The sequence below is a fragment of the Diadema antillarum genome, unplaced genomic scaffold (assembly GCF_040938485.1).
Source record: "Diadema antillarum isolate AM-2024a unplaced genomic scaffold, OU_Dant_1.0 seq00000054_RagTag, whole genome shotgun sequence".
Classification (NCBI taxonomy): domain Eukaryota; kingdom Metazoa; phylum Echinodermata; class Echinoidea; order Diadematoida; family Diadematidae; genus Diadema; species Diadema antillarum.
Window position 1 is genome coordinate 134308 of NW_027271162.1, and position 144179 is coordinate 278486.

Below are 144179 nucleotides of genomic sequence, written 5' to 3' on the forward strand. Positions count from 1 at the left end.
CCCTATTTACTGAAAGTACCTCTTGCAGCAACTTTAAACGACATGAATTGGCACTTCAGTCCTTCCTGTGCTTGGATTAAAAAAAAAACATTGTGTACAGTGTTACAGGGTTTTCTTTGTCGATCAAGACTCAAAGCACGCAATGGATTAAGAGCAAAAACAAACAAACAAACAAACAAACAAACAAAACGACAAAAAACAATTTTGAGAGAAGAAAAAAATTGCGGGTGATACATTGTCGTGGAGACGTTTTGAGTAATTAAAGAGTTTGTTCGCAAAAACCGATATGTCCATTTTTGAAGATTTTGAAGTACGGTCTTTGTCATAAAGTACAAAATGATACCTTTTAAATGATATATTGGTCACTACATATAAAGGTACATTTTTGAAGTTATGGTCAAAAGAAGCAAACATTTTCTTATTATTCTCGTTATTTTTCTTGACCTTTAATCGCAAATATCTCCATTTGGCAAATATGGACTTATCGGTTTTTGCGAACAAACTCTTCATCGTCTTTATTTACAGTGCATTGCTATCAAATTCGAAGCTTTAATTCAAGAGTCTATACAAGGTCGCTATCATTAAATAACACAATCAAATACCGCACTAAGGGCTGATCACGTGCTTCTGTTCGAAATGAAAAAAAAAAGTCATTAAAGTCCCAAAGTTTGTCGGAAACCAGGGCGCCACGTTGATTGCGACTCTTTTAATCCTTTTGGAAGAACCCATCTTTCATTACAGAAGCCTTCATCCAACCCGTGAACCCTGCTGTCAAAACTCATCAATAAAGAGTATGCATAACAGTGCGCTGTTGATTTATATCGATGTCGAAAGCCACACGTGTAGGCGTAAATTACTCGATTTCAATACAAATAGGACACTTTGCACCCCAAATCAACTTTAATGACGCATTATCATCTGACATTTAACACCCTATAATATATGGCACAGGAGAGAAAGAAAAAGATATGAAAGAAAAGGGTGGGGCGGAAACATACTCTAAAGGATTATGTGTTATGTTAATCTACAAAGGATCTCAAATAAAGAGAATGTTCCAGATTTGGGTGATGATCGCAATTCTTTAATCTGAGAATGAAATAGGGTTCGTTTATATTCCGAAATATTTGTAATGAAGCATTTGTAACTTTCCTAAGCTATGCTCGAGATACACTGTTTTGAAAGAGAGTAATAACCTGTACATGGTACTAAAAAAGGTAATTATGGATTCCTTGAATTGGTTATAGGACTATGCATACACACGAATTCAGCAACTGTGCGTACTGAAACGCGGACAGATGAACGAAACCCATCTCCTTGTGTCCTACATTGGAGTATCAGGAACTATAAAAGTTTGATGTCGGATTTTCATGTTTAGTTTTACTTCTGAGCGGTCTATAAAGGGTCATGTTTGTTATTCCGAACGTCAGTAATTTAGAAACACACAGATTCCCTAAAGTGACATGTTCGTCTGTCCGAAAATGAAATAGGGTTCGTTAATCCGATTATTTGAGGCGTTATTCCCAAGGTTCGTTAATTCGAATATGAAATAAGGTAAGTCATTCCGAAGGTTCGATAGTCCGAAAATGAAATGAGGTTCGTGAATACGAAAGTTGATTAATCTATGACGAAGCAAGGAGGGGACGGGAGGGGGGGGGGGGGTCACTTCTGTTGAGTACTTGATAAAGAGTGGAAATCAAGGGGTTGATCTATCGTAACCAGGGACGTATATGCGCAAGATTTTTTTTTTTTTTCAAACTGGATGATCATACGTGATTTCGTTGTACAGTATTTTCCTGCCTTTGTGTGGCCTCTTACAATAATCGTTTTTACGTCATGCATGGCTTATACTGATGACGTACCAGAAGGAGGGGGGGGGGGGGTTCGGAGAAAGAGAAAATACTTTTTTCCATCAATTAATACAATTCCAACTGCGATTGTATCCCAGTTTACCAAATTACTGTGTGTATAGTGTGCTTAGTTTCTTTATGTATGTGTGTATAATTGTGTGTGTTTTCATTCAATTTTCATATCGTGACATTTTACAACGTCATATTTTGTTTATTTCCTTTTCGGAATTAAGGGACCTTACTTTTTAATTTTTGGATTAAGAAACCTTTGGAATACAAACCTTATTTCATTTTCGGTTTAACGAACCTTCGCAATAACGAAACTTAGTCTCTTTTTTCGGGATTACGAACCTTCAGAATAACGAAGTGTAACCGGATGAAGTAGACCTACCGTGCCAAGTTGTAGGTTCTCCCGGTCAATTTCATTGTTTTGTCATTCAATTTCATATCAGAAGCATTCGTTTTCGTCAAATTTGCTCAGTCATTATAGAGATACTGTCATTCACAATCGTTTTTCTTGATTGACTAATTCCACGGAAGTCAGCAACCGGTTTCGCATTCGTGCATTCTAATTCATCGAATGGGCATACATTTTCGGCAATTGTTATTCAACTTCGTCTCCACCTGTCGCCACCTCTTTCCGAACGTTCAAATTGGCACATGGGCAAAACAATTCATAAAGTAGCCCTATCATTCAAATTAAACCTGTATGATGTCCATCAAATGTATATTACTTGTACTGCGTTTTGAGTTGAATGTTAAAAACACCCTCATGTGGCTCATACAATGATGCAAATAAGTATGTAAAATGAAGATCACAAAGCAGTATGATGATCATGATTACAATAGATACGTCAAATCAAAATTATAAGCACAATAATTCATAATGATTTTAATGAAAATAAAAATGTAAATTAGAGATAAAGAAAGTGCCATGTGATGAGTGACGAAATAAGGATTTTGTATTGAAGTTTACAAGATGTTTAGCAAAAGAAAAAATATGAATATTCAAATTAACAAATACTGCTCATGACGATGAAATTTACGATCAAAAGTCAAAGTCTCATTCAATTATTAGCTGGACATAGTCACTCTTACTTATTTATTAATGTACGTGCATTATGAAATTGAATGCTCAATTGTAAACTTCGTTTGCTTAAAAACGAAATTGAATGCGCTTGAGAGTGCTTTTTTAGTGCTTATCAAGCCAATCGCACGAATTTGATTCCACAAACATGGAAATCCATGCCAAAAGACGAAATTGAATGCTTACATCCCAATTTGAACTTATAACCACTAATTTGGGTGCCTAAAAACGAATCTGAAAGCATTAAATGTGAAATCGTTCGACTTCTTCAAGCATACGAATGTGATTGCACTTGATGTAAAAATGAATGTCAATTTTACGAAATTGGCTGGGAAAACCTATTACTGTTAGCGATGCGTGGACTCGAACAGGAGTTTTCAGGATTTGGAGTCTGTGATGTAATGTACTGAGTATAACACCTCCAGAAATGCCTCAGAGTGTTCATCAGTGTGTAATGTGCTCCTGAAGACAAGAACTCCATTTTATGCCATCAAATCCTAGACATAAACAAGAACACATTTTAGTGGTTTGTTGCGGCATCTGGATTTTATAATATGAACTTTTCATTGTTAGGGCTATAAGGTAAAGTGCAAATTACTCTTATTTGAGATCCAGTTTCATCACAATTAAAACAAACAGCATTCTTCTTTGTAGAATTATCAAACACCTTCAAATGGCTAAATTAGCACGTATTCCTTAAATCGGCAACACGTTTCAATGTTATTATTGCAATTAATATTTCCGTTCTTGGTAAAATGTTTTCTGATTTTGTGCAGAGTATAGAGTAAATCAACAAAATTCAACCTTCTTTTTCACCGATGTGAACAATAAAGGACAACATAATAATTTCTGCTGCAAAATTACCCCAAGGACAGTAAGGAATTGAGGGGCCATCCCACGATGGCCATCCCACGAGCTCGACACTGAAATAAGGCCCACGGGTCGTACAGCCCACGAGTCATACTGTCCACGAGCCATACGACCCATGAGTTCGACACTAGGTAAACACGTCCCACTAGTCCGACACTAGGCAAAAAACTGCATACATTAAGCTCCGTGATGCAATGTCGGACTCGTGGGCCTTGTTGGCCAAGTGTCGGACTCGTAGGCCTTGTTTGCCTATATATTGTCGGACTCACCGGCTTTAATTGCTTAGTGTCCAACTTGTGAATTGTTTGACTCATGGGCTGTATGACTCGTGCTCTGTATGACTCGTGGGTGTCGAACTCGTGACATGTATCCGGACTTGACGGCTTTAACAACAGAAGGACTAGTGCCCCCATACCTTACATGTATTCTAGGATAAGTACAATATGAGGAACCAGCAATTTCGTCATGTTATCGATCGCCTTATGACAATGCAGTTCATATTTGATGTTGCTGCCTCACATTTTACGAAATTATGACGACTGATATTATAGTAATTACTGTTATTAGTTTACAGAAAACGATACCTGAAAACATCGACAGATTACATAACATAATGCACGCATTATAAACACTTACATTAAGTCAGGGTTACACCAAAGCCGAATTCTCCCGGATAAATTTGGACCGATTCTGCCCGAATATGGCCTGAATCGGATGGATTCGGTGTATTCGGAACCTATTCCTCTCTGAGCTCCCCGAATCGGAGCGAAATCGCCAATTCTAGTATGGCTATATTCGCGAGGCTATTCGAGTCATTCTGGCCGCTCAATCGAGCGACCTATTCGGCTGCTATTCGGCCGTATTCTGGCCTATTCGGCTCACTCGCCTGTATTCTGCTCTGTATTCGGGTAACGATTCGGATGGATACGGGGAAGTATTCGGGGCATTCTGGGCTGATTCGGCTCTGTTAGTGATATCTGGGTCTATTTGGCAAGATTATTCGGGCCGTTACTCCCCTGATGATACGAATATGCCCGAATCTGCCCAAAATGCCCCGAATGCCTCCCCGAATCCAACCGAATTCCATCCGAATACATCCCGAATGTGTCCGGAATGAAATTTGTCGGGGCCAAATTCGGGAGTAGTTTTGAGGGTATTCGGCTGGTTTTGAACATTTCAAAACGAGCCGAATCCCTCCACGAATGTTCCAGAATTCCTCCCGAATTTTCGCCCATTCGGGGAAGGAGAACAGAATGCTCCCATATCCACCCGAATACGTGTATCCGGGTAGATTCGCAGCTGGTTCGGCTCCGGTGTAAACGAGGCTTTAATGCTGACCTCTTGCACTATCGTGGAGTAATTTTCATTAATGCAGATAACGATGATTCTAGACGATTGAATTGATTTTAAACTTTTGACATGTCTGGAATATAAATGTGGGTGAATCACATAAATACATAAATCGAAGAGGTGAAATAATGAAAGCCCATGTCTGTGGTGTGATTCTCTTCTGTCAAAGAATGTCAGCTTGTGTCGTTAATTTGCAGTTAAATCAAATTGGATGAAACCGTTTCCCATCAGCAGCACTACAGATTCTTCATGCCGTAAGAACCATCAATCACATTACTGTCCCCATCTTATGTAGATTGCACTTCTTAGCATCGAATTTCGTCCCCCACAATGTTAATCATACCGGGATTACTGCTCTAGAGCTTTTCATAGACGGGAGAAATCTACAATCGATCTAGATCTAGACGGATCGTCTGGAATGATTGCAATGCTTTGAATTTATCCAAAGATGCATCGTTGAGCAGCGAAACGACAAAAAAGTAGTGCTCAGACATGTTAGTCTATATGCCAGTGTATTACGATTCCTAGATGCTTTTAATTTCACCGTAGACATGTTAATGGAAATAGTCATGTCTCAAATTACTTTTAATTAAAGTCGTTAGGACTAAATTCAGATCACGTGTTTGGAATGATTTCCCAGAATTGTGGTCTAAAAGTGTACAAATTACGACATCCGAATTCGAAAATTACTAAAGAATCTGAGATACGTACACGTGCAGCAAAGCAATCGTGTCATAGCGCACGGCGACTTGTCGTTAACACCCAGGACTCGTGAATAAATTATCAGAAAATGAAATGCAAGTTTTAGCGGTCATTTGCAAAAGTCATAGTTTGAAATGCGTTCAAGTGGAGTTGTACTCACAATAATCGTGAGGTCAAGTTACGGCATTGAATTTAATATACATACATATGTGTGTTTGTGTGTGTGTATCTTTATAATGTATACCCCAGTTTCTATACAGAGATATCAACACTGATTGAGAGTATTCTGTTACGATCTCAACATGGCATTATCTGTCTTATTTCAGTTTGAACAATATGAAAAAATACATAATTTCTATATTGAATTGCTTTTCCTTTCAACCTGTATCAACAAGAATGTGCAATTGGAAATAAAATTTCATTTGAACTGAAATTTGAATTGAATTGAGTTGAATTAAATTAAATGCCCGTCTATGTTCAAGTTGACTTTGACATACATAATCATATACTTCAAAGCCGAATCACCGATTATAGTAAAGGGGTCATCTCATGAGCTCGACGCCCACGAGTTATACAGCTAGACATTTAAATAAAGGTCCATGAGTCATACATCCATGAGTCACAGCCCGCAACACCAGGCTAACGAGCTAGACACTATTAAAATAAAATAGGCTCATGAACGAGACACTAGTCAAATAAGGCCTAGTGAGGCGAGTTTGAAACCCATGAATCATACAGCCAACGAGTCATACTTCCCATGAGCCATACAGCCCATAAGTCATACAACCCACAAGTTATACAGCCCACGAGTCATATAACCCATGAGTTTGACACTAAGGAAACAAGGCCTAACGTACGAGACCGCTACACTAAGCCCTGTGTTGTAATGTCGAACTCGTATGCTATTTTTACTTAGTGTCGAACTCATGGGCTGTATGACTCATGGGTGTCGGTCTTGTGGGATGCCCCCCCCCCCCCCCAGTGTCTAGCTCATAGTCCTATTTACCTCCGCCAAGGGAGGAGATTATGTTCTCGTTACCGTTAGTTTGTTTGTTCGTTCGTTCGTTCGTTCGTTTGTTCGTTTGTCCGTGTGCAAAATAACTCAAAGAATAGTGAACGGATTGAAATGAAACTTGCAGGAAAGGGTGAGAATGACGCATGTAACAAACGATTAACTTTTTGGTGGTGATCCGAGAATTTTTGGGGAACTTATGAAGGATTTTTGATATTTTGGCAGGTAGGGTCAATGAACTTGGGAGTTCAGGCTGCGCGTATTTGAGGTTAGCATGCGCGCATTAAAGTGCGAGCTCTAGTTTCTGCTAATGTCCTTTTTTAGTTAGTTACTGCACTTTATTATTTCGTTTGATTTAGTTTATTTTATATACCCTTTGCATAATTATTTGCATCAGGCAGTGCCTGCATCGTTCGTAATTCATGTGATAGATTTACATTTGTATAGTATATTATTTATAACATACTTTTATGCAAATTATATTTGAAAAGTATGTTGATATCTTGTATATATTTGTATTATACATGTATATATGTTAATTCTTATTTGAAATTTTTCTATTTTGTGTATTTTTAATTGACATTGTACTCCCATACCCTATGAGGGTCGTTGAGTAATAAATCAAACTTCAAACTTCAAACTTCAAACTGCTAGGGCGAGGCGCGCCGTGCAGCTGAGGGTTTATGACGAAACAGAGGCTTCTATAGATTGGGAAATCGGCGACTTTCAGCACAGCATAGGTGGAAAATTATCTCTATGGAAGAACAAGATCAGTGGTGAAAATGATTAGCATGCTTGGCGGAGGTCTGCGCTCTCAGAGTGCTTCTCTAGTTCATTTAATGTCATACTCGTAGGCCATATAATTGTTCAATTAGTGTCTAGCTCGTGGGCTGTACAATTCGTGGGTACTATTACTCGTGGGCTGTAGGACTCGTGGGTGGCCAGCCCGTGGCGTGCACCCATTCTCCACTAATTGTTCAACTTTGATTTTTGATGAACACTTCATAAGGAAAAAAAAAACGGTAGACATTTTCTAGAGAGGACCTTTTTGGTGGACAGTGTAGCAGTACGCCTGTCATACGTCATCTTCGTTCATTTTATAGAATCGACACATTTCATTATTTTTGGAATGGAAAAATAGAATTCAAAGATTCGATTTCATAGTGCAATCATCAAGGATTCGCAAACGTTTATGTGTGCGTCTATTGGAGAGTTATGAGGCAAACACATGATTACGTCATGTAGTTTAGTGGGTACAATGTATAAATATGAACTTTAATGATATCAGAATCATAATTAGCCATCTTCAATAATTACAGTTACAAGGCAATATGAAATTGTATCATTTTTTTTTTCAAATCTTGAGTGTGATTTTAGCAAGAGTGTTGCCCGATTATTATCTAATACTTGTAAGCTTATATAAGTTCTGTAACAATCGTAAAATTATATTTATTTCTAAACAAGATATTATAATCTCAATTTCAAGATGCAAAGAAAAACATACATTTAAGATTCAAATTCAGTTCTCATTTATATTCTTCACATAAAGTTTGACTTAAATCTTGGAAAAGATCATACATCATAAATTGCAATAATTGTCAACCTCTCTATCAACTTATTTCTGTAACTTTTGTTTTGTGCGTGTTTAAGGAATACGATATATAAACTTAAATACTACAATAGCAAAGAAATTTTGGTTAAATCAAATATTCTACTAAAAATCAAGTTCTACAGACAAACTTAACAAATCATTTAGATAAAAATATGCAGAAGATTTTTGACTTTCCTTTTCCATAACATAGCTGAAATCTGTTGCAGGGGTAGTAACAAGAAGCATATACATAACGATGTTTGATGAAATGGTCCAGTCTTTTCCTCATGACAAAACGACTAAAATCTGTTCTCTGAGATTTACACACACACACCCACACACACACACCCACACTCACACACACACACACACACACACGCAAAGAAGGAGGAAAGGTGCAATGGGGGAGGAGTCATGGGTAACCTCGTTTGATTTTATGTACAAAGAAAATTATTGATAATGTGATTACGCTTGAAAAATATAATGGATTTAAACGATTATGTGTTTCTCAGGAACTTGTCTAATACAATACTGTTTTCAGTAATGTATTTTCTGTAGGTTTATTTATTCAGTTAAAGCAATAATTATCTATTTATCATCGTTTCTTGTAATTTCTTCAAAAGGTTTAAAAAGAAAGATTTGAATTGTTTTAGATGGTTAGGGAAAACACTCCATACATCAGTTCCATAGTGCCTTAAGTTTTTTTTTAAGCTATTAGGATGCTTGGGTTAGTTTTTCGGGTACGTGGTGCATATGAACGAATGTTTTTGATGAATATAATAAAAAAAATGAAAGATGAGAGTTTTCAAGTATTTCAAAACATAAATTTTGTTTTATGAAAAACACTGACATAGTCTAATTCAAGAACTGTTAATCGGTGAAATGAAGGATCAGTATGTTTAATAAGAGAAGAATTTGTACCAATTCTTGCAGCCTTTTATTGCAAAATAGAATTAAACTCTTCATTTTTTATTTACCACAATCCTTCATAAGAGATTGCAACATAGGAAAATTTGAAATTGCATGAAATTTGTTTTTACAAATATTCAGAGATAATTCGTTGCATTTGAACCAAAATGATATTTTCACAAAAATAATTTGATAGCTGAATAATGTTTTGATGACTCTTATGAGAAGCTAAATAGTAGTGTCATTCGGGAACACAATTAATCAGACCTAAGTTTATAATATGATTTAAATATGTATTATACATAAAATCAGTACAGGGGACTCTACGTTAGGTATTTGACGTAGCTGACTCGTGAACGTGTGTACATACAAATTGTTGCCTTTCTTATAAGTAACATTTAAACCATGAATAAGTCTTCGTAGAATATGATTCTCACATTTCAAGTTTTGTGATCTATAGCATCAAAGGTCCTAAATTCAGAATATGGCTATATAGCGTGCTCTTTTTGTGGAAGTTGTTTTTTAACATTATGATTAACTTTACAATAGCAAAATCAGTCAAATGATAATTCTGAAAAAAAACTTCGATTTCTAAAGAGTGTTTCTAATTGTCAAAAAATATTGATCCTTTATGTTCACTTTCTTTACACTTATGAAAGGAAGGGAAGTGAGAAGATAGAGTGATAATTTGTTATTTTGCTAAATATTGACATCGCTTTTGCAATTTGTAGCCAAAAAAGTAGCAAATATCAGAATAACGAAATTATAAAAAGGGAAGTTTCCTAAAGGAAATGAGATGTGGATTTAAAGATTACAGAAAAATTGATAAAACACTAAGTGAAAATATGAGGGAAATCGGACGACCTGTTTACCAGTAGTGCATAATTGCAGGTTTTGACACAGTGCCGCCAATTCAGACGGGACCCCAACCTATCATGTCAGAGTAGTACAATGAAAGAGAAAAACAAAAACAACACGCTTTCTATATTTCTTGAAATGTACATTCTCTCGACTTGGGGCAAAGGTTATATGCTGGAATTGCATTAAATACTCACTTGATGTTTAAATAAGGGCTACGATACATTTGGAAATAAATTCTTGATAATCATACTGATAACTGTTATCAGTAACATAAAGCAAACAAACAAGTTGCATACTGATTTTCGTGTGAGGACAGAGCGTGATTTGGATGTTTGCTTGTACATGCCTGTACATGCTTGGAGTGGTTCAAGAGTTATCTATTTAATAGAAGACAGTTTGTCACAATTAAGAATGATAACTCATCTATTAGAGAAGTTAAATGTAGGGCTCCTCAGGGAAGTCTGTTAGGGCCATTATTATTCATTATTTATATCAATGATTTTTGTCATGTATCTGAAGCTCTTTCCTTTATACATTTTGCCGACGATACTAATGTATTTCTTGTTCACAGTGATATTGATGTTCTTGTACAAGAACTTAATAGAGAATTGAAAAAAGTAACAGATTGGGTTAGAGCTAATAAGCTCTCGTTGAATGTTCAAAAAACGAAATATATGCTTTTTAGTAATACTGTTGGCACTTTAAGTACAGTCATAGCTCTGGATGATACTCATTTAGAAAGAGCTTCGCATTTTAAATTCCTGTGTTATTGTAGATGAGAAACTTTCTTGGAGATTGCATATTGATTATATTTGTAATATAATTTCACGTAATACAGGCGTTATCAATAGACTAAAATTGTGTTTGTGTTGAATAAGTACGTGGATGCATTTACGTTTGCAAAGTGACTTCAAAATGACGACAAACAAAGACGCACATCATGAAACAGACGAGTAATCACTGACGATTACCATAAAATAGTGCATATGCTCCAACAATTACTCAAGTGTTTCATTAGCTGAATTGATGGAATAGAAATTACTTTCATTTGTCTGTGCATAATCTTCTTTTTGTATACTCATTGCGTGAATGCAGTGTATGAGCAAACAAATCGATATACACACCTACACACAGAAATGCGATACACACACGCACAGTACCTCCGCAGAATTCAAATTCATGAAATTCTTCCGTCGAGATGTTTTCATTGCAACTGATTGGCAAATTGCCCTACATAAACGTAAATAAGCACTGAATTGATCAGTGTTTTAGTATTTTAGAACCAAGACTTGCTGTCCGGTGGAAGCTCGGTGGTCTAGTGGAGATGACGCCTGTCCGGAGATCAGGAGGTCGTAGGTTCAAATCCTGGAGCGTGTACGCCCATGATTTCTTTTATCATGGCTACTACGAAAGCACTGATCAATTCAGTGCTTATTTTCGTCGATGTAGGGCAATTTGTCAATCGGTTGCAACCTCCGCAGCGTGTTGACATCAGATACGATAAGATAAATCAATTTCATTGAGGCTATGGTGAGAGTGATCTAGAAATTTAATCTCTATGTCTCTAAATTTCAGGATTGTATTATCTTTGACCGAATAGGATGGTAAATTATGATAAAGAATGGGCATTGGATGGGACTTTGACTGACTTAACAAAGAAAACTTTCTTCCATCCAAAAACATGACATTTCGAAAAAACACTATAAGTTGATTAACGAAAAAAAGAAAGAAAGAAAAGGAACAGCAAACCTATCACGAGTTCAAAACGCATCCAATTCTCTTGCATACCTTGTACTAACTTTACAAATATAATACCCAGTTGGTACATCGTTGCCAGGATCTTTTCCACATGTTTGTGGTTATAAACTGGTTTGAACCTTTGTTTTAATTCCGACATTTATTTGCATCCATCATGCAACTCTGGAGAATAATTAAATTCGGATCAGGTGAGAGTCCATTGTGCGAGCAGTTCAAGGACCGCGAAAAGAGGCGCTCATTCCGCAGCACACCAACGTCACGTACGGTGTGATTCCCCCACCCCCTTTACACGTGTTTCTTTCTATTTCTTTCTCTCCCCTGCTTTGCCCTCTCTCTGTCTTTTTCTTTTCGGGAAGAATCATACATAACGCACGCTAGCAAAGCAATCCACGGGCTTCGGAGGGAGGAAACGGCGCCTTCTCGCACGGGACTTGCCGCTCAGCTGACGATCAGCTGGGAGGGACCTCGGGCTGGATGTGACGTAATAAAGTCAGCGAACGGACCTCATTAACCATTCTACACGTGCACCCTGCTCGTCTGCCTGTTTGAAGGAAAGGGTAAAACGAGGCGACATATCAAAGATGAAAGACAGAGGATCCATGCACGAAGACAATGAATGAATATATATATATATATATATATATATATATATATATATATATATACTTTATAGTACATATGCATATCGATTTCCTATGGGAGAGTCATGGGGTGAATGGCAAGATGACGAGGTTTGATGTGGGCGGGGTACCTTTGACAATTGTTGAGGGATCAAAAGCTTGTTGCCACGGCATATCTAGGCGCTAAGCTTCTTTGAACATGCGCACGATTGTTGCGGCTCGCATTGGTTGACAAGACAGCCTCGCGCGTGCGAGGTGGACGAAGATAGCCAATAAGGATGAAGCACCGTACAGACTTGGGGCAGGCCCGAGCTAATGACACCGTCCAGGCGATCAGCTGATCGTCACTGCTCGACCGTGTGGCAGCCGCAAACACACTCACTCACAACCACCTTCCACCCCCTTATCACCGTAGAAATAAAATCTGGAGATCTCTTATTGATCTCCACACACATACACACTTCAGGCAACAAAATCTCACACTCTTTCCGGACAATCCTCCGCCAACATCCTTCTGTAACAATGACCCAGAACAGCCAACTCCTCTTCGTCCTCCTACTCATCGTTGAGCTCGTCATCATCACGATCGCGAGCCATCCGCCGTCATGGCGTCGCCACATGGACGAAAGAAGCGCAAACATCATCCCGCGCACAGAAGACTCCAACGAGGATTCCACGTTTGAGGCCTCTGATGAAGTACCAACGGACGACGGTCACACCCCCAATCCCGTCCACCAGTCGCCTGACGGTGGCTCCTCTGCATCGGAGACGACTACCACCCAGTTTATGGCCTGCCCAAGATGTGTGCTGCAACAGCAGCAGAAACAGTACCGTATCGACAGCATCAAGCGACAAATTCTCGAGAAGTTTAAAATGACAAAGCCCCCTAACGTCACCCGACAGGCACTCAGCAATCCTGCCATAAACCACATCATCCGTCGATACACCGGTTGGACGGAGGACCCGATGCTGTCGGATTCGCCCGGGCCGCGGTACGAGCCACGAGAGCAGTCGCAAGTGAACTACGAACAAATTCTCCTTTTCGCCAAGAAACGTGAGTATCATTATATATATATATTAAAAAAAACACTTACCAAACAAACAAATCTAACTTCAAATTCCTCAGACAGTATAATTTGACAACTATTCTGTGCTCATGTGCCTGCTATCTCTAAATACGAGGCTGAACTTGTGTCCTGTAAACGAAACTTGCCTGGTATGATTTGCATCCAGGCATCCCTTCCGTAATCCAGTACTGGGTTTTTTACCTCCCTGGGAGCCAAATCGATCCTCGTAGAACCATCTGACTAAAATCCCTCTTTGTCTGTAAGTTATGTTGTCAAAAGGACCGAAATAGTTACATTTGGTTATACTTTGACCGCTACTTTCATCAATCAAGAAATCCACCTTTTCAGCCGACACGAATCGCTGACACGATTCTTTTCTTTCGAGTTTCAGTTTTATCTGGGGACATATCACATGTCTAATGTCTGTTTTCGTCTTCTTCTGATGGGCTTTTAGAGTAATAGGGTATGTTAGAGTGCATCAATTCACAGATTCAAGCTTTAAAAGTTATTTCTAGAAAAATGGCATTTCGATGACAAGAGTGCGTGTTTCACTGTCGGCGTAACTCTGTCGGGAAAGGCAGAAACTTAATACTATTGCTCGAGTCTTCATTGATGTAATTATGACTTCTTGCATATGTGTGTGTGTGTGTGTGTGTGTGTGTGTGTGTGTGTGTGTGTGTGTCAAAGAACGCTTTATTTCTCACCAGCAATTTCTGATGAAGTTAGACATGACTATTATGGCAGGCGTGCAGTCATATCACCAGCAACCTCATGTCCATATTTTTCGTTTTGAAAAACTGAAAAAAAAGTAAAGACGTGCAAAATGGGGGCGGGGATACTGTACAGGAGTCATGCGACTTTGTAATACCGGGTAGCGCAGAGATTTAAAGGAATTCAGCGAAGGTAAAATATGGTATGATAAATTTCTCGTTTCGACAAAATCGTATAATTTTGACGTCATGTCAACTTTAGCTGTCTAATGTGGTGCATTTCGTTTCCTCCCCATAATAGTATACTTAGTTCATCCACACACGCTAGTACTTCTGTTGCATAGACATGGGTAAATGCTCGATAAAAGGCAAATGCAAAATTACAAAGCTTTAAACATTCGCAGGAAGTACTTGTATATAAGTGCAAAATCGATTTTTTTTTTGAGAAGGCACTTTGAAACAGTTTGCTAGCGAAGTATGAATAAATACAGCTAAAAGAGAAACAATGGAATCCCTTCCCTCTGTGTATAAGTCGTAAACGGAACGTTGTGCCAGTTTACCAGGTCATATCGTCGTGCCTCGAGAAATTTTGAAAAATCGCGGGGGAAACATGTCGACGGGTCATTCCATTTTGCGAAAGAGGGAGATCTCGGGTCGCAAGAGCGCATTGTCGCTTTTATTTGTGCTTTTATTTGTTACCGACCAAGCTCCGCCGTCGGGTTGCGGTTTTAATTCTGGAGTCCGTAGACTGGATTTAAAGCTGAATTGATTTTTTATTTCAGACGAAGGTTAGGTATTGTTTATGATAACCACTTGTTATTGTCATTGATTCAGTTTGACAATTCCAATAAGTGCAGCAGTCAATACACATGCACGCGGATATGTACAATGTACAAAGGCACCAGTACACACACACACACATACACACACGCACTTATCTGCATACAACCACTACTCCTACTACATGTGATATATGAAGAGCTTGCTTCCAAAAGGTGTTAAATCCATCATTTTTTCAATGGATTTAGCGCCGTTTGGAAGCAAGCTCTTCATATTACTAGTATATATTGTATGTTTTGTATATATATATATATATATATATATATAATATACACATATACAGTATATTTACATATTTACACAATATGTGTGTGTAAACACACAGACATAGTTATCTACTGCAATCATGAGACTAAAACCTTCATGTGTAAAGTCCTATCAAAGTTATAATAACAAACAAATAGAAAGACCTCGATTTCGTTCCGAAACCAGGTCTTAGAGTACGGCGACTTGCCTTGATCATTCCCAGGGTCAACAAGCGATTATGCAATGGACACAAAGCCAGAGAATTGGCGACAGAAAGAGGGAACTGGATCTTTGCCTTCTTTCATTAGTCGATGGACCTTGAGAAAGCGACTTCAGAATCCATTATTATTGTGTTTATGAATTTTCTCTTGACTGAGACACACGTATGCCATTCAAGTAGAGTGCCGCTCCATGAGTACGCAGGCTTTGGCAAATAAAGGTGAAAATCCTAGAGAAATTTTCCATAGCGACACTGTTCATGGTGTCACCTCTTCTAACCAAATCCAGGTAACTTTAATGATAACCTTACTGAAATATTTGCAGTAGCAGTACCGTTTTCAGTTCGCTGTGAGCTCTGTGATCTTCGATATGATTTGATTTTGCAATGATTTGATAATAAAGGCACCATTTTCGAACTTTTGTTTAGTACATTTTCAATAGATAATGGTACTAAACTCGACCGCATGAGCACAAATATCTTTTATGTGCTGATTAAAAAATAATAATTATACATGTATATATATATATATATATATATATATATATATATATAGGCCTTATATACAATAAGTAACCCTCTCTGCCACCGGTAAATGGAGGAAAATCGCTGCATAAATCATTTTGTTCTGACAGGAGGAAATGATAATGTCCACGAAAAATGAGATCGCTTCGGTTATACCAAATTTCAATCCTTTTGTAAGATCCGGAGCTTAGCGTTTGTCTGATGCCGTACATTTTGTATAGCCCGGATGTATGTCTGTAGAAGGCAGGATCTTCTCCTTGAAACGCCGGTACTGTCTGTAACCAGGGGCAACAGAGGCCTTAGGTTTTCCCCGAGTCCTCAGCTGAGTAAGAGAGGCCGCTAATCAATATCGCCATATTCATGAAATTCAAATTACTATGAAGATTTACAAATACTGCGAGAGGTTGCTGTAGGGGAACATGCAGCTATGGGATCTTAAACAGAACTTTATTTGGTTATGTAGTATTGTCAAGGAAATTGATAATATGACTGCTGCATATCATTTTGTCTGAAGTAGACAGATGTATACATCAGTTTATTTGGATGAGTACTTGTCAAGTTTTAGACGTCTGCGACCTCATTCACTTCGACCAGCGAGAAGTAGCCGCAAACTTATCATTTTACCACATAACTATTTTATGATTGCTTATGGTCCTTGCATTCGAAAGAAGTTAACATTTTAATTTGATTCCTGCATTATGAGAAAGAAGAGTGTTAGGCCCACGTGCTTTTGTCAAACTTGGGTTACACAGGCTAAAAACTGAGTCATTGAATATTTCTTTTCTCCTAAAGGAAAAATGTGTAATGCAGTGCTTGAAATCATGGCAATAAACTACGTTTGGAGGTAATCGTACTTGGCAACGGGCTTTTACAAAACCATTTTTTAAATGTAACTTCTGAATGAGACTGGGAAAATAGCAGCTGGCAAAAAAAAGCTAGTGACGCTTTTGAAAGAGGAGCATCCATGATGGGTAGATACCAGTCAACGTTCTTCAGACGTGTAGGTCAACCGGACAATCGGCGCATCAAAACGGCTATTTGTCACGTATTGCCAGCGATGAATGGCGAGTTGTTTCACTTGACAGCATTTGTAGGACAGCGAGCATCGTCTCCAAGCGATTCACGGCCGATGGTCAACAAACAGGTCCGCATTAACCGTTTGCCTATCATTTGGGCGGGACCAGACAACCACCCCTTCCCCCTCTCCCCACCTCCACCCCCCCCCATTTTATCCGGTAATATCCTTCTCGAATCAGTTCACCATGTTCCCATAACCATTAGCCCTCTTGCGGCAAAGCACTTCTATCTTTCTATTCAAATGTCCAAGGCAACCATAGGTATTTTTAAGGGCTCCAAAGGATGTTGACCTCGTGTAGAAACTCCCATTCGGGATGGCGAACTGGATACAAAGTCATCTTGGCCTAAAAAAACAAACCTAACCAAAATGATTGAGAACAGTATGAAAGAGAACAACGACAGTGCAGACGCGCTAAAACTGCAAAGTCATCTGAAACCACGTGTACGACGCTCACTTTTATTTAATACTTACACCATGGTGCTCCATGCTTACACTGGAAAACAAAAAGTCAACCGCCACCATCAAAAAAAAAAAGAAAGAAAGAAAAAAGAAGGGTGGGGGTAGAGCTCGGATGAAATACGTACTAAGAGGAATAGTTGTATTACGTCACGCCAAGGTAGCAATGAAGCAGTCTTGTATGGAAAGGGGAACATATTCGAGCTGATGAATGTGCTGTGATATGTGATTCTGCTTTTTAACGATGAATACATATGAGTATTGTTCAGGATACTTGGTAATCGACAGCCATCAAAACCACACGATGCAGATTCTGATTCTTCTCTGTCATAATCTTATCAAAGTTGTGATTATAATAATAATAATAATAATAATAATAATAATGATAATAATAATAATAATAATAATTGTTTTGGATATAAACTCCAAATTTTATTGTCCAAGAATGGAAATTCATTTTGCCCAATTGATCGTGAGCCCGGCAGCCACTGAGCAGCGCCAGATCGACGTTGCTCTAACCTTTTCAACTGTTGAACGGCAAACAAGGTAGCAGCAACTCCCATCTTTTAACGTCTTTTGGTATGACTCGGCCGGGGTTTGAACCCACGACCTCCCGATTGTGAGGGCAGCCGCAATATTCTACCGATGCGAGTAATCGATCATATATTGATAAATTCATCTTTTTGGTCCAGATTTATCTATTTGTTATTTTCATTATTCTTTTTTGGGGTAGGTGGGGGAGTGGGGATGGACGTTGAAACTTTTAACGTACTCAAACCAGATTCAGAAGCTGTATCCACATCATGAGAGTCCCGTGGTATAGTAGGTATGACACCAAAACTTGAGTTCTTGAGTTAGAGTTGAAGTTTTGACGAAGATCTCACAAAAGGTGGATTGAGAAACTGTATTCGCTATGAGCTGTGGTATAGTAGACGACACTTAAACGAGAGCTAGGTCCTGAGTTCGAGTTGAATGAAGTTTTGACGAAGTAGTCAAACCAGGTTCAAAAGCTGCATCCACTCCGCGAGAGTCCCGTGGTATAGTAGGTATGACACCTAAACTTGAGTTGAGTTTTGACGAAGTACTCAAACCAGGTTCAGAGGCTGTATTCACTGTGTGAGAGTCCTGTGGTATAGTAGATAATTATGACACTTAAACGGAAGGCCATGAGTTTGAGTTGCAGTTTTGACGAAGTACTCAAATCATGTTCAGAGGCTGTATCCACTCCACGAGAGTCCCGTGATATAGAAGATATGACACTTAAAGGGGAGATCCTGAGTTCAAGTTCAAATTTTGACGAAGTACTCAAACCAGATTCACAAGGTGTAAGCCTATCCACTCTATGAGAGCCCTGTGCAGTAGCTATGACACTTATGACTATACAATGACAACGGGAAGCCATGAGGTCGAGTTGAAGTTTTGACGAAGTACTCAAACCAGGTTCAGAGATTGTTCTCCATAAGAGTCCTGTGGTATAGTAGCTATGACACTTAAACGAGATGCCATGAGTTTGAGTTGTAGTTTTGATGAAGTACTCAAATAAGGTTCAGAGGCTGTATCCACTTCATAATGAGCCCTGTGGTATAGTAGCTATGACACTTAAACGGGATGTTATGAGTACGAGTTGAAGTTTTGACGAAGTACTCAAACCAGGTTCAGAGGCTGCATCCACTCCCTGAGAGTCTTATGGTATAGTAGATATGGCACTTAAACGGGAGGTCCTGAGTTCAAGTTGAAGTTTTGACGAAGTACTCAAACCAGATTCAGAAGCTGATCCACTCTATGAGAGCCCTGCGGTATAGTAGCTATGACACTGAAACGGGAGGCCATGAAATAGAATAAAAGTTTTGACGAAGTACTCAAACCAGGGTCAAAAGTTGTATCCACATTATGAGAGTCCCGTGGAATAGTAGCTCTGACACTTAAACGGACGGTCCTGAGTTCATGGTCAAGTTTTGACGAAGTACTCAAACCAGGGTCAGAAGCTGTATCCACTCTATGAGAGTCCTGTGGTACAGTAGCTATTACACTTATGACTATGACAACGGGAGGCCATGAGTTCGAGTTGAAGTTTTGCGAAGTACTCAAACCAAGTTCAGAGGTTGTATCCGCTATATGAGAGCCCTGTGGTATAGAAGTTATAACACTGAATAGGGAGATTCGAGTTCAAGTTGAAGTTTTGACGAAGTACTCAAAACTAGCTAGGTTCAGAGACTATAAAACCCACTCTTTCAGTGCCCTGTGGTATAGTAGGTTGGACACTTAAACGGTCGGTCGTTAGTTCGAGTCCTGAGGTCGAGTGCGTCAATCCTTTGACAACATGGTTATCAGTGATGCCCTTCTAGGCACAGTTGTGTAAATGTGATAACTGGCAATACTTCTATAAAATGATTTTATTGATTTTAAACAGCATGAAAATGGACATGTGAATACTGTGCTTGAATTGCAATGGAATAATTCTTTGGAAGAGCAGCAGTAACAAACAAAAGTGACCATACCCAGGGTGACTGATACTGAAGCCATATCCACACTTCTGTCTTTGCCCCAAGCTAGTTCAAGGGATGGTTCAATTTCGGTTGAGATGGGGCTTCAGTTTTCCTACGTTTTCGGATATTATGTTTTGAGATAATGTGAAACCTGTTATGAACTATGAAAGAGCATATAATTTTAAGAGGAATTAAAAGTTTATTTGATAAAAATTGGTTTTGAAATGGCTGAGATATCCCAAACAAAGTGATCCTTAAGTGATCCTAATAAAAGGTGGGTGTCACCTTTTGTTAGGATTGCTTTGTTTTACTTTTTTTTTTGATATCTCAGGCAATTCACAGCGGATTTTCATCATATGACGTTTGAATTCTTCGTCTTAGAATTGTATGCTCTTTAACATTTCACAAAGTGGTTTCTAAGTATTTCGCAAAAAGCTAAAAGCTATATCTTCACCCCAACTAATACTATATAATTCCTTTAAATCGACAGCTGTAAAAACAGACTGGTGAATTATATACTTTAAATCCGTGCCCTCCGAAATGTAGAAACTTCTCAGGAATTTAATACACCAGAATTTAGAACTTCTCGTGGATTTTATACATCGGACACATTATAAAAAATGCCCGGAAGCAGCGGGTAACTATGTCACAATGCATGGCGCCATTATATAGAAATGACAAATATGAAAAAAATCAATCAGATAAGAAAAAAGAAGAGGGAAAGTCTATAAGATCTGAGGTGTTTGCTTAATTCGTTCAGTTCAGTTTGATCTGATTTCTTCAGTGTCCTTGAAATTCAAACGTGAAAATTTTCGCTACATGTATTTGAACAAAAATGTACATGACAGTTTTCACAGCATGATGTCCATCAAAATCCTCAAAGTTTTTGAACAAATACAGTGAAATCAAAGAAGTCAACGATATACTTAATTCCAGTTTGAGAGAGAGAGAAAAAAAAAGTGCATAAGTCAGCCATCTAAAGCAGATGCTTGATAGTATAATGACAGCGTCAGAAATATAGAAAAACAAAGAAAAACGTCAATATGCCATTGAACTTGTCTCGTGCTAACTTAGTGGAATTAACAATGGAAGCGAGTAGGGCAGGAAAAAAAAAAGCATCGTGACCAGTGTGGCGTCTGACCAGTGTGGCGTCAAGATGTAGTTAGACACTGCAAAAAGGAGAAAAGAAACAAGAAACAAGAACAGCGTATTAAGATACGCGTGTAATCCATCCCCATCCCCAGTGATATCAAAGGTATTATGTATGTAGATTGAACGTACGTGACAACTTAGGCAGCGCCCATCGGTAGACTAAAACCTCGAAGAATGAACGCCGTACAGCAAACTGATCTGCTTCATCTGTGGCGCCCTAAACGAATAAGGACGTTTACATTGGGTACCATCCGATGACACGTAGGTTAAGTAATCAGTACTTTAAGGAATCCGCTTTCCCTTTGTCGAGCTAGTTTCATCTGGATGGCGTGTGCGCGTGAGAAGTCATGGTAGGTGAATGACGTCATAAACGGCAGACGGGTATAACGGCAAGCTAAAAATAAAACTTTAGTCAAGTCGGCAGACAGACAGCTCGACTTGATTAGATATATGCCCTCATTTAGCACCTCTGAAATCCCAGCTGAACAAGGGATGTGCTCGAGGTCGCAATGCAGTCGCATCGTGGGCGAACCCCAAGGCCCGAGCGTTTCGTTATGTACCGATCAGCTGATGTGCGGATATCACCGTTATGTAATCGTCTCTCGCACTCTTGAGTTATAGTCCCATGTGAAGCGCACTCCCGCTTATTGCGGAGTGGTACCGTTCAGATTGATCAAAGATAATCTTTTTTAACTGTCTTTCAAGGCACTGTCAATGGGCCGGATGCATAAACGCTAGCAATTGCTTGTGCTAGCCTTTTACTCGAATCCGTATGCATAAAAACAAGCAATTGCTTGCGAGCAGAAGCTCTTGCTAGCAAGTACAAGCAATTGCTTGCTGTCCGCAAGCAATTGCTTAGAGACCAAGCATTTGCTTAAAAACGTATGCATAAAACATACCTTTTGCTAGTTCTTGCTAGCAATTGCTTACGATTTTCCAAGCTTTGTAAAATGAGCTTGAGCTTTTGCTTATCTGGGACGTTCCCTTTTAAGTATCATTTTCATATTCATGGAAGAAAGACGACAATTGTGAAGGAGTATTATAAATCTACAAGAAATAACTCTTAAGTAGAGTAAGAAATTTTTCATTTCAACAACGGGAATGTCCAGTGGTTAGCACGCAAAATTTGATGAAAAACAGGTAGGATGTCTCACTTCGGTGGAGAGCAAGAAGACGTCTCTCCACGTGCGATCTGGCAGATGCGGGCTATTGTAAGCAGTGGTGGGAATCAGCCAGTAATACGAGTGTGTGTATAGTTGTGTGTGTGTGTGCGTCTGTGTGTGCATTTATGAGTGTCATTTCATAGCTCTTCTGCTATGTCAGGAAATGTTTCTGCACACACGTATGCCCTTTCAAATGCACGCTGCCACACTCGCCTTTGTTCTTGTGTTCGCACAGGCGTGACGTCCCTTTTGTTGAAAACGCAAGCAATTGCTTGTGCGGGACAAGCAAAAGGTATAAGCGTGTGTGTGTGTGTGTGTGTGTGTGTGTGTGTGTATTTCATATGAGCGTTGTTATGATCACTATACTGCTATGTCAGGTTCCAGCTCACACATGCCCCTATGAAATACCTAATATCAAACACGCCTTTGTTCTCAGACGTACAGTGTTCGCACAAGCGTGACGCTATTGTTCGAACCCTAAGCAATTGCTTGCTGAATGCAAGCAAAAGGTATGTGCACAAGCAAAAGATTATGCATATGTATTTAAGCAATTACTTGAGATACACCTTTTACTAGACGAGCTTGTGCTTTTGCTTGAAGCAATTGCTTGTTTTATGAATTCGGCCCAATGCAAAAGAATCATAGGCTGCATAAAAAAGAAGGAAGAAATGAATGGAATTGTCCTGCAGAATAAGATTGAATATGCTTTATGTAGAATGCCTGTTTACATTCTACATAATTAAATTTTCTCTTCCCACACTGCTCAATTAAAACTATCACGAATTCATGGCATAATCTTGCATTTGCTCACTTGAAGCAATCCTCATTTCGATCTCAATTCATATAGACATTTGTACTTTAACGCGCAAGCACACAAATCGGCACTCACTCCCAATAGTAATGTTCTAATTGAGGTAGTGGCAAGTTGAGATTTAAAGACCAATTCAATGATCTGTAGGTCGAATTTTTCTCCAAGCGAAAGAAGGAGAAGAACTTGAGTACGGAGAGCGACCATAATAATATTAAGACCGGTTATCAAAACTGCCCCATATGCTCACAAAATATGAGGTGAATTCAATCCTACTCATCTACCGAGACTGTAGGCTTCGGTACAGGATTAATGAAAATGTGTTTAATACAGAGATTATTGATCTGATTGATAGAATTGTTACTGAATTACTTAATTAATTCATTCATTTATTCATCCTTTCAATCATTCAGTTCACTTATTCAGAGAAGTCCCCTTTGAGGAGTACATCAGCAAATATACATTAAATATTCTGAATTTAGCCCTCGTAAACTGCAAAATACATGTATCAACCAAAATAACAAAATTGATCTTTCTGCTTTGTGAGACAGTATAAGTATAAATCAATTAAAGATACAAAACACAAATATTGCATTACCTTCTATACTGTGGTCAAAAATTCAAAAGCAAGGCACTGAACGAAATATTGCTGAAGATGTTTTCATTCACTCGGCCAAATAAAAGTCGTTGATCTTTGCTCAACTAGACAATTTGTTGGAAAGACTGCACTTTCATTTTCTTTGCCAGATGATTTTTCTTTTCTTTTCATAATACGACTTCAGTTTCGTTTTATAAAACTATGGGATGCAACAGGGGAGGTTTATATAGGTGTAGGCCTAACCATGACACTTCCAAGTATAAAGTTCGAGATTTGTTCCCATTTGAGAACAAAGGTTACAGAGACATATTCCCTAGCTGTCACCTTCTTTGTAGCAATGTTAGTCTTTCCAAGAAATATTATATCATTTCTATTTTAATATTTTTTTTTGTGTGTGCATGCAATCACGAACTCCACAATGCTGGACGAAAATGCATCATGTATATGTATGTGTGTGTGTATGAATTTGTGAATGTGTGTGTATGTATTCGTAGGTAGGGGGGGGGGTTGGGGGCGAAGGATAGGAGTGTCACAAATGGCCAATAAACCCAGCTAAATCAGGAAAGAAAAACAATTCCCTAAATCACGCGCCTGGGATTTGCCTGAAACTAGCAGTTGTCAAGAATTATTTATACACATATTTCTTCTCCGTTTTAGGATTGTAGATGTAGCATATCAAATCTTTATTTTAATATAGTCATTTGTTGATCACACCTCCTATTCTACCCCTCTCTTCACTTGAAAACCTCAAGAAAATCATGCTCTACATGGAAATGGAAATAAAATAACAGATTACAAAACAAAGTATAATTTCACCTGAAAATCTTAGGTGATCTTGTCCAGGAAAAAGTGGTCATCTCACAAACTCGGCACCCACGAGTAATACGGCCCACGAGCTAGACATTGGGGGGAAAAAAGTCCATGAGTCATACAGCCCATGTGCTAGACACCAAGTAAAACAGACCAACTAGCTAGACACTAAGAAACACAGGACCATGGGCTGGACACCAGGCAAATAAAGCTAACAAGCTCTACACTACGTACATTGAGCCCATGATGTCAAACTCGTGGGTATCTATTGCCTAGCGTCTAGCTCGTGGGCCTTGTTTGCTCATATGGTGTCGAGCTCATGGGTCTCATTCGCCTAGTCTATAACTCGTGGACCGTATGTAGTTCGTCGGCCTGTTTAGTTGATGTCGAGCTCGTGGGCGCTGTTCGCTTAGTGTCTAGCTCGTGGGTGTGTCGAGTTCGTGACGCGCCCACGGGAAAAGCAGCAATGAACCAGGGAGGTGAGAAGCCTTCCTAAATGAACTGATGAACTGGGAGGGTGTTGAACCTACATTGAAAATGAAAATGGTATTGCCTCCTGAACTACACGTAATACCACTACGAATGATGACGAAATCTTCTTGTTTTAAGTTGAACAAAATGTTGCAATATGTTGACATTACAGAGAAAACAAAATCGTATTATTCGTATCGCAGCCGATTTCCTGCACAATAACCGACAACTGTAAAATATTGATAAGAGGCGTGTGGTTACGATAAACAGCACCACCTTACCAGCAGGTCAGGGATATTGTCTGATACACCATGAAGAGTTATCTCACTAAAAGCGGTGTATGTATACGGATCAAGTTATCAATACGAACGGACCGCTGCTGTTGAAAAGGTATACAGTAAATGGAACACATCTGCGATGATTTCAGAATGATTTTCAGAAAATTCCTCCTTGACGTGCTGTAGATGACTGAAAGAAACAAATGTTCAGAGGTTGTTCATCCACTTGTCAGCTTTTAACGAAGAATAAGCTGAATATATGAAGGCATCCCTCCTCGGTTGAATTAATACAGTTAAGATTATTCACCAGTGTGACAGTTCTTAGCTGCCAAGTGTCGAACTGGTGGGCCTTTTTGCATAGTGTCGAACTCTTGGGCAGTATGATTCGTCGATGTCGGGCTCGTGGGATGACCCCGGTACGTCTACTTCCTTGATGCATAGATAAAGGTATAGAAATGTTTCAAGGACGGATAATCAATATACTACAATGGACACTGACTTTGTATTGACACGTTTTAAAATCTCTTAAAGTGTCAAGAATGGTCCCGTACCTGCAATAATAGTTATCACAAGCATTTCTCTTTTATGCAAGAACACGAAATAATCATCTAAAAAAATCATCTATGCACGTGTGACTGTTGAATTGAGTGCAATGTTCTTCTGTGTGCAAGAGTGACAGCATGAATTCCCGCCAAAAATGAATACCCAGGGTATCCAGATCTGTAGTCGAGGACGCATTTGGTACTTAACCACACGTGTTCAGAGATTAGGTAATCTGTTTACAACAGTCTCAATTGAAATGGCGGAGTTAATGGCAGTTAGACTGCGCTACATCTTTGCCGGTTTTCAAACAAACAACGCCTGTTGTTGACTTCTCCTATTTATGGAAAGTGGTACTCAATCCGTTCCCAGCACCGTAGCACTGGACAAAAGGCTTTGTGCGTCTTTGTTGGCTTCTGAACCATGAGAATTGACAGCTATTCTCCAGAAACTGTCACTCTGGCTCCTGTTTGTGCTGTATTTACCGTCCTCGTCTGTTGAATGGGATGGCAGGATCCCTTCTCTGCCACGCTTATCGTTTTAGTATCAATGGTTACCACGTTGTTTGCCTTTAAATTCTCCCTTATTGTTCAGGCCAGACGTCAATAGATTTGATGTGATAGACCCTTTAACGGTATTAGTGTCTGTTAGGAAGAAAACAATGCACAGGTGTTGGTTTGCCCTGAAGGGAACAGTTTGACTGACATCACGTATCAAGGAATACAGGCTGAGGCATTTTTTCTCTCTTTCATCTTTTTGATGTTCGAATACACCTTTTTCTATGAGCCTTTGTTGACCATTAAGAACGTTGACGGTCACTCTGAAAGCTTGTGTAAGAGTGACTCGAACGCACTGAGACACAAACATCATTAAGATAAAGAAAGAACACATTCATGCTTCCAGACAGGCAAAATGTCTTTCCTCAAATTTCACCGACCATTATTAGGTGCGTTCGTCACACTGCAATGACGATAACTTATGTCTCTTGTGCGATGTTGGAAAACTCCATTTAACATGGTTATTCTGCCGCTCTATTCACTCACTTGTTGTTTGAATTCTGTGCTGCTTCGCTGATGATGAATATCGAACAAATGACCCGTAAAAGGCAATACAGACATGATATAACACTCATGACTATGATGAATCGCAAATTTCCAGAATTATGTGTCATTTTGGTCGTTCATATGTGAATTTGAGGATCTAGCTCTGGCAGATTTGTGTACCATCTACATGATCTAGGAGGATTAGTCCCTGCAGAAGCTGGCCTGGTGAACAAACACCGTTCTCACCCCCCCCCCCCCCATTTAGAAGAAATGGCCGGATAGCATTAAGACAAATATAAAAAACATGCATAGATTGAAATCATATTGGGGCAATAAATTTCGCGAACAAGCATTAGGAAAGTCTTATGCATGTTTAGACATAGATCTTTAACAATAACTACTACTGCTTCCAATGAAATCATTTCATTTTTTAAATCATTTCTCTTTGTATTATAGAGGATGAGAATCCTGGCGTATTCACCACGACGAGAAAATCTTTGAAAATTCAGGACCTATGTTCTAGCTATTCCGACCCTCTTGAAACAGATGCGTATAAATATCTCGCAACTTGGATAATAAATACATTGAAGAAATTGTATTTAACCTGAAGGGACATGAGTAAGAACCCTATTATCATTATTACAATAATTCTTTTCCAGCCTCAATTTGAGGAAATTAACGTGAAAAAATAATGCACTTGTAATTGTTCATTTACATCGCATGCGCAACTCATGGCGAGAATTACAGTGGGCCATGAAACTGCCTACATTTTGTTTTTGCCTCGCAGAAAGAACAGTAATGGCATTGTCTCTGATATTTGAAGTAAGATTGTAAGTGATTATTTTCAAAGAGCTTAATCATTCAAAATGTTTATTTGAATATTCTTTTAAAACTTCTGCATTCCTCCTGCAGCGCCACAGCCATACGAAAACGAGATCTCACACCGTCTATATTTCAACGTGGCTGAGAAGACGAAGGGCTACCGGGTGACGAGTGCCAAGCTCCACTATTACGTCGCACCAGCCGCCGTGATTCAGACCACCTTGCACCGGATGACGGTCGAGAAAGTGATGGCGCCCGCCAACGGGGAAAACAACGCCAAGCTCCACACGGTAGCCATAGTCAAGGTCCCCCTGAATCTCCGTAGGGGGGAATGGAGAAGCATTGACTTCACCAACGTTGTCCAAGGATGGGCGGCCGACCCGGATACCAATATGGGCGTGTACCTGCAGCTCTATGATGACGGGGGTAACCCAGTGGTTATCACGAGCACAACTCCTGAAGATCCAATGGTGAGGCCACGGCGCCATTGTTGCGGAAGCAATCTTTGGAAATCCTAAATACTGTATTACGTGTATTTCCTGTTTAACTTCAGAATGATGGAAATCAGAAATGCCACCACGAGCTAGAAACCTCTGAATCAGACAGCCTGCAGACTCGTGAAATATTGACAAAAAAAAAAAGATGGTCGACACACCCCATGGACCATCCATTAGTTTGAACTACTGTATGAACACAGATGTCCGGGCCGTTCCTCTTGATACGTCAAAGATACCCCGTGTCTCTTCTGAATATAAAGAATCTTTTTAAAGTTCGATATTGAAATCTGATCGATTTCTTTAGAAATGTTTAAGTTTAAGCTTTTGCTGTAATAAATACTTGTTTAATGCGACAAGTAGCTCTCTAAATTAGTGTCTCATCACTTTAATAAAGAAATCATCACTCCTCTGAAACTTCAAAATTCTGAAACCTAACAAACTTCATTGCCTATCTAATTAAACACAAAGTCATTTTTACTTGTGCTTAATTGGTAAATCAAACATGATTATAAATCACAGATTGAACTGAAATTATGAAAAAAACAAAATCAGTGAGAAAATCACTATAGACCGATAAATTAACTAAGTGATGCAAAACGAAAAAAAGTGAACAAAGCGGAAAGTAATATAAAGTTAAAAGCAGGTCTCAGAGACAGGAAAATGTATTGCCTATACCCACCGAAGACACCAGCAAGACCCGGATCAGCGAGCGGCCAAAGATCAACCCGGTTGGGAATATCCAGGTTGGGTTATAAAAACAATAGTCGTAAAGAGAAAGCAGAAATCATCGAATCACTACCGTAGTCACAGCGGCCAGCAGAACTGCAGGGGAGATACCCGAGAGTACATAAAAACAATCACACACACAGATCACAAACATACGCATTCACACACCTCTAAGAGTCCTTTGTCATGCTGCCTGTTAGGGTTGTATTGAATTATTTCATTTTCAATTTCGATTATTTCTTCAACTTGCCCTCTATTGTCATATTTTAACTTTCTCTATCTGTTTGTCCTGACCGCAGACACCGTTTTTGGAACTGAGCTTGTCAGATGCCCATAGAAACAGGCAGAGGCGGCAAGCAGATCACACGTGCTCTGAGGACGCGATTGAGCAGCACTGTTGCAAGTATCAGCTGCTGGTCGACTTTGCACAAATCGGTTGGGACTGGATCATCTCGCCCCGGCAGTACTTCGCCAACTACTGCTCCGGAAGCTGCCCCAACCACTACAGCTACCAATACCCCCACACCCAACTGGTCAGCCAAATGGGCCAGATGGCCGTGACGGGTCCTTGCTGCTCCCCAAGCGTCATGAGCCCCATACAGATCCTGATGTTCGACGATGACATGAACATCGTCTTCGCAGAAGTCCGCGACATGGTGGTCGACAGCTGTGGCTGCTCCTAGAATCTCGGCCCGATTGCCATCAGAACATCCGTTCCATTGTTGGTTGCAACGTCGACATCTCCAGCAGCACCCATCACGGACTTGTCGATCACTTAGCAATCATTTCTCTGATGCTTAAATATGAGGTGAAGTCAATCAGTAATCACAGCTACTGTGCGACTTTTTCTATTGCGTTTGACAATAGAAAACACAGGTCAGAATGTTCACCTCCCTAGCTGACGAGCAGACAAGCTTTCAAAGACACCAACATGTTATTATGATACGCTTTCCGAGGAAAAAGTACACATTCAATGTATCAAAAATATCTATTCAGTGATATTGGTTCAAAACAAAATTCTAAATACATGCAAGCATGGAGCATAATAAGTGTGTGTGACAATACGCTGCCAAAAGCGAGGCTTGAAGTCATACCCTTCCTGAAGTTGTAAAAGACTTGGTCGTTTATTATGATCTTTTATAGCAACCGCGGTCGAATACCTTTGCTGCAAAGTAAAAGGAGATAAATTAGCAATGAAGAAAGCCCAAATGTAAATCGTTGAGCATTAATATCTGAAAAGTGTTCAAAGTTCAGACGAAAGACTATGATGCAGTATTAAACATGAAGAAGGGCGACCTTTAAAACTGATTGTTAGTACAGCGTAAAAGTTTGCAAAATTGAAGCAACATCAAATGATATCTCAAAATCGACTCAAAATGAAGCCGTTAACATACAAATAAGCTTCAATTTGAGGTATATAATGGAGAAGTGAAGCAAGTTCAATGCAGTTTCAAACTTTAACCTCCGTTAATACAAATAATAAGCTAGTTCACAGTTACAATCTGGGTCATTGCAGACCTTCTCTTGAAACTGACTTGTAACTGCAGTATTTGAAAATTAGGATAGGTCTTCATGAAAAACTATGATATAAATATTATTGTATGAACTAGCTGCATGTCGGAATGCACACGTGAATGCGTATTGTTTCTTAAATAAAAACCCATTCATGTAACATACATGTAAATCATGTCTGCTTGGCTGTTTTCAACTACTCTTCTATAAAGAAGATTAATCCATGTTTTGAAAAGTATATGGTTCAGAGATTCTTGCAGACCATAGCTTATACTGTGAACTGGCTTATTGAGGCAAGGAGTTCTTGATATGAAATGTATTCTAGTGGTAACTGAAATGATTTGCGGTTGTTAAAAACTGCTTTATATCGAACTTTACCTAAAGCAAAATGCTAGGGTAGTCATTATTTTGATATGCCAACCCTATTTGAGAGCTGACGAGGAATGAACTCTTCGGCAATCATTGCTTGCTGAAAAAATGGATTTCTACCGTATCTGAATAAATGCTAGTAGCTAGTAATGATGATATGGTTTCGTTGTTATCAAAAATCCATGTGTGAGGACTTAACGTGGCATAAAGTGCAATTTCCTTTTACCATGAATTTAAGTTATCCAAGTATGCCATTCTGACTTTGCCATGTAATTTCCTATTTCCTACTTTTTTTTTCTTTAAATCTTGTCATCTATTCGGTCGTTACTAACTTTCATTCTATGCAATGATGTAATGACTTACTATGATACTGTGAGAAGTGTCAACTGCTTTTGTAGATATTCTTATTATTTGTCGCAATGCTTGAGAATCACAAAATTAGGAATCAATCTTTGTCCTTTCGGAACCCATAATATAAATGGATATCCTTATAGAAAACTCTGCAACATGAAATTGAATTTCATATTATTGTCGAGTAAAGAATGAAGTTATTTGATATCAAATATTAGTGCAGTTTAACAATTATTGTCATTAAATGACACTTCAGGCAAAAGCCTAGCTTTGCGAAGCAATTTCTTTGTCTTTATCCACTTACTTTTATTTTGGAGGGGCGGGGATGGAGATAGGTAGGTGGGTAGGCGGGGTTGAGGTAGGCGAGGAAGTCGGGTTAATGCAAAAACCTGGTCAGCGAATTTTGTGAAAAAATACCAATTTGTATTCATTCATAAGTGCATAGACACTCCATATGATAATGTTCAAGACAACTTTAACAAAAATAGTGTTGCCAAACACACAGAAATACAGAAGTCTTGTGGAAATCGCACATGAATTGATTAAATCAAGAATTTATAAATTTTCCCGGAACAGAACTATAGGTTGTTGATGTAGAATGGTTGTTAGATATGGTGATGGTACCGCTGGTAACACAACGCTCCTATACCTGATGGTTTAGAACTTTTATAATTTACGTCATGCCACACTCCCCCCCCCCCCCATCACCACCACAATAGTAAACTTTATGATTTTTTTTTGTAGATAAATGGAGTTTTTATGAGGTAAATACATTATCACCTCATTATTGTCACAGTGGCTGAAACAAAATGATTACGTTTTATTTACACATGTAAACTGCAAAGACTAAAAACTGTCTCATTGTTTAGATACAACATCCACCAAATGTGTGCAAGACTTTAATCTATCTATCGAAACATAAACATAATCATAAACATGGTGTGTGAAATTGTACTCTGGCGTTGAACACTGTCGTCCGCCCGTGATCGTGCGACACCATTTACCCAAATCATTACAAAGGATGATTAAGAGGACAGCTTCATTACGTTTATAATAATGTTTTTACCATAAATCCTTATAATTCATTTTGATTTAAACTTTGATGAGGTATTCCAATCGTAACGTCATTACCAAAGGATGTAAAAAATGACAAAAATGTTTTCTGTGGTGGGAATGTAATCGTGAAGACATATCATGCATCATTCATTAGAAATTATCTCAAGAAGATGCACAGTACAGACAACAATAAAAAACTTCTCTTAATGTTGTTGGATATCATTTATTATGCTGATATGTGTGTGAAAACAGCATTCCCTGCCTTAAATATTTTTGTGATAACGCTGTTCGTATGAAATGTATTCTAGTCTCATTTGTTAGAGAACATCCTTGAGAAGGATTGAGTTGACGAAAAAAAGTTTTATTTTCGTTACTATATCGACGCCAACATTAAATTTGTTATGAGTACTGTTTTACCTAGTATTATGCATGATGACTTTTATGTAATATGCTTCCTAAGAAGAGGATCGAAATTAAGAAGTGTTTCAACACTGTTGCATCATGATTGAAATGTGAATGATGAGAAGTTTTAAATAATTGTATTGCCGGTTTGTCTTGTGGAATGTTACCATAGGAAATGTTAACAAATGCAAAAGAAAAAAAAAATGCAATCGCCCAATAAATATTGATCAAATGCGATGTATGTGTCCATTGTTTGATAACATGACTTTCTTGTGCAAAAAAGAACAAGAAATGTTGCGGTCTTATCAACTTGGAAGGTTAATTAATATTTATCCACCTATATAAAAGACGGGACTCCCTGAGATAATGACATGTGGCACGCTGGATAACAGATGTATGCAGCTTAACGAAGGATGCGACCACGTGAGTTCATACGTAATATGCAGCGCTTCTATATCAGATGAACTTGGCTTCTTTTCTTCCTTTTTTTTTTTTTTTGGTTCACCACACCACGGTGTTTCCAAACTAAGGACAACAAAAGCAACTAAGGGGGGAAACACACACACAAAACACACACACTTTTTGATCCCATAACCTCATTCTATTATAGCCGGCGTCAAGCCAACAAAAACAATTTCGAGACAAAGGCGGCGATTCCAAAAGGTCGTCATATTATACACTCTGGGCAAGCACTGCTTTTATTGACAAAATAATTCAATGTGGAAGGGACGGAGAGCTGTTTACGAGTTAGTTTCGCCAGAGAACCTTTGTTACACATTCAATGGAATAGAAAGGGCTTCGGACAGCTTCAGCATTGACAAAGGGTTGACGGTAATCATCGATGCATTGAAGGAGTAAAGTGGAAGCATACTGGCTTATTAGTAATTAAAAGATTGCCTAATGCGCCAAATCAAATATGAATATATATATATATATATATATATATATATATATATATATATATACACGTATATATATATATATATATATATATATGTATATATGTGTGTGTGTGTGTGTTTGTGCAAAGAGAAAGAAAGCTGTTAACGAGTTAGTTTCGCAAGAGAACCTTTGTTATACATTCAATGCAGTGGAAAGGGCGACGGGCAGCTTCAGCATTTACGGAGGGTTGACCATTTTCGTTCGGACATGGAAGGAGAAAAGTGGAGGCATTTAAGCTTGAATTTAAAAAAGAATGCCTCTGAACTCACCACGTCCAAATTGCCCTATATATATATATACATATATATATATATATATATATATATATATATATATATATGCATACACATCTTTAATAGTCTCTTCAATCTGAAAAGTATTGACACAACTTTATCTCCAACGAAACAAACTAAATACATTTGTATAACTGATTGCCTTCTCTTGTTCCCGCTAAAAGTGGCTAAAGAGGGAAAATTATCGTATACCTGGGAGGGTGACGAAAGGAGCTTCCCCATCTCCCATAGATAATCAGTAGGAATTGAATTGACTAAACATGACGAAATAGAGCATCAGCCGTCGTAAACACAAAGGACCCGAATCAATCCAATGGACATTCATTTCTATAAGACTAGGAATCGTTAAAACGGTTTACAAACAACCTCTAATCGACCGTGCCCACAAAACAGCCCTCTGGGGAATTGAACAAGAGAGTGGACAAAACATGAAGGCAGGGCTGATGGCTCACGTTGAAATAAAGGCGTATCGCTTCTCCCTTGTCTACGGCTCTTATTGCTTCCTCGTAATGAACCATGACGAAGAAACCATAAAGGGTTACGAATAAGAAATAGAACAAGAGGGGGTACGTATATTCAACCATCTACACGTCTGTTTTTCGAAACCGAGGCAGGGAAAAAAAGAAGAAGACAGAGACAGATATATAGACGAAGAGAAAGAGAGAGATTACAGTAAAGGGATATATTGATAGGTATTATTATGATATGGAGATCGCCTGAGGGCCCGTAGAATTTCTCCCCGTGACGGTTTTGCGGTAAACATCCATTGTTCGCTCTGAGACGCTAACAGCTGATTGCCCTCCAGAGGCGGGGCGACCCCCTTTATACGCGATGGATGTCGGTGGCGACCCCAGCTAAACGTGACGCGACGGAATGGCCCTGATCCGTACAGAGCAAGCAGTGACTCAGACTAACACATCTAGCTGACACACTTAAAGGCGAAATCGAGGTATTCTATACGTGGCGATTTTGATATCTATACACAATACTTCTTCCCGTAATTTGGACATAATGATGGAAAATATGAAGGAACCATGAACGAATTTGGGCATCCGTCCGTACAAAGTTTTTCTTAAATCATCACGGTTATTGTAAGGTTCGGGTTTACCTCAATATAGATGCCCGTCGTTACTCCCATTAAAGGTTTTCCTCCAGTTTTCTCCACATAGATCGCATACTAGAAGTGACAAAATATAGTTATTTTCTGTAAAGGAGAGTTTTAGAATGAGCAAAATGACCATAATCGTACGTAAATCATAAGGTCCTATATGGTAGAGTCTCTTCATATTCCCATCTTACATTCTGAGCATGCCCAAACTGTTGTGGGGGTTAACTTCGTGTTTTGTTTTGTTTTTCATGTAATGTCATTGAAATAATAATTGCTGTTGCATTCAACATATCATCTGATTGTTTGTTTGTCATTCTTTGACGAACGTAATATGAGTATTTATCTGTTCATTTGGAAAAATGCGTATGAGTCACGATTCATTTATCTTCTTAATACCGAGACGAAAGCCCCACATTAGCCACGACAAGTCAATATCTGCCGTTGACATCGAATCTTGATACCTACTGAAAGAAATTGAATGCGACACACAATATGACTGTTTGATGCATCAAAATACAATATCACAGGCACTGTGCATTATATAAAAAAGTGTTTATTGTCGAATATTTTTCTTTTCCTCAAGATTACATACAAAATTACGCTGACAATGCCTTCGGGCCCTAACGACATCCATCATAAAGAGTGACAGGGAAATCCTCCCATCCCCCTACAAAAAAAAAAAAGAAAAAAGAAAAAAGAACATCATTCAAGATTTCGACTTGAAGTCATTTCACATTATCGACGGCAGGCAAAATAATGAAGAGGAAAATTTGATATACTAATTCAGGATTGGTGTCACACATTTAAGGATTGACTCTCCTGAATGACAACCCCATGATTTTATTTATTTATTTTTGTTAAATAATAATTCTTATCTCAACATGAAAATTCTGAACATTGTTAAACAATGCATGTAAAGTCATCAGGAACAATTTTATAACTTTTCAAAAACATATTGCAAAGCGGAGGCGTCGGATCACGGTAATCTGACTCTCTTGAAAGAAACTGTTATAGTATTCAACTTATTCCAACATACAATTGGAGTAAAGTGTGCGGGTGTGCATATGCCGAAGTTTCTTACTTCATGAAATACCTTATGCCACGACCAAGACGTTACTTTGCATTGTACTCCTAAATATTTGGTCATTTATTTTTGTTTGTTTTTATTTATGGTGAAACCACACACGAGTGGACGAGAAGCTTAGCAATTTTTCAAAAGTAACTGCATCTTCATTTGCATTTGTTTCCCCGCGACAAACACTACTAGTAGTCAGGGCAAGCGGTTCTTCGAGTAGTATGTTACATGCAGTGATCGGCATAATGAGATACATGTAACTTTACGCTGGACTGCTCCTTTAAAGGCGTGATTTACCATTTGCAAGTGAAACAAAAACTCAGCTTTCTTGCTTCAAACTAGTTCTAAAATGTGAGTTAGTGGTAAAAATAACCAATGTAAATGTTAATAAATGTGAACAATAGTTATGATAAAACTTTCTAGAATAAATCATCTACAGTTATGGTTTACTGAGAAAAATGGCGATATCTCCTTACATATTAGGCTTTATTGCAAAATATAATATGGTAGATGTTTTGTGATACAACTGACCCACACATATGCATCAAATGTGATAACTCGAACATTCTTTAAATCACTGCTCCCACCGGTAAAGAATAGCTTTAAGAGAAGCGGCGAGAAGCCTGTATCCGTGTCTGCACGAAAACACGTGTTGGAATGAATTTGGAAGTTTCTCGACGTCTTACATCAACCAACGAATAAAAAAAAAATAATAAAAAATGATGGGTCAGCTCACTCTGGAGGGGCTGTGATTGTACTTAACACAGTGGCACGAAATCGAGCCAAAATTAGCTCAACAATATTGAAACAAGAAACAGCAAAGCGAGATCACTGATATCCGCTGCTCTGTTTTCTTTGGCCGTGGGGTAAAGTCTTGGTGAAAGTGACAACACGAGTTTGCTACGCAAAAGACAAAACACACATGCATCGTTTCTCTGACTTTTTGTTTGTTTGTTTATAATAAGTGTGTTTTAGAAAGGCAACTTCGATGGCATTTCGTCCTTTGCTGATAACATTAATAACTAACAAAATTTTCGTTGTGCTGCTACCATTTACAAATGTCATCAAATCAAACACTAATTGGACCCGGTTGTGCGACATGAATTACTCATTCGCGTCAGTCCCCATGTAAAACTCGATATCTAGTTATTTCGGGAGATATCATGACGACGAAAGTGCGATCAAACATTGACCTATCCTTCTGTCAAGAGCACTATTAAACATTGTGGCACAGGCATCGTAAATTGTCAAACTTTTTTGACTGAGCTGTATCATGATAAAGACATAGTCGAACACTCAAAACTCTTGGAAGTCCTTTCTTCATTAAGATAGATGTGAATAAACATCATCTTGCTCGTAAACATTTTCCGAAATGGTAGAGCCGAACACGTTTGCAAAGTTAGTTTAGTATGGTGAGTCAGTTCCTACATTACGCATTTTTAAAGCATCTCACGCACATTTACATTTTTTTTTTCATGGATTATCATTATACAATATCAGAGACGCTTACATCATAAAAGTGATCAAATCTTAGAATATGGAATCACTGTTGAACAATGCCTTCTACGTCACGAGAATCAATACGACTTTAAGACGTTATTGCGAAGCTGGCACAGACATTCCGAAATCAGTTTAAAGTGTCCCTAGGGAACAGCCTGGATGGGGCATCGAAGAAGATACCCGCCTACACGCCTGGGTCTCAAGGAGAAGTTATGTGGTTACAACATCTTGTCCGAGGATGGAAGCGCTGTGCGAGATTTCTAACACAGGAACTCCTCTGGATGGGTGTAAAGTCGCACCCATTATACTGTATCCAACTGAGTTCATGTGGGTCTCTCCGAACGGATCCATCTCAGATCCGCTCAACGATTGGTGCGCTGGTCAAAGAAGTGTTTTTTGTTTGTTTGTGTTTTTGCTTTTTGTTTTCCTTAAGGACGTTGTCAGCTCGGTAATGCTGCACAGGTGCCACGGGAAGACGGAGCGTCTTGGCCGGGAGCATCTGGCGTCTCAGTGGTCTGACGTTCACGTCTCAGCATGATCTGCCCATACTCCTCTTCGGAGAGAAGACCCTGCAACTGCTGGTCGCAATCGCCGAGCCGAAGTAGGACAATGGCCACATATCCCTCGGTGTTTGGCTGTTGAATTTTATGGGAGGTGACACAAAAAAGAAGAAAAAAATGAGACCATAAATCCGCACATGATTACGACTGAATGAGCAAGCCGTCTAATGTAAGGCAATCGAAACTCATATTCAAGATATTACTCTTCCATAATCATTAGTCCATGTTATCATTTTATGACGTAATGGATTATGCTGTAATTAAAACGGCGGGTAATAGGATAAAAGGAGGGTAAGAGGAGGGTCCAAACGAGGATAAAAGGAGGGTGAAAGTATTTGCATAAAAAAGCCAATTACTTCCTAGGAGTATTCCATGAATCGCCCTATTTTCTTTTGCTGAAATACACACACACAAATCAAGTCCAGTCGATTCTTTCTTGACTCTATGTTACATTAGAAATGTTAAACACTAGATGCAACCTATAATAGGAATGAAGGCGATATTTAGTGAGGCTCAGTAGTCGGGGAAATTTATTTCTTGCTCAACAATGTCTGATACGTTTGGCTTGTTTTTTGTTTAGTTTACGGTATCACTGAAAGGAAATGGGAAAGGCTTGTGGCTAAGGGTCGGATTTTCAACCCGGACCTCGACACAGAATGAGTCTTTAAGCTTGACGCTTTCTCCGTCTGCGGTACTCCGGTTTACTTTACGGAATTTAGGTATAGGATATGGAATGAGACAATAGGATTTAACTCCGGCCTAGAAGGCGACTTCCGCATCTGCACCTGATAATTTTACTAATGCACTGTCCTCCCCCCCAAGAAAAATCAAAACAAAACAAAGCAAAAACTATCGAAAGAATGACAAATCGGATGTAGTATATATTCAACAGCTTCTGGATATTTTTCAATGACTCGAGGAAGACCCCCGTCTCTTCGGCAATGCAATTAATCGTTCATGTTTACACCAATGCTACAGGCACACACACACAAACTGCATAATCTATACATATAACATTAATAAATATATGTATATATATCTATATAAATAACATTGAAGAATGTATATATATATATATATATATATATATATATATACATATACATATATCTATACATTTACGGATACATATCATATAGTTGCATATGAAATTTATAAGTTTATATGTATATAATAAATATATAATATTTTGCAACACTTCGGAACACTGCTTCTCGAAGCGTAAAAATGTTCAGTTTCATTTGATGTACTAGTTGATTCCGTTATGCGGTTTGAGTGCATAACTAACAAGTGCCCAAGCAGAGTCAAACCCTCGTGCTGATCTCAACTTATTAGTCACTTTTATGCCCAGGGTCTGCCACATACACCTCTTGGCTGGCTTTGAAGAAAACCAACAATGGGGTATCGCGTTACAAAGGCCAGCTAATCGATGATATCTCGTCGACTAGATTTGACAAACAAGGCTTTGAGTTTTCCTTTTTTTTTCAAGGAGGAAAAAAAAAAGAAGAAGAACGTTTCAATTGATTGCCCCTCAAGTAGATAACATAAAGAAAGAAAGAAAAAAGCTTTCTTTTGTAGAGTACTATATATCGAGGGGGATTGGTAGACATCATGCTGACAGCCTAATCATTTTCGTTAATGCGAAAGAAATCCTCACAGACCTTCTGACGTTCTTCGCTGTATATCAATTAAGCCAGTGTGACTCATCCTATATACTTGTCTCTAGTGAGAGAAGAACGAGACATACATGTACTTTCAAACTGCAATACGCATGCACATTCCGTGTACACATGATTAAAGATTAACCGAGACAGAATTGCACATATTGTCAAGCATGCAGGTGGTGCACTTAATCAACACGAATGCATGCGTTCACGATACATCAAATCAAATTATGCAATGAAATGAACAAGGCGGGGAATGACAAGATGTTGTCAAGATTGAACGACTTTGCCCTTAAAGGGAAAATACTTAGTAAATATACTTCAATGTCTACGATTCATTTGAACGAGTCCTGAAGGAGAGTTTGCAAAAACCTTTAATCATAGAAACAGCTTGACTCGAAGTCAAATTATATCTTATTCAAATTCATTGAAGTCGCTACTTCTGTATGTCTGTAATTACATGTGCATATAATTACGGTTCTTATCAATTCGAGTCTTTTATGACCCTATAGGATGCACCAAGTCTGTACACATATATAGCCGTCATGATTGATAATCTGAATTCACAAAATATTTGAGAACAATGTCATCAATAGTACGTGTACATTTCAAATATACACTATTTGTAGGGTTTATGTTATGCTCGTACAGAATGTGAATGATGTGTCATATTTATTTGTCCCTATCATCAATATGAAAAGTATTTGATATGAGACCAGCAAAATTCACTTTTAATGTTACGACATATCCGAGGTACTTACCTGTATGCAAATCGTATCAAAGATTGTTCTTATGATAATTTTAGATTTTGGATGATTAATTTAAGAATTATTTCCAAAAAACTGACTCATCTGAAACCCTCCTTCATTCCTTATCTAATATCTTCTTCTTCTTTTTTTTTTTCGTTTTTGGAAGACTTGAAACCTGGCCCCACCAAATTTCTCCTAACATATACAATATTCCGGATTATGAAATGTTACATATCGATAGAAATACAAAGGAAAAGGATGTGTTGCTCTGTATGTACGTAAATACAAACATACACACACACCCACCTAATTTCAAAATAAGAAAAGATGTGTGTTTATAAGGAATTGAAAGTCTTACTATAGAAACAAAGAATGACTAGCAAAAATTAATGTAATAGTTGGAGCTTTATACAGACCTCCAAGAAATGACGTGATTTTTTTTTTTTTTTTTTTTGGGGGGGGGGGGGTATTTTGATCAAATTTGGGATAAAATATCCCGAGAAAATAAACGTATTTTCTCCTGGGAAATTTCAATATTGACTTTACAAAATCTGTTGATTTTGGTTTCAGAAGTCTCTTAAACCTTGTTAAATATCATTTATTCAACTGATCAAAACGTTAATGATAACAGTAAATTTCCAGATATACTATGCAGTTTTTTCCAACCATTGATTACAAAAAACCCTGGATATCCACATCGTTTTCATGACTTATCGACAAAATATTTACCAATACTTTTGACACAGATAATCATAGTGGTCCCTTTTATTATGTATCCGATCATTTGCACGTTTTTCTTATATCTTCACAATTACTTCTAAGGACCATTGATTCCAAACCAAGCTGGGATGTATAGGAGAGAAAGGATTGAAAATGTTACAGCTTTGACTTGGCATATGAACAGTGGTTGAATGTCTATGACGAAAAAAAAAAAATGTAATAGAGCATGTAAAAGTTTATCGCTAAATACAAAGCGATATTATGATAAGAACATATCTTTGGTAAAACTCAGTCACGGGGAAAAATACTCTAAAAATGAAATAGTAAATCAAAATTATAAATGTCACTCCTCCGACCTTTTGTAAAATGTTAAATCTAACACCGATAATGTCAAATTAACACTAAATATGTTGAACTACTATTTCAGATATGTTAAATCCAACATTTTGAGTGTTAAACTTAACATTTAGCAAAAGGTTGGATGAGTGACACCGTTTCAAATGTTGATACATACTATTTCAGTTTTGAAAGTGCATACCCTAAATCCCTTTGATAACACAATGAATGTTAAATTCAATGAATACCCGTAATATCTTTTACAAATTATACATGTGTAAACCAAATGTTTTGAATTGTAATAAGTATAATATCAAAATCAGCTTAATGAAATAATTCGTAGATCTAAGATAATGTATTGTATAAAAGAACTGGAAAAAGCAGGAGGTAATATGAATTCAACATAGAAAGTAATAAGGGAAATGACAGAGTAAGATTATTATGATAAAATCAGTTATATGATTTATATAATGTGTAAAACAAATGTTTTGAATTGAATAAGTATGAACAATATCAAAATAAGCTTACAAAAAAAATCTGATAAATCTAAGATAATGGATTATTCAAAAGAATTGCAAAAGTCAGAGGGTGATATAATTTGAACTTGGACAGTAATAAGTGAAATAATAAATAAAATAAGATCATATGATAAAGTTGATGGTATGTATATAAATATATTTGATAAAGAGTTGAAAAATCCTTCTGATATTACAAATGAACTAAGCGCATTTTTTTTTCTTCCGTTGGAAATGATTTAGCTTCAGATATATATTGTGATAATCTACGATAAAAAAAAATCTTGTTGCTGCTGAAGCAGCACATGGTTTGAAATTGATTTTACACAAGAAAATTGTTTAAGTCATTCAACCGAAAGTTCTATATGAACGATGGACTCACGAACGCATATCATGAATATGAATATGAATATGAATATGAGTATGAATATAAATATAAATGTAAATGTAAATGTAAATGTAGATGTAAATATAAATATAAATATAAATATAAAAAATAAAAACACACACGAAAGGATATACTCAACCGCCACGGTTATACAGTCGATCTCGAACAAGTCGAAACATTAAAGCTATCAAAGTCGAAGTAAAGTATGCCCGGATGGAGACATTTAAAACTTGTGTAATTGATATTGTGTAATGTCGAAATTCATGTCAGTCGAAAGATTTTCTCCTGTCACTTTTGGATTCAACTTAGGCGAGGCTGACTGTATAATAAAAAGAAACTCCTCCACGCGCGCGCACGCACACACACACGCTAGGGTGGGATTTCACGGAGCACGCGAACGATTTGCGAAGGACGCGAATGACAAAATCCAACATTCGGAAAAGTTTTTCTCCGAATGTTTTCCGACAATGAAGCCGAAAACTATTCTTGCGCAATTTGTGCGAAGTTTCCACGACGTATGTGCGAATGTCGTGTGTATCATTGCTAAAGTACAGCATGTTACGTACACGAAGAACACGCGACGGAAATGCGAACAACGAAAAATTTTCAATAATCATGGGAGAAAATGTACCCAAGGAGAGGTGGAAGCTGTCTTGAGTTGAATTTTTTTCTTTCCTCTATTTCTCCTTTCTTTTTCTCTCATTTCTCTATCGTGTGCTTGCCTACATTCTTTTTCTTAATACCTATCTCCACTATAGTAAGGAGCATTTGATTTTTTTTTTCAGTTCCTCCGACACATAATCTCTATAGTTCAAATGAAATTTTACATAGTTAAGATATATTCTAAGTGTATTCTGCGATTTTTTTGTATATCAAACATCTCTTTATCTTTGCTAGTCTTTAATTTCTTTTGTTACTATAGTTGTTAATAATTCTTTGATGTTTAGATGTATTCTACAATTTTTATCTGCAGAAAACGTATAAGTCATGCATCACCCAAACGTGCGCTAAACGTTCGCGGGAATGTCTCAAAAGGTACGCGAACCGTTTGCGATTACGTCGTAAAATGATCGGAAAAACTTCGCAGATTTCGCGTAACATACGCGAGACATTCTCCAAAGTTTCGGAGTCTGTTTGGGGTTTCACGAACATTTTGCGAACATTGCGCGTGTCTTGCGAAGGTCTTGCGCATATGACGAAGCTTTCAAGATAATTTCGAGAACAATTCACGAGCAAATCACGACCAAGTGTGCGGAAAAGGTTCGCAAAAAATTTCAAACTTTTTTGAAATTCTCGCCGAAGTAAAAACGACATTCGCGAACAACTGACGACGCTTCCGAACGCTCACGACCGTTTGGCGAACTTTTGCAGACTAAAATACGAATGCTGGATTTTGCCATTCGCGTCCTTCGCAAATCGTTCGCGTGCTCCGTGAAATCCCACCCTAACGCATTAATCCAACAAAAATTTGTCCACCGCTCTTCCTCATCCACTCACCTTCTTTCCCTTCCTTCTTATTTATACCGTCAGGATGAATCTACAAAGAAGGTTACTTTTTAACATGCACGGACCTTTCATTACTATTTTAGCCGTGAGTGGCGCTTGCATTCTATTGACTGCAACACACACACACTTACACACGTATATATACGCTCAAACACATACCAAATCATCTACTTTCTCAACCATAACTTCCGATTCTCTTCCCCTTCGCCATTTCATCAATTTAAGACATTTTGATCAAGAATGCATACCTTAGTTGTTAACAGTTGTGGCTGGTGCACGAGCATTTCATTGACTTCCACCAATTTCCCGCGAACACATGGATAAACGACGAACGACGCGCCATCAGTACATCGCACCGTGCAGAGTGGCGAGTCCTCGTGAAGATACTGAGCGCCCTACATTATGCATTAGGTGAAGGAAACAAGATAAAAAGTTCATGCATGCATATCACTTGAATTTCTAGTAAACATACGGTAGATGACGTTTATAAAATGCAGCGACAGCAACAACAAAAATGATCTAGAAACGTATCAATGACAAATGGGAAAAAAAAGGGGGGGGGGGGGGGGGGGGGGAGAAGACTTAGGTATATTTCCATCCACCAAGCACCGGCCCTGAAATGGACCAATTCTCACTCCAGGACGAATTCGGTGCATAATAAATGGCGGACAAGAAATAACCTGTTAGCTATGGCTCATGCCATGGAAACCTTCAAGAATATAAGGGAAGAATTATCATGATTAACATGATTTCATATTTTTATGTACAAGCTAATTAGTGATTATAATTTGATGGTATCATCACCTCATCTGAACACATGCATATCTGGTCTCGACAAATGCTACGATTCGGTTAAAGGGATGGTGAAGTTTTCGTCGAGATTGGGCTTCCGGTTCCAACTGTGTTTGTTAGATAATGAGAACCTCTTATGAAATGTGACAGAGCATATAATTCTACGAGGAAGTCAAAGTTTATTTGATAAAAATTGGTTTTGAAATGGCTGCTATATCCAAAAACAAAGAGGTCATAATAAAAGGTGGGACCTACTTTTCATTAGGACCACTTTGTATTACTACGTTTTTGGATATTTCGGCCATTTCGAAATCGATTTTTATCAAATAAATTTTCAATGCCTCTTAGAATTGCAAGCTATCATAAGTAGTTTCAAATATTCTCGCAAACAGTTGAAATCTGAAACCCAGATCTCAACGAAAACTATACCACATCCCTTTAAACATGTCCAAAAAGAATCCAAGATTCTCTTATGATGTTCACTTGAAATGAAACGTATACCATTATGCTTCTCTACCTTCGTTATTTCTTTGAAGAGACCAGCGGGTCCGACGCTCATCTGAGCATCGCACTCTGCCTTCTGGGCAATCCTCCCGAGGAAAACCATGTCAAGAAATCTTGACATTTGGGGATTGTTGCAGGCTCCTGAGCATCAACCTCTTAATTTGGAGTCATTTGAAACCCCCCTGGCGGCGCCGCCACCATTATTTTGTACATACAATCCCCTCCCTCTTAATGATTCCTGCCATGATTGGTCATAATCCAACTACCACTTCTCAAGAAGGTGATGATATAAAAAATTTATGATTCCTGCCGTGTTTGGTCAAATTGAGCCACCCGTTTTTCAAAGAATATGAAAATGTGTGTGTGTGTGTTGGGGGGGGGGGGGGTTACGCACAACGCACGGCGGACGACGGACATTGACCGATGGCAATGGCTCACTTCAGGCATTCATCTCAATCTCATACCAGCTAAAAAGCTGATCTTGAAAATGAGCTTTATTCACGTTCCATGACAGTGTCACTGATACATCTCATCATTTCAAAACATAAACGTTTCAGAGCAATTAATTTGTTTAACATCGGCAATGGGGGGCAGTGGCGGTTTCGAAACTCAACTAAGTTCATAAAGAGACACGAGTATCAACTATCATGTGGTGTTCAGACCACTGACTGAAGTAGGCCTATATACCGTCGTGTGAGGTTGAGAATTTTTGACTATTTGGTATCAGACGTGTCTGGATCCCTAGCCCTACAGCGCAGGTTTCTGCCACAGGGAACTCGCAAATACCGTACTGCTATAATCGATGATGCATTGGAGGATGAACTAGTCGCTATGGCGTTGTCAAGGAAATCCAAATACCGACCGAATTGTAACAGGCGCACATCTTCTGCTGTGATTTCATCTTGAAAATATGTTGCATTTAATAAGCACTACATTGTCACGAGCATGTACATTTTGATGCACAGATGACTCGGCATAATGCCATAACAACCTTTTAGTGTCACTTAGACTATGTTGCCCGGGGGAGAAGTGTTTATTTTTAGCGCAATTTTTACGACCGTCTTTACCACTGGGTTTACCCAACAGCGTAATAATGGCAACTGGTGTGAATTTTTCATCTGCAGTGCGTCGTGCTCTGCATTAATGAGCACTCGTGGTGTCAAGGCTATTCGTGCGGATCTCGGCGGTTTTTTCCTCTTTCTTTCGCTCCTCTTTGGCCATCCGTCTGCTCGGATTTTGTCTTGCCAGTAGAGGACGTGATAAAATGTAACCATTGGACGGGCGACAGCCAAGGCTATCAACCCGATGGGCGGGGCAAGGGTGAAAGTCATCTCCACAACCTGGTTTGAGCACGTCTGGTAGGCGGGCGGGCTGCACATCTTTGGATCTTTATATAAGGGTTGTGTCACGTTATCAGTCGCATCATATTAGGTCAGTCTGTATAAAGTGAACGAATGCTCAATAAGAGTGTTGTGTACGTGTGTGTATAATTATGTGCGCCCGTGTTTGCGTTTGATGCTTTCGTGAGAAAACAAAGGATCCCAGATTGGAATTTGAGGCTTCATTGCCACGAAGCGATTAAAGTAGAGCAAATAACAAAAAAGGTAAGAAGGAAACTGGAGTCAAAGACATTGAAAATACAGACAACCTTTCATGAAGCCTTAGCAACATCTGATAATGCATCGAAGACTACAGTAAAAGCAAATAATCAAAAAACAAAATACTTCTTTTTTTCAGCAAAACAAAAAGGGACTGAACATTAGTAAAACACAGACATAAACAGACATGACGTCATTATGTTTTCAATTTCTATGTCTTTTTGCTCGCGCAAGTATTCACACGGCTGCGCTATCGCACTACCGACCTTCTTGCTCTTTCCGATGACCTTGTTGTCTATTCTGTTGGTGTTTGGGCTGACCTGGAAGTCTACCTGGTCCACCAAGTGTTTGTCTCGCAATATAGGGTGCCCTCTAGCGAGAGCTATGACACAGATCCTGCATGGGGGGGGGGGGGGGGCAAACATCAAGAATGTACGACATTAGAAAACACGGACAAGCGATGACGGGGTGAATTGATTACTTTCCTTTTGATTAATCCTTAATGTAAAAATAAGGTAGAAGAAGTAGGTCTACATAATTATAGACTTTAAATTGAAGATGCTCCCTGGACAAGTATAAGTGCATCAGAATTACTGATCCCTTGTATCTGTATCTTGTAAAGGCGGTGTGTCGATTCAGTTGAATTAGGTGAATCCGTGCGAACAGGTAGAAATTTGTGGAAAATTTTGCTCACTGACAAATTCTGCTAATTCACTCAATAAAACAAATGTGCCAGCGCAGTAGTTAGGTTCGATAACAGCCAAGTATGGATATATTGCATGGAATTTAGACATTCTTTCAAAATTAATTTTCAGACTGCCAATATTATTTAATGATATAATCTCACTTAGCCTAATTTCGAGTCAAAATTCGGACGAATCCACAGTATACATACTCAAAGAAAATCTTAATTTTCTGTATGCCCTAGTTACGGACATGTTACGACCTTGCTAATTTTAACCATATGCTTTTGATTTTTGTGTTTTAACTAAAACTTCATATTTTCCACCCTGATCTATATTTTAAAGGGAAGTTGCTAATACCACTTGGGTATGGCTGCAATTAAAAAAAAAAATCATTCGATGTAGTGATATTGATAGCACCATTCACACACCATTGCAATATGATATCATTTACAATAATATGACCATAACAATCATTTATTCATTAACAACTGCTGCAGCTTCATACACAGTGTACATTATTCTGAATACTTCTGTACAGACAAGAAAAAAATTGTCCAACTGAAAGATCAAAATTTCACTTACACATCGTTTTGTCTACGCAGTTATGTACATTACACATTAAAAAAAATCATGTTTTCTCATTCAGCCTTTCCCTAGCAACAAGCTTTCTTTTCATACTTAAACCTAAATCACATTAATTCAATCTGTTTATGTTTTAATGACTGGATCATTCCATTCACTGAAAGTGGAAAATGATTTTACCTGAAACAACATGATTTCGAGTTGATCGATGATTATCAAGCCTGCATAATTATGAAACGATTATATAATTCGACTCCAGAGTAACATAAATTGCTCCCGTGAAATATGAAATAAGGATTCCTTGTTGCGTATTCCTGTCGATGTTGTGGAGTGGCCTTTCACACCATAAAACTTATATTGAAACACTTTCTTCAGGTTTAATATAGATAAAGATTATCCACTTTTCTTTCGTATCGATAACTCCCTTCAACTAGCCACTGCTTACTTATTCTTTGACTTCTGATGGTTGTACCTTTATTCATCTCGATGGGAAAATATGGCATTTTCTCTGGAGGTTTAGATTAGAATTCTTAAGAATCCAATGTACAACATCTGCCACGTGCAACCACCCAATAAATTGTAATATCCTCTCAAACTTGATAATTTCTTTATAAACCACTGGCAGTTGACACTTTCACCCCCGCTCCCTAGTAGTTGCGAGGTCTTGGGAAATGCAATTAAATGTCAAGGATAATAGAAAAATCCCCAAAATTGTATGTACCGAAAGGGAAAAGGGGCTTTCCGTGACCCGTTTATGTCATTCCAAAGCCTGGTATAAACGATGATAGACGCAAGTAATAAAATATTTAGGTTAATTATCAACTGTGCTTGATGAACCTGTCACAGTCGATTTATTCCTCTTGATTCCGTCTCTTGTCGAATTCAGAGTGGCATATAGCGGATTCCGGTACAATTGTAGCTAGAGAAACCATTGGCGACACATTGAATGAATGTTCCTGCCTTTAAGGATATTCGCGTCCTAGTTCCCAGTAACGCAAGTTTCTCTGCTCTGGCTGAACATTTTACTCGGTAATTTCATTATCATTATTTTTAATGTGTGTGTGTGTGCGCGTTGGGGGGGGGGGGAGGAGATAGGAGTTGTACTATATATATATATATATATATATATATATATATATATATATACATATATATACGTATAAGTAGAATGTGAACTGCAATATGGCTGACAGTGCTCAACTATATAGGAGCCCATGTAGTACAATATATAGTAGGATCGAAGGCGTTGCTTTATTAGTGACTTAGCTGGACAGTCTGTTTCGGCCGAAGCCTCGTCAGCAACTAAATCAGTTTCTTGTTAAAGTACAATGTAAGACATACGGCTCTGGTGCACTCAAGCAAGCAAACAAAAGATACATGCACGTGGCTACTTAACAACACAATAAAGTTGATAATGACACTGGTACTGGGCTTAACGAAAGGCAGGGGTACTAAACTGTTATATATATATATATATATATATATATATATATATATTGAAACAAGGAAGGAAAAACTGACCAGGAACAATTGTAATAATAAATAGCGAAAACGTCCCAAGAAAGAAAATGGGTTTTCATCGGGATTCGAACCCGAGACCTCCGGATTACTAGACCGGTGCTCTACCGACTGAGCTATTGAAAGCCCTAGATCGGTATTCGTCCCAAACCCTTAACTCTCTTTGCTCGTGTGGTCAGAAGCTATAGTGTGTGTATGTGTGCCACACACACACACACACATACACACATTAACCTGACATAAACCCAAATGATGTATATCAACTTTGGAATAAATGTGAGGGATCGCCGAAGCGATGCAGCTTTTTGTAATATATTTTGAAACAAGGCAGGAAAAACTGACCAGAAACAATTGTAATAATAAATAGCGAAAACTTTGAGCAAAGTTTTCGCTATATATATATATATATATATATATATATATATATATACATATATTGTCCATCCATTTATGTGTAGAGGACGGAGCTACTGAATGGCTCTTAATCAAAATGTACAATGTATAGTCTCTTTTATCACCAGTGTAGTGACGTCAGTAGAGAGGGAGTTTCATCAACACTATGACGGGTTTTGACGTCATACACGTCCCCATACATCCCACCAAATTTCGGCCGACCCTCTCCACCAAATCTCTATATCAATATGCAAATCATCACGCGTCTCCCTTTTTTCTTTCAGATTTGTGATGGCGAAGTTCTCCTATATGGCGTTATAAGGCAGTATGGCGCTCCAACCCGACGTCTTTCAAAAGCACCATATATACATAACGTCTTCCCGACCCTAGAGATCAACACAACCATCCTCCACCACTCCCGCCTCCCCCATCCCCCATCCCCCCCCCCCCCCCCCCCCCGGCACCGTCTACACTGGTCTTTGGGGTAGCATCTTCATCAGCACATAATCCCCGACGCTATATTTACACAACTTGCGGCGCCGTCAAATTACAGAATGCGACTACTAAACGTGTAAGATCGAGTCCTTCACTCATTCTTTGCTCTTTTCTTCCTCCTTCTTTGCGACAATCCAGGAAATCGTGCCCACGCGCTCAGCCTCTTCACACATCATACATAAAAAAAGAAAAAAAAATACAGACGTGCTAAGTCGATTCACACGTCCAATCTTTTGTAAGAGAAGCAGGTAATATACACATGGCCAGAACAAAAATTGAACGTGCCAAAGGGATACACCCTCTTTCAATACTCTCGACTCCTTCTCGTCAGAAGGTTGATCTAAGATACAGTGGTAACCCCGAAAAAAAAGGGGAAAAATAAAAACTTTTTTTTTTTAAAATTTGCAAATTTCGGAACTAGCAAGAACAAAAGTTAAGACAGTGAGTCTAAGATATTGTAAAGGTATAATGAATAAGCATAAACAACTATACGTTCACCCTTTCCATTCATCAGACTCACCTATACCAATATTCATAGCTCTAGATGTGAGCGGTTTCGGAAGCCTTTTTTTTTTCCTACAAAAGGAACTCTCCTATTTTAAGATAGTGTACTCACCTTTAAATAAGTGTACGTGACAAAAGGAAATACTAAAGACAATCATGCATGAACACGTAAAATTTGTCAGTGCATGTTGCAAAGCATTTCGGTTTGACATTGAGAAATGATAGACTTTCGAAATTCCGGCAACGATGTGAGAGAAAGACTCGATGCACTTTATCAAGAGCAACAAAATCATACATGAGACCTACATTTCCTAAAGGTACTGTTTACCATTGGGAGCAGTGACTGAAAAAAAAATCGAGTTATCACATTTGATGCATTATGTGTAGGTCAATTGTCCAAAAAAAAAAAAAAAAAATCCTACCATTTTTTTATACAAATTTTGCGATAAAGCCTGAAATATAAGGAGGTATCACTGCTTTTTTATCAATAAACCATAACTGTAGACGGTTTATTTATTTTTTATTAGAGAAACAATTTTATCATAACGATTGTTCACATATTGTATATTCAACAATACTTAACATCAATCAAACAGATCAAAATTTTTACATTGGTTGTTTCTATCCCTAACTCACATTTTAGAACTATTTTGAAGCACTAAAGCTGGGTTTCTGTTTCATCTGCAAATGGTAAATGCCTTTAATGGCGGAAGTCAGAGATCTCCCTAGCGTCATACCAAGTGATGTCCATTTTAACTGATTCCTCGTCATTCCATTGTTATATTAAGGTCGTAATCGTTGGATATGGGTATACTTAGCTATAAACGATGATGACAAATAATAGTCTTTAATGTAAATGGCTATCGAACAAAATTACCTATACGTTAAGCAATCGTCAAACAGATATCTGGAGCTATTAACGTATTCAGATGCAGTCATACGTACAGCCGAGTGCACGATATTGGAAGTCATATAAGACGTTAACTCACTTCTTTGTTCATATTTGTTGTCATAAATAAGTAAATAAAAAAAATAAAAAAAACCCTGTTCATGCGAGCGTGGATATTTTGGGTTCCTACCGGAATGTAAAACAGACATATTCAATTGATGAATTATCACAATCTTTTTTTCGAAACAATTTACCATGGACTGTGCTTGATGTCACTTACTATAATCCATCCACTCGCGAGAGTACCCGAAAGCATGACTTGAGTTCGAGAATCATATATCTAATTAAAGATTGATTCACGGAACGACAAAAAACAAAAAAACAAACACACAATAAAAAAGCAAACAAACTGGAAACATGTGCCGATAGGGTCATGTCTGTTTCATTAAAATTTTAAGTTAATGCTTCAAATCAACTGTGGATCAACACATAGTAAACTAGAAATGTCGCTATGGCGACTGGTATGCTCCGCAGTAATGCATGGTTCTCCCAATAGGTCTATGGTATGTCTTCACAACAGTTTCATATAACTGGCAAAATATCTAAATGACATGTTTGTCACAAATGTGTTGAACGCTCACTTTCCTTGAACTAGGTTTCATAGGATGAATGGATATCTGGCTATATTGTCTAAGAGAAGAAGTACTGGGGAAATTGAGGATTTTTGCTGGACTTCTGACCCTTTTCTGAAATAATTTATGCATTGAGTGATTTCCAAAATATGGAGAAAAAGTGTAATTTCAGTATTGAAAAGTAACATTTTAGCATTTTAACCTGGCCCTTGATTCTTGACCTTTGACCCTATGACCCTAAAATTCCTAAGAGAATCACTGTCAGGCAGACATGTATATAACTATGTACTAAGTTTCATGATGGTACCTTGAGCCACTTCCGAGATATGGAGGAAGAAGGAAAAATCAAGCTCTTTAAATTGACCTTTGACCTTTTGGCGAAAAACTTTCCCAGAGAATCTCTATTGGGTAATACATGTATACACTGAGTTTCCAGAAAAATCATGCAGGCTTTGAATAGATATGAAGGAAACAGTGAAATTTTGAGGAGTTGACCTTGACCTTTGACCTTTAACCCCATGACCCCGAAATTCCCTACATAATCACTGCCTGTCAGTACAGGCACATGTACAATGTCCAATGAAGATACCTTGAACCATTTCCAAGATATGGAGAAAAAATGAAATTTTAACAGTTTTCACTTGACCTTTGACCTCATGGCCCGAAACTCTCCATAGAGAATCAATTATTGGGTAGTACATGACAGTATACACTAAGTTTCAAGAAAACACCTTCAGGCATTGCATATACACTGTAAAAACATCGGTGTTAGATTTAACACCACGGGTGTTAAATCTAACACCGATCAAACTTCAATAAAGGACCACACCTACAGGTGTTAAAAATGCACATGTGATGGTGTTGAAAAGTGTTCACCTGACACTTCGTGGTGTTAATTTGACACTGTACCTGGTGTTATTTTGACACTGTACTGGTGCTATTTAAAAAATGACACCACATGGTGTTGATTTGATATTTGCTGGTGTTAATATCAATGGTTTAACACCCGTCCAGCTTCAATAAGGGACCACACCAGCTGGTGTTACTTTGGTGTAAATTTATTTTCACATTTTTTCAAAAATCTAGTATTTTAATGTACAATTCTTGATCGTCTTGTTTAAATTAAAAATCAACAAGAAGTGCAGTTACTAAGAAACTCTTCAAAAAACAGTTTAAAATTTGGAAATGACACCCGTAGGTGTTAATTTAACACCATAAATGAGCACCGAAAATTTAACACCAGCTCGGTGTTCACTATTTAACACCGGACTTTTTGCAGTGTAGATATGGGGGAAATAGTGAAATTTTGAGCATTTGACCTAGACCTTTGACCTTGAGTATGCGCAACAAAAATTTGATAGGCACAACTTTGCCCACTCACACATTTTATACATGCCAAGTTTCATTAGGATACCTCAAACGTTTTTTTTTTTTTTTTTTTTATAGTTACGCTGTCCACAAACTCGTTACGAACGGACGGGTGGACGGAAGGAAGAACGGACGGAAGGACGGACAACCCGAAAACATAATGCCTCCGGCGACACTTCGTGGCGGGTTTTCTCACTATTCTCAGACAGTGAGAACCATATTCTCAAAATCACGGAGTTCTTGCCCCAGTGCGAGTAACGCCATTAATGACATACAATGCAAAAGCTACTGGAACAATATTGGATTTGGCGTTCTACACGTATTTGACTTTAAATAGCTGAAATAGATAGCGACCATTTCATGCATTAAACGTCCGTTGCTTCACCTTGAAAAAGAAAATCGAAGATGTAACTTTGAAGAAGTAAAGATTATTAAATTTCCGGGCTTGCACGTGCAGTGTATTGGTGTCATAATATGCATGTATCTTAGGTGTTACCTGTGTGTGCGAGTGTGTATGCGTGTGTTTGTCTGTGTGTATTATAACTTATAAGGGTGTGATCACGTATATGTCCATGCGTGGGCAGTGATAGGGCGTGAGTGTGTCATCACAGGCAAGCTGTCGCTATTACGACGGCCCAGATTTGTGCCGTTAAATTCGCTTCTCCTAATATAGGAATGTTCAAGGTACTCCAAACTATCGCAAGACGTGGCGTACAGATTCAGAGTCGTCGTCGATTACCGCCACTTCGTAAATTCGCAAAAAGCTGCGGAAGGTTTCACGACCTTCTTACATGGGAGACTGATAAATTACATTGGAATACACATACACACGCGCACGCACACACACACACACACGAACAAATTGGGAAGGGGCATCGCTTGACTTGATCACGTACGAAGCCGAGTGCCCCTCTACAGACAAGTTATCGATTGATGCACTCGTCAACAGTCGCGCCGACAGCATCGTGACGAAATCAAAATTGTGTTCAATGACTAACACTTATCTATCAAATGTCAAGTGTGTTTGTCAGAGCAAACAGAATATAATATATGTCTTACTCACAGCAGGAAAAAAATTAAGAAAACAAACCCCACGATGTGTGTTTAGGAACACATAAATCGACACTAAGCTAAAAGATTCTACCGCTTTCTCGAATGTTCCCATCTCTGTCATGACATGCTCATATTCGTAAGCAGTGGTCACAAAAGAATAGAAAAAGCTTTCATACGGTATAAGCCCTTACTCTGCAAGTCGAGTCAAAAGGAGTGAAACAAAAACACTGCATTACATGTTGCGTGAAATTGATGCTTGGTTTCTAGACATTCCAGATCATACATACACGTATCTTCCGTCTTGTCAACGAATACAATTTACAATCGAATGATTTTCATAACAAACTTTTAAAGCAACCAGCGGACATTTCACACATTGAGATAGAAATGTCAAACTAGAGAAGCTTAATATGGTAGCTGCAAACACACGTGTACACTTACAGAAAAACACATGCACACACACACATACGTATATATCATACTCAACCTTGAATAAGTCGATCTAGCTCAAGTAGAAAAAATGGTTAACGCATTATAGCTCTATAACATCTTTTAGGAGTAATTTAAAATCCTATCTGTTTAGCAGTGCATTTTGAAGACCAGTGTCTTTTGAAGACAGACTTTCATGTCTTTTTTTTTCTGCTTCTTCATCCTTCTTCTATTACTGTGATGTACTTGTATTTTCAATCTGTTTGCTTTGATGTACAATTGTAAAGCGCCTTGAGCATTTAATCAAAGTGGAGAACGGCGCTATAGAAATTGTATGTATTATTATTATCATTATTATTTGCAGATGACACAAAAACCCAGCTTTAGCGTTTCAAAATAGTTCTAAAATAATGTGAGTTACGGATACAAATAACAAATGTGAAAATGTTTATCAGTATAATCAATGTTAAGCACAAGTATTGTTAAATATTAATGTGAACAATAATTATAATAAAAATTGTCCTAGAGAATAAACCTTTTACAGCTGTCGTTTATTGAGAAATAATTAGTGTTGTCTCCTTATATTTTGTTTTTTTTTTTGCAAAATCTTTATGTGATAGGATATTTTGTGATACAACTGATCTATACAATGTATCAAATGTGATAACTCGAACATTTTTAAAATCACTGCTCCCAATGGTAAACAGTACATTTTCAGTACAGTACCAGTCGCGGAAAAATGCTACCCAGGATGAGTTTAAAACATGTTTAATTTTATTGTGCAAGTCGAAATTCACGTAAGTCGAAGGAATTTTCTCCGGTCCCTTTCGATTCGACATAGACGAGGTTGACTGAAATGTAGGGCCTACATAAAATCTGTGTGTGGGTGTGTGTATTAGTACCGGGGTAACTCCATGTTCCTGTCGAATTTAGGTCCGTATTTCACAATGTGGCAGTAAAATCACTCCCTCAACGGTACAATCAAGGACATGTACGCAATGCTGGGCAGACCAATATTTCATCGCTTGGACGGACTTGATGGGGGCACAAATTATGACAGGAAAGAAATAGCGAGGAAGATGAAAAAGCCGGTGACGGAGTATCGGATGAAAGTGGCTATAAACTCTTGGTTTTCCGTTTATCTTCTTGTGTTCTTGAAGCGCCAAATTAGGAAGTCGTTATCCTATCAAATCCGAATGAAAATTCACGAAATGCATTATTACACTGAAGACGGTGAATAGACAATAGCAGATATATTAAACTAACAACTAGAATGAAAAACAAGATATAAATGAGAGCAATAGGAATGATGGCACGAAGGAATGATACACACATAAATCGGCCTAGAATTTTACATCAATAGTACACTGCGGAGATTCATGGTCTATGTGCTTCTCGTCACTTTTCTAGGGTCATGTATAGCTTACTGCTCGATGAGTCTTTGGCATCTTCCCAGGTCAATCTAGCGCTTTAAAGAAATCCACACGAGAAGAATTAATAGGAAGAATGGAAATATAATGAACTAAGGAAAGATAGGAAATTAGAGTATAACAAACAAACTAATTATTCATGATCAATAGAAAGAGGAGAAACGATTGAAAAGAAGAAAGCTAGGAGGAGATAGTCAGGTAGGAGAAAATAATATTTGCAATGATAAACGAAGACCGCGAAACAGATAAAAAGTGAATAATTCGAACAATAATTCGGAGAGACAAATGAGGGACAATACAAAAGAGGGCACTGAAAAAAAAAGGTGAAAATAGAGCAAAATGAGGAAACAGTGGAAGAAAGGGAAAAGGTTGAAAGATATATTGCATGATGGCACTGTTATCCGGTGTCAGCTTTAAAGGGGGCTTCTTGCCGCTCTTAAATCACATCCATTACGTGGGCAGTATATACAACACTGTACCGGAACATGTCCCTGCACTCTCATATTTCATCCTATTTTCTCGCCCGACGCTTTCTCTTTCTGTCCGGAGGAAGAGGACCAGGCGACTGAATCATCACGTTTGGATAACGGATGAGTTGAGAGAGCGAGTCTCGCGGACGGTACAAACGCAGACATGTTTGAAGAAGGAATATCCCGCCTTTCTCGGAAGTGTTGACATTAGAAGGACGAAAAAAAGTATAAGAAAGCAAAAGAGAAGAGCACAAAAGTGCGCCACCCCATACATGCCCACGCCTTTCAGACGCTTGCTTTAGGTTTTCACTCATAGTCATGTCCACCCCCCCCCCCCCAAATCCACCATCCAGCTTTATAAGAGATCCTGAATACGAATCGCTACTGTAAACAATGGAGATAGAGAGACAGAGTTCGTTATGAATACGAGTGCATTTGTTTTAATAAATTTCAAACAACACGCAATCACGGAAGCGTGCTAAAACGCTGTGTGAAAGATTGAGATTTCTCCGCCACAATAAGTGTATTTTTTTTTGTACTTCAGCCTGCCAATCGCTAAACATACACGGTCATGTTTACGCCAGGACGATGGGAAATCAAATTGAGCTTTTGAAAGTTATAAAATAATGATAATGATGATGATGATGATACTACTACTACTACTACTACTACTACTACTACTAATAATAATAATAATGATAACAATAATAATCATATTTTCATTAGATGGGATATATAAGGAGCCAAATCCATCCAATAATGAAATGCTCTAGGTGCAACCATGTGCAAAATACGAATTACACACGGGTACACAAAAGAAAGAAAGCGAGAAAGTAAAACAAGACAGGACATAATAAGTACGAAAATAAAAATCAAGTATTGTAAGCCAAATTAAACAAATACAAAATGACATCGATAACGTACCACTTACCATGGTAACAACAACAACAACTTACTTGTTAGAATGCTGGAGAATGCAAAAATCTTCGCCTTGCCGTCCATTGACGTCTGAAAAGGAAAAAAAAATCAAAATAAAATCGAAATGAACTGTCAATAATACTGAGTCAATTACGCGCCATGTATACGCCCCAAATTATTGTAGGCTTTGTCACTGAACTGCATCCAATAAAGATGTGGAACGCTAGGCATGTGTAAGTGCAACTGAATATGGTACACTCTAAAAAAATCCGGGTCAGAACTGACCCGGAACCTGGTCCGTTGGGGTCACACCCCGTTCCAGATCAAAATATGACTTGGAATTTGGTCATGAAGACCCGGAATGGGGTCACCCTGACCCAATTCATGACTGTGAATGGGGTCATATCTGACCCCATTCCTTGTCATTTCGGACCCGGAAAGGGGTGTGACCCCAACGGACCCTTTCCGGGTCAGTTCTGACCCGGATGTTTAAAGAGTGCATAATTTTAACCATTTACCCTCTTCATGCCTCATTGACTTCATGTCCATAGCTATGTGTGTGAAATTAGTGCATAGTTGACTCAATGGCACAGAGAAGATTTACAATCTTGAGTGTTGATCATTCAAATCCTCGGGCTCTGTTGCTGCGAAAATCATCAAATTGTCACCATTGAATTGTCAACTCTGACTTTCACTGTATACTGATAATTCAAGTGTGTATAATTTCTTATACGTGCACAAAATCGGAGAGAAATTTTATACATGAATGTGCCTATTTATTAAAGAAAAAACTGGGATTTTTATCTTGTCAAATTTATTTTGTCAATTTAAAAATAGTTTGAACATTTAGCTATTTACAGGTTTTTAAATAAGCTTGACGAAACAATAAAATGAAAGAGATATATTTATTTACTTTTTTATGTTTGGTTTTACTTTACCTCACTTTTGAAACACTCAAAATGAATATTTATATACATATAACTATTTAAAAAAGTTTTAACACTCAAATACAGAAATGTGATATCGGGGATTCTAAGGGTTATTAGTCATGATCAATGTTAATTTAGCTCTTCAAGTTCGCCTGACCCATATACACTTTAATCATAACATTTAAGAATGCAAACACATCACTCAAGTATCAGTTAGATTTGCAGTATGGGTATCAATATTAGACTAGCTTCTAAACTTAATTCATAGAAAGGAGACTGATCATATATTGGCTTCACTTTCATAAGTTCTTCCTGAAGCATTTAATACGTCACAAAAGTGAAATATATCTTGAGGGTCTGCTATTTAGTCATCATTGACACTAGTGTATATGTCAGCTTCCTCCTCTATCAACTTCTTCAAACCCTGCTGCTCAGTGGTCCACGAGGTTGAAGAGGAACCTGTTTGTAGTAAACTTTTCAGTCACAATGTGAGGGCAGCAGACAACTGAAACTGTACAATGACTTCACCAAATACAGTGCCAGCCCTACCAAAGTTTCACATGATATTTGGCTTTATAGGAACATTTACTTTCCGACAAATAAAAGAGAAAACAAAACACCATGTTTTCCCCGACTTTCATTACGACGGGGTGTTACAGAAACATTAAGAGCTCATTATTAAAACTGTCCAGATACATTAATAATGAAAAATGACAGCTTTGAAGAAGAAGAAGAAGAAGAAGAAGAAGAAGAAGAAGAAGAAGAAGAAAAACAAACAACGTGCAGTAATTTGGACACACGCGACCTTCATTCCATGTGTTCAGAACAGGTTTTTAGAGGCTAGAATCAAGTCGGGGGTACTTGCTTCATTTCATCCATCATTTTCTTGTGATATAAAAACTTCCAGAAACGCGTAGGCATGGGCACACAAATAACCAAAGCTACGATAGAAAAGATGGTCATTTTAATAATCAACGTCGTAGCCCTAAACTTGTATCATCAAGAACAAAGTGATACGTGACTAAATCTACAAATGAATGAATAGATCAAAAGATAAATCGATAACTACATGTATATCAAAATATAAAAAAAAAACAACTGTTATCACAAACAAGAAATACAATGACTATAAATGTAATAATAAATATCTGTAACAAACGAAAACAGAAAAACTGACCAGAAATGAATAATATTTATCACTTAGTGAAAATTGAGCAAAGAAAGTGGGATTCCATCGGGATGAAATCCCATTTTCTTTGCTCAATTTTCCACTAATAAATATATGTCTTACATGAGATTGAATCCCTTCATTATATTGTTTGGTCATGTACTGTAGCTGAGCACTGCTTGTGTGAGATTTGAATGACATTATAATGTCATTATATTAAAAATGACATTATATTTTGTGCAAGATATGAATTCTATTCCACGTTTTCTTAAACGACACATTTTCATCCTAACTCTGCTCAAGGTTTACAAACACACGTTATTACATTAAATGGCCCATATAAATACATTGTACTAGTCGGTGATTGCATGGCCATCAAGTAATCACAGGACTACTGCAGCCTGGATCAAAACCATCATGTACGTTTGCAGTGACGTCACATCAGGTGATACAATTCCAGAATTAGGCTGACTGCTGACAGGGCTACAATAAAATGATAATATCACTTTCATTGTACACCTTGTTTATATAATTCTGTGAAAGGTAACAAAGGGGAATCTCCTAAAGTTGGAAATATAATTCCAAATTTATGATCTGCACATAATTGTGATGACATTTGATGGCAATAGCTTCACTAGTCTGTGCTAGTAAAACCCACATTTTCTGCATGTTCAAGGTCATATATACTGTGTTGTTTGTAAAATAATTCCATAATACACAAATTGTATGTGTGTCAACCATGCTTGTAGGTTTGACTCCTTTTAAGGTGTGTCAAGTTCATGCAATTACTCTCAGGAAAGAGTGCACATAGTGAAGTGAAAGGCACGTTGCAATAATAAGGGAGAGTACGCTTCAACGGCACCGGATTATACAATCTTTTGGCAAAGAGTTAATGAGAAAGGGTATGAGCCTGGGAATGACTAAACGATGCAAAATCTTCAACATTTCTTTTTTCTTTTTGATCATTGCCTCCCTTCATGTTGACATCGATACAGTACAAGTCTGAAATATGATGGCTTTGTAACAGGACATGCAGAGATAAAGTAATTATCAGCCAATATGCAAAAACTGGATGCTGTACGCTTGAGGTAAAGGTCACAAATTAATGAAAGAATTTGCCTATCCAGAAAATGATATATTATATACATCATAAATTCTTGAATCTTGGCAACTGGAGGTATTCACTATTCTCCAGTAAATTTACTACTTTTCAATGGCTCATTGGCACTCACTAATGTAAGATGGAAAGAAGATCTACGGTATCTAAAAATACAAAATATATTGCAAACAGTCACTACTGTTTATCAATGACTCAGGATAAAGATCTTCGTCCTGACTCTGTGAGTGTCCTAAAGAGTGTCCTGATTAAAAGAGGTCTAAAATTGAGTCAGTTGTACACTTTACAAAGTTTAAAACCAGCACCTTAACATCATATTTTGAACTTGAACACATCTGGGCATCAGTCACAGGCTAAGACAGCATACAGGTGTACAATTGTACACTGTACATGTAGGTTACACCTGTATGCATTTGCCATAAATAACTTTAATATCACATTTAAATGACAAATTTTGTTTAAATAAACTCGTACACAGGAATTTGAAATATATTTATGGAAATAGAAGTATATTTCACAATGGGGCTAGCCTGAGTTACAGTGAGTCTGGCAGTTGGATTGCATGCATGTGATGCATTGTCTGGCAGACACAAAACAAAACAAAAACAGAACAAAAAACAACAACAGCATCAATAACAAAAACAACATGCTAGGTACAGTTGGACACTCCATCATACACCTAGAATGTATATTCTGTAACTGCTAAAGTCAAATTTATGAAATTCAGGGGTGTATCCAGGAATTCCACAAGGGGGGAACACCTTTACAAAATTAAAGGGGGGGGGGGGGGGAGGGCGCATGCGCCCCCCTCCACCTTTTTTTTTTCTTTCTTTGTTTTAACAAAATAATAAAGGGGGGGGGGTGCACGCCCGTGAATCATAGTTCCCCTGACCTTTCCTACCTTGGTAGGATAAATGTGAAATAAAGTTTCTATTTTGGACCGACATGTCATGACATGTGTGTCATGGCTGACTATACAGTATGTCCCAAAAAATGACAATCGGATTTTTGCATTGATAACTTCCAATATGATTTAACTGTCTGAATGCTATTTCAGGGTCTACAAAAGTAACAACTTACCTATATTTTGCAGAAAACCCCATTCAATTTGGTTAAGTGGTCACAGAGAAATGTGAATCGTTGTGAAGCATGTCGTGGATGTGACTCTTCCAAGTTCAGCACTTGGATGCTCTTGGAACTGCATATTAATGTGTGAACACAATGGACAGAACTTGGAGGAAAGGGATTCCTAACATGCTCTACGAAAATCCTCATTTCTCTTTGACCACTGAAGCAAATCGGATGGGGTTTTCTGAAAGACATGGGTAATAAGTTATAGTTTCATACCCTGAAATTTTATCTGGATTGATTCACTATCTTTTAAGTTGTCATTGCGGAGGGTCCCGTTGTAATTTTTTTGGAGGGACTAACCGTATACAGCTACCAGTACATTTGGGGGGGGGGGGGGGGGGGGGAAGAAGACATTTACATTGAATGTTGGAGTAGTAAATGACCCATAGTTTCACACATTATTGGTCTCCTGTTCAGACCACTCACTGTGTTTACAACAATTTCATTTGGATTGATGTTCCCTGACACATTATCCTTTGAGGATGGGCTGATTTTGCTACAGCACGCATTATATTTTCCCATAGACACTTGGCTGAGTATATACTCAGGACTTGTCCTCAATGGGTTAAAAGTTTATGATTAGAGAGAGTATGGCTTGTCTGCCCCAGCATTCATATGGTTTGATCATATAAACCATCACAGATACTAAGAACATATGCCAACATCTGCCTTCATCTACAATTATTGAGAAACTTTTGAAGACTTTCACTACTAGACATTTCATCATTCTAAGTCATATACTGTATACGCCAAATATTTCACGAGGTTTTTATTTTTGCAAATTTTGCGAGTCAGCTGCTATTTGCGAAATTAGAAACACGCAAAAATATTGACTCTGATGCCGATATGAATGTGACATACGCGTACACATTTCTCCGTTCAGTACAGGACTCCAAGATTGTGAATTTAACCACTCGCGAAATTGTCATGAAATCCCAATTCGCGAAAATTTAGACTCGCGAAATATATGGCGTATACAGTACTCATACCGGTACATGTGTGTCTACTGCACTGGACCCAGCACAATCTCCAATGACCAAGATCAAATAACTAGACTATGCAGTAACTAGACAATCAGTCCGAGTTACTTTTTAGTTTTGCCTTTGCTTTGCTGCCAGATTGCCTCCTTCATAATTCTACAGTCACACTCTTCACGGACCAGTTTCAGTGACAGTGCCTGGCTGGCAACTTCGGAATATTTTTTCTGTGTCGATCTTTCTCCTGCATATTTCTATACACATATTGACATATTGAATTAGAACACATTTCTCGCTAGATTCTAGTAGGGCTCTACAGTCTTGTACATGTAGAGCTACACCCTACATTGAGGTCTGGTATATATAGACCTAGGCCTATATTCTACTGTAGAATCTAGACTTTCTACATGTCGTACAAGCAAGCCCTTGGCTTCACACCCACATGATCCAATATGTGGGACCATAGGCATACAGTTTAGCTAATGATTTCCAGGAATGACTATATCGTGCAATAAAACGAAATTCTGGATGGAATGTTTCTTAAGTCATACAGATACAAAATAAATTTGACGATTGCATTATTATACTCACCAGCCTTATACCTAGGCGTGAAATATCTCTCCACGAACGTTGGGAACACTTTTGCATCTGGCTGTGCATCACTCACGTTGACATCCATGGAAGCTGCCATTTTGATTGTGTGTACAGTTACCTCAAGAGGGCGCTATTAACAAGTGAAACGATGGAGCTTTGACAACTTCACTCTTGACTGTGGTACAGAAAAGATAAATCCGATTTCAGAGCACGAAAGCTTATGTCGGCCATAACTGATGGGGCTTCCAAAGAAGAACAAAAGCACTTTGAGCCAGGTGCGTTGTTATGTCAGTGCATAGTTAAAACCCCCAAGTTGGAAGTTATCATAAAAAGCAGTACATGTACCCAAACAGAATTGGCTTAGAGTTGGCGATGATCATAAGAGGTGTGAACTAGCAATATAGCCATCCATGATGTTTTTTTTTTTTTTTTTTTTTTTTTATGGCGACGATCCTTGATAACTGAGTCATTAAATCATGGAAGGGGGCGGAAGAAAAGGAAACAAGGGATCTATGATAACATAGTCTATAATTATCTGAAAATAAAGGAATTGATAAATGAATGAATAATAATAAACAAAATTAATCGTTACATGAATGCATGATGTTGATGAATACAAACAAAATCCACGCATAAAGAATAGACACAGAAATGAAATGAAGTGGAACAGAAAGCAAAAAAAAAAAAAAAAAAAAAAATCGAAAGTAGTATATAATCAATTTCTTTAAAAAAAAGTATGTTAAAACTAGAGAGGAAAAATACGGTAACAAACCACCACCACCACCACCAACAACAACAACAATAAACAAACAAACAAAGAAACAAACAGGCAAATCCTCATGCGAAAGATGAAGAAATCAAAGGGAAACGGAAAATAAAAGCCCCAAAATGAATACGATAACATAAAAGCATTTCCATTATAACGTCTGTAAAGAAATGACACTTTAATAAGATATACATAACATGACCAACACACAGTTCTACTGGACAGTAATGTCGGTAAACGCTGAAACGCTGAAACAAACGAACAAATACCCAAGCAGAGATGATAAATAATACGCGAATCTCATTGTAACGTACGTAACGTTGAGTGCTTATTTTCAATTTCACTTTTCAATTTCAATGGGAATTCCAATTCATTTCTGCAACGTTTTGTTTTAAAAATGTAATGTACGATCAAAAATACAACAATGATATAGGGATTAGACAGATTAGATTTAAAAAAAAATTGCTTCATAAACGAATTCAGTAACTCATTTAGATACAAAATACTGTAAATAATGCTGCCTGTTCTCTTCCATTAAAAGATCCGTGTTGCAGAGGCCGTCACAAGAAACACACATTATGTTCTAATCATTATAATGATGCCTGATCTATAAGATGACGGCACAACAACAACAACAACAACAACAACAAACCACACACAAAAACTGTTTTCTATCGGACTAATACAAGATAAAAAAAAGAAAATGCAGGGAAAACAGATCATTCAGACAGCGTAGAGAGCAAGCCTAAAATGAAATGAAAAAAACCCCCAAAACTCAACATCTTGTTTTACATAGCAATAACAGGGGAGAAACTAAAAAGAAGCGTTGACAAATGAATCTGAAAGAAATAAAACTGAAAATGTATGAAGTGCATTTCATTCTCGAATCATGTGGCCTGATCCAGTGCAGTGAAGTTTGCTATTTACAACAACAACAAAAAACAAAACAAAACAAAAAAAAAAAAAACCAACATTAACATTATAACGAAATTAAGAATACATTTAGGGATGCTATAATCAATGCTCCGAATGTTCGTAATTGTTTGGAGACATAAATTTTGATTCCTCTACCAAAGATAGTAACCTTTTCAGAGAGAACGGTCTTCAAAATTGATATTCAAGATTGGCTTATATATAACCAAAAAAGTAACATAATTGAAGGCTGTCTCAGTCGAACATTATACAATATAGATTGATCACCGCTATTCAGTTGAATTTTAGTGACATTCAATCTTTTCAATCTATGCAATACTACAGATAGATGACTTCAGAGGCTCTATAAGGGCATCCTTTCCAGTAGTTTTCTAAAATTCTTCCTTTCATCAGTGATATTTGCAAAGTTACGGTGATCGTGCCCACTGTGAACGAAAGAGATATAACGAGTGAGGGATATACATATCTATAATGTTTGTCTCCCCTTCACTTGGATGGGAATCATCATGAGAATGTTAATTTCTGTGAGTAAACTACCGTGAAATCATCACTACTGATATTTTCCACATAGGGACAGTTGAATCTGCTCTATGCGTCCAACGAGATATAAATCAAGTAATGAATAATATATATATAATGAACAGTTTTATTGCAAAATGAGCTAAGCGCCATTAAAAAAATCAAAGTAGGTCCATCATCAGATAGAGCAAAATTAATCCTTTCCAGCAATACCTCACTTGTGACATAACAAGGAATATTCTAGATGTTATGATTAAAAATATATAGTATTTTCTTATCATTTTCTTTGTTTTTAGCAGCTTTAATCACAAATATCTCAACTTAACAAGAGTGGAGTAAGCTCGTTTTGCAATAAAACTCGTCTTATATATATATTTCATTTTATTTCATTTCCAACAAAAGCATAGAGCACAATGTGACTTGCATATTCAAGCTAAATCAATGCAGTTCATTTTTTTACAATAAAACAAAACACACACACACACACACACACACACACACACACACACACACACACACACACATATATATATATATATATATATATATATATATATATATATATATATATATTAGTGGCACAGAATAATGAAAATCAACAGCAAGTTCCGTTTATTGGTCAGTGTCCTTTGCGGGTTCGGCATCACCAAAAGTGGGAAAATGCCATGAATTTATTCATTTGTTCGTCATCGGTCGATACAGCAGGCTACAGACTAGATCGAAAGGAGTGTTATAGGGCCGAGCCTCATTTCAGTTTGGGTCGATATGTATAACGATTATGTCTTCATTGAGGTCCCACTATGATATACAGTTATCAACGTGAAATGCTGTTATAGGGTTAGGGTTAGGATTAGTCTACAAATATAAGAGTTAAAATGTCAGAGATGGACACGACAGAGGTAAATGTGCAACGGGTCAAAGTGTAATGGTTAGATATATCAAAGTTATATCATTCTGACGAAGCAAACTACTTTACTGTGTTAAAATACGAATAGAACTCTTCAGCACGAATAAAACCCTCTAGTATAACTAAAACTCTTTAGTAATTGGTAGCACAAATAAAACTGTATAGTAGATGATGGTAATGACAAATATACGTTACACTGAACTACGAGTAATTTTCTATGACTCTTTACCTCTTGTCATCTTTAACTGCCACATTACAGCCACAGGGTATTCAGCTGCCGACACACACACACACACACACACACACACACACACACACACACACACACACACACACACACCACAAATTAATTATCTAAAGCAATGTTGTTGTTTTTTTGGACAAAATTACTAAAGTCCTATCATAGAACTCAGATCTCATGAAGCATATGTAAAGTCTATATCATTGTTAGCTCCAAACTACGTCACTATCACTCTACCATATCACGCAAGCAGAGAAAGCCGTCTGAGGTCACAAATTTACCTGTAAAGCTCGGGTGTTGTTTATTATCATTTTTGTTTCCGGGATTGGGCGGGGATGGGGGTCGAAGGAAGGTCACTATACAACAATAAAATTATGAAATGACCAGTGCTGAATAGTATTGATATCTTTTGTGCATGTATATGATTGTATATAGTATATCATATCTTAGTAAATTATTGTTACTCCAAACACCCAGAGTAAAACATGGATCGTGTGTTCTCCTTTATGGGACCAAAATTGTGGAATCATCTTACCTATTCAGTTAACATGGTTATTATAAAGGCAACTGTCATCTACAGAGACATTCAAATCTGTTCTTCTCACACACTGCAAAAAGTCCGGTGTTAAATAGTGAACACCGAGCTGGTGTTAAATTTTCGGTGCTCATTTATGGTGTTAAATTAACACCTCCGGGTGTCATTTCCAAATTTTAAACTGTTTTTTGAAGAGTTTCTTAGTAACTGCACTTCTAGTTGATTTTTAATTTAAACAAGACGATCATGAATTTTACATTGAAATACTAGATTTTTGAAAAAATGTGAAAATAAGTTTACACCAAAGTAACACCAGCTGGTGTGGTCTCTTATTGAAGCTGGACGGGTGTTCAACCATTGATATTAACACCAACAAATATCAAATCAACACCATGTGGTGTCATTTTTGAATTAACACCAGTACAGTGTCAAAATAACACCAGGTACAGTGTCAAATTAACACCACGAAGTGTCAGGTGAACACTTTTCAACACCATCACAGTGCATTTTCAACACCTGTGGGTGTGGTCCTCTATTGAAGTTTGATCGGTGTTAGATTTAACACCCGTGGTGTTAAATCTAACACCGATGTTTTTACAGTGCACTGAGGACTGAAATTGCTGTCATTAATGTTCGGAACAAATGTATTCTTTATTTAGTATATGTTTGTTTGTTGTTTGCCATTTTTTTTCTTTTCATTTCTTAAGCGCCATGAGCACACTGAAAGGTGGACCTGTGCGCTATACAAGTAGCCACTATTATTGTTATCATTATTATTATTATCATACATAATTGAGTACGTATACATGAAATGACTTTAATTCAGTTATTATCTATCTATCTATCCGGCGGAATGGAGCGTTAAATTATCTATTCCATTTCATCTTTTTTATTGCATTTATTTTCCACATCATGATAAAAAGCATTTACAAAAAATACAGGAACGATACATACACAGTAGAACATTGGAACAATACAGGAAAAAATGTCCAACTTACAACAATTTCACAACAGACAAACATGACATAAAAGCAGTTATTTCAGTTTGAGGGGGGGGGGGATCAACATAGACCGTTGGTCTTTCTTTCAGCCAGGCTGATCCCAAATATTACAGCAAAGAATAGTTACATTAATGCAATACACACAAGAAAATTATATTACAGAAAGTACACAATACGTATCAGAAGACAAGAGTCATCAAAGTGTAGTGCTTATACACTGAATAAAACTTGAAATTCATAGTATATCTTTATGAACAAGAAATATTATATAGATGTATGTATATATAGTATACAGGTTTTGCTTTTTTACTCATTTTCTCTTTCGTCTGCTTGCGTTATAGGGGTACAAAAGAATGATGTCCCATCAGGAGTGAAGGTGTGGGACTATGAAAATATTTCAAGGCAGTTTAGGGTGATTCATTGGCAATAATCATCAAAATTCCCTTTTGATATAAGCAATGACTTTATTGGCACACATCTCTGATATCTTATTTCATAATTGATTGACAATCTTAAATTGGACACCAGTAGCTTGATAATGCTCATAGAATATTTATTCAAAACCAGATGCAACCATATAGAGTAGTGGTAATACTGTATTGACATTTTTTTTTAAAGTCGGGATGCGATTGGGATGGGGCATAGACGTCATATAACATGGATGTCGATTCAATACTTTTATGAAAAATGTGACAACACAACTCCTTGGTCTTGCAATTGAGCCTATATTATATAGAACTATATAAATTGTAGTTGTAAGAATATTATGTATGAATATATATTTATTATGTATGAATATATCTGTTTGTATATTGTATATAAGTTTATGTGTTTGTATACTTTTGAATATTTTTTACTTGTTTATGTTACCGGTGAAAATCATATTTCTGTCTCAGTGAATGAACAGACAATAAATGAATGCGCATATCATATCCTATTACAACATTAGAACGCAAAAATATCAGGCTTTAAGCACCTTTACTAATTCAATCAATTGATATTAAAGGGATATGATATACACTGTATATTTATGTTATAAGTATGTTAAGAAGAAATGGACAAATTTTATATCGAATGAGCTCTGAAGAATTCCGCCAATGATAAGCTTCTTCATTCGCTTCGTTCTTTGCATTCGCCCTATAGTGTGAAAGAGCGGGACAGAATAAAAGTGTTTTAACTTTTCGCGTCCCTCTGCATAAAGCGGCCCTGAAAGAGAGAGACAGAGAGAAAGAGAGACAGAGAGGGAGAGAGACAGAACTTTTGACGATGAAAAGAACTTAAAATTGTTAGTAATATTTCACCTCTACAAGCCCCAGAAGCATTATTTTGATGCTATTGTAATATATCAAATGTAGGAGTGTTGTTGCTACAAACCCGAGCTTCAACCACTACAGACATGAGGGAAACTCCTTCATTGTTATTCCCAGAATTTTGTCCAACCCGACTGGTCATCACATCCTGTGGTCAGTCCACACACCCTACCTCCCTAGGAGCCTAACCTCTCCCATAAACATTTCTGGATAACCTGTTTCCCCATTGTCTACCAGTGCTAAGTTTCTCCCCCATCATCCCCATCATGTAATATGTGAGTCACTGGTGTCAGTGACCCATGGATTGACAGTGGTCATCATTAACCTACACCTTTGTTTTATTATAATCTGAATCCCTCTGTTTTGAATATTTGAATATTATTTAGATTAAGCCCCTCCTTTGAGTATAGATGTACTATAAAAGTGACCATGTGCTTTTGGTCAAGGGTTCTCTCTTTCACCCTCTTCGGGTAGAGACACACAAAGCGTTGGTCTCCCTTGCCATCCCTCTTTAGGGGCAATATATGGCCGCTTGATGGGGAGTACCTGTTAATTTATATCTCTGCTAAGCGTTATATCCTACTGTGGATAAATAAAGAACCCGGATTGTAGAGGTATATAAATTGTCATCGTGGTCTCTTCTGTGTGCTGTCGTCGAGTGTTGAGAAACTTTACCAATGTAACATCGCCTATCGTACGCCATCGAAGAATAACAACATACACTACAAAACAAAGGTGTTACATTCTGGTGACAGCGGTGTGTGGATTAACGATCCCATCTACACATCATACCGCTTTGGATTTTGCTGTTTCTGGACTGTTGTATGTTATTATTTGTGGATCATCGTGAGACAGCGACCTAACCTGCCTTCTACGGAACTGAATTTGAGCCTTTGTGCAGTATAGGGCTCCTGCTGACACAATATATTTTTGCACTGTGAGATTGCATTTTCACACGGTGAACAGACTTCTGCAGAATTACCTATTCCTCATCACTTTCCTGGATTTTGGAGCAGTGGATTGATATCCGTTTTATATTTCAAGCAACGTGATTGTGCTCCTTAGCGAATTGTATCCTGTCGTCATTGTGGCATCATCATCTATATGCTGGAGTGTTCTGTATTTTAATGTAAGCTGTTCGCCACTGCTGGAGAACCTTTGCTGTTTTACAGTGCTGAGCGGTTCTTCATCCTGGATCTTTTTTTTTTTTTCCATCGCTGACTTGTGCTGTGTAATGCTGTTACTGGGAGTCTACCTGTGCTGTACCCGGCTGTGCCTCCTGTTCAGTCGTCATCAACCAGTGACGTCATACATGGACTGTACAGAGCTACCGGTCATCTACGAGGGATCTGGATGAGTTCTTGTTATTCATATCATTTTTCCTTTTTCACTGAACATTAATTACTTAATTTGGACAGACTCTTTTACAAATAGCCTTTTCTTTTGTCCTAATCCTGTCCTCTTTTTATGAGATTTGTTTTTGATGTTCTGAGTGTTGGTACGTAGCTTGATTATACTCCGTTGTTTTAACATTTTTTTTTTGCTTTCATTTTATGTGCATGTTGATATAGGCTTACATATTTAATTGTAATTGTGTGACGTGCGTTTGTTTGTTGATGACATTACTTGTTTTTTTTTTTCCATTGATTACGGTTCATGATATATTGCTAGTTTTGTATGTCAGTTTATGCTTGATTGAGCATAAGTTTGTTTGCTGATTTTTTTTTTTCCTTTTTATGTTTGCATAGGGTGATTTATTCACATCTTCATATTTTTGTTGTCTTCAGCCCCTTTTCTTCTCTCTTCTCTCTCTCTCTCTCTCTCTCACTCTCTCTCTCCTGTGTAATCAATACTAGTAAGTTAGTTTTAAGTTGGTTCTTTCTCATTCTTGACTTGGTTAAACCTTTTAACTTCTAACAATGGCTACTGAACAACCCACTCCTACCACATCTACATCTCCTTCCACCTCCCAACCCCTCATCCGCATTGATCTCCCTCCTCCTTTCAGCGGCGATGGGAGAGAAGATTTCTCCCTGTGGTGTAGGAGATTAGAAGTAGCAGCAGAAGCATGGCCAGGCAGTAGTCAGATTGATCTGGCCAAAATCCTCCCCTCCCGCTTAGAAGGCTCTGCCTTCACTGTCTGGGATTCCTTGCCAGCTACTGACAAGTGTAATTTTCCAAAATGCAAGACACATTTGTCCAAAGTGTTCTCTAAAACAACAGAAATTTCAACATTCCAGCGAATGTTGAACGCCCGACCCCGCGCCCAAAATGAACCCCTTGAGGTTTATGTTGCAGACCTCACCAGATTAACATCCCTTGCTTTCCCTAATTTTGACGAAAAGGCGAGGGACGACGAAGTTTTCCGTCGATTTTTGGCAGGATTGGATGCGGAGTTGCAGCGAAAATGCCATGAGCATGGCGCTGCAACTCTCGACGATGCACTCCGCATCGCTCATCAGATCCAAAGAGCGGATGAGGCACTTCGTCTCCCCTTTCCCCATAACCGCCCCCAATCCCCAGTTGTTGCTGCTGTTGCTGCCCCCTCTGCAGATGTTTTGAACACAGTAGTTGAGTCGCTTGCTCAACTTCAGGTTCAAGTAGGTGATTTGGCAAAAACTGTCAACAGTCGTTCGCACCACAACCACCCTCCCAATACAGCCGCTCGACATCGTTCCCCCTCCCCATACTCTCACTCATTGGCACACTCACATCCTCACCACTCGTCTACATCTCGTCGGGAGGATACATCATATCGTTCCCCTTCCCCATACTCCCGTTCTAACTCACCAATTCGATATCTCCCTTCATCCTCCTATTGTCACCATCCACGTACTCGCTCCCCATCCCCATATCATCCTAACAATTCACGGCAGTATTCCCGTCGGGAATATTGTTCTCCTGATCGGTCTTCCAGTTATGGTGGACCTGACGTGCGATTTTCACGCCGAGATTACATGCGATACAGGACTGATAGTCCCGCTCGCCCCCCTCCATCTCACTCCCCGTATCGTTCCCATGACTACCGCACCCCCACTTCCTCTCGCCATGTTTCATTTGCAGACAATCAAAATGGCGGCCCCCATGGATCTCAGCATGCCTTTTCTCAGCCGGGAAACAGGTATTAGCTGGTACTTCGGGTCGACTACCAGCATCCATCTCTCCTAATAGACCCACTGTTTCTCCTCACTCTGATTGCCTTCCTCGTATTTTGGTCAGAATTGACAACACGCAAATTCCTGCTCTCATAGATACTGGTACATCTGTCTCTCTTGTTAGTGATCAACTGTGCTCAGCCATTCCTAGCTTGCGTACACGTCCTGTCCATTCATTACCTGTAAAGGTAAATTCTGTATCTGGTGACCCCCTTGACACATTAGGTACAATTAATGTGAATTTTTCTGTGACCTCTCATTGCTTCACATTTCCATTTCAGGTGGCCCGTGACATTGATCCCCCTTTTATCATTGGCTGGGATTTCTTGCTTCACTATCATGCACAGCTTGACCTCACTTCAGGTGTCCTCATCATTGGCAATGCTACTATTCCTTTCATGCATCCTCATGAGGTCACACCACTGGTGTGTAATGCTGTTGTTGAAGGACAGATTGTGTCTGCATGGAGTGAAATGACAATACCACTGTCTCTCGCTGATGCACCACTCTCTATCCTCCCTGGCGGCTACGATGGCGTTCTTGAACCATCTACAGATGCCCCCAACCTCATCCTCCACCCCCTCCTACTTCTCCCCTCACTTCTTCAGTATCTGACAGTGATAGTATCCCTCCTTTTTCACCTGTGTCTACCTGTGATACTCATGACCCAGATTTCCGTACCCCGGAAGATAGTAATGACCTCTGTTTCTTGTTAGTTAATGAAGGCTTCAGATTACATCAAGCACAACACCAGGACCCCATCATTCGTGAAGTTCGGTCCTGGGTGAGATCTGGAAAATTTCCCCACAAATCATCTATCCCTCGTTATGAGACTGCTCTTCGCAAATTTCATTCAGAACGTGATCGCCTAGTGCTCCATGATGGCTTACTTTGTAGATTAAGACGTGCTTCAAATGGTTCCCTCGATCGTCAGGTTGTCATACCGCATTCCCTTGTTCCTAATGTATTGGCTATTTTGCATGGTTCCCCATCTTCTGGACATTTTGGTGCTGCTAAAATTATCCAGCAAGCTGACAAGGTTTGCTATTGGCGGTCTATGCGCCGAGACATTACAGATTTCTGTCTCAGCTGTGCACCGTGCCAAGCACGTCGCAATCCCGTTCCCGCACTCCGTGCCCCCCTTCAACCCATTACCTCTTCTCATCCCTCTGAACACATTGCCGCTGACCTGACTGAACTACCCCTCATCTCACGAGATGACAAAGGCATTCAATGCCATCTCATTGACCCATCCTCCCCTTCTTCACAGCCGAAAGTAATACACTATAATCGGCTAAAGCCCTATCTCGACACTTCCCTGCCTCTGTCATCCCCGACAAGTCCACCACCTTCCCCCGATGCCCTCCCTCCACCAGTCCCCCCACCATCACTCTCTACTAATATATGGCTTGTCCCACCTCCCTCCCCACCTGTCCCACCTGTTGCGTCCCCTCCCAGTCACCCCAACTTGCCGCCCCCTCCTCCCTCACCATCCCATGATGCCCATGCACGTAACCATGATCCTCCGAACCGCACTCGAAGCGGCCGGATTGTACACCCTCCCGATTACTATGGTAACCCCATCTCCTCAGACTTCACCTCTTTCTCTCGTTAGGCCTTGGTAAACTTGACTTTCAGACAACCTTAATTAAGGATTGTTGCTATTTTGAAGTTTATCGCATCATTTGTTTTATGTTCACTTATGTTTCTGTTGTCTGACTTCTGAATGCAAATTAAGGAGGTATTACCTCCTAATGCCATTCCTTTGTATATATTTTTTTCATGACCATCAGACAGTTAAAGCAGGTCATGATTTATGTTTATGGACAAGCGTCGTTCCCATCGACTACTGCCTTACCATTGTATTTGTTTGCTATGATTTCATGTGTGATTATCTTTTAAACCATCGATGTCTTGCTCATGTCCCACACGAGTGTTATGTAGTTTAAGTTTTAATAATTGACTTTCTATTGCTTTGATTTTTCTTATGTTCTGCCTGTTCACTGCCTCCTCAGCTTTTGAATCTCCTCCTCTCACTATATTTCATTTCACATGATGCTTTCAACATATTTCTGCCTGTCCACAGCCTCATGTGGACCAATTACTAAGCTTTCTTAGCACATTTTTGTAAGATCTCCATATTTCACACAGTCATGTCTCTATAACTTATCGCCATAGATTGGCCTATTTCTAATATCTGTTTGAATGTATTCTTTTTTAATTATGTTACATTAACAATATCCTGGTTTCAGGTTTTCAATTCCATAAATGCAAGATTATAATATTTTTATTCCATTATTTCAAGTTGGCTTTATTTTTCCTGCTTATTCGAGGCATGAGCCTAATTATATTACCATGATGTGCTTATTTTATTGACCAGTTATTTGCTGAATTTTAGTGATCAATGCAATCACTTTCTCTTTGGTTATCATTCCATTTTGTTGGAATTTTTATTCCTTTTCATGTGTTACACCCTATTACACATGAGTTAATTGTTTTGGATCAATAAGTTCAACACTGTAGTTTTTAGTATTGTTCAGATGAAGCTGGTTTTTGTTAAGTTGTTTAAATTCACTGTGCATACATTTTTTTTCCTCATAGTTTGAATCAGTATTTATGCGATTCTTTGATTTTTGCCTAGGTTTTACAACTTTCAGTATTGCAACACGGAAACAGGAAAATGTTTCATGATTTTTCCCATGTGCTCATTGCCTTTTAACTATGATTTCACTTGATGTTTTTGTCGTAATGTTAACACCATGTTGAATTTGATGTTTCTATGTTCTTTTGTTTCCTTCTACCCCTTTCCACTTTTTCCATTCCTTTAGTTATGCTTTATTATTCTGTTTATTGTATTTCAGTATTTTCTAGTTTTACACAAGTTACATTTTGTGTCCAGTTCCCTCTCTCATTTTCTCACTGGAGAATATTCTCAATTGGGTTTTCTTAGGTCACCTGTCCCACTGTAATAAACCTCCTTGAAACGAGGACGTTTCATTTTGAAAGATGGAAGTAATGTAATATATCAAATGTAGGAGTGTTGTTGCTACAAACCCGAGCTTCAACCACTACAGACATGAGGGAAACTCCTTCATTGTTATTCCCAGAATTTTGTCCAACCCGACTGGTCATCACATCCTGTGGTCAGTCCACACACCCTACCTCCCTAGGAGCCTAACCTCTCCCATAAACATTTCTGGATAACCTGTTTCCCCATTGTCTACCAGTGCTAAGTTTCTCCCCCATCATCCCCATCATGTAATATGTGAGTCACTGGTGTCAGTGACCCATGGATTGACAGTGGTCATCATTAACCTACACCTTTGTTTTATTATAATCTGAATCCCTCTGTTTTGAATATTTGAATATTATTTAGATTAAGCCCCTCCTTTGAGTATAGATGTACTATAAAAGTGACCATGTGCTTTTGGTCAAGGGTTCTCTCTTTCACCCTCTTCGGGTAGAGACACACAAAGCGTTGGTCTCCCTTGCCATCCCTCTTTAGGGGCAATATATGGCCGCTTGATGGGGAGTACCTGTTAATTTATATCTCTGCTAAGCGTTATATCCTACTGTGGATAAATAAAGAACCCGGATTGTAGAGGTATATAAATTGTCATCGTGGTCTCTTCTGTGTGCTGTCGTCGAGTGTCGAGAAACTTTACCAATGTAACATCGCCTATCGTACGCCATCGAAGAATAACATCAACACTACAAAACAAAGGTGTTACACTATCAATCGTTTATTACCTTCACGGATTTACCAACATGTTGTTAAAGTGTGAGAGGACGAAAGGCTTTAAAGGAAACTAAAACCCAAAGACAAAAGAGCAATGTGGATTGAGTGAAAGCAGCAACATTATTCATAGCACCCATCCGTGAAACTTTGAGGAAAATCGGACAACCAATGCAAAAGTTATGCATTTTTAAAGTTTTGGTGTTGTAATGACTATGGATATAGGAGACTACTTCAGATGACGTCATGCAAGGACAACAATACAAAGCAAATCTAATTATAAGCAAAAATTCAACATACTCTCACTTTTCTAGCTTAATGAAAGAGCACTTGACTATTGAAACATCTTTCAGAAAGCAGGGGGAATGATATTACCCTTAACATATGTCATCAACAAGTTGAATGAATTTGTAATTTTCATGAAAAATGATTTTAAAAAATTCTTCTTTTATTTTCTTTATATTGTTGTCCACACATGACGTTATAAACTCTAGTATTCTCCTTATCCAGTCATTACAATACCAAAGTTTAAAGATTCATAGCTTTTGCATCAATTGTCCAATTTTCCTCAAACTTTCATTGATGTGTTCCACTAATGTTGCTGCTTTCACTCAATCCATATTGCTCTTTGGGTTTTTGGTTAATGTTAATGGAAACGAGGGGGATAATAAAGATTTTGATTTGATTTGATTTGATTTTATTGTTCCACATCTCAAACACAAATAACATGATACAATTGATTGAACCTAAGAGTAGACATAACATCGTAATTAAAAGAGAAGACAAGAGAAGACAGTTTAACAAACATGAGAGTTGGGGGACCTACTAAAAAGCAAAGCTTGTATTGTATAAGTCCCTTGACGAAAATATTAATTCTATTCAACAAATAACCTAATATATAATAAAGATATCTTAGCAAGTAAAACGTAAATTAAAGTCACATTCTTTTAAAAAACTCAATGTACACAATATCTTTTTTGAAGATTAATACATAATGATATCAAAAATAAAAAGATTCCTATAACGGGGAAAAAACCTTGACATCTCGACATATCGATATTCTATATCTAACCTCATACAGAGAAACAGAGATAAGCCATGCATGAACAAGGGATTTTATACACGCAAATTGAAAACACTACAATGCTTGCATTATGCACATACAGATATATGGGAAGATATTTTTTTTTTGGTACAAATAGAGCACTTTTAGCGTGTAATACACTTAACAAAGCACGCGTGATTTACGTCAAAGGATTTACGTTGATGGATATGTTTGTCTAGGTACAAATAGACATCGAGACGAACTGAGAAGAATGAGAAACGAGAAGCGAGGTGAGAGATAAAAGAGAGTGGGAGAGTGATATGAAATGTAAAAGAATAATATATCTTACAACTGCGTCTCCATATCACAGCACCAATGCAAACCTTGCAAAAAAACAACAACATAAAAACTTAAAGGAACACAATTCACCTTTTATCGTTCTTCAAAGTAAATGAATAGTGACTTGTTTTGATGTATCTAGAACTTTTTCAGACTTGATTACGTTTTACTTACAGCTTACAGATCATTTTGAAAAGTAGAAGACGAACACAGGTGTATTCGAAACGCCATCACATTTACAGTGTGTTGAATGGGAACATTATGAGAGACTTTCTTAAATGATATGAACATTATTCCTCTACATCAGTTCCTCACATTCTTACGTGTGACAATGACCTCTCATTGAGGTGCATGTTGCACAAATTATACCAGAGATTATTATGTGCCAAACTATGACGACTATTTTGTAAATCACACAGAGTCAAAATACACGTAACCACCACTAAAACAAACATGGGGGTAATAAAAACGCTGGTGAGAAGAGTGCAATTTGAAAGAAAATTGAGTGTATGAATATAAGAACGACCCAAGTCCATGGAATATCATTTCGAGTAAACTAAAAAAAACTTCATATCTTTTTTATTTGTCCAATAATATTCTATTTAACTGTGATGGGAAGGCAACATTGTATATACAAATTAGAACATATATTATTATGACAATTAACATTTACATTAATTGTGGAGAGGCCATTTTGTGTGGTGGACTTGGGTCGTTCTTTGATTTATATACATGATATTCTGCTATAGAGATGGGAGAAGGATGAGAGAGGGCGCTATTATATGAATGTAAGAATGACCCAAGTCCTTCATTCTTACATTAATATAAGATTTAACTCATTCATTTGAGGCACTTCCGAGGGTAATTAGGATTTATCAGTTACACACAAGATGAGTCCATGCATAAGCTACAATTTTCCATGTCAAACTAAATTTGGCCAAAAATTGGACTTGGGTCGTTCTTATATTCATATACTCAATTATATCGATGGGGAACGTGCGTTGCTAGATTTTTTGGTATTTATTCAATATCAAAAGCCAACAATGTCGTCATGTCGTGTTGACAAAACAATGTTTACGTTTAAGTTCAAAGTACACAAAGCATGCCACCGTAGCATCTTTACTACTGACTGTTAAGGGAAATGGGAAAAATCCTTGTAAAATGTAATGTATATATAAATATACATATATACATACATTACAAATATATAATTTGCGGTTCTGATTTTGGTTTCATGCATATTCATTCTTCCATTTGTGCCTCTATATTGCTATTTGAGAATGACAAAGGATACTTAGAAGACAGAGACTAACAATATTCAAACTTTATTTTTTTTTCTCTCTCTCTTTTTTAACAGAATGTACAAAGAAATGTGAAAAATCTGACATGCATGTCGTAGAGAATATACATAGCCAGCCAGGGATAACAACATGTTCATGTCTACATGATCAGTACACAAAAAAAAAGTGAAGGATGAAAACAATTTTTTTTCCCTGTCACTGTACTTGTATGTGTATGAAATTCATATTCTCTTTTACAAGAGGCTTGCACAATATAGACTATCTAACTGCTGTTTTATCAAATTCAAATGTTGTCACGACGGCAGTCCCTAATTGCAATAATGTCAATAGCGGTCTCGAACGGAAATGAATCGATTGCGGTTCTGAGTGGCAGCGGGTAGTGTATAAGCTGTATCGGAGCATTTTAATTCCTGGTGAAGGTGAGACATCCTATCTTTTAAATCTATCCGTTTGACTTAAAGGGAAAGTTTGCCCAACACATTGTGAGCATCCAGCAAACGCAGAAAGATTAGTGAGGAAAATGAGGAGAATCAGACAACCAGTTCAGCAGTTACAAATTTTAGAACTTCTGATGTAATGATAGTACAGCCATATTAAAGGAAATAAAATAAACAGATTTGTGTGCGTGTGCGTTTGTTTGTTTGTTGCTGTTGTCGTTGTTGTTGGTTTTTTTTTTTTTGGGGGGGGGGTAGAATGTAAAATGCAAAATGTAGAATGTGCATAATTTTTGCGTAATTTCTTCATGTTTTCTTAATGATCATAATCATAAGTCGTGCCACTCCGTCTCATGCTAGTCATGAGACCTTCGAGAAAAAAATGTTGTGGGTACGATTTATTAGGTTCAAAAGCACCTTTAACGAGCGCTAAGAAGCCACACGGTTTTGCAGTAAGGTTAACGATGAATCACAGTTGCTCACCAAAACGGAGTAAAAATCATGCGAAATCAGTTTGTAATCCAGACCCATGCATCGAATGACGCTGATATTTCGATGACATTTACGGCCCTCATATGTATGCATGTTTTTATGTACAAACATTTTGGTTCTATATCGAAATTTCGGAGATAAGTTCATTTGATGTTCTTCCCAAGTCTTTGACAACTCTCATGCGTACGTCAGCAATCTTTGATAATTTGTTAAACTAATCAATGATAGGTAATTTTCCTTAAATATGCATATAGAGTAATGAATGCATAGAAGTACACTCTAATGAAATGTGAGGAAAATATGATGATACATTCAAAAGTTATGAAGTTTTTACAGGCTTGGTTAACTCCACCTGAAGTCACTGCTTGATAAGAAGACTGCAACAATCTGTGGCCAGGTGTCGCAGTAGGGGAACGATATAAAGAACACATGAATCCACATATATTTTGAGGTAAATTTTCTTCTAAAGCTTCAACGAAAAGTAGGGTAGAGTGATACAAAAGTAAAGTATTATATTAGGAAACGTTGAGAACCATGATGCATTATTTGAAACTAAGCAAATACACGAACACCAATTTTTCTAGTACCTGTTATACACGTGTAGCTTTTTACACCCTAATTTGACACGTATTCATACTGTGTAAGTAAACATTTCGTTGTCTGAAAAGATTGTTATAACTGTAACGTACACTACATGCGAAGAGAGATTGTTTGTATAATAAAGAGTCAACTCTTGTATTTTCTGGAAGGTGGGATCGATTCTGACACTTAGAAGCTCCTACATTTCCTTGTGCTGTTTAGCTCTAGTTCTTTCATCTCCAGGAACCCCAAACTAGTATAGAAATTTGTGAGATTGCACTTTTATTATAATTTGTCACATTGAATAGCTTTTGTTCTTTCATTTCCAAGAACCCCAAACTATTAAAGAAAATTATGAGAGTCGCAATTAAATGGCAAGAACAGCAGTCACTACACAAAGAAATAATAATCTTCACCTGGAGATCTTCCTCAATAGTTGGTGTTGTAACTAAGAGCATTATCTGAGACAGAAGTGGGTTTTTTTTTCGGATAAGAATAGTGAACAGCATCAATAACAGTATCAACGGAATGAACAGCATTACCTTGATATTATGAGAATAAACGGTTTTGTGAGAACTAAAACTGAATTTATAAATGATGAGTATGCATCGATTTCCATTCTTCATACCCTGGACAATCCCCCTGTATTACACGTAAGTTGGGTCCCGATGCCCCTATTATCATTGCTATATACAAATTTGTAAGTCGAAGTTGATGTCCCTGTCATTGTCAATTTCCGTATATATTATGCCCCCATCTCTGTCTCTGTTTTGTCCTTACCTCGGTTTTGTATTTCTGCGTACTATGATACTGCATATTATGGAATGTCATATGGGGCATACTGCTCGTCACACTTTTTTTTTTAACTTGTATAGATGTGCCCCAGCAGTGCCCAGCGCATTTTCAAATTGATCGCGTGATACTTGCACTTATATCATTATTTATACTTATCTATTCTATTCATTTCCGTTTTATTTTAACAGAGTAGCCCTTTCAGTTAAAGAAAACAACTTCCTCTACCACGGAGCCCTGGACAATAAAAAGATACAAAAACATTTATTCAAATACACAACATTACAATCAAAACAAAAGTGCACATATAAACCAGGTGGCAAAAATAGAGAATATGTAACAAAATTACATTACAAACACAAACAGAAGGAAACTGACCAAGAATGAATATAATTTAAAATATAGCAAGAATAAGAAAGACACCGAGAGAAATACAATACGCGAGTTCAAAAATAACAAGACATAATAATAATCATGATGTGCCAGTTTCCGATGACACAGAAATAAATTTTCAATTTCAATTTCAATTTCATTTTCGTATTTCTCGAGGGAAAATATATGATATATAACAAAATATAATCATGATAATAATACAGAATGTCCAGCTTGGATATATACATAAAGAAATAGGAATACAAACATAATACATAGCGGTCGATGTGTCATTTTCAATCAAAGTAAAGGATGCAAAGAGAAATACGATGGAACTTACTAAAAAGCAAAGCTTGTTGAGTGTAGGTCCTAACAAAAGCCTAGTGTGGGGAACAGGATGAGGAGCACGGGTACAAAAAAAGACCGAAAGTAAGGATAAACAAAAGAGAATGACTATTAATACTCGGGGGTACAAAAGATTCTTCTCACATATATTCATGTGTGTGATAAAATGAGAAAAAAATAATATATTGCACTCCATATTAAACATATAAGCATATTGCATTCTGTTTATCCTAAAAAAGTCATCATCAGGTTAAGATATTTGGTGGAAATAAATGTTATTGAACCTGAATCTGAACCTGAACTAATGTTAGGAACGCTAACCTGGAATCATTAAACTGCACATTACTTGAATATGAGACCATTCTGAAGCAAATCATTTTCACACAACTATAGATATACAATGAACTCTTGAATGAATCCCATAAGGATTGGAACAATCATCTCCCAGCATTTCCACTGATTCCCACTGATCAGTTACTAGCCTTCCCCTTTAAAGAAAACGCACACGCGGTGAGATTCTTTGTCTCATGTACTTTCTAGGTAGTGGTCATTTGTGCGTGCACATTGTATCATGCATTTTTTTAAAAAAAGTTTACTGTGCGTGCACACTAATCATACTTGCGTTAAACATATCGTATCTTGACTTGTTGTTTTCTTAAAAGTGATCTTGCTGTAAGCGTGATTACCTCAATTCAATTCGCTATCTATTCTACCACGCATTTTGCCAAAAAAAACAACAGAGAAACATATATATATATATATATATATATATATATATACATATATATATATATATATATATATATATATACATATATACATATATATATATATACATATATACATACATATATATATATATATATATATATATATATATATATATATATATTGTATATATGGTTCCTTCTCTTTGATCCTCTCTCTCATACTCTATAAGTCTGTACCTCCACATGAACCTATTCAAATCACGTTCATCTCCACGTGACGTTGGATTTGCAATGCGTGAAAAGATCAGTCTCCGTTATTTGTATGTCGACTGCCATCGAAACTTCTTCACCCACAGTGACTGTTTGTTCGCATTATCATCGACGTTCACTGCGTAAACAAAGGAACCCGATGCATACCAAAAAGGGCAGATACGACCCTCGTATTACCTCAAGTCCCCTCATGCACTCAACTGTTACGAGTTGAATCCTTTCGCAGCATAGCCGACGCGATGACAAACTGCGTCGTGGGAAAATAGCTTTAAATGGACTGTTTCTCATAGTCGGAATCCTACGCGGTTTGATGAGCTTCGGTTTTTAGCATGTCCATCGCTGTAGTCAGTTAGCTGTTGTTCACCTCTACGTGCTCAAAGAAGTTTCCCTATTGATATAGACTGACTTCATCTTGCGCTGACGAAAGATTCGAAAGTGCAGGCTAGCTCCCATACTGTTTTACCCTTCACATGACGTCAGGCATTAAGATTTCAATATGATAACTATCGTACTGATATGTTTGCCCTTAGCACAAAAAAAAATATGCGCAAATATAGTTTTGTTTTTGTTTTATCATAGTAACTTATCTTTTTTGTTAGATAAGATGTCCTATAAGATAATGTGTCTGCAACTGCTGTGTACTTAATCGATTGTACCCATCTTGTATTGCGAACGAGTAAATTTCAACGTGGGCGTTCGATCACCAGTGCTGCTGATTTATCTTCTTAGCACACGAGAATAAACAAAATGATGTTGGTGTTTTTTTCAATACCTGAAATAAACTGGCAACGCGATTGTTCACGAAATCTCCTATTTCTCCAATGACGCATGTGCGTGATTTCTGTATAGATTACAATTAACGATTCTTAGAGGCGAATTAGTTGCGTAAAAAAGGATGTAACCGAACGTAAGAACAATAAATCAGAACAAATGAAGTCAGGAGAAATTTCAATAGGAATGGGATTCAACCTGATATGCATTAGAAACATGTAACCTATAGAAATAAGAAGTAAAGTTATCTAATCCATCTGCTGAAAGAGTGTGATATGAATTGTATTGTATTGTATTGTATTATAAATTATTGTATTGCATTGTATTGTATTGTATTGTATTGTATTGTATTGTATTGTATTGTATTGTATTGTATTTTGCATTACGAAACGAGAACTAACCAAGACGGACAGTTAGGTGATACTTGGCTTCATGATCCAGTATAGCAGCTTAATGTCACTGATATTCCGATGGTGAATTATGTTTTCATATCATGATAATCATTATCTCCGAGTCAGTCTGAATGATCTATTTCTTTCTCCGTTTTTATCAAAATACTATTTCTTTGAGGAATATCCTATTTCTCCTTAAAATGCATGCAGCGCTATGTTGTCATTTGAAAGCCGGAGTTATGCCAGCAGCTCTCGATACTGATACTGATACGTCGGCAACAGATAAATATCATATTTGTGCGGACGAAAAATAGTTTTCATATCAAACAAACAGATGTTAAAAAATCCACAACCTAACAATGACATTATATTACCATACAAGTACATTTTGATATTGAATTGCAATTCCGTCAACATGGTCTCTTCATTTTTGTGAATTGAAAAAAAAGAATATGCAAGGGAATATAGTTCAATTACCTCTGAGATCAATGATTACACTCATTCACATCCATACAACTTTTGATTGTTTAATTGAATTCATTTCTGCATTTCTTTTTCATATCCAATTCAATTCAATTCATTTTATTTTCATACTTCTCATTTATGAACATTACAACAGAAACCAGACAAGTTCTTTTACCTTGTGAACAATGTGCAGAAAACAAACAGTATACATGGTGATAACACAGTAATTACATGTAATGATAACTGGTCAAAATCGAAATCGAAATGGGGTTGATCAAAGAGAAGTATGACGGGACCTACATGAAAGCTAGCTTGTTTGGCTGTAAGCCCCGAGTAATCAGTGTTTGTGAAAAAGAAACGGAGAACGGATAGAAGACCAGAATGATGATGTAAGGTTGCCAAATTTTATGTAATAAAAAAGAAGAAGAAAAAGAAGTAGAAGAAAAACAAACAAACTATACATTAATATGAACTTACTGTGACCGAGCCATCATTATTATACAGCCTACTTTGGTGTATATACTATAAACTATTGTTGCATTAAAACTTTCACCAGGATATGATCAGTAAGACACAAAAAGTAATATGTACAACTATTAAGCCATTTGGTGCCTGCCGTCAAGCTCTGCATAGAAGGTTAGAGAGGGGCAGAGGGAAAGAGGAAGAGAGGGAAACGAAGTAGAGTGTGGAATTGCTAATGATGAATTCAGAGAGCCCCATGGCAAGACCCTAAATGGAATCTGTAACGTGTTGACAAAATGTTTGATTGGACAATAACATACCACAGTATTACATAAGACATTACGACTGTTCAGTGTCTGCAAAATATGCACTCAATAAAAACTCTTTTAATTTACGTTTAAAGGAATATAAAAACGAGCAGCTTGTTATTTCGGGGGAGAGGTCATTCCAGTATCTAGGGCCCGTATACATTATCGTTTTTTTAGCGAAAATTGTTCGAGTACGTGGAAGGTGAAATGCGTCACTTTGGCGGGTAGGATAATTATGAATCAAATAGTTTTTTCTGAACATGCTAAAAACATCCGGTAACTCGTTGGCAGAAAATTTGTACATAAATATGCCGACGTTGTAACTGAACAGATCTGATATTTTCAGTATTTTATTTTTCAAAAATAAATCATTCGTGTGGGACAAATATCCGACATGGTTGATATTTCTGATGGCACGTTTTTGAATACGGAACAGTATATCAAGAAGATTTCTAGTTGCATTCCCCCACACAAGAATACCATAATTAAGGTACGGAGTAATCAAAGTAGAATAAAGATTAAGCAGAATTTGACTTGGAAAAACACTCTTAAGTTTATTAAGAACACCCGTATTTTTAGAAAGAATATTACTTAAATAACTAACGTGGGATTATCATTAATAATATCATTAATGTAACACAAAGTCAATTGTATGTAACACAAAGTCAATAAAGTCATTAATGTAACACAAAGTCAATTGAACAAAGTTATTTAAGTATTGAGTATTGTTTGAATCTGACAGTTGAAACAGGTCAGTGATTGACATTTTTAATGTACGACACCATACCATAACAGAAAATGAAGACGAGCAGGTGATGTTCAAAAGACAATCTAAAGGTACAGTTTACCTTTGGGAGCAGTGATTCAAAAATGCATCAAAGTTATCACATTTGATGCATATGTGTAGGTCAGTTGTATCTCAACACATCTTATCATATAAAAATTTTGCAATAATACCTAAAATGTAGGGAGATGTCATTCTTTTTCTCATTAAACCATAACTTTGGACGGTTTAGTCTAGAAACAATTTTATTATAACTATTGTTCACATTTTGTATATTTAACAATACTTAACATTGATTATACGGATTAAATTTTTACAGTGATTGTTTCTATCCCAAGCTCACATTTTGAAACTATTTCAAAGCACTAATGCTGGGTTTTTGTTTCATCTGCAAATGGTAAATTATGCCTTTAAACAACTCTGAATATGATAGGAATGCAGGAGACAATCATCATAACCAACGCTTGCAATTAAGGATGATGCTTCAGATATACGTCCCACACAGTATGATAATTCACTGAGTAGGATATTATGAAATTATATTATGAGTTTGGTGATGCATATAGTGCAAAATTATGAAGAGTTCGTGTGGAGATTAGTTGAGTGTATGTGATATTGTGTCTTTTACGTTCGCATGTTTGTTGTGTGCGTTTAGTTCGTTGCACTTTCTTGAACGATGGGAGTGAATAGAGAAGGAGAAACAAACGAATACTCTCTAAAAAAATCGAGTGAAAATATTCACTCTTAAAGGAGTGTACAAGAAAGTGAATACAAAATGACTGTATTGATTTAGCATCATAATCATCTTTAAGCTGTTAATTTTCAATGAATGAATGAATATAGATTCAAAGTGGGGTAAAAGATTGCAAACATCGGGGACATGATGTTTTAAAGATGTTTGTTCCTAGGGCAATCATTATTATTATAATAATTATTTATTCGCCTTTCATTCACAAATATCATAATGCATATTTCGAAATCAGAACATACACTGGAGTGGTAAGGGTGCACCAGATTGGGCAGCCCGGGTCTGGAATGAGCCAACTGAATGACTTGGGCCCTCAGGCCATCCTCCCCAACCCTCCTGGTGCACCCAAAACAGTCAGTTTACAATAAATACAAATTTCATTAACAGGCATACATTTAAACAAAAACAAAAACAAAACAACTGTTTCTTTGTAAGTGTCAATTTAAGATATGTGTAACTACCAATCTTTCTTATTCCATTCAAATATCAGAGGTCATTTTCTATATAACAAAAGTATTAAAGAAAAAATATTGATAATACATTGCATAAATGTTTGTCAACTCTTAAATGGCTACAGACATCAAAATCTGACTCACTTACAAATACATACAGTTAACGCACAATGCATACATTTGAAGTTTCTATGTAAACCATATATATTCCCTTACAACATTTCATTTTAACTTCATTATATTTGGACAATTAACAAGAGTTATTGGGTTTTCCAGATGATAGTCAGACTAACGGCGAATCTGATAAGAATGAATATTGGAATTAGGGATTAAAAAGTCACTGAGTCCTAATATTAAAAGGAAGTTGATTGAACGTGTGTTTGTGCGTAAATAGTGCTGTTTTAAAAGTGTCAATAATTGTTTTATGTTTCCGACTGAGAAAACAGCGGATCGAAAGTAATATGATGGGAGCCCGTGATCAGTCTCACTGTTCGTTGTTGTAAAAGTAATATTAAATTTGTCTTAGTTACAACGCAATTTCCCCAACACAATGTTACAGTACGTGATATACGGTAATATCAGGGCATTGTAAGGCTGGTATACATGAATGTATATAATTATTATATGATATCATATCATAGACGAAGACTTCGGAGAAACTAAGATTCTCAGGTGATATAGATGCCTGTAGAATTTGAGGTACCAATATAGTGTAAGTGATCATTCTACGATAAAATTGAATCTATACTAACAAAAAAGTTTAATGACAGTTCATTAGCAAACCACTTTGATATGGGATGCTATTTCTGAATTTAGTGTAGTGTTAAGAGTTTCAAAAGTTTTATGGGGATAAAAAATGTTAATATCGTCTGCAAAGAGTATAAAACTATAAGAAGGGATGATGAACTTATAATGTCATTAGCATAGATTAGAAAAAGTATGGGACCCAATATGGATCTTGAGGAATTCCATACAATGATTTGGATCAGAGGGTTCTGAAGAGTGAAATGCATCATATTGTTTTCTGTTTATAATCACTTATCCGTAATAGAGCTATCAAGGGGTGTTTGTTCGCAAAACATTTGATTTGTTCGATTTGATTTGATCCCATTTCATTTCTGCAGTTTTCAAAAAGTGAATATCACATTACAAAAGAAAAAGTTCCAAAAATAATCATACATTGGGGGGAAATACGTATATATCAGTCAATCTGGTTGCGTAAATTGTTGTATATAATACACGAAGAATTGGAAAATCATTTATTATTCAATCATATCATTACGACCAAAATAATGTAGGAGACCGTCATCTTTAATTGGATGCTTGATTTTGATGACGGTTTTTGAAAAGAGTACATGATTGTCTACTTGTCATTGCAAATAATTTCACACTATACATTTTAATAGGGGGGGGGGGGATGAGTAGAAGAAGCATCAGTGCAAGGGTAAATTATTATTATAACTGGATAATAGCATAATCAGTAGAATGCTTTTTTTTTTTCAAATCAAATTAGTTAGTGACAAGCAAAGGATTCATAATAATTCATACCAGCTTGTACAATCGTTTATGATTTTTTTTTTTCCATGCAGGATTTTAGAAATACTGGGTAATATAGATAGGGACTGGCAATTTGTTAATAGTGAAGGGTCGTCTTTTCAAAAATTGGAGTCACTTTGGCAATTTCACAGGAATTGGGACATTTACAAGTAGAACTAGATGAATTGAAATGTATGTATAGAGGTGTAAATATACTGCCGGTGGATGTGCTAAACATAAAGGTTTTAACAACATGACATAATTCATCCTGATCTGAGCTCCTGGGGTAAAGATGATAATTTATAATAGTTGGGTAAAAGAAACTTTGTAAAATTATATCAGATTTGTTGACAATATTTGACGCTAATTTTGGCCCTATGTTGATAAAATAAGTATATAAAAAAAATGCATCGATGATGCCATTGGGTTCTGTGTTAGCTCATGTTATTATCATAAAATGCAAAAAAAAAAAAATGTGCTCTTTATGATTTTGTCCCTGTGATTTTACTCAAATTTCCCATTAACAATTCACGTTATTTGTGTTGATCTACGTGGCAAACGAATCAAACTATAATTCAATTGTATTTTTATACGGGATATACCCATCAAAAGTTTGAACATTTTGAGAGATAACTGCTATTCCACACATTTTATTGCGTGTTTCTATGGAGTACATAGCATGATATTCCCTTCGCGATCCAACAATGTCCAAGGGCGTTTATTTCTATGAGAAATTTTCATTTTGATATATTCTTAATATTGTTATGATACATAAGCCTATTTAGGAAAACGTCATATGTCTTATCTGCATCTGATAACTCCCCCGTCCCTCTGAAAAAACAAGCAAACAAATGACTCGGATAAGTAAGATTTTTGATAATTCGATATAAAGTATTATCATTTTTTGTGCTGTTTTTTCATATTCTGCTTCGATTTGACATGTTGTGAGGTTGTAAAAGTATCTAGGCAGATGATCAGATACATTATGATACAGTACACCACTGTCAAAATTATTGATATCATCACCGCTTCAATATATATATATGCATACATATATACATACATATATATATATATATATATATATATACATACATATACACTCAGCAAAAAAAGAAAGTAAACACATTTTCAAGTTTATCTTTCTCATAGACTATCTGGCTAAAAATGATGTTTTATATACCATGTTAAAGGTGATTTAATTAGCTATCAACCTAGTAGGTCAATGAAAATGTTAACCTGACGCATGAGTGAACACATTCGTTTTTCTCTTCCAAGGCACAAAAGTAAAAATTGCAAAATGGACAAGTTGTTATTCAAGCATATTTCGTCTTCAATATAATAATGGGAACAAAAGACAAATTTGACACAATAGAAATGCAAATTAATTTGTAAAAAATCAACCCATGATCTCAATAATGTCTCTGTAACCCTCCAAAGGTAAAGAAAGGCAAAAAATAATGGAGGAAAATGAAGAATCTTCTGTCAAATCCGCAGTCAAAAGACATAAGAAAAAAATTATGGTAACAAAGAAAGTTGAATTTGAAACGTTATTCCAAATCAAGAAAATCTTAGATTATATTTGGATCTTGAATTTGTCGCATGCATTCTTAAATTCCTTAATCAAAAGGTAAAATGAAGAAATTTTGTCGATCTTATCACCTTTACGGCTTATTCCCTATGTCATTTTAAGTTTGAAATGATGGAAAATGCTTATGTTCCACCTTCAATTTCCCCACTATGTTTTAGTTTTGAATATAAGGGGAAACAAGGGAACGGAAACTTATTTCTGCTGTTTCATTCATGTCTCTCATTGCGTTAAATTGATCTTTTGTTATCATTGCTATCTTGGAAGGCATTTGCAAATGAATTTCAATATGTCCAATTCTGCAATTTTTACTTTTCTGCCTTGGAGGACAAAAACGAACGTGTTCACTCATGCTTAAAATTTCCCTTTGTATAAACCTACCAGCTTGATAGCCAATTAGATAATCTTTGATATGGTATATGACACATTGATTTTTATCTGAAGCTTCTTTGAAAAATATTAACTGGAAAAAGCGTTTACTTTCTTTTTTTTTGCTGAGTGTATATAATAATGCCTAGGAACGTTGCATGTATAGAGTGCACACATTATGTGAGAGTGTGCATGTGTGTGAGTGTGTGTGCATGGATGTATGCGTATGTGTGCGTTGATGGATTTGTGAGAAATGAGGGTGCAAGGTGCGACATAATAAATCATTGCGATAAATTTTGATGTTAATTGTGGATAACTATAATCTATGATGGCAACGGAAATTCACCTCCTTTATCGAGTTAATGTTGATTAGCGGCATTATGAATGATAGAACTGGGTCAAGAAATACATACAGACACACACACAACCACAAATAAAAAAAAAACACCTTGTATTACAACACCATGTCATTTCCTTGGAATACAAAGTTGTTCTCTTGTAGTGTTTTGTACGAGTTGGTTGGAAAAAAATAAGAATATCAAGAATCAAGTATATCAAGTATAGGTTTAATTGTTGCCCCAACATGAAATGTTATGAAAAAAATACAGATAGGGACATCATTTGAATTTGTATGCCAAAGCAAATAACACTTATTGCAGATGTCTTATATGATATTTTACCAGTTTACAAGGGATTACCATTCGATGTATAGAGAGCAAAATGGCTGTTTTTTAATCATAATAATAGCATACATAATGTAATGAACTAGCATTGATTAAGTTATTTTCGTCATGAAATTTAGAAATATATGTGTCTTTGAACTCTGAAAGTCGTTGATTTCTGTTCAATTCAGTGTATATACCAGCATAGATCCATGTAAAATTGTGTTTTATGATAATCAGCTCTTTTTCTAAGGACTGTTATTTTATGTTTTCATTACGGTGCCCGTGCTTCTTCTTTCTTTCTCTATCTCTCTTTCTTGACATGCAGGGGAAAGGTTTCATATAAAAATAGATGATAATATAACAACTAAATTTACGTGATGTTCCGGCAGTTTTGTTTCAAAGGACGTTTTACATAAATGCTATAAACAATGTAATATGAATACATTATTTATTATCTATCAAGTCAGGGTTTAGATCCTCCCAAATGGTAGTAGATTTTTCGCCCACTTGCTGTTGTTCTTTGAACAAAGTACTGCCTTTGTCGTCTCATCTAAGTAAAGAACTAACTAAAAATTTAGAGACCAACAAATATATTTTGTTGATGTTGTTGTTGCGATGAGATGAATTCTGCAATGAATGATCCTCATTGATATTCAAGTACAGCACTATGGAAAATGTCAAAAACAGATTTACATCTCCCGAAGACCAAAATGGTACGCTATAAATCATGAAGATTTTTAAAACTTTGTTGCAAGCACTGAATAAAGCAAATATTCTGACTCAACATCTGTCATTTATTGGAAGTGAGTGTCATCACTGTTGTGTATCGTTTAGTTCACATATTACAGCGCTTGCGGCATTGGTTAATTCTGTCAGCAATAGGGCCTAGATACTCACTCTAGATATAATTCATGAAAAAAAAACCAAGTCCCTAGTTTACCGACAAAGTATGTGAGGAATGCTCATCATCCTGGTTTTAGATATCTTCTAAACAAAAAGTTAAATTAAATGGAGAAAGTGCCATTCTATGATTAGAGGGTCAAGTCACTCATCAACATACATGAACAGAGGAATGGTAATATACGAGTGATATTTCATTGAAGTACTTTAGATTGTAATCATTGTATTATAAAACATTTGCGATTAGGGTTCGCACATGATACCAGCAGATCTGTTAAGTGTGTTCCTGATGAATACATTTCTCTGTTTTCCTTTTTTTTCTTGAGAATATTGAAGCAAAATTAACTTTGTGAGCCACATTTTTTTTTTCAATTAGAATTGAAATTCAACGATCTGGCGCATACTTTTGGTAGAGTGTTTGGAAAGTGTTCAATCAAGAAAGTAATCAAAGGAAAAAGTTCGCAGGTATACACTGTAAATTGCTAAATAGTGGTACCTGTCGCCTGTTGTTCCATTATGTGTGTCCTTCACTCTGTACAAGTTTACGGAGGGAAACAGAAGGGAAGAGGGTGTGGGAGAGCTAGGTGTAGCTCTTCCACACGAGGGATCTTTTGCACTACTTGTAGAATTGAAATTCAGCGATCTGGTGCACAGGATTGGTTTAATGACTTTATATTTAAATATTTTTCCCAAAAAGAAGAATAAGAAATGAACAGGTTCGTAGATACAAAATCTGTCAAAAATGGTAATATACACAAATAAGAATATAGAGCTTAAAAAGAATAGAGGGGGGGGGGGAGGGAGACGCGTCCCCCCTTCCTCCCGGGATCGCCGGGTAGGCCCTATGTGAAACCTCCGCTTGGAATTACGCGTCGATCAAAATGAACAAGTTGTTATTAGCATTATAAAGGGTTCTCTCTCTCGTTATTGTAATCAATTAGAGAATTATATCTTTCAAGGTGAGAGGAAGTATTTATATCCATTCTTTCTTCATTTATTAATGTTCTAGTTTCCCAATCTAATCAATGAAGTCATTTTGAAAAGGTATTATTGATAAATTGTGAAGACTTATACTTGATTCCACTTTTTTTTTAAAATTAAAGAAAAAGAAATCCGTATGGCGTCTTTTCTTTTCAATGAACAGAAGTATTTTGTCTTCGTCTTTGTTAATGACAATGTGGCATTTCGCATGAATCTGTAAAGCAGTGCATTTTGTAAGTGCCTCCCCGAATGAAATTGATAGTGAATTGTAGTGTATAGGCTAAAGCTAACAAAATATATAGCTAAGAACTGACAGCTCTGATATGAATTATTTCGTTGTTCTTGCCCGATGCACAAGAACAGTCTCTTTAGAATGGCGATTATGTCGTCAATTATGCGTTTTGCTAACTATCCTCACAGATCATGCGGAATTGCAAACTCTTTTGATATTTAGATGAATATGTTGTTCTTGCTCGATGCACAAGAACAATCTATCCAGAATATAATTTATGTCGTTACTTCGTGTCGCTAATTCCTCATGTATATACGGCTGCACAGCTGTCTTCAATGCCTTGTAGCATGTCTGGTCACAGCTACCCTTTGTAGTGGAATGCGCGTCACGTGACAAGAACCGCCATTTTTCTTTGCCACGGAGACACTCGTGTTACGAAGTAATTCGCCGCACCAGGCCTCACAGACAACGCGAATATCAGCGGCACTGCGATGGGAGACCGCCGGGTCATCCTCCCGTGTTCATGTACTCTCGGTGCGCTCTACTCCAGTGCAAAAGGCCCCTCAAAATAACAATGTGTAGCTCACTGTTTACGACACGTTCAAAACCCGCAAAGACATCGTAACAGACAATTATGCTTATCTAGTCGTTTTCCAAACGGCTTTTTGAATGACACAGGATTGTCAATGGAGTCATAACACAGCAATATGGTCTGAGATTAAGGGATCTATAGTTAGATGAAAGGGGTTTTGTTAAATCGGTCTAGAGTTAAATACTCAACGCTATATGCATTGCACGACAGAGTGCGTGACATTTCAATTTATCGCAATGGCTGACGTGGTATAAGATACGAGAACGAAACCTGATAACATTTCTTGATGTCACTCACTGTCCCTATAGCTCTCTACAAGGAAACCACGAAAACCGTTAGGCATGGTTACTATATTAAGCTGTCCAAACATTGCAAGAAGTGTTAGATTTTCAGTTTGGTGTTTTTTTCCAACATCGATTTATCTTTCTCGTATCAGCAACCTAAAGTTTAAAGATACCTACTGCTCCACGGCGTATATTAGGCTACTTCATCCAGTTTTGATATCATATGATTGACCTGTTTCCACTATGTAGCCTAAAAGATGTTCTATAAAAATTTCTATGTTTGCAGACACATATCTTTTCTGTATTATTATGAAACCAGTTAACCAAATAGAACTTGAATATAATTTGACAAGGATACGTAAATTTTTAAAAAATACAAATAATCATTGTTTATGCATGTCGTTCATGAGGAAAATAAGGTTAAAAACATTTTATTCTTCCTTGTAAGGACTTTGCTAAACAGAAAACTCTCGAATGCTATGTTTCGAATAGCAAGCATCCGTTTTTATACTAATATTAAGCTAAGATAAGCAAACTTTTGATTAGATTACAAGTCAAACGCTTACCCTTGAATCATATGGGAATGCATTTGAATGATTTTTCGCCCTGTTAGGGTAAAAATATAGCAATTAAAAGAAATTTTAGTTAGATTTCACTTATCAAATCCATCACTATATTGTGTCGAAACATACACTAAAAAATACAAATCTTTCAAAACGGCTGGACAGAATTGCATATCAGTATCATATTATAAACATACATGTACACTCAGCAACAAAAGAAAGTAAACGCTTTTTCAAGTTTAGATTTCTCATAGAATATTTGGCTGAAAGGTAATGTATTAGATATCATATTGAAGGTAATTTAATTGGCTATTAACCTGGTAGGTCAACAAAATGGGACACTTTACGCACGAGTGAACACCATTGTTTTTCTCTTCCAAGGCACAAAAGTAAAAATTGTAAAACTGAACAAGTTGTCATTCATGCGTATGGAACAATAAGAACAAACAACAAATTTCACACAAAACGAAACATGAATCAAGTTGCAAAAATGAACCTTTGATATCTGTGATATCTGTAAAGCCCAAAAGATTAATGAAGGCAAAAAAAATGGGGGAAAATAAAGCATCTTACGTCAAATCTAAATTCAAATGAAATAAGAGAAGTAAAAATTAACAAAAATGGTAGAAATTTGAGGGTTTTTTCAAATTAAGAAATTGTAAATAATGTTTGGTTCTTGAAACTGTTACATGAACTCTTAAATCACTAGAATAAAAGGAATAAAGAAAGAAATTCAGCTTATTTAATCATCTTTATGCTTATCACTCCCTATGTGATTTGAAGTTTGACTTGACAGAAAAATCTTGTTTTTCCCTTTAGTTTCCCACTTTGTTTTTTCTCAGAGGTTATAAAGCAATGAAGAGAACAAAAATTTATTTTTCCTATTTCATTCATGTCTCTTATTGTGCAAAACTGGTCTTTTGTTGTCAAAATTATCGTGAAGGGCATTTGCAAATGAAAGAAAACATGCCAATTTTTGCAATTTTTGATTTTGTGCTTTGGAGGACAAAAACGGCTGTGCTCACTCATGCGTAATTTTTTTTTAAAATCAACGTATTAGCTTAATAGCCAATTTAATTACCTTTAACATGGTATATAATACACTGATTTTCATCAAAATCTTCTATGAAAAATATGACTTCGAAAAAGTGTTTACTTTCTTTTTTTGCTGAGTGTACATAATATACAAATGCACCCACATAATTATGTTTAGGCCTACACATGCACACACAGTAATTGATATAATAATCACAATTAATGTTATGATTATGATAAACATGATAGCAAACACCTGGTATCACTTGATCTCAATTTTTGTAACCAACTGAGCAGAAAAGAGCTGTTTTATTCAATAACATTAATTCACTTCTCCAGAACTCTCCATTTTGTGAACAAATTGTGTAATGGGAAGGCTGTTATGTTCGATAAGAATGAGCAACACAATGGGGTGATTTACTGGCTAGCAAAAGAAAGTAGTCCACCTTCATATACATAATGATTGAGAGAATGCAGCAATATTAGTAGAACACATCAGTGAAAGTTTGAGGAAAATTGGACAATCCGTTCAAAAGTATACAATATATACAAATGCACCCACATGATTATGTTTAGGCCTACACATGCACACACAGTAATTGATATAATAATCATAATTAATGTTATGATCATGATAAACATGATAGCAAACACCTGGTATCACTTGATCTCAATTTTTGTAACCAACTGAGCAGAAAGGAGCTGTTTTATTCAATAACATGAATTCACTTCTCCAGAACTCTCCATTTTGTGAACAAATTGTGTAATGGGAAGGCTGTTATGTTCGATAAGAATGAGCAACACAATGGGGTGATTTACTGGCTAGCAAAAGAAAAAAGTCCACCTTCATATACATAATGATTGAGAGAATGCAGCAATATTAGTAGAACACATCAGTGAAAGTTTGAGGAAAATTGGACAATCCGTTCAAAAGTTACGAATATTTTAAGTATCTGCGCAGTCACTGTTGGAAGAGAAGACTACAACATTGTATGATGTCACATGCGTACAACTATATAAGGAGAATAAAAAGAGAATTTCACAAAACTTTACTTTTTGAATAAAGTACACATTTCTTCGACTTGCTACTGACGTATGTTAAGGGTAATAATATTCTCCCTGCCTTCTGAGAGAAGTCGAGTGTTTCTTTATATCGTTGTACTCATGTGACATCACAAGCTATAGTAGTCTTTTCATCCAGCCGTGACTGAGCAGAAACTTCTAAAATTCATAACTTTTTAACGGATTGTCCGATTTTGCTCAAACTCTCACTGATGTGTTCTACTGATATTGCTGCATTCACTCAACCCACATGTCTATGAAGGTGAACTTGTCCTTTAAACACAAGGAAAAATTGTAAACTCGGCAAGCTTTCAGACCTATGCTTTTAGTTTCTCAGTATATAGGGTGCTATATGAAAAAGTTAAGAATCTATATTTATTCTCAAGCAAATTTCATCAGTGTGAACTTATGGTGTCGGTCTGAAAAAAAAAAGCGTCATGTTTAAAACAAGGACAACTCTAAATGTCTATTTATGTTCATAATCCCCATTCATCTCTGTCTTGGGAAATCTAACTAACGTTGTAACATTACACGACAATGATAACAATATCAACAATGAAATTAAGAATGGTGCTTATAATTATAGTCGCTGGTGTTGATGGGTTATACTCCATATTTATAACAACGCACAATTTACAACGAAAAATAACACAAGAACAATATATGCCTTGATTATTCATAAGAGATGTGTACTGTTCTGAAAACGGTCCGTACTTTTCACGATGCTTTCAATGTTATCCTATCAGTATTTGTTCAGATTTCCCTTTTTATTTAGATTCTTGGTGCAATGTATGTTGGATTTGATGCCCGACACGATGAATGAAATCGAATTATATCATTATTGTCATGTTTGTGATGTGACATACCAGGTAAGAGGACAGTTAGAGGACGTGGAGAAACTTGTTCGTAGTGGTTGACTGCATTTTTGTTATTCAAATGTTGTACAAGAATATTAATGAGATGCAAAGTAGAATGACATGCTAAAGATTAGTGCAATGCGATGAAGAGAAAGATTCAGTAGAAAATTAAATAAGAATAAGAAAATATTTGCTGATATCAAACACAGGGAGGGTAATCAAAAGATTCATTTCTCTATAACTCAGTTCAAACAAGGTAGTAGGCATTCCTTAAAGTGATAGAAGAATGGAATTCTATTTGCATGTAATGAATGACCTCAATATTCATAGTAACATTACAGAATTTGAATTATTTTGATATTTTAGAAATCTATACTACCGAAAAGAGTCATATAATTTTGTTAATTAGTATATATTACTTCAGATATGTGTTCTTGGGCAATATCAGTCATTATCTTTATATCCAGTAAGAAACATTTTGGGGTGATAATGCACCTCGTAAATGTCACAGAAAGAGAAATACTCAAGTAGGTTTTTAAGAGCAATTATTGTTTGATAAGCAGTTTCCATAATTTATAGTCTGTTGTTAATCTTCGTAAAGGTTTCTACAACAGGTCATTCTTTTCGTAATGTAGTTAAAAATTGATAGGGGAGATACATTGCATAATAAGCAATTAAAAAAAACTTGTTCGATTGAAATTGATAAAGAGATAAGTCATTTTTCATGTTGTGACGTTCATTTAAATTGCCTATCTGATGTCACTGGTCAATCTCCGTGTAAATTACTCAAGTCTACAACTGAGATAAATAATCAGTTGTCTATGGATAACTTTGGTTCATATTATATGTCATTTAACACTACACAACAGCCATACAAGCAATGTCATTGTCGGAATTCAATATGTACAATGTACAATAGTATATAGAAGAATTTAAAATGAATATATCTTATTGGTATAACAAATTGGTGCTGTTGTTGTTTTGTTCCAGTGTTCCACGTTTTACAAGCGTGGCTTTTTTAGTGGAACACTGTTTTCCATCATTGTGATTATTTACTATTTTTGTTGCCATGACAAAGTGCATTGTTTCTTTTTTACGACATCATTCGTGTACAATATACTTTATATTGTATTGAAAAAAATCCTTTATCAGACGAGTGTAAGAGAAATGAAAAAAAATTGTATCACTTTGGATTATGTCAACTTTTTCTTTTCTTTTCTTTGTGATGATGGAAATAAATAAACTATTGAATTGAATCGAATTGAATTGAATATGCATTCATAAAATTGTAATGCGTAAAACAAGTTATTGGAATGTATAATACATAATTATCAACTTAATAATCTGCAATCAAGAGAGCTGACAAGCGTTTATCTTTGACAGTATCTGAGTGATAGAAATGACGTTTCCCATAGGATCAAGTTCCCTAGGCTTGCAATTATTGCTATTTTTAAAGTGTATATGTTAATATCAAATTACCTGCAACACTAATCATGTGGAATGCGGGAAAGGGGTAAAGTGATAATAAACATTACAGGTATACAATAAAGCATTATTATTGAACGGATTGGATTTACCGCTCTATTCATGTAATTGGTTTTTTAAACTGTTTTTATTTTAAAGAAATTGTCCATTTTGCCCTACATAGACTGGGAAACAAAACAAAGTTATGATGTATAGTATCGAAAGTGCTTCATTTTATTTACTATGTATGAAAAAAGATCCACTATTAACAAATTGCTTTATGTCATTTTCATTCCATTATATTTTTTGCATTGATTATTGACAGGTGATAAATTAGAGTGTGAATTGTAAACGAAAAGCAATACTCTGTTCATCTCGAACCCCTGAGATGCTAAATCCATAAAGCACGTATAATGTTACGATTAAAGGGAATATCGATGTTTATAAGTGGGCCTATATTGCTTTGGGTTGAATGACACTACAGTATTTATCATTGAGCAAAATTGTCTTTAGCATCAGTCCATGTATTATCTTTCAGGCTAGAGTCCATGTATTATCTTTCAGGCTAGAGAGCCATGAGCAGACTTGTATGGTGTGATGATATCCAATGATCATCAGGATGTGATGTTCACAAACCTTTAAAAGAGACATTGACACAAGTCTCAATCACAATGTGCATAATAATATATCCATAATTCCCTCTAATAAAACGCTCGAATATCAGCAATGTTCATACTATCCTGCCGATATGACCTATAGATGTTCGCCACTCGATCTGCTTAGGTCGTACACAACATGATACTAGCTTATTCTCATCTTATTCTTTTTCTACACACACTTCAGTCCTGTTTTTACGACCAGGTAAAAATCCCTCTACTATAAGAAATGACAATGAGATTGCAAGTAGTAAACATGAGTAGAATGTCCGCTACTCGCCAATAGACTGAATGTGTTGCTAGAATACGTCTGGGAAGTGGCATCTTATTGTTAGATTATATACGGACGTAAATGCAACAACAACAACAACAACAACAACAACAACAACAACAACAACAACAAAAGAAACACACATAAAACGACACCAAGTCTTTCAGCTTATTCGTGGTGAAGATTCCTTGTCACTTCTGTATGTATCTTTATGTACAAGTCAAGACTCACCTACTTTAACTCCGTCGTTATCACCAGCGACTGGATTTCACACAGTGCTCGTTGTATTCATAAAGCAGCGTTTTTCGAAGGGTTAAAGACTCGGTGCTCTGGCTTAGCAACGGGGCAATCTTGGGCACAAAGGAGGTGCGATCGATATGCCTCGCTTCCTCCTGCCGGGTAATTGCAAGGTTCGCTTTCGCCTCCAAATCTCTTATATCATAAACTCCCTTGGCGCGTGAATGTTGTCCCTTGGTAACATTAAACAGCTTCGTGTTGACATTTCATGCCGACGAGGCGTTTACAGAAGCATGCGTTTAATATGCTATGCAAAATGTTCCAAGATACCATTTTGAGCTAACAAAAAATAAGGCTGCCTGATAATCAAACTCTATCTCTCTAAGTCTCTTCTCTTCTATTCTATCTTTCCTTTTTCTTTTTCTTTTTTGCACATCGTTGAGACATTATTAATATATTGAGCAATATTGTAAAGCATTTTCAACACTGAACAACGTGATGGACAGGCCTTCTGTATAAAGAAAATACAAATTCAAATTCAAATTCAAATCAAATTCAAATTCAAATGATTTTATTTCCATATAAAGTAATACAAAGAAATACACATAACGCTTACATGAGTTCATAACATCAAGAGGAACTTTCAATCACGTAATTTTCAACAGAACATGAATACAATTATCATAATGATATCAACTCTGATTTGGATAAATAAACAAGTAAGCAATACAATCTTAATTTATAACTTTACATGGAAAAGAGGAATTCACAAAAAAAAAAACATAGCTTGTAAAATTTGTGAATTACTCTAGAAGGTGAGGGCATCTCAAGATCCGTCAAGGACTCCATGTATAAAATTTTGATATCCTTATGTCAGGTGAAATAATCAGATAATAAAAAAGACTATGACAAGGACAAGAACAAAAGCAGGGACGGAACAGACAGAAAATAAAACTAAATATAGGCTTGATAAAGAAAGGGAAGGAAAAAAAAAACAAGACAATGTCTACATTCAGTTATTTGGAAAGGTCACCAAGCCATGAGGAAGAACTTCAAATTCTATACAAATTTGGCTTTAAACACAAACTCTTAATTATTTAAAAAAATATTCATCATTAATTTATTTATTTTTGTATAAAAAATGATATCGACTTTATCTTGGACGATGGTATTACGTGTAACAGCGATGAATAGTATACATAAGTATTAACAAATTGTAAAGCTCTGCATCTGCCTTAAACTAACAACGCTAAAAGTGCAGTGCGATATAATGCATGGTCTAAGGTCAAATACAGAATTAAAAAACAACAACAAACAAACAAACAAACAGGACTAAGCGGATACATCATCTACTTAACTTGCTTGCTATCAATGTTTCAAGAAACATTGCCAATTATGTACATAACATTATTGCCATTCTAATGTTTATTTATGATTAAAGCCAAATTCGGATAAACCTAAATCTAGTACATTATGCAAGATAGATCCTTTCATTTATCAAAATCATCATAATCACAACTCTATTGGAGCGTATCATGGAAATTATTACCAGTTTCAACTCAAATCGAATATCACTGGCTGTGAGATCCCGATTTACGTTTCCTATGGTATATAGTCAATTGTGCTTCTTCGTCATTTTTTTTCTTTGTTGCGGGCATGTCGTGGTTGTTTTTTGCCGACCATGATTTTTCAGAGATACTACATGTAAATTCATGTGTAAAGTGCGCTTTACTAAATTCGTATTTTGTAAAGGTCGGTCAATGATAAGCTCTCCTGCATTAGCTTCCACAATATTTTACCGTATGTACATGTTACATTGTCAATACATGTAACCTTGCAGTAACATTACATTGTTTTATAGCTTATTCTTGAAAAAAGTCTTAAGTGAACTAATATTTTGAATTGATTTTTGGATGTGAAGTTACCTTTTTATACTTCTCTTCATTCCTTCGGTACCCTAACATTTCTGTGTCATTGACCAACTGATTCATCTTATTTATGCTCAATGATGGTATTTATATTGTATTTGTCACTACCATAAATCTTCGTTTGAGAAGTATGACAATAGATATATTGAAATAAAAAAAAAATAAGATAAAGGAAACCCTTGGTTTCCTTTTTAAAGGAAATAAAGGGTTACCTTTTTAATACTTCTCTTCATTCCTTCGGTACCCTAACATTTCTGTGTCATTGACCAACTGATTCATCTTATTTATGCTCAATGATGGTATTTATATCGTATTTGTCACTACCATAAATCTTCGTTTGAGAAGTATGACAATAGATATATTGAAATAAAAAAAATAAGATAAAGGTAGTCAGGATGTGTTGAGTGGCTGTAAGATAATGCTCACATGAACCCTTGATACAGCCAAATGAGCCCTTGAACATTCATTTTGACTGCTTTTTAGTAATGAGTGTTATCAAATCATTCACATGTTTATAATAATGTATGCTATATGTTTTGCTTTTCTCTTTCTCCCTCTCTGTCTGTCTGTCTGTTTGTCTGTGTGCCTGTCTGTCCCTCGTTCTGTGCCCCTCCACCTTCGGTTGACTGCGAACGTCGGTAGCATGGAGTACAATTGTTCTGGCTACGAGTTCGAAACTCTGCCAGCGCCTCCGCATGGCGACTAATACTCAATACTTAAAATTCGGCCAATTTCAAACTGTGTATGAGTGCGTATGGGGGGGGGGGGTCAGGTGTGGTAGTCATGAGAAATGCAAGATATCCCCACAGTTTCAATTATTCACCTAAGGCCTACATGTACTTTACAGCCAAATATCATACTCTCTTCAAGTTGATTTTTGTAATGACAGCAAATCAAACCAACAATAGTAGAAACATAATCCAAAGCGGACAGAGAAATAAAAGCCTTTTTTTTTCCAAATATTTTTTCTTCTAAATTGTGACATGTGCGTCACTATCACACAAACATGAAAATTAGATGACGTGACGATGTCAAATATATTTGTCCAACCCCATGGGGAAAAGGTATGAACTGATAACACCATCGCCTCACATTCTGTTTCCCCTAACTTGCGAATGAGGCTGAGACAGAATGATACCGCTGATTCTCAAAGAACATGAAGAAAACGGTGAAAACTCAATAATTTTGGAATTTCTTACGTTCTGCCAGCCAACTTCAATTAAACGAGGACAATTCTGCTCATTTGATTTTACTCTATTCTTCACTTTTCTCTCTCTAAATAGTCTGACACTAACTAGCAAACCACGATAGAACGATTTTCATTTCTTTTAGATTAAAGAACGCATTTAACAGAAATGGATTGTTGACATGATTTCATTTGATTTCTGCATTTTTCACAAGGTAAACATGATGTTAGAAAATAAAACCCAAAATATTTACGCATTTGACCCCCCCCCAAAAAAAGGATACGTATACCAATCATAACAGTATACGTAAACAAATTGTAGTAATGCACGAACAATCGGCAAATAATTGATTATTTAATCAAATTATTACAAACAGAATGAAAATGGGGGAGACCGCCATCTGAAGCGAAAGCTTGATTGCGTTGACGACCTTTTTTTTTTCATTAATCCGGCTTGATTAGAGTCAGCACAGTTTTGGGTTTTTACATCAAGTTGTTATAAACTCCTAGCGCACTTCCTAACATTTAATTGCATCCACTTCCACTTCTCTATTTTAGCTTAAACATTGTGATAGTAATAGTAAATATAGTGATGATAGTAAATAATTGTGATTGTGGAGCTTTGCACCCCTCTCTGCCTTTCTCCAATTATATACGATCAAATATTACATGGCAGCCACAGAAAAATGAATGGTATACACGTTTCAAGTGGTGTGCCGTATTCACGCCTGATTCAGAAATGCGTAGGCCTACACAGTGACAAATGCAAAGGGAAAAAGAGTTTATGTTCCGCATCAGTGGGGCTCCATTCATCTTGCCGAACCCTAGCGTTATTCCCCTCCCCCTCCTCCCCACCCCAGACAATACCCTAGTCACGTGACCTGGCGGGGTGCGTAGGGTCAGGGCGTAAATCCTGCCTGAGGGCATGTAGTGTCTCCCAGGGACGAGGCGTGAGGAGGTTGAGCGGACGTCGGGAGGAGGAGTAGGGTTAGGGGGAGCGAACAACGGAGAATCGTGAGGAAAAGGAGAGCGGTGCTGTATACTTGACGGTCTGAAATGAAAAGTGATTTAATATTCGTGTCACGGAGCGAGACAGTGGGAGAGGCAGCTCATTTCTCTCCTCCAAAACTGGCTGACAACCTTGCTTTACGTCGAGCGCGTCAGCGGGGTTGTTGCAGTTGTGTGGACATAACTGTAAAGGCGGGCCTGAACGATGAGCGTTCCCCGCCGAGCTCTAGGCGGTGTGGAACGGGTGGGCACGGGCAAGGCAGCGGCAGACACGAGGGGAACTGTGAGGGTTCCTCCGACACGCTCGTTTGGATATGTTATTGAAGGTCCTGATATAGGGGGTGCTGTCATTGAGCATGACGTATTCATTTTGCCAAGTTTGTATACACTCACTGTTGTAAATCGGCCTCATGAAATAACACAAAGATAACAAAACTTCATTTTCATCAGCAAAATAAAACAATAACAAAACAACACAAGGAAAACACTAGTAATTCATTGAGTGATGTTGTGTTAAAATCGAACAATAAAACCCCACTTTAAATGAACGCTATTAGTTTTGACAAATCCTCAACTCAAAGTGCACTGGATAACTTTCTTTCACTTTTACATCCTTCCCCGATACTTGATTACTCACCCGTGAAAGAAAGAAAGGAAATAAAAAAAGACAGAAAGAATAAACTTTCCGCGACAAAACCAAGTCACCATCCACATTTACCGATTTCCTGTCAAATCGGAAAGAGTAGAAAAGAAACTCTTTCTTTCAATAATTTATATGTACCGTGTTTATCAATAAACCATCAAATCACATCGTACTAACAATTATATATACAACAGGTATACATTTTTTTTTCACTGCTGTATGGTCACAATAACTGATTTGAAATTTGGCACAGCAGGCTCATTACTAAAGGTCACTTCCTTTGGCCTCGGTGCATTTTTACAAACCAATGGAATTGATCGTGTTTGCTAATGTAGGCCTATTAGTGGAAAATATGTATATTTACTTGTCTTCTGTTTTCGCTGCATTTAACCCAAAACTCTATGACCGGGACGCAATCCTTCATGTTAGGAGCACTAGGGTAATATGAATTTACCGTTACGCATGATAGATTTCTCAATGGAATGGTGTATCCAGTCTTTTGAAAAGGAAATTGATTGATTGATATATCTATTGATGGATTGATTGCTCAGATAGACTGATTCCTGCATTATCGTTGTACATGCACATTACACGTGTACACACATTAAGCTGTTTACAAAGTAATTAATTTTGTCTCTAATGGTTTTACATTGTGTAACAAAATGTATCAGCGATACAAATAATGCACAAGGGCAAGAGCTTAAAGGGTGTGTACAGTTCTGGTCATGGTGAGGATTTAGCTTTTAAAGTTTTTCGAGATATTCAGAAACCACTCTATGAGATGTCAAAGAGCATGCAATTCTAAGGGGTATTAACAGTTTATTTGATGAAAATCAGTTTTGAAATGGCTGAGATATCCAAAAACAAGGTGAAACAAAGAGATTCTAATAAAAGGCGTGGCCTGTCGCCTTTTATTATTATCACTTTTTTGGATATCTCAGCCATTTGAAAACCAATCTTCATCAAATAAAATGTTAAATCCTTCTTAAAATTACAGGCTCTTTCATATTTCATGAGAGGTTTCCCATTATCTCACTTAGGAATGTTCAAAACATGAATTCCCATCTCAACCAGTACTGTACTGTACAGTCCCTGTAAGCGTAGCTTAATGTGCTTACTGCCCTGTCAATGATCCATATAACAATAGAAGGGATGAATGACTTGCGTAGAGATAGGATAGAAGAAAGGGAAGCGGAAGGAGAGGTTGGTTTTGCTTTCATGAAGGTTTAAATAAAATAATATCACCTGGATCAGTGTACGTCAAGACAAAATATTTTCTCACCTAGGTGCAGATGAACAGTTTTGTATACCAGGTCATGGTCGGTCACATGGTAACGTAAGAGATTAAATGCGGCGATTTAGACGAAGGAATTTCATGTAGGCCTGCATGCAGTACACATGCATTGATATCCAGAGAGAAAAATCGTTTTTACAGCTTTCTTAAAAGAATACGTGGACTTTATATTTCGAATATGTATACAAGGAAAAGAGATCCAAAAATTGGGTCGGCAGTGTCTTATAGATTTCAGAGCCATCACCGTTTCAGGATTATGCAAATGAAATTTGTCAGATTGTCTTGTAGGATAAGAATGTATATTCTTGTTCAACTGGAATAATGGGTAAAAAGAAGATCATGGTAAATGACCGTTATGTATACGCGAAACATGAGTGAGTTTTGCACAAAAAAAAAAGAAGTCATTTACCTTGAGTGTTTTTAATTCTGCGAATGAGGATCTGAATGGTCCTGACATGTCTGATAACCCGAGTTAACTGGTGCATTCACGTATAGCTTTCTTTCGTAGAAGTAATATACTGTCATTATGACTTAGAAGTTACCTTAACAATGTTGCAATATGAAATAAACGGTAATATCAAGGAGTTATGAAGTATGAGTAAAATATTCATGGGTACATAATACTCTATTTTTCAACATTATACGGTACACTGTATCAGATTAAGGTATCATGTTTAGCTGAAGAAGAAGAGAAAAGATTATGAATAGGCCTACTTCATTTTGAACACGACACTTCTCAGATATTCACGAATGACAGTCATATCAAACTACTAATACTTATTTCCCACTGATGAAGTCAACTTTTATTATACACGACAATATACGCAGACGATAACTTTTTCAGCGCACTCTGCTATTGAGTTCATTCTATCTGACCTCGAAAAATATGGCGTGACAAAGTTTTTATGTACACACTGATATGTGTGTTTCGACCCTGAGACAATCCCTAGACCAATTACAACAGGGTATCCTGTTTGACAATTGGGAAATTCCGCTGAATCAGCGCTCTCTTCTCTCTTGCAAATCTCTTCCACTAATATTTGCTTCTGTCTGCTATAAAATGATTGTTTGAGAGATTATGCATACTTTTATTCGGTAATGAAAATCGTTGAGATATACAGTAGAAAATGTTTTCAAAATGTAGCAGGTACAATTCAGCGAAAGCCAGCCCCATGCAGGCTTGTTAATAAAGAATGTACCCTTAAAATGTGATAATACACATATAGCAACTTTAACATTAAAATACCAAACGATAAAAGTTCCCGACAATACACAAGGAGCACAGAGAGAACAACATAATCATACTAAAACAGGCATCAAATTAAAATTGTTAAAAGTTATCAATGACATCAATGGAACTTGGAGAGAATGAAACATACTAAAACAAGCACAACAAAAATAACAAATAAATAAATCAGAACAAAACGAGGTATCGAACGAGACTACAAGTATACGTGTTAACAGTACGAAAAAAAATTATCGATTGAAGGACATGTGAAGTACATAATAACAAAAGAATAACCTAATTCAAATTTGACAGCTGGACTATGATGAAGAAAAGGCAGGAAAAAAAAAATCGAAATTTATTCTTGAAACGTACATAGGTTTAAAGTAATTGGTAAAAACAAGTTGAAGACCATAAATGAATTAATTGGATCCAAGCAACTAGTAATGTGGCAAATATGTGTATCAGATTGATAATTTCTGTTTATAATAAAGACGATTCTTGAATTAGAAAATAAAATGAATTGGAAATTGATGAAATCTAATGAATAGGTGACGGAAATGGGTGGGGAAACCTATGACTAAAACGACGATTGTGTGTTGAGTAAACGATTCGATTAAAGGAGACCTCCGGATGATTTTCAGATTTTTACATTTTGAACCCAAGAGTTTCAGAATTTATGATAATTGGGATGAAGAGTAAGAATAGTTTCGAAATTTATAACAAATCGCAATGAACAAGGATGATGACATGGCAGGGTCACCAGAAGAATGCATGAGTTGGGGCGCCATGAAGCAGCACAAAAGAAGAAGGCATGCATAGATTATGCACAGGTGAACTCGCAAGCAAGTGGTATTGTAATGGAATAATACTGATACATTTCTGAAATATGTGAGCCTCTATGTCATCATCTATGTTCAGTGTAATTTGTTTAAGGTTTTTCAAAGTATTGTTTCTCTGCTCAAGAACCACAATGAATTCCACAAATCTATTCATGGAGCTGTTGATTTATATATACTATGATGTGAAATAATGAAACTCGTCTGGAATGCCCCTTTAAGGCGATAATTACACTTTTATAACGTATATCTGGGAGACGATTTTGAGTGAAATTTCGACCGGAAAAAATGCCAATAGACAATAATTCGACATTGATTTTTGCTGTATCGTGCTCACCTGTCACAACGAATTTGAATTGCATTTGACAAAAAGGGGGACAAAGCGCGAAATTGAATGACAATGTTTCAAAATTGGTCGACAAATTGCAATCGAAAATGAAACAAGCATTCAGACATTCGAAAGTGTTCGCGAAATTGAAAACACCCTTTGAAAAAAAAAAGAATTTGAATAAAATACTTAGAGAAGTGGGAGGGGAAGCCTACGTTCACTGAAGGCAAGTGGCATCCTGAGAATGACATAAATAACAGGAAATAAAGGTCAATGAAGGAGGAATTCAGCACTCAGTAAAATAAAAGAAAAATACAAGCGCCGATTAAAAGAAAGGATGAAAAAGAAACACCATCCACATTCATCCTGTCCATCCATTTTTTTTAATAAATGAGAGAAGTGGAGGGAGAATATCTTCATCCAATAGAAAAAAAAAGAACAAGTGGTGTCTTGAGAATGAGATAAAAACACAAAGAAAATAAAGAATTCAGCACTCCGTAAAAGTAAAAGAAAATACAATCGCAGATCAAAAGAAAGCATGAAAAAGAAACATCATCCACATTCATCCTGTGAAGCCGGTGTCATAATAGCACCATTTTATATTTATTTTATGCGGTGCAACCATGGCGTCTTCAGGTTGAAATAATATGGGCTATTAAACCTTGGATTGTCATTCCAAATGGCCTACGAAATATGATTGCTCATTTGTTGTTGTTTTTTCTTGTCTACGTTGTGGAGACCTAACGTAGCATAACTTGCATAAGCTGCCTCCGCATCAGCCACAAAAGCTGCACGCGTTTGCATCACGCACCACATAAAAAAAGAACAGTGTATGATACATACACCCCCACACCGCATGGAGAAAACGTGATTAAATGAAATAAAACATAAACCGTTCAGCAATTAAAACATAGAAGCTCTACTTATTGTACCTTCATCATGCAGGCGTGTTCTATTTTAAGAGAAAATCCACCCCAGAATAAATAAACTTCAAAAGAAAGAGTTGATATTCCCTACAGAACGATACAAAAATGACAAAAATCGGATAAGAAATAAGGAAGATATGGCATTTTAAAATTTTACATTTTTTTGAAAACATTTTTTGACCAGTTCTAATAAATATTCCTGAGCGAGTTGATGATGTCATACCCTTACAATTTTTTCATATTTGTTATATTTGAAAGCATGTTCTCATACTAAGATATATCAGAGTTAACATTTAATTTTTTTTTGGGTTGTTTTACGGCAAGCTTTTTATTTGTACACTTGAAATATAAGATTTTTGTCATTTCTGTATATGAAATGAATAAGAAATTGTGAAAGCATGACATCGTCAACTTGCTCATTTGAATATTCATAAGGACTGGTAAGAATTGTTTTTTTCCCGAAAAATGTACAAATTCAAAGTGTCATATCTTCCTTAGTTCTCATTTGATTTTTGTCATTTCTGTATCATTCTGTAGGGAATATCTTCTCTTTCTTTTGAAGTTTATTTATTTTTTGGGTGGATTTCCTCTTTAAAGGGGTACTTATCTCACAAAGGGCCTATGTATGTATGTATGTAATACATATATATATATATATATATATATATATATATATATAAATAACACGCTCACAAACAGAGCGATGATTGATTGGATGTTGATGGATAGTAATGACTGGACCAAACTTTATGTGACGACAAAATTCAACACTGCCCCAGCACTGGTGACCACAAGTGCAACTCCGTTGACCAGACCAGGGAGGTGAGACACCTCCCTGGCCAGACGCTTCTTATGGACTTTATTATAGACAAGGAACCCATTCTGAACCTCTTGGCGTATTGATTGCCCTGTTAATGATACAACAATTCAATTCAATAAACTCCACAACAACCAGTGAATTCAAAACTGGATACGGCCCCAAGCATTTCCAAAATCCAACAAAGTTTATACCATCAAAATGGTTTACGTCCTCGGACAACTTTAAAAATAATGTTTTTCTTAATTTCTATTGATCAAATATAAAACACAATTATACAGAATCAAGATAAAAATAAAAATTATTTACATGATTACACAAAGCAGCATTGAACATTTAAAAGATAAAACAGCTATTTCAAACACTGATATAGAGGGAGTTTGTTCTTTTTCTTGGCTATGAAATATTCTAAACCGTTATTAGGTTTCAGTAAAGCCAAGAGCCCTTCAGTTACAGGAGAATTTCCTTGAAATTTACAGTCATAAAATAATGTTTTAACGAAAGAAAAATACAAATTCGAAATTTATCCTCCTACATATACTATGCATTTTTTCAACTTTAAGAATATTGTTGTTAACTTTATGTCACCTTTCCGATCTGACTAAGACGTTGTGATTTGACACCGTGTGTATCATAGGTATAATAAAGGTGCGTTGCAGATCATGGAGCGTCTATAGGCTGTTCCCCCAAGTCTTCAGCGTGATTGTCCAGCTATAATCTGAAAATCAACATTGCCAAGTTAGACACAACAACGACCTCTAAAAAGCATCCACAATTACTAAATGGAATGAAGCAAGGCCGTGTCTTAGCACCAACTCTTTTCATAATCTTCTTTAGCATGCTACTCCAGCAGGCCACAAAAGACCTAAGAAGATAAACCGAATAAGAAATATACGTAAAGTCAAGATTTGGTAGGGCATCTCCATAGACTAATACATAGGCACAGTTAATGAAAAACGAAGAAAGCAGAAGAAAAAACACACGTGACTTCACGGTGGCTGATGGAACCAATGTGCTGTGAATGTATATATTTATGCGTGCATGTGTGTGTGTGTGTGTGTGTGTGTGTGTGTGTTTGTGAGTGTCTGCCTGAGAAGAAAGACATGACATGATAAGAGACAACTGTGTTATCAGGAAAATGATTGATAAATTCTATACATAGATCACTACCCTTGTCAAACCTTGTTAAACAATTAGCATAAACAAATATTTTTGTTTCTTTTTGCACATATGCAAGTTGTAAAGATAATTAATCATTAATGCCCTTTTCCTCTCATCTTTATCATGATTGCATCATTATATTTTTCATTCTAATTATATTTGCATTGTTTATTCATTTATTCGTTTACTTATTCATTCATCTATTATTTGCGCCCATTTTCATATCACAGTTGTGAAAAAAATATCGATGACAATAAAAAACACAAACAAAGACACCCAAAACACAATATTATGCCAGAATCGGTTTATCTTCTTCATCCACACACACACACACACACAAAGGAATAGTGCAGCATTACGCATAAACTTACAGGGTATCTGCAAAGTTAAATCTTCACACAAATGAAGTAGATCTCTTTGTTTTCAAGTTATCAAGGTTATACAACTTAACACAAAAATATAAACGCCCTACAGATATCAATGTGGTGATTACAAGAGTTTCAAATACCATCTAGCAAATGCATCTATCAATACTATATATAACATTGATATTTTTCTCGAACAATAACTGTCGAATAAAAAGGACATATCGATTCTCAAATCATCAATAACTGTTAGCCAGTGTGGCTTAAGCGTGTTTTTTGCTATGTTATAGAAGTGATTCCTCAGTAAGGACATTGTGAGACGAACGATGAATGAGGGGGATTAAATAAAATGTACGATTCTCATCTAACTACTCTAGCATCGGAGGCGGGTCACGGAAGTGAACGAGAAACGGTGCATGCTGTATTAGAAAAAAATACCACCGTACGTCAGAATCTATGATAGCCTTATAGTCGCATTACAAAATCAAAATATGAGGATACAGTCATACCTATACTACCTTTAGTCTTCTTATTTCGGCCGACTTCGCACCACCTCAAAGGAACTGAACCCAACACCTCTTGAGATAAATATCAAAATTGATATGATCATTCGCGCCCAAAGACACACCGATGTCACCATGGTAACACGATGACGTCATTAGAAGGCGAAATACTATATAGGCACTCTCCAAATGTAGACGACCTACAGAGTCCAGTGAGCAGTGAGAGAGAGAGAGAGAGAGAGAGAGAGAGAGAGAGAGAGAGAGCGAAGGGGGGGGGGGGGAGGCAGATAAAATGTGCCCGTAAATACTGGCGAATCTAAGTAGATCTGATATGTATTGATTTGCGTAATCATGAGATCTGTTTCTCTCACCCCTTCCCTTCCTTTCTTTTTCGGGTGCACCGTCATTTTCTAGAAGCGAGTTCTTAAAGCAAGCAAATAAGCCTAATCAACACCTTGCATGTATATAGTCACATCGAGTAATGTTTACTGAGTTGAAGTGATATACTGACGTGCAGCTCATAATATGTTCCGTGTCAACGATCAGTAACAATGGTGATGATACCATGTGTATTCATACATAATTACAAAGTTGTCGTGCCTCGGTGTACAAAGCTTTCAAGGAGTCTGCGTTTGAGAATACAGAAAATGTAGATGAATACAAGACATCGAAAAAGTAACTGGCATTATTCATCACATTACGACCAATAACACAACAAAGAAGCAAAGAGGCTTGTGCTTTCCAACAGTGTCACAATGTTTGACCTTTTGAAGATTATGAGATCGAACATAATCTCTTAGGCTTTATTGATTCCAGTGTTCCACGTTTTACAAGCGTGGCTTTTTTAGTGGAACACTGTTTTCCATCATTGTGATTATTTACTATTTTTGTTGCCATGACAAAGTGCATTGTTTCTTTTTTACGACATCATTCGTGTATAATTTATATTGTATTGAAAAAAAAATCCTTTATCGGACGAGTGTAAGAGAAATGAAAAAAAAATTGTATCACTTTGGATTATGTCAACTTTTTCTTTTCTTTTCTTTGTGATGATGGAAATAAATAAACTATTGAAATTGAAAAAAAAATTGATTTACAAAATTGTACGTAATTTTTCTTAATTTTGTTATTTTTTCTTCAATTTCCTTGAGTTTCAGTAGAAGCTTTACAAAACTTTACTGTTACCTCACCTAACATAATGCGATCTTATGTGGGGAAATTATGGTAAATCTAAATTGAAAAATGTTTTCATTTACAAAAGAAGGCAGTATGAATTTGTACAAATTCCACCTTCATGACACATACTGATCGTTTATTTCAGCATTTTATAAGTTCTTAAATTAGATAATATCAATGCTTTCCAAACAGTAACATTTATGTTTAAGTATACAATCAATTTTTACTTCACGCTTTTCACGATTATTTTTCATATAGCAAAAAGATTCATTCATATCCAACCCATTATACGTGTTAGCTCACAAATCCTTAAAACAGTAGGCCTATGGATATGATGCATGGAATGTTCTTCCTAATATCTGAAGCAATTAACATCCTTTTTAAAAACCTTTTACACGAAATTAAAGTTAATAATGATAATTATATAGCTGTTGTTCTTGGATAACTATATTTGTTCGTATAAACACATTACATATAGAAATATATTGTGGTATTAAAAGAAATGTATTGATATCAAGTATGATATTTATAAACAGATTTATCGATAAATACAATATCTACGTTAAGTCATGATCCTTCAAGTCTAATCTAATTATTGTAAGTAGAATCAAATTATGTCATTCATGATTTCAACCCCCACCTCCTACACTTGCACCTCCCCCTTTTTTGTAAATCTTTGAAAAGATCATTAAGTATCTTTAATGTGACGGCCCCTGTAATGTGGACTATGTCATGAAAAAGAAAATGCAACAATTTACTGTATTCTGTATCTAAATGATTTAGTGAGTTTGTAAATTCAATTTCCCTCAGCAAAATCTCATTTTATCAAAATCTATGTGTTATCATTGTATTTTCGTTTGTACCTGCTTGTGTCTCCAAAAAAAAAATCAATATCAATCCATGATGAATTGAATTAGAAAATATAATTACTGAGTATTCTGCAACCAAACAACTTTCCTCCTTTAGTTGGATGCATAAGGAATGTTAAATGAGTAATCAGGTCAATGTTTTCACGCAATCTTTAGTCAATATTCATTTGACTTTTGATGACGGTCCCCTGTATTGATTTCTCCTTTGTTAATAAATACAGTATGCCTTAATATGTTATTTTGATTCATAATTATGCCACTTCAGACTGAATGTTGTTACGCAAATGATTTTTCTTTGTATTGATTTGTATGTATCTGTATCATTTTGTTTTCATTTGCAATTGTATTCGGAGAAAGAAAATGCAGAAATAAACCAAACAAACAAACAAACAAACAAACTTTCCGACTGGAAGTGAAAAAGTAAACCTGTATCCACCCATATACACAAGATGAAGAAAATGACATAAAGCAGCTCCCACGCCACACAAGCACAAATAAACTTTTTACACAAACACGTTCCTTGGCCAAAAAGAAAGAAAGAAAGAAAGAAAGAAAATAGATTGACATCACAAACATAAACAGAAAAAAAAAAACTTTCAGAATCTGAAAACCCCTCCCATTCAATCCACAAAAACCAACGATGCCCCCCCTTATTTCTGTTTCGATAGTCAGCCTGCCCCCCCCTCCCTCCCAAGCGTTCCTTGGCCCTTGTAGATGTAATTACATGTTATACAATTTGAACACGAAAGGGATATTATTTACAGTGTATATGTAATTTTATTTCATGGAAACAATTTTCAGAGGGAAATTAAGGAGGGTTTGACGACACACCTTCCACTTTGCCCTGATGGTTTTGACCAACATCTTTAGAATTCCACAAAATCCTTTCGATGTAAGATTTTATAGGAATTTCAACTGTTCCCTTCATCTGGAGAAAGGTTTCCACAATTTAAGACAGATAATACGGATATAAGTCAATGACGTTGAAAAATAAACCAGGTTATAAAGTCATTTACTAATAGGCCTATTTGTGTACAAAGTAACTAATATTTCCCCATGATATCGAACCTGCAATATCAATTTCAAATCTACATGCACAAAGTACCTAAAAAATCTCTTTATTGATAGTGAACCGTCAATAACTACTGCAAATATTTATAAGCACAATCTAAAGCTAAGGGAGATATCAATTCTAACGGTCTTCAACTAAACAATCGTTACATTTCGTCGAACTGCTTTTTTTATAGCCTTGGCTCATTGCCAGAAATTAAAGTATCAGAGAGCTCTTCAAATAAAAAAAAGGAGGGAGGGCTCAGGCGCTATTGTCACCGGATATTGTTGACGGCTTTCCTAACCTTTGACCTACTGATTATTGAACCATTGTGAGGACGTGTGGTAATATTATCGTGCGAATATACACGTACATTCAATGTAACTTTACATGCATTCTGCACAACGTAATCTGATATAGCTCACAACGAATTCTGATGCCTGAGTAGGCAATATGAAGTCATCGCCACAGATTCGCACTCTCTGAATATTATTGTACAAATTACCGTGTTGCCTTTAAAATTTGTACTCCATAATAAGCGACGGGAACAATTTAAGGATGTCTGACGAGATTCGTCACGTTTCATTTCTCAAATAACACTTTAATCATTCGTTATTCCTTGCTTTCAAGCCTTACGTGGCTGTAGACATGTGAAGTATTAGAGGTATGACTGCTACGGACATGGGTTATGACAATATGCACATTGCAGTGTACAGAAGTGCATTCGTACATTTTCGGTTCAATTTCCATTTCAATTAAGTAGAACTTTTCAAAACAATTTTCCTACAATAATTCATCTAGATATCATTCTCTGTCTGTATAGTACGCAATTTGTTTAATAGCCAATAACAGCATATAAAAAGTACATCATCTCCTTACACGTAAATGCATACAAGGAACTTAAAAACACAACTTATGGATATGGCAAGAGTCATTTACGTGCTCACGATAAAAAAATTACTCTTGCTTATTTACGATCGAAAAGACTGAAATTCACTCAGTTTCTATTGTGTGTATATGTTTTTGTAGTTATTAACATTGTTACTGTGTTGTGTTCTTTCGCGAGCTGGATATGATTTTGCAACCAAAATGAAATACACAGATGCATTTGATGAAGTCCATGTATCTTCTGTTAGAAAGTGTAATGTTTCCCATTCAAGAATACTGCTTACTTAGCTAGAGCGATTGATCATGATAGTTTTCTTCATCCCTATAGAACAAACAAAAAGAAGCACAAGAAATGGGAGAAGGGTTCATAATCAATTCGATACCATGATATCGAAATAACCCGTCACAAAATGAAATATCAACCTTGCCAAAGACTTCTGATGATATCATCTAGATGCGCTGACAGTCAATTATGTATACAGACCGACCGTTAAGACATGGTCATCTTGTTGTTGTTTTTCATGTCATCGAAATTTCATCGAAATATACAATGCTTGTTTATGTTTACATTAAAAGTCAGTTGTAGTCAATTACATTTGCTTGGAGTCACACAACCAGCATTCTCTATAACAATTCCCAGGTTCGAACACACTTAAAAGCGCTTGCGGCAAATTGGCTAATAAACAAGATAATATGGAATTCCGTGTACCTTGTGCATTTGCTAGGTCCATAAGAGTTGCATATTGTGACATCGAGTAATACTTAATATCACAAGCATACCTGTGTCACTTCTTATGACGTGATAAAATGGATGAAATGAAAAGCGGAAGTATATAGTTTAAAAAATCAGATTGCATGTTCACCATCTTACCGCGCATGTCGTGACTTGTCTTCGATCGTATTTTGATTAGATCCTATTTTTTCTTTGAAAAATTTCCTGTTTCTGAAAAAGAATGATTTATATTTCAGAGTTTTTTTTAATAATTATTAACAGAAGTGACTGTACGAATTCATTTGTGGATATTTGGGCAATATTCCGACATGTTTAATGCTTTTTACATTGGAAAAAATAACGAAAGGCTTATACTTAACAATTTCTAACAACACGCGCGGTAATACACTAGTATATGAATATCACGTTCCTGTTTCTTGACCTTTGATCCTAACTTATGCTGCGTGATATGTGAATGAATATTGAAATATGTTGCGTAAATACATAATCATATACTGGTTACTATGTATAGATATATCTTTGTGTTAAGCTTGTTAGCGTGTCTTAATGAATTACTAATAATCTGAGGTTCAACCAAGGATTTACTTATAGGACGTGTTAGTGGTAGATACAGATACTTTTTGCGAGTGAAGGGTAAAGAAAGATAAAACATTGGGGGGGGGGGGGTAGTCGCGAGAGAGAGAGAAAGAAACAAAAATACACAAGAACAAAGAAAACAAAACTGTTCTTTTCCAATCATCGCGAAAAGTGACGAAAAGTCTTTCGTCACGTAATCCTTTGAAAGAGTTTCATTGTGACGGAGAAAAGTCTTTGAATGACAGCAACTCAAGTGACCTGAAAGCATTAAAACGAAAACATCAAAAGGTAAAATGATTATATTATTCTACATTCAAAGACCACCTTTGCCACGAAAATAAGAATAACAGCAAGCTAAAACAGACAATCATGAACAGAAAATGATTTCGATAACCCATGTTTAAAAGAGCAGCGTACAGCATTAGAGAAGAAACTATTCTGTATAGTTTTGACTTTGATTTGTGGAATAATTTTGTAGATATTGCGGGGTGTTTTTTTTTCTCAGAACTAACTGTTTTATGATCACTAATTAGACATAACTACTTGAGGATGAAATTATTCTTCGGCTTTTTTTTTTCACCCCTGTCAAAGAAAGTAAACAATAGACTATCGCCATTATGCTCACTGTAATGTAGAACCTATAGAAACTGCAATAGCTGCTTCTGGATTTCTAATCCGAATCACAGAAACACGCGACATGGATTAAAAATAACAAGACATCAAGCAAGATATCTCCTGCTTATTCATTCCGTTCATCCAAGGACAGTTATTTCCTCTTGTTTCGATACTCACAAACTATACAGGATTCTAAGTATTCAATTAATTCATGCATTCACCGTATCAGGAAGCAATAGCTTACTGAAAAAAATGAATAGCAAAATAATAATCGACACATACTGACGTGCCAAACTGGATACTACTAATACAAAAATGCAATAAATCGGCAATTTGCAATGGATATACACGCACAGACACATAAGATACTAGACAAGTTGAAAAAGGAATAGATAAAATAAATGAAAATTCTTTTGGTAACAATTTCAAACAGTCGCAAAATGCGAAACATGGATTCGTATAATTTATGATAAGGCGACCCACTTTGTCAAGCACAGCTGAAGGGAAAAAAAAGAGAGAAAAAGAAATGGTATGTCTGGCGGACAAATACGGTGCATTGCATGTAATAACAGCCATTTCCGTTCGGGGTCATATTCACCTGTCTGGGACTCTATGGGTTCTCGGAATTTGCATACACATTCTATGCGACAAGAACAGATGATTATATAGGCAAGAACGCATGACATGACAGCATGAAGCCTGCGCTATACTTGGCTATGAAAAAAAAAATCCAGACGCAAATCCAGAAGGAAATTCCAAGCATCTACTTAGGATAAACTAAAAGAAGCAGGTGAAGAATATTGGTATTGGCACAAGATATAGGTGAGCAGAATCATTAATGTATCATATAACATAATTATGTGCAGGCCTTTGTACTTGCAGCTAAGAAAGCGGTCGTTTCTAAGTATGGGTGAATAGACGGTATTTACATTGGCACTGTGCGGTGCGGAATTATATAGAGAGGGGACGACACCAGATCGGAAGTTTCAGAAACCAATAAATAAAAGCCAATCTAAACTAACAACAGCAACAGAAACAACAAATCAAGAGTTGGACTTTAAGCTGCAAAGCTAGACATGTCTATCGCATGAAAAAAATGATAATCTTGAGGGCAACTTTTTAAAGCTTATATAAATAATGGGATGAAAAATTCCAACAGTAGATCTTGACCGTGCTGACTAAAAAAAATCCCAGCGAAAGCAGTCAAAATAAAACAAATCAGACCTAAACAAAGCAAGGAAAACCACAATAAAAAATTGATAGTGAACAAAAAAACAAAAGGAACAAAAACAGATACCGGAATAACACAACAAATAGTACAAAATTATCTTGGCAATGGAAATTTATTCCTTTTCAATGAAATAATATACTTCAAAAGTGCTCGCAAGATATGTTCTTATTTTAGTCGTTTGCTATACTTCTCATCAAATAGTCTGTATTGATCTGCATTTTCATTAAAGTGATTACGCAGGAAAAAAAATAAACAAGTCGAAGTTTCGCATGATTATCATATTTTGTATTTGCACACATACTTAGGCTGTAAGAGTTCCTACAGGGTACTCTATGATTGCAAACATTCGTTCATGGGTATTTCAACTGGAAAATAACCACTGAGAGAAGATATAAAAGGGGATTGCGTTGGTGGCGGAAATGATTTTTATAAATTTATTTTCATTTATCTTTTTTTGTAGAGAGAGAGAGAGAGAACCCCCCCCCCCCACAATACGTTTGCTCGTCTATATCCAGGTGTTTTTCCCCTTACAAAAATAAGAGATTTGGAGGGGGGGTGGGGTTGGTTAAATGACCAGTTTAAATCGTGGTAAAATCAAAGTTATAGACAAGACACAATCGAAGTTTTTAAGTATGTAAAATTTGGCGCTCGACGTTCGTGTCGTTTTACTGTTCTATCAATTGCCTTCATTGTACATTATTATGAATGCATTTCACTTTCCCGCACTTTCTGTTCATGTCATGGTTTACCACTGTAATAAACATAGTAATCTGTCAGGCATGTCTATCCCTCCCCACATTCAGTATTTATCACGAAAATTTGAACTAAAATCATCTAACTTTAACACATATTCCACTGCAAAGAAAGAGGGCCTTGAAGAATTTCCGAAGTGATACTATTATTGGAATAACTAGGTATATCATGTATTCAGTCAGATATATACCCCTTGTGTTATTTACCTATTTATGCATCATTGCATGTAATTCTTTTAAAAGTTTCGAATTGTATTTGATTGGGTTATTGTTGTTTTAGGGTATGGTGTTGTGAAATATCAGAAATAAGTTACAAATTCCAAAGTTCGATCCTAAACGATGAAAAGAAAAGAAAAATAAAGAAACAAATATTCAAATGAACGACAATATTCGAATATCTTGTTCCTTTTTTTTTTTACGGATGAAAGCAGGGTAGTCAATAACTATATAATCAGCATGCACGGTTTTGTTTCATTTATTCTTTTGTCTGCGTAGAATCTAATTTTGAGTGTCCTCCGGTCTGTTAGCTCAGTCGGCAGAGCGTCGTGCTGATAACGCGAAGGTCGTGAGTTCGAGCCTCACATAGACCAGAGTACATATTTTTTTTTTCCCTTCTCAAATGACTAATTCACTCACCCACATTTTAATCTATTTATTCTTTTTTTTTATGAAACATGAGAGTAGAAAACCTCCTCATCAAAGATTCGATACTTGACTATCATTTCAAGGTCTGAGGTCTTTTAAGTTATAACTTATAATGATAATGATAATGATAATGATAGTGATAAGGATTATAACAATGATAATGATAATAATAACAAAAAAGATTACAACAAAACAGTAGCAGGTTTTTAATAATTATTGCTCCCCCCTTAATTGGAATGGTTATGGGATTCTTGTTCGTTGTCAAATCTATGCTCGTGCAAAATCGCTGACACACTCAATGACAATCAACACCCCCCCCCCCCCCGAAGATAGAATTAAAAAAGTCCAACTGAATTGATCCATAAAAATAAATTGGGGGTCATCTCTTCCACCAGGAAATAAATGTAGTTCAAACAGTCGGTGAGTATGTTATTAAAACTCAATTACATATAAGGAAATATACCTGTCTGGGATGTTCCCATTGATACAGATGTTTATTTGTTTGAAGATATACGTTTCTGCGTTTATTTCAGAAATAAAAGATATTGACTATGATGATGTGATAATAGATGACAAAATAATCAGATCATAAACAAACAAAAAATTATACAATAAAAGTACATAAAATTATTCGATGCAAAACCTTGTTTGTATACGATTGTGACTAATGAGCAGAAAGCGAGACTATCATCAAGCCATTGCTTGAAGCGGTTATTATAACCCTAAAATGCAGACATATGGATATATGGAAGATTGTTAATGTAATAATGATTAATATCATACTGATTTGCCACTTTCTTAATTACCAGGGAAATTGCATAGGTTTGTGCTGTGCGTGCAAAGTGTGTTGGTGCAGTGTGCATATTGCTGGGAATTTCGACTTTGCGAAGTGATATTGCCATTGTTCAGATAGGGATTTTGTTTGGTTAAAAAAGAAAATTTGACATTCGAGCTGCTGAGATATTCACTGGGTAAGATTAGTAAGCTATCACTGAATCCCTTTGAATTGATTCAAATGAAAAAAAAAATCAACTAAACAAAAACACAAAATCGTGCACGTGGACTGCCATGTTGAACAATAAACTTATTTGAAATACTTCCAGCATTCATTCAATACGTCATTCTTGAGCATTCTTCCAACGTGTTTGCAAATTGTAATGATAAGTTGTAAGTTGTAATTCTAAGTAATCTCCTCATCTCTTCAATGTGAAATAATCACTGCTTGCACTCTGCAATCCGGAATTCATCGAGATAATTGCAGAAGTACGTTACATTATGTCAAGGGTTAATAAAAGATTACTTTGATTATTTTTTTCTGTTGTTAATTAGTAGCAAGCGAGTATCAAGGCCTATTCTGTTTTTCCTCTTGACTGTTCCCGATTTGGTTCACTTTTTTGATGACAAAAATAAATATCAAAAGATCGGATGATCGAATAAGTATTATCTGATTAGGCGATTGATTAACTATATATATACAATGTTAAAAAGTGTCTGTCGATTTGATCAATGCAATGCGTCTATAATTGATTAACAAAATAACCAATTGTGCAAATAACGAACTTAGAGTCGTAAGACTTTGAAATCGATAAGACACTGTCAAGGAATATTCTTGATGGGTATAAAAAGCTGACTCTCTAAAAAAATTCGAGTGAAAATATTCACTCTTAAAGGAGTGAATACAAAAAAGAGTGAATTTAGAGTGAAATTGGAGTGAATTCTGAGTGACAATGTTCATTTTCACTCATTTTGGAGTGACCTCAGGGATCACTCGAAGATTTTGGAGTGATCCCTGAGGTCATTCCAAAACGAGTGAAAATGAACATTTTCACTCAAAATTCACTCCAATATCACTCCATATTCACTCTTTTGTGTAATCACTCCTTTAAGAGTGAATATTTTCACTCGATTTTTTTTTTCACAGAGTATAGAGTAAGAGTATACAACTTTCTGTAGGACTTAAAGGAAACCAAAAACTCGAAGAGAAATGTGGATTGAGTGAAAGCTGCAACATTAGTAGAACACATCAGTGAAAGTTTGAGGAAAATCGGACAATCGATGCAAAATTCATATTTTTTTTTTAAAGTTTTGGTGTTGGAACCGTTCATGGATGAGGAAACTACTAGAGGATATGACGTCATGTGTGGACAACAATATAAAGAAAATATAAAGGGAATTCCAAAAAGAAAATCACTTTTCTAGCATAATGAAAGAGCACTTGACTAACCGCTTTCAGAAAGCAGGGAGAGTAATTGCTACCCTTAACATATGCCAGTATGAAGTCGATGGAATATGTAATTTTCATGAAAAAATACTTCAAACCATTTTATATATGCATTTCAGTTACAAAAAAAAATACTCCACTGATCAACATTTTATCACAATAACTTTGCATTCTTCACTCCATCTAAGATCTCACCGGCTGATTCTCTTGCTGCAACGGCTTCGTCTTTACAGTCCCAACGGTATACTAAATTGTTATTTTTTATTTTCATCTCATTCAGTCAGACATTATTTTATTTCAACTGCAACATCCACTCAAGTATAGGCCCCTATCAAAATCAATTAAATTGATAACAGCTCTCCTGTCCCATACAACCTCAACTCGTTTAATTTGAGATCCATATCAACGCTATGAGAGGCAATACTTTACTTTAATATTTCATGAGAATATGATGTAAAAAACCCAAACAAAACAATTGACTTAATGACACTTAAAAACCTGCGGCGTTAGGCTCCTTTCCACCCATTCAAGCAGGAATCTTTTCTCTTAATTCTTGCTTGCATTTTGTCACAAATCTTCCACGTTTTTACAAAATGTTTTTGCCTTACAGTGAGGCCTCCAAGACAAAAAAAAAAAGCAAAAATTAATCCAAGCTCCTCTTACTTCCTCACAACTACTCTCTGAAAACGAACTATGTGATATTTTCTATAGTATTCAAGTATTCAGGCTCGATTTTTTCTTCTGCTCCACACCGATATGACTGAAATTACAGTCTTAAGAAAAGGGAAAAGAATGATATTCCATACCTAACAGAAAAAAAAAATGCGTGAGAGAGCATGCTCCATACAGCTAGTGCGAAACATTCGAAATACTTTTATCTACATAGGACCTACATTATCTCCGCACTGAATTATGACTTTATTTATTGTTGTTAGACGCCTAAACATGGTCATCATATTTCAACTATGTGACGTGACCAGTTCATCCAGTGAACGCTGCTACGAAGATCTGTATACAAGACAGTACAATGTAATCAGCAAACGTTTTATCCATTATTACAGATAAGTCAACGAGCGAGAGAACAATAACTATACGTTATTCTGCTATCCACCACCACCCCCCCCCCCCCCCCCCCCCTTCGCCCACCTTAAACGTGACTGGTATTTGCTTCATAAGGATAAAACCGTGACTCAAGCGAGGAGCAAGTGATCCTTATTAATGAAGAAGAAGGGAAAAAAAGACACTCTTATCATTATGCCAACACATTATGAGTACCATAAGACCACGCCGTGCCCTGTGCGAAATGATATCACCAATCAAAGTACAAAAGACGGTTGCACGCGTTAGATTCGCGCTACCTTCTCAATTTACTGTCCTTTACCGTCCTGTGTTTGTCATATTTTGTAGTCACTGTCACTATAAAAGAGAGCTTCTCGGTAGAGTTAGCGTACCCTTGCGGCACAACGGCATACCTCGCTGCTTTTCCGAAGGCCCTAGACAATATCAGCACGAATATAGAAACCCTGCCCGTCCAACTCTTGACTATTATGTACGTATGAGCCGTCAATTGGAATTTTGTCACGTGACTTTATCCGCCATTCATCACCGCACACATTCATACGCTATACTTTACCGTGTGTCTTTTCTGTAGACCGCACCGCTCGCTGACTGCTGTGTTACAGGGCTTCGAGTACTAAATTCGGACCGCAAAGCCTAGGATTTTCGCTCATTACTGACATACCCGGCAGCGTACACCCAGGTGAACATGTGAGTCGTTTTCTATATATTATAAAGATTCAGATTTCGTAAGGTGGTAACGTGGATCGAACGTTTTGAGCCGAGCCGAGTGATTTTTCGTGTGAAATTCGATCGTAATTTCCCCATCAATATGTGGAATCCAAAATGGTGGATATTAGTGCCGTGCGCCGACTGCGTGGAATAGTGGGCTGCTTGTTTCGATACGCTCTTTCACAGCTGTCCGTCGAATTACTCGTTTTATTCGTTCAAACGTTACATCCTACAAGGCGAAAATTCAGTTGTGAGTAAATGTAGAGTTTGTGCTAACGAATGATTTTGTCTGCTTCGTTTGCAATCGTGGTGGATGTGTTATTTGGTGTAATTTCTTGAGTGTTCTTTTCGAATTTGTTAAGGTGCTTGGCCGCACTCCGTTTCCAATGTCTCATAAAGCAGTGTGGTCGTCCATATTCTATTCGTGTATTTCTCAAAAGTCTTTTTATTTTGTTTAGTGGGGCAACGAAATATGTGTCTTAATTATGTCTGTAATCGGAAGCACCTATCACCTGTCTATTACGTATACATATTTTTGGAGAATACAAGATGAGTTTTAAGATATCATTTCTACAATATAGAGATATTTCAATTTAGTGGGCATTAGACTACCACACATGATGACTTTCTCCGTAGAATCGAATTTGTTTTGAAAATCGTGTTTGAAATCAACATTTCAGCCATATAGTTACTTTAAATAAAGTGTTGAGCAGGCTGTCCGTTAAATTCGCCGCCGTAAAATCATGGCAAATGCCAAATTTTAACTTATTTTGCGAGTATTGCTTACTTGCGCCACCCGGCTTTCGTGCTCGATATGGGACACAGGGAAACCCTCCAGTTAAACGCCGATCCCCCCCAAACAGCGTGTAGAGACATGCCACGAAGCTATAGCTCTATCTAAAAGTTGGCCCAGATGATTTCGTTAGGCTTTCATGTCCTCGACTTTATGTCATATTTTGTTCAAACCTCCGTAATAATTATCCTTAATGCCCATTCTTTCTGTTGCACATTACTAAAAGTATGGATCATTGCATAGGCCTATATACACAAGAGGGAAATTCCCCTGTAAGAATAATGATCGCATTGCATGACCGTACTGTGTTGTGCAGTCTTGCGCAATATTGAAAAGAATCGTTAAAGCTACAATATCCCTCAAAAATATTTCTTTTAGAATTATGATCACTGTGATATAAACAATAAAAAGAATATTTTAGAACACATATTTTATATGGAAGATACTGATATTCTGGGTAGACGTCATGAATGAATTTAATTAACTGAGATGGGCGATCACGTAATTAACTTTTTTGTTTATATTTTGATTTGATAGGCCTATCGTATGGTGTTAATTTTGTTTTTGCATAGGCCCATTATTCTTTCCTCTCGGTATGCATTTTTAAGATTAATCATTGAGGTGGGTCGATTAATATTTTGTATTTTACCTCTTTATTGACCTGCTCGGTAAGTGATAGCAGGCAGGTTTGCCTCCAGGCACAACAATAAATGTTATCTGGTATGGATATAATAATACTTGTCTTCTTTTCTTTTGCGCATTCTATGTTTATAGTTTAAAACGATTTGTCTTGCACAAAGTTATATTGCAACATATCCAGCACATTTCAGCTTTTAGTGTGTTTCATATTATAATGTGCACGATTTATAACTGTTATAAATAAACAAAACGAAGAAGAGCCACGCGATGCATCAATGCTTTAATAGAAATGTCCAAAGTTTTGCATTCGTTAATAATTATATACGATCCTCGAAATTTCTTTTGAGTGATGAGAAAATAGAATGCATGTTAATGCAGAGAAACAATCATTGTGTGTGTGTGTGTGTGTGTGTGTGTGTTTGGAGTGCATTATCAAGGACGGTATAACTTGAGTGCGCATGTATCATTCATTATCCTTTATTATACAAAATATATCACTCAAAATCATTCGAATACTGTAATCAATTTTAATCACAAGGTTATTACTATATATGATAATCAAGCGAAAACATGCATGCCCTCGAAAATTACATATTGGAAAGTAACAAGCGTACTGTTTCGAAATGTCTTTACTTTAGTAACTCATAATTTTCATGTTTTGTGTCGCATTTATACGTCGTTGTGAGTACTTGTATTCATCATTGTATGTGATACAGCTTTCTTTATTACATCGATTTTTGTCAACTGTGAAATCGCGCTGCGCAATCTCAAAACTGCAAAATAATAATTAGGCCTATAACGGTGAATGATCAAAGTTGTATTTGTTGTCACCGGATAAAGTCAATTTCACTTTCATCGTTGCTGACTGAAACTTCGTCGGGAAAAGCACAATGATAATAATAAAAAAGGACATGCTTGGAATTGTCCATAGACCATACAAACTGACAATACAAGATGGAATTGGTTGCTTGTCACTGACGCTTATAAAGCACTGTCGCAACAGCATTTCGTAATAGAGAGATGTGGACATCGCGTTGGATGGTGTCAAACAGCCAACGAAATCCGGATCTGGTGAACAATTTAGTAATCAAAAGCGTCAACAACAAAACAAAACAAAACATAAGAAAACAAAAATAGAGAAACAGCTGCTGAAAATTTTCAATTTCAATTTCAAGTCATTCATTTCCATTCTTTTTTTCCCAACAAAACATAATTTATCGACGGGTTTTGCAATGCAACTTGGTACGAGATGATCAGACATCCTTAGAACATTATTAACTGCTATGAACAATCAAGAATCATAACGGATATAAAGGACAAGTTTCACACACACGAAGCAAAGAGTTATGCAATAAATATTGTTTCAACAAGTTCTTAAAATACAACATTACAATTAAGTTGTGTATGGAGTGGGATCTTCACTGATGACAATAATGATATGATTGGTGTGAGGATGTTCTGTAATCAAATTATACAAGGTAACATTTTTTATTTGTCATGACATTTAAACATACGCACATTATATCAAGTTCCTGCACTGGTAACTTTCTGCAACACTAAAAAAAATTGACGCAATGGTAACTTTCTGGTTTACTATACTTAAAAAAACCCAACTATATATACATTAGATTTTTCTTTTACAATGAGTGTCGCTTTTATAGGCATCTTTAGTAGCTTCTACAACCTTGAATCATGCACATCAATACTAACATTATATAGATGATGGATTGTGCTATGTAAATTCTAATGAGCACATCAATTTTCGTTTTGATAACTTTAAGAGTAAACTTATGATAAAAACAAACATACGAACCCGACAACAGACGAATCTTTGTTTGGTTTTTGCTGTATTTACGTACAAATCAATATCGGCAATTACTTTACCAGCGGAAACAGGTGTTATTTCCTTATTGTTCATTCTATGTTAAATGAATAATTTGTGTTAAAATATATTCATGATAGAAATAAATATATCAAAATTGTAAGTATACTAAATTTCATCATTATCTTTCCTATATAATATGATACCGTTAATACCGCCACATCATTAAAGGTGACGCAAACACAAAGAGCAATGTGGATTGAGTAAAAGCATTAACATTAGCAGAACACATCAGTGAAAGTTTGAGGAAAATCGGACAATCGATGCAAAAGTTATGAATTTTTTAAGTTTTGGTGTTGGAACCGCTGGACGAGGAGACTACTAGAGGTTATGACGTATGAGTGGACAACAATATAAAGAAAATATAAAATAAATTCCACAAAAATTCACTTTTCTAGCAAAGTGAAAGAGTATTTGACTAACCGCTTTCAGAAAGCAGGGGGAATAAGTGCTACCCCTAACATTATGTTAGTATCAAGTTGATTTGATGTGTAATTTTCATGAAAAATGAATTTTTGTTGAATTCCCTTTATATTTTCTTTATTATTGTAGTCCACTCATACGTCATAACCTCTAGTAGTCTCCTTACCCAGCAGTTCCAAGACCGAAACTTTAAAAATTCGTAACTTTTGCATCGATTGCCCGATTTTCCTCAAACTTTCACTGATGTGTTCTACTAATGTTACTGCTTTCACTCAATCCACATTGCTCTTTGGGTTTGCGTTCCCTTTAATAACACGACCGCATGAGAGGGACTGTTGTGCGTTTGACAGACTGTCAAACATGTGATAGGAATACTAAAGATGTCGATAGGCGATCAGAGCTTGGTGTAGGCAACATCTTGTGACAGCTAGTCTATGACGCCAAATTCACTTCAAACATTGAAACCACTGTTTATCATTGGGAGCAGTGATTATCATTATCATTTAAAAAATGTTCGAATTATGCCATTTAATGCTGTTCAGTTGTATCGCAAAACATCTTTGGCCATAACGCCGCGAATATAAGAAGATGTCACTAATTTTCTCAATAAATCAAAACTGTTGGCGGTTTATTCTATAGTAGAAACGATTTAAATAAAACTATTGTTCACATTTTGTATATTTAACAATACTTAACGTTGATAATTCTGATTAACAATTTGACGTCGGTTGTTTCTATCCCAAACTCACATTGTAGAATTATTTTGAAACACTAAAGCTTTTTTTTTCGTCCGCAAATGATAAATAGTGGCTTCAAGAACAAAAGCTGGAGTTTCTTAATCGAAAATTATCCATAAACAATCAGTTGTCTAATGTGATTGATTTGATACGACGACAAAGTGCATGTGGATGATAGCTAACGTCTTACACTTTTGTTTGTTTTGTTTTGGTATATGGATACCCAATATTGATGCTGCGTCCCGTATACTTTAATAACTTCTTTCTAGTAATATTTAGTAGCTTATGATCAGATTCGGGACTCCATGCACCCTAAGCATTTCCCCCTTCCATTTTGCATAATAAGATTTGCCATTCAAAAAATTAATATTAGTAGTCATCATTATTTCACTGTTTTTGCCGTTGATCATTTTCATTTCCTATAGAGATATAGTTATCGATAAATTCGAAGTACATAAAGATGCAATCGACCACGAAAAGGATACCATACTTGGAATATTCTGACAAATCTTTTAAATCTTTCTATCCTTTGAACCTGATCCTTGGGTTGACGTCAGATATGACACTGCGTGGAGAATTTGCTAGGTATATCGTGGAAGAAAAAAGAAATACCCGTCGATCTAATGTATCAGTTACGCATTGTGAAAGCGGTTCTTTCATGCAGTATTGCATGCATCGTGAAAGTGCATTAGTCTCTGCACAATTCTAGTTAATTATTTGCAAACTAAACACAATCGCAGTCATTTGCATTTTAGGAAATAAAAACTTTAACAAGTCTACCACTGTATACAAATAAAATGATCGAAAGTATAAAGAAATCGAAATTCTTCCTCGTACTATGATTAGGTATTCATAACTGGATTATTATTGTACAACTGTTATTTTCATGATTATCAAAGCTGTCCAAAGAGTAAAAGATGCAGCCTATTGTTGAACTGGACTTTTCTCAGTTAAGGTCCACGACTGATTACATGATAATCCAATGAGTATCTAAAATAATTATGGGCCGAAAGATCCATCTCTAAATTATGTTACAGTAAGAATATAGATTGATATCCTTATTTTCAAGGGGGATTTTCTCGTATATTGCCTTTGGAAGAGCTTTATACGAAAGATAAGACGCATGCAGACGATAGCAGAGCAGAATCGATGCCTGAATTGAAGAGCAGCGCTCTGTCGGGTATTAACAGTTAATTCTATACGATAGCTTGCAGCGTCACGGAGGACATTCCATGAACAAAGCACTTTCACGCCTTTTCGCTGCCATAGCCCAGTGCCTGGGATGTAGAAGAGGAAATGATATTCCAACCCGTGTTCATTTTTTTTTCCGATGTATGATATTAAACAAACAGACGCATACACACAAAAACACAAAGACACACAACAAAACACACACAATCATGTTCAATAGGGCTTTCATCAAAATCGAATGGCTCATGTATCGGTTGAATAAGAAAGTTAAATTTGGTCACTTTAAAGCTGCATGCACATGGTTTTGAGGAGTATCTATTTGATGAGGACGGTGATAATGATGCTATTGCCTCAACAGTTTTTTCCATTGACCTGCTCACACATCTCATCACATTATTGTTTTGCTGTATAGAAAAAAAAACCAACAACCTCAAATGAGGAGTAGTGTTATAATATGCTAATTCTAAAATTGCGAGCGTCTTTGCAAAGCATCTTTGTTGTACGGAATAGGCCGACCCTGCAGGATAGAATAGAGAAAACCATGAATTCTAATCTACATAAAGAAATAAATAAGTAAATAAATAGATACATAAATAAATAAATGAATAAATAAAGTATATTTTATTGTATTGTATACCTCAAGATATGTAATTATACTTTGTGTATGCATTGACGGATGAGTCGTGAGGTGATACTGCCCACCATCCATAAATATTATTCAATAAAACAGAATTTTAGTTGTGAACAGTGTATCACTGAAAATATCAGTAAAAATATGCGTGACTTGAAAATCACGTATGGCATGTTCGATTTTCAAATAATTTCTACCATTCTGTTTGTTTGACTCTCACCCATTATAAAAATCAATTTTTATTAAATGTAGTCCTCCAATGGCATTAGCCAGCATGAGCTGCATGGAAATGTATGTTTGCGAAACATATCTTGTATATATCAGATCTGTTTTATGACATTTCCCACAATACGATATGATGATCAGTAGGACATATCTAATTGCAAGCAGGGGATCGTGATTGTTCCGCGTGAAATTGTGGAATATTCCGTGTGTGACAATCTGCTTTTGCGTGCTCCAGAAAAATAATTCAATATTGAAGATAGAACGTGTGAATGTTCAATTTTCTCATCTTCCATGTCAATACAGGGAGACAATAATGGCTTACATGGTGGCCATGCATACCACGAAAGCTGTAAAGTGTTGTGTGTGAGGGAGAGAGAGAGAGAGAGGGAGAGAGAGAGAGAGCCACGCTGTAGTGCCGTTGACTCCGATGAAAGAGTATAGAGAAACGGGTGACGGCATTATCAACTGATAAGAAATCCGAAACCATTAAAGAAATTATTCGAGAGTGACTCGGTCGTCTAGTTAATTCATTTCCGGTATGATGACATTCGAGCAAATCGTCGCGGTGAAATCTGTGTTTTGTGATACATGTATTGCATGTATACTCGACGACACTGAAAAGCGCGGGGCATGATCAGTTGTTGAGCCGTATGGAATCATCAATATTGTTGTCAAGTTTGCGTTGCTTATGGAAACCATCAGACGTATAGCATATCTGAATGATTAATTCGTAATAATGCGAGTTCAACCTTTGAATCCATGGCGGAAAATCGTTTCCATCCATGTACAGTGTACAGCTCTGTTTGAGATTGATATGCGGAGGACTAAATATCGATATTTGCAGATTGCGATGGGTTCAGAAACTTTGCCACCAGACTCAATTCAGCCCAAGCTCACTGAGTTTGTTTGCAATCCTCTGTCTTTCTGTCATGGTTTCTATCATTTCTGTTGCGTAATTCTGCAAGACAAATATCGTTTTCAAACGGGAATCATTGTCTTAGTCTAATCAATTTCCCAAGTATACTTAGTAGAATAAGGCCTTCATGTCACTCATTGAATTGGGATAAAGTCTATATCGTATTTCAGTGTCGATCATCACCCTCCTTGAATTGTTTATTTTAAGATAAGTGTAGTCAGAAACAGAACAGTCCTTTATTCATAGAGTAATCATACAGGTCAAATAGGCGTAGAGTTATTTGCGTACAGACAAATACGTAATGCATGATCAACGATTTTGATAGTGCATAACAGATTTCGTCTCTTTCACTTTCCAGTATCCGCTCTTGTCCGGCACGCGTCATCAAAGCTGAATGAATATTATGTATAATTGAATAGTTGTTTCTCTCGCATTGAAGCAACGTCGTATTTCTGCCAGAGCTCCTTTTGTCAGACTAATGAAAAAAAAAAAGGAGAAGAAGAAAGAAAGATGAACACGAGGGGGATGGGGTAATCTTTTCTCGGGGAATTCTTGTGCTCCGTACTCCTGAAAATTTAGCTCACGTATCTCTGGCGAGTTATCGTTCAGGGATAGAACTCATTTAATATCAGCTGCCCTCGTAGCTGGAAGGAAGCTCACGTTGAAATGAAATCAGTCTGGGGAAAAAGAAGCATTGCATTAATTCTTTAAGTCAAATTATATATAGGGAAGTAAAATGGAAATGCACTTCTATGGCCTTTATCTAGCATGGCATCTTCAATGGAGATCATCAACTTGGCAAAGAGGGTTATAGGTGACTGGACACGTTTGACCGAATAAAGACAGTCATCGAATCAGATTACATGGGGCATCATATCCGTTGGTGCCGTTTCGGGAGTTAGTCTTCGAGAGCTTCCGAACGCGCTGGTGATGGGAAACCTCGCTCGATCGCCGAGGTTGTCCGCGGAGTCCGTCATGATGGACACGATCACATTCACTCTCTGTAATGAGCATTGCTTGACTGTGGCTTGAGAAGGTCAGTCGTTTTACAACAGCGATATTTGTGGGCGGTAACTGAACATCACAAGCCAAGCTCGTCCCATGCGTTTCCGCGACTTCCCAACCTTGCAACTGTGGGATATTTTGAATGAAGAGAATTCCAACAACGAGTATAGAAAAGAACAGGTGCTAAACCGGTTGCTACCTAGAAAGTAGCTCATCACTATAGGTATGAGCTAGCCTTGCCAGGAGTCGTCACGTTTAAGAATCCATCGGTAAAGTTGACTTCTGTTCAGAGATTGTTCTCTTATTCAGAGTCATGTGCAGGGGTTTGTGTAACTGAGAGAGATCATCTGGGACCGCAGTTATTTGTCACTAAATACTCTATGACCTTGTCATGATTTTGTCCCGCCTTTATTGCCACTGAATCATGTGTGTGTGTGTGTGTGTGTGTGTGTGTTTCTTTCTTTCTTTCTTTCTTTCTTTGCCATAGAGTAATTAAATCCAACTGACCTGATGCATGAATGTAAGACAGTTGGAAAGACTGCATGCAAAAAAAAAGATAAAAAATCACCCAGCGACAATTAAACAAATACTCCAGAATAAACAAGTTAAGATTTGTTTCATTTTTCTTTGTTTCGATTTTACAGATTCAGCCCCTTATTGTTTTGTGAAGTTTCTATAAAGGCCAGCACACTGAACGTGATGAAACTTTGATTAAAGTAAAGAAGAAGTGTATACCGATATACTTTGTGTATCATATTATGCCCGTACATTATGATTTTGGGAGAAATTCCAGATAATTTCGCAAATGTTATGAACATTGCATCGTCGCTGTGTAGGATTTGCTGCTCTTTAATTCAACATGACACGATTTCATGTATTTGTTCGAATCTTGCCAAGTTTTCATAAACTCAGCAAACAAAACGAAAGAAAGAAAGAAAGTAAGCACTTTTTCAAGTTTATATTTCTCATAGATATTTGGCTAAAACTTAATGTATTATACTGTCGTATACAGTATGAAAGGTAGTCTAATTGGCTGTTAACCTGGTAGGTCAGTAAAAAGGGAAACTTTACGCATGAGTCAACACCGTTATATTTCTCTTCCAAGGCACAAAAGTAAAAATTGCAATATGAACAAGTTGTCATTCATGCCTAAGTGCTCTTCCATGTAACAATAAGAACAAAAGAAAAATCTAACATAATAAAAAACATGAATTAAGTTGCAAAAATAAGCCTATGATCTCTATAATGCTCCTTTAGAAGTGAAAGAAGAAGCAATATGAACAAAAATGTTCGAGGAATTTGAATTGATTTCTAAAATTAATAAAATCATAAGTGATATTTGGTTCGTGAATTTGTCTCATGAATTCTGTAAATCAAAGAATGACATGAAATGTTCTGTTCATTTAATCACCTTTGTGCCCTTACTCCCTATTTCATTTCAGGTTTGAGTTGACAGAAAATTCTTATTTTCCCCCTTTAGATTCCCACTTTGATTTTGGTTTAGGTTATACCTAAGAGATAAAGAGAACGAAAACTCATTTTTTGTTATTTCGTTCACGTCTCTCATCGTGTAAAATGGTCTTTTGTTATCATTGTTATCTTTGTGGGCATCTGTAAATGAAAGACAACATGTCAATTTTGGCAATCTTTACTTTTGTGCCTTGGAGGACAAAAACGAATGCGTTCATTAATGCTTAAAGTTTCCATTTATATTGACCTAGTATATATACTATAGGTTGATAGCCAATTAAATTATACCTTTGATATGTTGTATAATACATAGACATCAAATTCTTCTATGAAAAATATGAAGTCGAAAAAAAGTTTGCATTCTCCTTTTTGCTGAGTGTAGTTTCAATACTTCCGTTTTACTGTCTATTTAACAGTTCATAAACTATTGTGAGTGTTTTTAGTTGCTCTCCCGTATTGTCATGTAGCTTTTGCCGAACTATTTGATGATCCTCTCGTGAAAAAAAAAAAATGGTCACCATTCTTATTGGAGAGTGGACAATTTCCCTTGACCCTCTTGCATATTGCGTATAATGCTTAACTACACGCGATAGATTAAAAAAAAGTGTGCCGACTTTGAATAAGATTTACCAGTGAAAAGTCATGGACTAACTTGTTGGGCAATGTATAATTGGCGGGAATTCTATGCTTTCATTTACATTTATTTACTTCCTTTGTTAAACAATGATATCGTGAGAGCTATTGGAAGGACCAGTGTCGTGTATAGATGTTAGCGACTTTACGATGACGAACTTGGTTACATGTATAGATGATGCCATTAAACACATTTTAATATATATATATATATATATATTTGTCAGTGTAACAATTTTGATAGTGACTCATTTGATCGACAAACCCTTAATGACTGATTGTCTAAGTATGCAAGTTGAATTTCATACTTTCTAATTGCCCGTAAATGCCACAAATTGCCCATGAAATTGCCAGCTGCCCTTTAATTCTTCGTCTCTGTCTGCCCTTTTCATTATGAAACGATTCTAATGAAGTTTCCATCCAGAAACATCCCCAGAATGGGAAAGCAGTTTCAGATTTTTGTTTTCCTATTTAGTGCTGACAGGGATGAAGTATGCATGCCCCGACAACATATCACTAATTACTTGATTGTATTGGGGAAAAAAAGCGTGGGGTTTGAACTCATCGTCTAATACGACTGATCATTCCTGATTGGCCGCCACGTGTTCAGAATGCCGGTATATTCGGGGATAAGTTACGCTTTAAAAAGGGCTCTGTATTCCTTCACGCTCTATTTGAATGCCCTGCTCAGCTCGTACGAAGAGTTCATGAAAATGAGGTGAATGATAACGAGAAACGGAAGTTTACGCGCAGAGCAATGACATAGTTCTTTTTTCCCGCATAAGCCAGCATCTTGCTACTACAGAACCCGTTTAAAAAAAAAAATCGCCAAAATCTGGATGCTACTAATAGTACTAATAAGTTATATTGCGCCTCAGTTCTCAGAATTTTTACTTGTCTGGCATGTAAACAGTAACAAAAAAAAAAAAGAGCTTAGTTTTTCTACGAAATTATTATTTTTTTCTTTTTTGACGGTAGGGTATTCGTGATGATGAAAAAAAAAAAACCCACCAAAAATAATCAGCGAGTCTTACGATCACATGTATTTAATTTAGCCTGTTGACGTTTCAAAATGGCATTGTGGCATGATTTACTATGTAAGTAAAGATGTTGAAATTAGCATGTTTTATCATTATTTTGTAGATTTTTAAATATTGTAATCCATGATATAGAATTTATTTTTGAGAGGCGCGTATATGCTGCGTTCTATTTCAGTATGATGGGATTATTATTGAAATCATTTTCATCACCATTATTACTATATATGTCAGTATCAATACGTGTGAAATGTCTAGTTGTAAAAGTATTGGACCGTTTTTCAAATCCCGTGTGGAAGACACCTCCGAGATTGTGTATTACACGCACACGCACGCACACACACACACACACATCGAAATACTCTGCATGAGAGAAGTCGGAGTGTGAAGAAAGGTTGAAGTGTGAAGGAGAGCAAGACACCGAGGATGACTGTTTTCATCACGTGACCAGAAAGGTCACATTTCTCATACCTCATCAAACGCAGCTCTCTTCCTGACCTTTTTAACTCCAAACGTTTAACCGTCTCACTGGTTTTACGCTTCGTCTGCGACCGACGCTCAGCATCGTCTGAATAATCGCCGTATAAGGTGTGAAACTTCCATCCATTTAGTGCGCGCAAATTCACCTTCACGATGGTCGTGGTTTGATATGTGATCATGACTTGTCATCACAAGGCGAAGAAAATACTACCATTCCTTCTTATAAAATAATCCTGGCATTTGACATGTTACCCACTACTTGAAAAGATCATGTCAGAAGACGAAATATCAATTACCCATATTACCCTGACCCGTATATTGTACCACATTTTAATTATATATATTGTTTATTAAACCTACATCCTGCTCGTAATGTTCGCATATACTGTAACAATAATAATACTTGGACAGATAATGGTCTTTTTTTTCACTGAAATCCCTTACTACATGATCACAATTTTTGCGTTTTTGTCTGTTAGCTTGTTTGTTTTTCGGGTGGAGGTGGAGGGGAATTTTATGTCAAAAGGGGTTATCCTGGTGATTACGTCAATTTTGTCTCAGTTATAGAACTTTGCATTGTTCAATATGTCTGCTTAATACCTTTATAATCATTTAAAGTGAATGTATGTACCTCGGAGTGTGCGATGGCATGTTGATTTACGTATTACGCAATGTGTGATTAGGTCGTATAGCATTAACGATCTAACATACGTGTATAATGTACTAAAAAATTTTGGGAAAAACGAACAGTGTGTTCTGAAGAGTGTAACTGGTCAATTTGTATTTGGTGCACTTCTTGTTATAGTTTGACTCAAGGACACTCCGAGGTACATTTGCAATTTCATTAAGTCATTAAACAGACATTTATTTATACTTTTAAAAAAAAAATAAAAAGAGCCTTCTGTAAAATAAATAATATTTGAGATTCTTCAAAGATTACAAATACGTGAAATGCATTATACCACAGTTACTCTGTTTTGTTGATATATCCTCGAACATTTCAATGGAGTCTGCCTTTTCGGAAATTCGTGTAACGCTCTGACTTTTTATATATTGCTTGATGCTATGTGTGGAGAAAACTTTTTTCTCCTTTGTTTTATGTTTTATTGTCTTTAAAAAGACAAAGTTCTTTAAAAAGACAAAAATCCCAATAGATATTAACAATCGAACATTCCTGGAGTATATGGACATGGATAACCAAAAGCTTGTCAAAATAATCATGATTAACTTCAAATTGTTAAAACAGTACCCATACACATGTATTACTACTGCTATTATACATGCTACTGACAACTAATGATTGGTTAAAAAATACACAAAAAATATGAAAAATAGAAATAGAAATAACCCTCCTACCCCCCCCCCCCCCCATCAAAAGAAAAATGGAGAAAATTTTGTGTGATTTATATACATGTATTCCTGTTGAAACACATGCAATGTACTCTCAATTGGAATCAAACGTCAGATATTAGCAGATCTATATCGGCAAAAATTTAATGTTATTTGAAAGGGATAGTATAGTTTTAGGTGACAAGGGGATTCAGGTTTTAACTTTTTGTGAGATTGTTAGAAGTCACATATGAAATCTATAATTCTAAGATGAATTCAAAGTTTTTGATGAAAATCGGTTTTGAAATTGCTGAGAATATCAAAAAAAAAAAAGAGTAAAACAAAGCAATCCTAACAAAAGGTGGGTCCCACATTTTATGCGGATCGCTTTGTTTTGTATATCAGTCATTTCAAAACCGAATTTAGTCAAATAAACTTTGAATTTCTCGTAGAATTGTATGCTTTTTCATATTTCACAAGAGGTTTCTCATTAAGTCACAAAAACGTTGGAAACCTGAATCCCCATCTCAACCAATACCATACCATCCCTTTAATCTCTGCTTGTGACGGATTATCAACGCAGAATCACAGTCCCTTAATCGTTTCATGTGTTGTTGTCACCGTAAATCAAAGTCTTGTATACTGGTACTTCGCTATCCAGTTTCTGTGGTTTAATTTTTGTTAATTTCTTCTTGTCAAAATATTTCCGGCCCTTCGAAATGCTTCATCGTAACTCCCCTTGCCGATGCAGAAATAAAGGGTATAACATACAGGTTTTTTTTTTTTTTTTTTTTTTTTTTTTTTTTTTTTTTTTTTTGTCGAGCCCACCGGAGGTGTGGGGAGACTAAGGGATCGCCTGCGGCGTCTGTCCGTCCGTCCGTCCGTCGTCCGTCCGTCGTCCGTCCGTGACGCTACAAAAACTTGAATAACTCTTTACATGCTCTACTGAGGACTTTTTCAATTTTTTTACAAATTTTTTGTCGAGCCCACCGGAGGTGTGGGGAGACTAAGGGATCGCCTGCAGCGTCTGTCCGTCCGTCCGTCCGTCGTCCGTCCGTCGTCCGTCCGTGACGCTACAAAAACTTGAATAACTCTCTACTGAGGACTTTTTCAATCAAACTTGGAGGGATGAGTGGTTATACAAAGTTCCACATTTTACCAAACATGAAGGGCACCTCAAGGTCAAAGGTCACAGGCAGATGTCAATGAACTTTAGGGCCCAATGTTAAGTTTTTACGGCGCGTTTCGATTATGGCTCATAACTTTTGATGTATATATCCGTTTGTGACCAAACTTGAATAGTAGATGTCCCTTGGGAATTTGAAGGTCACCAAAGGTCAAAGGTCACAGACAGGGGTCAACGAACTTTTAGGGCCCAATGTTAAGTTTTTATGGTGCATTTCGATTATGGCTCATAACTATTGATCCCTATGTCGTGACCAAACTTCAATGGTAGATGTCCCGTGGGGAGTTGAAGGTCACCACAAGATCAAAGGTCACAGACAGGGGTCAACGAACTTTTAGGGCCCAATGTTAAGTTTTTACGGTGCATTTCGATTATGGCCCATAACTTTTGATCCGTATGTCCGTTTGTGACCAAACTTGGATGGTAGATGTCCCTTGGGGATTTGAAGGTCATCACAAGGTCAAAGGTCACAGACAGGGGCCAACGAACTTTTAGGGCCCAATGTTAAGTGTTTATGGTGCATTTCGATTATGGCTCATAACTATTGATCCCTATGTCGTGACCAAACTTGGATGGTAGATGTCCCTTGGGGATTTGAAGGTCATCACAAGGTCAAAGGTCACAGACAGGGGTCAACGAACTTTTAGGGCCCAATGTTAAGTTTTTATGGTGCGTTTCGATTATGGCTCATAACTTTTGATCCGTATGTCCGTTTCGTGTGACCAAACTTGGATGGTAGATGTCCCTTGGGGAGTTGAAGGTCATTACAAGGTCAAAGGTCATAGGCGGGTCAATGAACTTCCGGGAGTTAGAAAAACGTGAATTTCTTGTACGCTAATGGGCGAGACATAATTTGGCACATGCCTTGTTATTTGTTTCATAGCGAAACTGAAAGCTAATCAGAGCACAGGAAGCATATTATATAGCACCATTCAATCTAATCTTCAGTCTTCATTTTGATTTAATAGCGTCGCTTATCCTCTTTATTTACGTATTCAAATCCTTATTATATGTAAGTTTAATCATATTTATTCCTTACTTTTTTGTTGTTGAAAAGACCCACAAGCATGGACTATGCTACTGGCCCCTCGTTATAGTTGATTTGACATGTTAAATGCCACAAACACCGCGATGCAAAAGTGTTGTTCAGTGTGATTCATTTCATCTGCCATTTACACTGGCAGCATCCATGTGACCTGCAAGGGATTTGGCGCAACAACCAATCTTCGATTGTCCGCCGAAATAATCGATGTTGAGGTAGCCGCGTGAACTTACATTACCTATTGTTAAACCTTGCGTACGAAATAAACAGAGCGACATGTGACGTCACAGTGGCGAAAGAGCGAGAGAGAGAGAGAGAGAGAGAGAAGATAATATGAACTCGTAGCATCGCCCAGTTCATGGCTTTGGCTTGACTTGATCGTTTTGCAGAGTTCGGCAGGTAATGTTTGCATGGTGAATGTCAGCTGACAAGGGTTGATGTAAACGTCAAAATCGCTGCAACTGCGAATCTCGCAGAAGACAATAAGACTCCTAACAAGCTTTGCATTGACTCTGTGTTTATAATGGAGTTGTTTTGCTGTTATTGTCGACTTTTTTAATCACGCAGCAGTGGTATTGTCAGAACGTTAAGGGCGTCTTAGAGCACGAATAAATCGCACTTTAGAGAAATCAAAATTAGTTTTAAAACAGTGTACACGATATCATATGCATTGTAAAGAAAGACAGACGGGAGTTATTTTCTTTTTTATGTTTTATTAGAGCAACCATAAAGAATCAATGTTCAAAGTTCAAATTTGTTTTCATGTCTATCAAATAAACAGAAAAATTGTATACAATGTATAAGCAGAACATATTGGTAATAATTGCAAAAATGTAAATTAACAAAATACACGTGACATGTGAAAATGAGTAACAAAATGAAGAAAACCTAGTTGTATTTTTGTAATACTCTTATGCATGGTACAAATTAAATAAGGATGAGATTGGAAATGGAGGGTCCCACTAAAAAGCAAAGTTTGTACGATGGGACCCCCGGAAAATACGTAAGAAAACGAATAATGAATTAACGAAACTACAAAATGATGTTAAACAAAATCAAACGAGCCATTGTCAATTGACATGAAATCAAATTAGGGGATAAAAAAAAATGACACACTATTTACAAATAATCACACTATTTACAAATGATTCACGTGATTAAAGTTACTCCCAGGGTTACAAGCTTCCTTGAGATGATCTATTGGACGTTACAATGCCAGAATGTTCGGTCGCTTTGTTGCTTGAAAATGTTATAGTTCTATGTGGTAGGCGAGCTGCTGGAAAACGGAAGATGTTGCGTCTCCTGCATCAAGTAACATAAAACTTTCGGATATCGCATACTGAGGAAGCAGCTTCATCAATGACAAGAATAACGTGATTGTTTCTGTACCCCTTATGCATAGCTTAGCATATTTTATATGTATATATGTATTGAATATGTATATATAATATATGAAGAGTTTGTTCGCAAAAACCGATAAGTCCATTTTTGAAGATTTTGAAGTACGGTCTCTCTCATAAAGTACAAAATAATACCTTTTAAATGATATATTGGTCACTACATATAAAGGTACATTTTTGAAGTTATGATCAAAAGAAGCAAAAATTTTCTTATTATTCTCTTTACTTTTCTTGACCTTTGATCGCAAATATGGACTTATCGGTTTTTGAGAACAAACTCTTCATATACTTGATTCTGGGTAACTCGAAGAAAATTAATCCTCGGAAATATGTTACTAAATAGTTCTATGAATAGTAGGAGTCATGCCCTTCCAATGATATTGTCTTGCCCTTTGGCTTCGACTTAGACAAGATCGACTTATGAATGAATAAAAAAGCATATATATATAATGTATATGAATAAATTTACAAAACGTGTGGTGTATATAATGACTAATATATAGGTTTCATGATATTGGTATATAAATAATAAAAGGTAGGATTGCCTTAGAACACTTCGTATGTATAAAGACC

The 144179-nt window shown here is 36.7% G+C and overlaps 2 protein-coding genes and 1 non-coding gene across 3 annotated transcripts; 2 read left to right on the top strand and 1 right to left on the bottom strand.

The window, feature by feature from the left end:
• The first annotated feature begins 13089 nt into the window (after positions 1-13089).
• On the top strand, positions 13090-31584 carry LOC139725689 (growth/differentiation factor 8-like). The gene is made up of 3 exons (XM_071636772.1): positions 13090-13661; positions 28008-28387; positions 29440-31584. The coding sequence occupies exons 1-3, from the start codon at positions 13130-13132 to the stop codon at positions 29821-29823; spliced, it is 1296 nt and encodes a 431-aa protein (XP_071492873.1). The 5' UTR covers positions 13090-13129; the 3' UTR covers positions 29824-31584.
• Positions 31585-37836: 6252 nt separating this feature from the next.
• Positions 37837-64460, bottom strand: LOC139725690 (protein Abitram-like). Its single transcript, XM_071636773.1, has 5 exons — positions 64361-64460; positions 58486-58537; positions 47347-47476; positions 44435-44581; positions 37837-38383 (listed from the first exon to the last, which is right to left on the bottom strand). Exons 1-5 carry the CDS (start codon positions 64458-64460, stop codon positions 38189-38191), a joined length of 624 nt encoding a protein of 207 aa, XP_071492874.1. The 3' UTR covers positions 37837-38188.
• Positions 64461-122450: 57990 nt separating this feature from the next.
• On the top strand, positions 122451-122523 carry Trnai-gau (transfer RNA isoleucine (anticodon GAU)). The gene has a single exon. It is a non-coding gene; the product is annotated as a tRNA-Ile (tRNA).
• Positions 122524-144179: the final 21656 nt, after the last annotated feature.

Coding starts and splice junctions, on each gene's coding strand:
- LOC139725690 (XM_071636773.1), bottom strand. CDS start 64,460: ATGGCAGCTTCCATGGATGTCAACGTGAGTGATGCACAGCCAGATGCA. Junction 47,477..58,485: donor ATTCTCCAGCATTCTAACAA/GTAAGTTGTTGT, acceptor CCCCCCATGCAG/GATCTGTGTCATAGCTCTCG. Junction 38,384..44,434: donor CACAACTGTTAACAACTAAG/GTATGCATTCTT, acceptor AAAATTCAACAG/CCAAACACCGAGGGATATGT.
- LOC139725689 (XM_071636772.1), top strand. CDS start 13,130: ATGACCCAGAACAGCCAACTCCTCTTCGTCCTCCTACTCATCGTTGAG. Junction 13,662..28,007: donor TCTCCTTTTCGCCAAGAAAC/GTGAGTATCATT, acceptor TTCCTCCTGCAG/CGCCACAGCCATACGAAAAC. Junction 28,388..29,439: donor CAACTCCTGAAGATCCAATG/GTGAGGCCACGG, acceptor TCCTGACCGCAG/ACACCGTTTTTGGAACTGAG.